We start from the raw sequence: 144,179 nt of genomic DNA on the forward strand, positions 1-144,179 counted from the left end.
AGATATTAAGAATTTTTAAATTCTTAGAATAATTTGTCCGTACATTTGTACTTAAATACTATTAATACTTATATTTGTATTTAAATAAATATAATATACTAGCTGATCTTGCTGGCACTTCGTTGTCCGTTAAATGTACTACCGATAAACTACGAAACTACTGAACCGATTTCGAAAATTCTTTCACCAATACAAACCCACATTCTTTGTGAGTGTCATAGGCTAATTTAAAAAGGGAAATGATCACCCCCGGTAGGTAATCAAACAGGAACTTTGATATTTACGATAGAAATTTTTGTTTTTTAATGGTTGTTATGGGTTATATACATAGATAAAAATAATTGTATAGACGTTGTTGTTGTTTTTGGCCATGTCACTAGGTGTGCACTTAAGAGGCTATAACTCCGAAACCACTTATTCCACAGCGTACAAACTTCACAAAAAACCATCTACATATCAATCTTAATATGCCCTGAAATTTTTATCAAAATCGGTTTGGTGGATCATGAGTTAAAAAATTTATTCAAAATGTACACTTATTTTTATATATTTAGATTATGAAAGATGTGTGAATAAAACAGCGACAAAGAATATGCCCAATTAATTACTTTACATAATAATGATATGTAATTTTATCGAATAAATATTATTCATACATTCTATATTAAAGACATGAAAAAAAAATGTTTTATTATTAGAGGAAACAGGCGCATATCACCAGAAAATATGGTTAAAAAGTCGACGAAATTAGAACCGCTCCTAAAAAAACGTTCCTAAAAAAATGTGAGAATATCGCGGTGTACAAAACATAAATAAATAATGTTAAACTAAATTGATCCTTATGTTTTCCATCTCGTAAACCGTCGACCAGATATCAGCCATCGGCCAACCAGTCTGGGTTGTTCGAACGCGGCGAAATGTCCGCCGGCCTTCATCTCTGTAACTCTGATCAGTTTTTCGAATTTACGATTCAAAAGTGTCTTCAATGCCAACGCTATCGGCATCTCGTTCGGGAAAACAGCACAGGCTGCTGAAACCTTAACGTTGGCCCTGTATGTGTATATAATACGAAACGAACATTTTGTAAATCTCACTAATAATTATTTACAACGCGAAAACGCGATGTATAAAACGCATATTGTACAGTGATGTATATACGTAAATTACGTGAGAAAGATCTCGATATTTGTTACTGCAGGCGTAACTCCGAGTACATGCGCATCGACGTGGTCATCGAACCAGTGACCCAGTATACTACCATGACGTTGTCCAACAGTTCGTCCGTGTTGAACCTGGACAGACCACCGTCCGGTAGATTTTCGTAACCCGTGGATGTCCAGGTGGAAAACTTTTCTTAGATGTAAGCTTCCACAAGTCGACCGGCGAATCGTTCAGAACAACTCCTACACGCATATATAAGCGGGGATTTAGTCAAATTTTAGGGAGAAACTTAAATTTTAATATAGCTTAAACATATTGTTATATTTAAATAGCCAAGCGAATTCACCATCTATTAACGTTTTTAAATAGTTTTATCATAAATATTACCCATATATTGTGAAATAATCAATATTAGGCAGGTACATATAAAACAATTTATTTTTTAACAGATAAAATATAGCCCATGCCATGCGGTACGAATATTCGGCAACAATTAGTTGGCATGTGGGACGTGGGCGCTATTCATTATTACAAAACAATGATAAAACTTTTTAGCTGTTAAACCTTTTAATTTGCAGATTACATTTTATAAAATGGACACACTTGAATTGCCTCTCATGCTTTAAAATTTAGATAGTTGTTAACTCGCTTTATTAGTATTTGAAATGACTTCGATAGTTTGAATATTATTTATTCACTTTAAATATTGATTTTATAATTATTGAAAAAACCTCATTACTTAAATTAATTTTAATTAATTATTTATTATTGTAAATAGAGACTAAGGTTATATACTTATTTATATATATATATATATATATAGGTAATTAAATAAGCTGAAAATGTTGTTTTCGTAAATACGTCCATCGTTACTCTTTGCAGGATTATGTCGTACCGTCATTTGATAGATCATTTGGAAAACCAAACTTAAATACATTCAAAATTAAAATGTTTTGGTACCAATCAAATATTTAACAATTCCTAAATTCTAATAAATGATTGACGTTATGACAGCATTCAACGAACGAAAATAAAAGTAATATTTTTCTAACGATATACAAAAATCAATATAATAATCGATTTAGTGCGATAAAATGGATCGATAAACTTATTGATTTTTAGTATAGTCTATACGGAACTTATATGGAAGGAGTTTAAGTTTTAAATTATTAAAGTTCACCAATATAGTATATCATACATTTATACGTATACTCAGATAAAAAATAAAAAAATAGAATCTAATTCATATACGTACCTAACTAGCTGATTATTTAATATTCGGTGTATGATGTTCTAGATTTATCTTAAATATTCTGTTGCCCGGCATAAACATTTTGATTCGCAGCAGTATATTATCAGGTAGGCAATCTACCAGCTGATTAGTGCTGTTAGTACGTAAGTGCACTTAACTCTAAAGTATCAAAGTCATACCAAGTTTTTCGTTTTTACTTAATTCCACCTACGGTTGGATTAATATAATCAATTAATACAAAATCCTAACCTAACCTAACCGTACTAAAACCCAATGAATAAAAAAAAACCAAATTTAACCCTTTTTTAATTAGCCTATCTCCTTCCCAGAGGTCTTATATACACACAAACATTCATTTATATATTATATATATATATAATACATACAATTCTCGTGTCACAATGTTAGTTCCATACTCCTCCGAAACGGCTTGACAATAATGGTCGAAAACATAGATTACTATAAACATAGTTGATAGAATTAGATTATTAGAAATATATAGATGATTAGAAGTAGAAAATGAATACCCATTTCATGTTTTATCTAATTTTGTACTTACTGTTTTATCTTTGTCACAAACAAAATTGATATAGTGCTAATTCTATTCTCGCTGCATAATCCTGTACTCACTCGGTTTTATCTTGTGTTATCGAAATTGTTGTAAAAATTGTTCAGAATAATTACTCCCAAAATTAGTTCTTAAAATAGTTAATAATTCCGTAACGTCTGCAATTTTTTTGTGCTGTGTAACACATAAGGCCTTCCCTGAGAGATTATATAAGAGTGCTTCAAGAACGTCATTAGTTATTGTTTCGTCGATATGTGAAAAAACATAATTACATTTTTTTTTTCAAATAAGTTTAATTCTTGGTTTGGTAGACCCGCGAATTCGGGTAGCATTGCTATAGCATTATTAAAGGTAAGCGTATTCATATTATAAAATTCTAAATAACCCGTTAGATTTTTCAAATGATATAAGTAATTTTGCCTTTGTTACCCTTCGCCAGCCTTACGTGCTAAATTAAAAAAACTACTCTAACTCAGTATCAATTGCTGATATGGATATAAATAAAGATCTCTATCTTACCATATGTATAGGTATGTTATAATAGATCTAGGATTTTAATTATTGAAGCTAAATGGATTGGTTTCCCCACGAGGTTGAACGACGCTTGAATTGATGTTGGATTATTAAATTGCTGTTGATAGAAGTTGCTTAAATTTGAATTGCTTGTTGATAGAAGTTGCTCAAAGTTGAATTAATGTTGATTGAAGTTGGTTATTGTTTATTTAACTCGAATTTCCGTTTAATTTGATTTACCCTTGATTTTGACTTGATTATATTTGACCAGTTCGATTGATGCTTGAAGTTCTGGCACACCACTGCCATCAATATGGAATAGGCAATAGCGTACTTCACTTGATGCACTGTCAATCGAAGATGGTGAAATAAAGTAACACAATTTATTGTAATCATATGTACTTTATTGAATTTTAACAGTTATAATCTTAATGTATATCGTGTATACTAAACGTGTACTCAAGTCAGACTCCGAGACTCCCTTTAACCTAGCTCCCGTTTTCTTATATATTGCTATTCGTGATCACGCCACATACATAGATTGCTTACTCTAGCGAATCTATATACAATACGGCAATGACCCCTTTAACGTCCGACGCTTGCTTTCCTAGAATGCGTATATTACCTATTCATCTATTTCGGATTTTAATATAATATTATAATATTCTATTTTTACTAGCTACTAATGTGGTTCACTATACACCGCATTAGTTCCAAACTAAAAACTGGACACATTATATATAGGTACTTTATATAAAGAATATTTTATTGCAGTTGCTCAATAAATGAGTTTCCATATTTATGTACATATTTTTGTATTTTTATTACATAAAAATTAGTTCCCTGGGCCCTGGGGCCTAGGACAACACCAATCCCTATGGAAAACCGTAAATAAACAATATAAATGTTTATACGATATTATAATATATATTATATTTATATTATATTTGTGTTTAATCGTTATATAATATTTCTAATTCATTAATACTAAAAAATATAGAAATGGAAGACTTTGTTAAGTTTGTAGCGGCATTTGTGTTGATAATTAGAGTGATATGCCGAGCCAGTTTACGATTTTTTGTGTTTTTCGAGATTTTGTAACACAATTTGGTTTGCTAAGCGGTTTGGATAAAGAGCGGCCAATTCACGAAGGTAATATTATAATATAATATATAGAATTAGTTTATTTATATATTGTAATATTTATATATTTTTTGTTCTTAATAGTATCTAAAATGAATGATTTAATTGAAATCTTTTGTGAAATAATTTTGATTATACGCATTGTATTTCATGTATTAACAAGAATTCTAAGACTATTGATACAAATGTGTAAAAATACTATATGGTTTTTCAATGAAATATGGTAAAGGGTGGGGACAAGTTTTACGGGAAGGTAATATTATATAAGCTTAGAAATTGCAAAGCATATATATTAATATATTTTAGTACAAAGCGTACAAAACATATTATAGTTATTTTACTAATATATGTACAATAATATGTACATAGAGCCATAGAACGTAGTTATACAATATAATATATTGTATGTTTAATATATTATAGACTGAAGACAAGACGACGACAGAACCAATAACCTGCACCCAAACCTGCACAATAAATATGAACGAGTTCGTCGAGTTGAAGAAAAGGTTAACATCACTGGAAAGTTCTGGAAAGTTTCCCTAGGACAACACATCCCTATGGAAAACCGTAAATAAACAATATAAATGTTGATATTTATATTTTCGTATGTAATATTATATGTAATTGCTTTTATAGTATAAATTCATTGTACATATAACATATTACTAAAATGAATGATTTTATGGAAATGATTTCGGAAGTTGTACTTGTTATAAGAGGCGGAACCCGTTTCACTCAAAAATGACCCTGCCCGTTTCGCCCGGGTACCCGTTTTGCCCAAATTTTGTTTCTATATGATTCCCGTTTCGCCCAGAGTAGTTTAGACCAATTTAAAATTAAGTTGGCAGTGATTATAATATTTTAATATTTAAGTATCATTTAGCGTTATTCAGAAAACACCTCGAGGAGCTACTCTTTGTTTTTCAATTTTTTTTTTTAACATTTAACAAATTTTAAATTAAGTCCACAATATTTATTAAAAAATCAAATTTATCTCACAATACAAATTTGAAATTAAGTAAAAAATATTTATTAAAAAATCAAAATCGTTAATATAAAATAAAATATATTTATTAATACCTACACTTTATTTTTAAAATTACTGCACATACTTTTAATGAATTCATAGCAAGAAATTTCATTTGATCGGTACCTCGTTATTTGTTTCTGATTGTGAACTCGCGTTTTAATTATATTTGCATCTTTTGATGTTTTTGGTATTTCAACACTATTGATTTTTATATATGTATCTATCTGTTTGGACAAAATTTCTCACAACATTTAACCAACTTAATATAGATGGAGAATAAGAATAAAAACGGTCATTGAAGAACGAATGAACGACTCGCACGCATTCGCCGTGAGCATAATACTCGCTAAATTACATGCCCATAGACAAGGAGTAAATGTACTATCCTCAGAAATATAATTATTTACTAAATAATCACAATATTTAGCGACTCTATTGTCAGTTGGGCATTCTGGCATCAAATCTTCAACAAGACAACCAAGACACTTCTTCGGGGTCTAAATATAATAAACCAAAAGTGTATTTATTTAATCCATTTGCCCATCCATTTGATGTTAGGCTATTAGCAAGTAGAGAGTTTTGTGCTAGTTCTTTTAAAATAATTTTTTTTTGATACATAAAAAGTTCTTCCAAAGTTTTCCGTTTACAAGTTGTACTCACCGTTTACCGGTTTATATCTGAATCATTGCATGGTATATGATTGTGGCGATCTTGATCAGATATTAAAATATTTTCTTAATTTACAACTTTAGAACCAAAAGTATATAACGTAGGAGAACACGAACGTTTTATACAACGCCAACGAATCCCACATGTATTTACATTATTTGAACCAAAATTGTATTTATAATTATTAAACATTACCATATCTTTGTCTCTTTAATTTTTTTCAAACACAGCCATTTTAGTAAAATGCTTGTTATGTTTACACGTCGACGTCGCGTATACGCACTGATCACGATCAAAGATAATTCTTGTTGTCCATTACTTTTATACGTTATAAGTAGGTATTTTATACTAGATAAGAATTCTTATGCTACGGTGATGATAGGTTTTGCTCGGTCTCAATTCGATATGTGTTATTTGCTATCGATTTTATATATTATTATTTATAAACGATATTTCTTTTCTTTCCTATCTCAATTAACCGTAATTGTATTACAATAGGTTTTATAACAGTCGTCTTTTAGGGATCAGAAACTTTAGCACCATTTCTACTTGACGTTCACTCATAATATTTGACTGAACTATTGCCAACTTAATTTTAAATTGGTCTAAACTGCTCTGGGCGAACCGGGAATCATAAAGAAACATTACAAGAATATTCCTTCTTTTCATAAAAATGTTTATCAATATCATATGGTTTATGAAAGAAGTTTGGAAGAAAAGCGGCGAGACATATCACATGAAGGTAATATTGTATAAGCTTAGAAATCGCAAATCATACTAATTAATATATTTTAGTACAAAGCGTACAAAACATATTATGGTTATTTTACTAATAATATATGTATAATAATATGTACATAAGCATAGAGCTATAGAACGTAGTTAAACAATATAATATATTGTATGTTTAATATATTATAGACAGAACAATTGAAGACAATCCAGAAGACAGACAACGACAGCACAATTATCGATATTAAAGAGCTGGAGAAACCTATATACTCCATTGAGAGTACGTAATCTATACTATATAATATATATATATATATATACTATTAACTTATCATTGGACATTATAATAACTAATAAGTGAACCACTATAATATATAGTTTATACGCTTATATTATTTTTTTTGTTACCTACTCAAATGTCTTAGTTTTAAAAACACTTTATATAAGTTTCTGATAATGATATGTTAATAATGATTAGTAAACATAAATACATTATATTATCATTACTGTTAACTATTTAGCGTTAAGTAAAAAATAAATAACAAATATATATTCGTATTTTGTTTACTTAACGTATAGTTATTATTGTATTATTGTATCAGTTTTCAATTTTTTTAGTTTTTTTTTTTATAAATATCAATAAAATTTTATTTGTTGGGTAAAAAAGCGTGAAAATTTAATGCAAGGCTCCTGATATATTTTTACAATAGCAGTTGAAAAATATTAAAAATACATAGGCAAAATTTTTTTTATAAGCATTAAAGTTCAAATTTTGTCAATATTTATCACATTTAAAATTTAATAATAATTTTGTAGTTAAAAATTTATAAAATGTTCAACTTTTATAGCTAAGGATTTAAAATTTAAAACAAGATTTTACGTAAATAGGTTATATATAAATTACTTTATTCACCTTAATATCATCAAATATACTTAGTAATATCATAGGCTGACTGACCGTTTTCGCTCAGAATCGTTTTTTTTATACAATGATATTATATCATTGAATTCAAATTTAACACCATCCATTAAAGTGACCCACTTGTAACCTACTGAACAGCAGAGCGACATCCACTTACCCACCTTTGTTTTCCTTTTTTTATTTTGTTTGTGTTTTTATGAAAAATGTATATCTTATATTAAGTAGCACTATTATTATTGGTATATTATAAAACCGGACTCGACAAGAAGAATAATATGAGTTCTAATATAATGTAACTAAAAGCTGTTTTTGAATCAATCTGTATTATCAAATCTATCTTAAGTGCCCCTATAATTGTATAATTAATTTTAATTAATGCAATCTTAACTACGACCTGCAGCCACATCTTAATTGATTGACGGAATATCACTTTACGCGTGAAACTTAGCACGCTAAGTTTTGTATTGGCAGCTATTTTAAGTCGAGGAAAAATAATTTAATTAATTGAAAACATTGCTTCGCTTTACTTTAATTTAAACACTATATATAAATACCAAACAGTTGAATGCTTATTGGAAACAATTTATTGTCGAAATATTACAATATAAATAAACTAATTTTATTCGATTAAACAGTGTCGTCAACAATAAACAATACTAGCCAACACAGTATAGTATCAATTTTATATACGACATAGAGTTTGTTCGTCAATCGTCATAATAATATAATAATAATAATAAAAATGCGTGATAGGTATATATAAAGTCATTGAAGTAGTTATATAGTATATACAATAGTATATTGTGCGGCAAGGGCTGGAAGTGAGCAATTTCAGTCGCGGGCGACTAGGGGTGGATCTTTGATACTTTGATAAGGGGGGGGGGGTACATATAAATTGTATAATTTTAATTTTAATTAATAATATACATAGATATTGCATACTATTATTTTTAAACAATAATGATTATAATAAATAATAATTTGGTAGTATTATTCTTATTAAATTAATTTTTCGCACGAGCACGAGCCGAGCCACACATACTATTTTTTGTCACGCCTCTACGTTCATCGATCACGACAAGTCAGCCAAGGTAATGCACTATGCACTATGCATGGATCTATGCAACGACCAGACAGTCCAGACTATTCAACGAAAACAATTTCATGAAAGAAAATTGTTTGCTCGTCATGCTAAAGTTTATGTTTTGTTATGACCGTGGTATAGATTTCAATGTTGCCCCAATAACTTATTCGAAAGGGGGTAACATTTTCTTTATCCCTAATGATTTTTTGTCAGCATATATGCTGGACCTACCTATACAGTCATTTTTCTCGTTTATTTTCGAAATGATTTATTTTACACAACGTGCGATTTTTCTACAACACCGCAGTTAATAGGTACTAATTGTTTTATTAATTATATGTAGATAGTAACAAAGTCATGAGCATGCATCAATAGGGAAGTTAGTAAGTTAAAGTGGTTTGATGTAGCGACATGGGCACACCAGAAGTAAGTAATATTAAAAAATTGTTACTATAATATATTCCTCATCATTATGAGTGTAGGTATGTAAAATAATAGTATTTACAAGATTCATATTACAAATTACTATAACATAATATATATCTATGAATGCATATAATATAAAGGTTATATAAATTTACAAAAATAAAACCATCACTATTCTATTTTTCTATACTTAATGCCCTAATGGCTAATACGTTGTGTATATAATATTATATTTCTGTAGATATGTATAAACTAGGCTTGAATTTCATTGTATAAGTTGGTGTGATATATTATATGTATATTGTATAATATAAATTATAAACATATGTATAGTTGTTCTACAAACATGGTGAAATCAGTTGTGGTTACCTATATAGAAATATATTATCTTATATATTATATAAAAATCTCGTGTCACGTGTTTGTCCGGGATAAACTTCGAAACTACTGGACCGATCTTGATGAAATTTTTACAATGTGTGTATATTGGTCTAACTTAAAATATAGGCTAATTTAAAAAGGGAGAGGACTAACCTCGGGAGGTTAAACAAATGCCAAGAGACCGTATCCAGTCTATCCATTTACAACGTTTGTGACGGATTGATAGACACTCTAACTTTTAAACATTCCCACCAAAACGTCAAGCCTTATCTCCAATCTATATCACTAACTTTTATCACAAATCCTAAATTTTCGTCTTACAATACTGTCGTGACTTTTATAATTCAAACGACTCTTGCTCCAAAATCTGTGCCCACTCTCAGCGAGTCCAACGGCCCCCGAGTTTCACTTAGAGCGAGTAGGTAATATTATGGTAATAACTAATAACCATATAATAGTTAAATCGTATTATTATATTCAAATATTTAATTATGTTTTACCATGGATCAGATAAGAACAACTTTTTATCTGTGGCATACTCACTAAAGCAATGTTCGTGGTGGCATCCTAACAACATCATGGAACAGTGGGACACTACCTTTTGTTCTAAAGTAAATTTGTTCAAATTGAATACTATTACTATCAAAATTTTTAATTTGTTCATTAATATTGTTTGTCTTAGTTTTCTATACAAGCAGTGGATGTCGCTCTGCTGTACAGTGTTAAATTTGAATTCAATGATATAATATCATTGTATAAGAAAAACGATTCTGAGCGAAAACGGTCAGTCAGCCTATGATATTACCAAGTATATTTGATGATATTATTGTGAACAAAGTAATTTATATATAACCTATTTACGTGGAGCCTTGTTTTAAATTTTCAATCCTTAGCCATAAAAGTTAAACATTTTATACATTTTTAACGACAAAATAATTAATAAATTATAAATGTGATAAATGTTGTCAAAATTTGAACTTTAAATGCTTATAAAAAAAATTGTGCCTATGTATTTTTAATATTTTTCAACTGCTATTAAAGATATATCAGGAGCCTTATATTAAAATTTCACGCTTTTTTACCCAACAAATAAAATTTTATTGATATTTATAGAAAAAAAACTAAAAAAATTGGGAACTGACAATGTCCGTAAACAGCTCAAAAAATGTCAAATTATTTTCAAAATTTTATCGTGTATAGAAAATGCTAATATAAACATTCAGTGAAATTTTCAAGTATCTACAGTCATTCGTTTTTTAATTACAATAAAATAAGAAAATTGTTACATGAGAAATCGAGTGAATATCAAATGTTGTAAAAATATAAATTTCAGACGCTCACAAAAATTTAATTTAAGTTTCTTGTAGACATTTTTTTTTTGATAAAGGTAGACAAACTTATGAGTAATCTTATATTACATTTTCAAATCTTAGAGTTAAAAAGAAAAATTTTTATGAATTCTCAACTCAAAATAATTTGCTAATTTTCGTGATTTTTCCGTATTTTGTCAAAATTTGAACTTTAAATGCTTATAAATAAAAACTGTGACTAAGGATTTTTAATTTTTTTCATCTGCCTTTAAAACAATAACCTAGGAGCCATCTATTAAATTTTCAAAAATTTTCCTAAAAGGTGATGACAGACACAAAAAAAAAATAAAAAAAACACACATCATTGTAAAATCAATACATTCATCGCTTCGCTCAGAATCTAAAATTAAGGAAAAACGGGATTTGTTACGTAAAATAGATTTTGGTTTTTGGTTTATCTCTAAAACAAATTATCGTAGATAGGTACTTGAAATATTTACTGAATGTTTATAATAGCATTTTCTACACACCATCAATTGTTACAATGACATTTTAAAAATATTAAAAATCCAGTCACAATTTTTAGTTGGAAATTCATAAAAATTTTTATTTGAAAATTTAATTCATGATTCCTCATAAGTTTTCCAACTTTCTGAAAAAAAAAAATGTCTACCTGAAAGTCCAATTAAATGTTTATGAACGTTTGACAAGATGACCGTAGTAAAGCTGACATTCTCTGCAGAATAGCACAACTGCACAAGGAAAGAAGACTTTCTAGAATAAAAAACACTTATTGATCACCTATAGTGTGGCCTTACACTTACATGAAAACAAAAGTACATTATCCAATTGAAAATCATATTTTATAAGACTTCGACTTTAATGAAGAATCATTATTATTTTGCAGTTATCAACATATAAAAATCAGTCACTGGAATTACAAATTGGAGTAACTTGACTTGTTTTCCAAAATTTGGGGAAAATTACATTTTGCAATGAACTATATTAAAAGTAGGTAAAGGCACAGACACATATTACTATAAGAGCTTCGTGGCAAGAAAAAATCAAGATGGCAGATATTCCATCAAAGTCAGTGCATATGTACCTATATATTTTTTTTGTAAGATTTAACGAGGGTTTTATCAAATAACATTCATCATTAATTTTTACTAAGCTCTATATAGCTCGAATATAGCTCTTTTATGCTTTACGTGTAATTATAATACACAATAAAAAAAAAAATATAAGAACTCTCGACATTTATATCATCTACTTTACTGCATACACATATCTTATTTTTTTAACATAAATGTTATTTTAGTAGCAGGCACCCACGAGAATAAAGCCACAAGACAAGACGAAAAAAAGTCTATATTAAACAGTTTATTATATAAACACTAAACAGCCTAAACATTATATTATGTTATATGTCTTACAATATTATATGATAACGAAGTGTATAATATAAATCTACACAAAAGTATCTCTGTGTCCCTTAGTCTGAAAACTAAAATCTTGTATAATATATTTAATAACAAATCCATAAAATATTTCCTTATCTTGCATGAATTTAGAACAATGCGTCTTCGCGATCGAATTACGGCTGTAAATACTAAATTGTAATTGAAATCGAAGTCAATAATGATTGAACTTTTTTATCGTCCCGGTAATTACGCGTGGTGTAGGTACCTATATAGTCTAAACCATAAAATATACGGGCGTTTGTAAATTGGGTCCACAGTCCACAGATACTAAAAAGAATATAGAAAATTGCGCCGTCTAGCATTTTTTGATTTCTATTATAGGTGAGCACAGTAATTTGGGCTACAGACTCCTTGCGTCTGGACAAAAGAGATACGAGATACGTACACAAAGGGTCATACCTATAGGTATTTACATCTCATTTTACCTGTTTTGGAAACCTAGTATTGCGTTTATAAAAAAATAACTATAAGATCGATATTATTTAACGTTAATTATTATTCTTATAAAACTTAAACAGAATTTTAGGTAGCCAAATGCATTTAAAAAAAAAACAATTTAATATAAATATAAGTATAAAGGTACATACATAATATTTTATTTTATTTTTTTTTTATTTAGAAGAAAAGAGCCCTCGGCAACATAGGCCATTGGGCTTAGGTACATACATAATATTATAATATATCTACCTATGTTTTTTTTTTAAATAATTATTTACATTTTCAAACAAATCTATTGGATTAAAAAGTATTATATATTAAAATAAACAATAATCAATTTAAAACAGTCAAATATATTATATTATATTTTGTATACTTTATATACCTACTATAAAATTATTAATTAAAAATACTAGTATAATATATAGAATGTCAAATTAAATACGAACATAGGGACATAGAACGTTAACACATGTTGTTAATAACACACATTAATCAATCGTATAAATTAGCAAATAATAGAATAAATTAAAGTAAATAAAACCAATAAATTTGTACTATAGAACCAAGTTTATATTTATTTAGTTTAGATAACCGACATTTATCTGTACAATATATTTTAAAATACGATTATATTATTATACATATTAATATACGTCACTCACCATTTCCGGGGGTAGAAATAATAATCAAAACAAAGTCTAAGAAATAAAACTTAAGATTTTTTATACATTTGGAAAAAAAACCGATGTTATAAGTACTGAAAAATGGGAAAAATAAATATATTAAATAAACACACCGTTGTAAAACAAATACAACACAACTATTAACGAGGTTATATTTTTTAGGTAGAAAAAAAGTCCCCAAAACGAGAAGCAATAGTACCAATTGAATATTGACACTACCTGTAGAAAACACCTTTTTTAGGGACACAAGCAATATGCACTGGCGCGCGTGTTTGCGCCCACATAAAGTATCCAAGAGACCTTGAATTCATCGTTTCCTATTTTAAACAATGCAGTACATTTATTGATGTTAATCGCAAATTCTTAAAAAAAAAATTATCTGCATTGATAAAAATATAAAATTGTTGAGTATTCCACAAATAGGGGCGTGCTCACGGAGGGGATAATGGTGTTAGGTTAACCTCCTCTTTGGCTTATTTTCGTCACATAAAATATATATGATAAAGCAATGAAAGTATATATTTAGTGACACTCGAATTCCCTCCCAAATTTAGGTAGGTAGGTGACCTTTTTTTACTCGAATTGCCTCCGAGTATGCCCAAACGGTCTACTCGAATTGCCTCCCATAACATACCTGGATTATTAATTAATATATCGATAGTTATACGTGTACTATCGATTATTATATTATTCCGTAATGTTCAAAAATAAAATGTTTTTCGAATGCAATAATTTTATCAGCGATTAGCGATTATCAGTTAATAATTACTGATGACTGTATAACAAAATGATATTTCGTAATTATTATTTTTTATATTATTAATTATTACTGCTGTGTCAGTCTATTTATTAAAACATTTATTTTATACAAACTTAAGTTTTTGACTGTATAACAGAATGATATTTCATCTAAATTATGTTTGATATTTTTTTTTTTATAAATCGATTAATTATAGATATCGCTGGCGATTCCAGTATAAGAGTAGATAGTGACCCTCTTAGGAGGCAATTCGAGTGAATAATATTTTTGAAATCAGGAGGCAATTCGGGTAACGTTTTAAAAAAAAAATTCACGGGAGGCAATTCGTGAGCGCCCATATATTTACCACAGTAAAACATGGGTTGACAATATAGTTAAAAATTCTCTTAAATAAGCTGAGCATGCCACTAATGCGCAATATTACAAAAATGATATAAGTAGTCCTCAAATGCTCAATAATAAAAGATTATATTGCATCACTATTATATATAGTGATATACAAAAATAACTTTTTATTATAAATGCAATAAAAAAAAACTTTTTAGACTGAAATTTCATATTTAATTGTATAAGTACCTATATAGGTATATTTATATTTCTACTTTTCATTTAAACCAAACTAAAAAACAATTTTCGAAGAGCAGTGTAATCCACCTCCTTGTGATGTCCTATATAATATAGTTACCTACTCTATATAGGCAATGATAAATTGCCATCATAACATTTGCTTTGAAAAAAAAAACGCCGGGTGCAGTTTACTATACAGAAATTCATATAGGTACTTTAAATGTTTTAGATATAATTTACTTGAGGCCAATACTATACAGTATACCTATAGACATGCGTATAATTGGGAAAATACGCAGCAAGAAGCCAAGACAGTCTTGCCAGCAACTCATACATAATTTTATCCGTAATTTATATGAGCCTAAGCCCTAAAGAATGTATAAGAATATCAATCAGCATTGCGTGAATTGAATTAAATATCTTCAGTTATTGGCGATTAATATTATTATTTTACGAAGTAATACAATTAACTCAATGTCAATAAATAAGGTATTAAATCGAATCAATATAGTTGAACCACGTTCAGATTAACCATATTAGGAGTTATAGGCACAGTGCCTAGGGCCGAAGAGAAAACACGATGCCTACGACCAAGCACCGTAGCCGTTATGACTGATTTTGAGCAGGATTTTGCTCCAAACAATTCAACATACAATAAGTAATATAACAGTGAGAAATATGCATTCGAGCATTATAAGTTCTTTTCAATCTTGCTCCTGAAATGTTTATATTAACCTGCCTTAACCCGGGTTACTGGTAGGTATAGGGCGGCTCGTTGACTACTATAAAATTCGATGGCAGGGATTGATAAAATGTTGGATCATCGCACAATTCCACATCATTTTACATAACCTGTAAGACACGATATCACATTATCAATTACATTACATACTTACCTACGTATTGGTATTATAATAATTTGAACTGAAAATTACGCGATTGGCAACGTATAATACGAATCGTAAATGAATAGACGTGAAACACTGAGGCCTGAGACGTATCATCGCGTGGTCTGGCTAATCAGAATTCGGATACACGACACTGCAGTTATCCGATTCATGTTTTACAGAAGTAGCCGCATTTGCCAGTTTCCATGTGCCGTTTGCTGATACCTGTATAATACCTCTTAATGATGCCGCGTGGTTTTCAGTGTGTATATATGTAGTATTGTTGATTTGCGACACCTACGCGTGAATAACATTGCTTTTATAAATGATGAGGCCACGAGGGCATAAAAAAATAATAGTTAGGCATTTCTATATTATACCTACGTATACCTATAAAAGGTAAAAATAACTTCTGCAGTGCTGCTGCTGGTGTTATAATTTTATGAATTCGCAAAATGTTTGTATTGATCATAATATTATATACCTGCCTAGTATTAGTATATAAGTATATTATTAAATTTATTATACATAGTATATAGTATAATAAACACTAAATTGGCACGAAACAATGTGGTCCTTAATACTTTTTAAAATGTTATGCAAATTATTTTTTTATTTATTTACTATTATTTTATTTTTGCCATCCAAGATAATAAAGATTAAAATTTCCTGTTTAATGTGTAAAAAATTCCTGATTACAGGCCACAAGGTACCTACAAAAGTTATCTCAAACACCTATACCTATTAAGTATTATGCTTGGACAGTTGCGTATGATGTATTATGTATCAGGTATGTATATTGTATATCGTATATATAGCTAAATATATAACCTTTATAATATTATATTAGTATATTACCATGTATAAATGTATAATATGAAAAGTAGTCGTAACATCGGAAGACGGCTAATACGGCTAAAATTGTATAGTTTATTTCAAAATTGTGTGTTTGATACGAAAATAATGAGACTTACAAATAACAATCGAGGGCTTAGCACATTTTTATAATTACATTTATGCATCCTAAATAAACCATAGCTGTAAGCTGTACCTACAAGCCGACTTCTCTCGGGAAAACGAATACAAACATAAAATACGATGCTACCTATATCGGAGTATCTCGTTTTTAGTGTACTTAGTACTTACGTGTACCTAGCAATATTAATAGAAAAAAATTCAAATTTCAAATGCATGTAAATAGCTCAAAAAAGGTAAAAATATTTTTAGTATTATTATAGCATATTGTATAGAAATTTCTGATATAAATATTTGTTGAACATTTCAAGTATCTATGGTTATTTGTTTTTGAATTACAACAAAATAAGAAAATCGTTCCATGATGGATCGATAGTTTACGTTAAATATTTTCCGATGTCGAAAAAAATTGAACTTCAAACTCTCGTGAAAAATTAATTTGACTTTCTGGTAAACTTTTTATTAAACATCATTATAAAATCAATACATTCATCCCACCACTCAGAAACTAAAATATTATAGATTTAAATGATATTATAACAAATTAAATAAAACCAATATATTTTAAATATTGAACATGTCTTATGATTTATTCGAATAGTAATAATATATTAGAATACATATAATTTTTGATATAGAAGCTTGGTAAATATATTACTATTTACTATGATAACTCCGTGTGAAATATTTGGATAGTTGAATATACTTGTTTGTTCTACCGAAATGTAAAGAATTTTTTCTTGTAAAATTGAATTTTTCAATATAGTTATTGTACTCGGCCAGTCGGCTCTTCAGTCTTCATATTTAAATATTATTATTTATAAGACGTAACAAGTTATAATAATATAACATAATATTATTTCAGTAAAACAATTTTTGAAATATTTTATTCGATGTCAAAAAATTAATTTCACAAATCCGTATAATTAGTATAATGAATCATATTTAATGTCAATATTTTATACTGAATACTGATCACTGCTGATCAGTGGCACAACGGATTACACACATACGCAGTGGGTGCAGACTGCGAGTTATGCGGACAGTATTCTATAATATACAATGATAAATACTAGATAATAGCAATAAGTAATATTATTACATTTTTAGTGGACCCCCGACGGCTAATCCCACAAATTGAACCAGCCCAGTGTGCTACAAGGCTATATATTATAATCCTATATAGTTGTATCATAATATAAAATTCGTATATTTCCACTATATTATAATATATTGTTTATAATACTACGCATTATAATGAAGCAACTACATTTTTAAGGAATATGAACAAAAACATTACTTTTTAAATTAAAAACATTATTTCACAACATCTGACTACCATCATGATACTTGATCAACCCTTTGAAGGCGCCCTAGTAGGTAGGTATACAGCTTATATTTTTTTGTTATCCATATTACATCAAATATTATTCAATAATATTGTAACTAAATATGACTTGCCAATTTATTGCCGTTAATTTCAAAATCGTATATTATACTGTTATGTACAGTGTGCGAAATGTATAGGTATAGATAACATTTTTGAAATCATCCAAATATTATATTGTATTTCTATGGTTTTTTTCTGGTTTATTTCTCTGTGTATTTATTTAAATATATTCTAAAATATCAAGTCATCAAGATTAAATATAGCTGAATGCCTGATTAGCTAGGTGTACAAAATCAAAGACAACATCAAATAAGTTTTTAAGGTGTGTAAACTTTTTATAGAGAGTTTGATAAATAATTTAGTATACGATACAATGAGATTTGATGTTAAAAATATTTTGTCCTATTATAGGTAAGTATAATATTTTTTCTTGTTTGTTTAAAATTATTTCATAGGTATAATAGGTACTATACGTCTATACTTAGCATTGATCATAAATAATTTTTTTATTTTACTAATATTTGTAAATTTATAATCAATGTCCACTAGGTCGAGTACTCGTGTACTCTGTATTATAGTCAAGTCGTGCGTGTATTGCTGTTTTAAATCATATCTAAAAAATATTTCTCAGTTTAAAATTTTAACAACGACTCAACATAATACCTACTATTATTGAAATAATATAATATTATGTATTGTTTTAAATAATTTTTAGTTTATGGAAGAAAGAAAATAAACTTAATAACATTGAGCCTTTCTCATACATAAATAAAGCCATACAATATAGTCTAAAAATATATTGAATATATTATGAAATACTGAGAAAATCGCACGCAAAACACGAATAAAGAATAGCAAAGTATATAGAAATAAACTAGGCCAACGATGACGATTGATGAATAATAGTATGTCAATTTTCTGCAATCTACAGTTATTTGTTTAAACTAATAAAAACCTAATTACTATAAATATTAAATAGTATAATAGTAAAAACTATGGAAAATCATATTAAGTACAAATTATAATGTGTAAGGCGAAAAAATTAGTGTTAATTAATTTATATAATTTGTCATCTCATAATATATAGGTATGCACTCATATATAGGTACGCACTCTTATATAGTTTGGTTCAGCTACTTCTTATAAATTCATAATAAGTAAAAATATTATACCTAATATTAATATTTATTTGTACTTAATTTAATTTTTGGAAATACCCAATTATTACAATACACAATAATATCATATGATGATTTTTTGTGTAAAAACGTTGTTGGTACGATGATTATATTATAATATTGTTTGTGGCTTTCATAAGTAGGTACCTATAATATTAGTATATATAATATAATACAATATTGCTAGTGCTTCTATACTGACGTTATTTAAATTTAATTTGTAAAACTACTTACAGTTTACCATTCGTTTACTTTACCTGTAATAATAACCTACTTTTAAAGTAATATTTTTTGAAATATCAGTTTAGCAAAGGTTAATATGTTTATACTAAGTAGGTTTAAGTGTAAAATGCAAGTAATAACATCATAAGTAATTACACTATCGCAATTTAGACTTGAAAATAAATATTAATGTAGATATTAAACTATACTATATTATCTAGTACCTATTGCAGTATTCGGTCCAATTTCAAATGATATAATAAATATATGATATAATAAATAACAGATGACGTAACGCAATTTTCCTTACAGGTAACAAAATTATAATTATTTATTTTTGTTAATATTAATGTTAGGTTAGGGTATGTTCATCATTGTATAAAAAAATGCTCTAAAATATTTTTAAATGTTTGTAAATACATTTATATACTTTCCATTAAGTAAGGGGGGGGGCTAGGGCCACAACAAGTCTACGGCCCTGGATATAAGTCTATAGTTTGTGTAGAGAATAGTTGGATACATATTATATAGTATATACAATCATGGATAATTTACATTTAATTAATTAAATTTACTGTACAGAACAGATTATAGCATCATAGTACGTTTACAATTTATAATATTTAAATAATAATTATAACAATAAATTAAACCTAATAACAATATAGTAATAATTATAGGTTTATAACTTATAAGTATGATCTTATTATGGTCAATAATAATTTGTAAAATATTATTTAAGTACTATCATTAACTGTATATACTCATAAATACGTATTTAAATTATTTACATCTATAAATACTACGAGTACGGTCTACGACTATTATAATAGGTCTACTTTTTTCAATTTTTTTTACGCGTTTATTTTACGTCGAGCAAATATTTATAACGTCAAATGCAATTAATTGTTATCTCATAAATTATTTTTGTGTTGGTACATAATATACACTATACAGCATACACACCGCTTGCTTTAATATACAATTTAAAATACATTTCATATTTTAATTACATTTGCACAATCAAAGGGTTAATTTATAGTAAACTACTGGGTTAATGAATAAAGAACAAGAATAATATACATATTTACATTTAGGTACCTATTTGAGCCACAAGCCCACAAAACATATTATCGTGGTGCGATTGTCCTAGGTATGCTTTAATAATATTTTTAATATTTTGATTTATTACAAAAAGTGTTTTATGAAACGACCAATTGACAAATGAATACACAAAACACCTTGATTCATATACATTATAATATAAATAAGCATTCATTTTTGTCCAGATGTAACCGTAATTAAATTATCTATTCAAAACTTATTATTCTGGAAATAATATATATTATAATAAATAATAATATTATATATAGGTACCTAATATAATTGAACCACAGAGAATTTAATGTTCGAACAACGCCTATAATATTTTACCTACCTAACTATAAGTTAAAAATGTTTTAAATGTTGGCTATGCTGAAGATACTGATATTTCTTATACATTTTGATTTAATTTTTCAAAACGACAACTGTCTAAAAATTAAATAATAGTTTAATTGAATTAATTCCCTTTACCTGCAAGGTTCAAGCATCGTAAATAAAATATAGAATTTACTATATAATATTAGGTATGTTTATCGTAATTATATTTATCGCCTAATTATTGGTTAATAGCTCATAGCTCCAATTCTAGACTATATGTTTTCTCGATACCTACAATTCTTGTTTTTAACTCTTTTGACAAAAAAAATTAATAATTTTTACAAATATAAATTTAGTTTTATGTAAGTTTAAATAGCTTAACATCTTTTTATATATATTTATTTAGAGAATGTGACTAAATTTAGTCTACATTCCTTAGGTTGTTTACATATTATAATATAATGATTCACATGATTATTTACTATATAATTAGTAATATAATACAATATAATGTATAAATAGGTTCTTTATGGTTCTAACTTTTTATATGAATCATCGACATTTCTATTAAAATTTCGATGATTTATGTTTATGAACTCAAAAATGTTAAAATGTATACAAAATAAAGAGAAGAAAAATAATTTGAAGAAGTTTTAAATTTTTCGTTACTAGTGTACCGCTGTAAATGATTAGGTCGCAGTTAAAGTACACACTATAGGGAAAAATAATGAAAATAAAATGATCCTATACAAATGAAAAACATACAAAATAAAATATTATATTGAGTAACAACTATAATAATAATCAATTACAAGCTATATCATGCACGTAGAAGTATATTATTTAGAAAATTAAATAGGGCGTGGTTAATCTTTTTGTCAACCCGCGTACAATTCTCAACCCAGTTGTACGTCGTATTGTACTTGAGTATATAATAATATACCCTCTTTAGTCGTTGATACTGCCAAAGTGACGTAATAAACGATATTAAATAATACTATTGAAACATGGTTCATTTATTTTATTTTATACTAACTCCACATAAGAACATAGCATATTATTATATTATACTATCTAAAATCCAATATACCAAATTGATTTTGTTGTTATTATAATATGATGGTAGGTAAAAAACCAAAGACCCGCATAAACCACATTATTGTTATTTCACATAATTTTTTAGGGGAATTTAGTCGCGTTCAGTTGTACAATATTTATATTTTATTTAATAACATTTTGATACTTAAATTACTCATCCAGTAAATTATTACCTCATCTATACTTATTTTTTAAACGTCCCAAACCCGAGTATTTATAAAATGGTTTTTTTTTTTTATAAATTAATAAAAAATATTGATTTTATAATCTTCAGCAAATTTAATTGTATTGTTCACGATGGGAGCAGCAATGTGCCTAATATATTAATTTTCAATTAACAAAAATAAAAAATAAAAACTGATGATAATATAATGTCGCAGTATATAAAATAAAATGTAATATAGTATGATAAGGATATTACGTTATATAATATTATGTTCAATGTTAGGAAGAAGGAACGGATGTCGTTCAAAACAGCAGTCGAACGGCCGGCGGCGGTGACGCGTATACCTACCAACCTATATATATGAACTGCACCAATAGACGATATAATGAAAGTACTTTCGGCGCACAAAATAAAAAAAACCAATATCATAAGTTCGTTTAAATCTATATTATCCACCATCCAGGATGTTATTTAAAAATTAAAAATTTACGTATACCTGGTAATTGGTATATTGTATATAATATTATGCTATACACTACCGTTTTTTTACTGTATTAAAAGCCAAAATTTAATTCATAATATTACGGTATTATGATGACGGTATAAACATGGCCAACAGTGGTCGTCGTCGACAGCAAACAAATATTGACAATAATATTACGATGATGATATATGTATGAACCGATTGTTACGTTTGATCGACCAACGAGTCTTCTACGCCACATTATAACGTTCCGTTGATTTCGAGTCGGTAAGTAGAGTTGTAGCTAGTAATAGTACTCTTCTTAATATCTCATTAATAATATTGGACATCACAGACCAGTGACCACAGTACCACGAGTATATTATAAGTATTAAAAAATTATAATGTTTTTTCGCCGTACTATTGGTACGAAAAAAATAATACATTATTATTTATTATGTATCTTAATTCTTAGGTTGTGATGTCATTACGTTTTCGAGCGCAGACGGACAAAATACGTCGTCGTATACGGTGCGCCGCGGCGGTGGCAGACAATCCGCTTTCGGTCGATTCGTGCCACGCCAGAACCGGACCGGACCACGACGGCGACAGACCAGCGGTCATAATCGTCGGCGGTGTGGCACTGCTGTCGGCCGACCGATCGCGCGCCGCGGCCGTCCGTGGTTCGCCGCCGCCGCTTGTTTCGATTGTATTAGCGTGCAAACATCGATAGGTTTATATGTGTGTGCGTTGTTTGTCGGTTGTCTGGTTGTGGGAGGGAGGCGTGCGACGAGGCCAGTAAGGCACAACGTAATTATTATTTTTTTATAAACGATTTATAATGTTACTGATTACAGATACATTTTGTTACACGGTGTCCTAAAGACACAGACGCGTCCGATAAACGGCGCTTGTCGACAACCGGAAGATTGGAAACTATTTTATTTTGATTTCCAAATGTTCCGATGTCGTCGTACGTAAATCTACGTCGTAGTGTCGTACTACTATTACTATAGTAGTCTATAATATTTACTGTACAACACACACACACACACCCCAACATTTTTCGAATGGCAGCGGTGGCGACGAAATGAATATATTAGTTTCGCGATGTTCGCGACATATTGTAACTTAGAAATATTATTATATCGATAATAATGTTACGTAGCGACATCGATAGCGCGCGCGAGTGCGCGACTTACCGTGTATCCGGCGGTGGTGGCGGCAACGGTACGCTCGGCTGCGATCGGTCGTCGTCGCAGATATCGTCCCCACTATCAATGGTTGACCGAGAGGTGAACACACACACTCGCACACCGACACACACTCGTACGACGTCCCGCTCGGCGCTCCCTCTCCAGTCCGCATTCGACGGTGATCGCGTATGGTTGCGAGTTACTTCACGTCGTCCGTTCTCGTGGCAAATGGAATTTTCGCCGCGCACATTACACCAGTCGACCATCGGGGACAGTCCAACGATTTGAAAGCAGCTTGTCTAAATGGATGGTAAGCATCATCGGCGATCGTGGGTCGCTCCCGAGCGGGACGAACCAACCGCCGAGGCGTCGGGTCTGTACGCTATTTTTTGTATTTTCCAAATTTTTTATACTTTTTTTTTCCCGATGCACTATCATCGGCCGTCTACGGCCCGTGGCCGCTTATTTCACGTGGTGTGTGAATCGCGTACAGTTATTTTGTCACGTAACGTTAAATGTTAATACACGGTGTCGCCTAAGAAAACCGGATGGGGCTGCCTCCGCTCAGCGGGCAGTAGCAGACACGTTTTTTTGGGGCACGTCGGCGGCGGTCTCCGTCGGTTGGCGTGTTGCCGCCGCCGCAGTTACGTCGTGTGGCGCACTTGGCCGCCGCGCGCGCCGTCGCTTGGTTTGGGGCCCACTGAGCGCGCGCCCGTTGCAAACAACAACGCCGCTGCCGCCGATCCCCCGCTACCGCCACCGCCGCCGGCCCACAGCTGAGTAAGTCGAGATCTCTACGGCGGATAACGTCATAATCGTCGTCGGGTCTCTCTTTCGGTTCGGCGCGCAGTGCGTACGAGTACGACGCTTGTTCGTGTGGTGTATCGTGCGGGTTCCGTTTCACGTGTAGCGAATTAGAATTTTTTTATTATTAACCCGGAGGGGGTGGGATACAATTTATAAATTATAGACAAAAAATACGACGCATTGCCCGTCCTTCTCGAGGACTAGGAGCTACGACTAGATTTTTTGCTTTCGGTATCTTTCCGGTGTCGTGTCTTCTTTTCACCGCCTTGTAGTGATATCGTCTTCCGTTTCGTTTGAAACTGACAAGTGACATTTTAGTTACCAGACCTAAATCGAGGCAAATCCCACTCATTATAATATCATGTGCCCGAGTGATATGTGTGAACACTGAACATTTCATTGTACATTGTCCCTTAAAAAAATTTTTTTTTTATAGACACTAAATTTATCTGCTAGAAATATATTGTAGGCGTGCGTGTATGTACGGTGTGTATTAAACACGATCGCCCCTTATAACTCTTCTGTGCGTGTTGTGACGTGTAGTTGTCGTCGCGTACGGACGATCTCGTTTCAAAACCATCGGTCTCTGTTGTAGTCTCGTGGTAGGTAGTGGGTATAATATAGCGTTTTGCTTTGTTCTGGTTGTTTGACCGCCAACCGTATGCCGTTTCAAGTGTGTCCCCGGCCCCGTCCCGTGTTCGTGGTGTCGTGGGGTCAGTTTCGAAAATAGAAATTGCTCGATATTTTTTTCCACGCGGAAGTAGGAGGAGAGTTGTAGTCGGTCTTCGTGTCGATCATTCCGCACGGGATAATATACACTGGTTTTTATACTGTTTTGCCTCGACCGCGGTAAATGACGATTCGGGAAGAATGTCCTACCTACATGTGCCTTAAAACAATTAGTAGTAAAAAATAACATATTTTCATTTTGCACATGTTTCACGATACCGTATAATATGTATTAATTATTGCCATTAGCAGCAGCCCTCTCCTCTATGCCGAGTATAATCACTATAATGGATAATGAAACGAGATAAGTTTAATCGTTATTCGACGACATTACGTTATTTCAATACTATTGTGGAAACATGAAATGCTATTATAATAGTCCAATGTTTTCGAGAAAACTGGCAATACACGTCTGAAAAACCGGACGGCTGTCCACGACATGATTACGTCGATCGCGGAGCGTATCTACGAATTTTAATTCTGTTTCGACTGTTTCAATGGCATTTTTCTAAATGCGTATAGGTTAAATGTGAAACGTATATTTTCGTCTTCCAATGTGTTCGTAAAATACAATACTTAGTTACTTTTACTCGATACACATAATAGTAACATTTCACGTTCTTGCGCACTGCATTATCTTGTCATTATCTCTTTTGCATAATAATTATTATTTAAACTAATCCGGTAAAATTACTTTCGTGGTGTAGTGTTTCACTTTACGTCCAACTGATCTATTGGATTCGGTGTGATTATACTGAACAGTTTTAACTTTTAAATGTTACATTCGGGATAAAGACGACACTAAATTGCGTATAAACTATTAATTAATTCATTTTATTTATTGAATAGGACGAAAATTCTGCATATCCACTTTTACAGCAGTAATCCAACATAATATTGTATTTTTTAAGTTTTTTTTATAAATTTCCTGTAAGTATGACAAATAACGGCCACGCCTACTTAACGTCGTGCGTGCTAGATCCGCTTCTGTTGTACCTGTACGGCATGGTCGCTATTTTAATAGTTAATTAATGTAATATAGGCGTATAAAAAACTAACCTAGGCCTCTGGCCAGTAAAGCAAAATCAAACATTTTTATAAGAAATATTGTAAATTATTTTAGTGCATAATAATTATAAAGTTTAAAACCTTTGTCGCACAATGAATGTCGAAAGACGATGTAATTGACATTGAATTTTTTATATTGTACTTCCAGCCAGTGGCGTATTTAGGGAGGGGGGAAATTGCCCCGGTGCGCCAAATTCTGAGTCCCTCAAAAGAGCGCCGCGCGCCATCACTAGAGGTTAAATTGTTTTCAAAGTGAAGTTATAACAAAAAAAAATAATTAATTATTTTATTTTAATGGATTTGTTGAGAAATCATATTAGTGATAACTGATAAGTGATAACCTGTATCTTTTCGTATTATATCTTTTACATTTCTATATATATATATTGTAATGTATTTTATTATATTGTTGTATTATGTACACTTTAGAAAAAAAGTCTAAAATCTAAAATTATAATTTGTTTTATTTCATTATAAAGGTTGACTTTTTTATTAGGAATAAATCGGAATAAATGGAGTGGTAATAGTAAAATAAAAGTGTTCTCTAAACTAGTAAAAGCATAATTGCATTAATGGGAAAATTATACATTTTGGGGTATCACTTTTAACGGAGAGAAAAATTAAATTTTCAAATTAGAGGCGGCACAAAAGTTTTTTTTACAATGAGTAAAAGGAAATTGAGAAAAATGGGGCGCCAAAATGTGTGTACCTAGGGCGTCGAAATCGTTAATACGCCTCTGCTTTCAGCATAGCGATACTGTGTATTATTATTAAATAGTAGGTATAAACCATGTACATTTTAATATCAATTCCCTAAGTTTCAATTTAATTTAGTTCATATTACAGAAACGTAATAAATCCTGTACGGAGTACATGCACCAAATTAATTGTCTTTGCAAATTAGATGTATTAATTCTCTAGTGAATTAAATTTATTAATTTTAATGTATAACCACTGTACCTATCTATTTTAATTGGTTTTTTTTTACTTTTTGTGAGAGTGGGGATGGCTAGAACATAATTTTATTTTCATAAATATTTTTTCCCATTAACTATATATTCTGATATTCATATTATATTTTTCCTTGAAATTGAAAGTTATAATACCACCACAGCTGCTCATATTGGATCAAGTATTGGATTCATTAAAAAAATGTTGTGTTCTACAAACTCATTTATAATGTATGAATAATTTATGTACCTAACAAGTGATGTCTACCGTGGCACTGTTTTTATATTGCAACTATAATCACCCGATTACTTTATTTTGTTAGTCGATTTTGGAAAATCTATCTACTATCCTTATATTTACGTAATTTGATATTAATTATTTTATTTATATGCTGGGACGATTTATATATATATATATAGATATGAACGTTTTTATTCAATTTAAGGAGTGTCCGGTGGTAATGAATACTTATTTTTTCAAATGAGAACTACCTAATAAACACTTTTTGATTGTAAATTGTTATGGAGATAATTTTTGAAAATTACGATGTATATAAATTGAAGTTGGAACAAGCAGTTTGTGAATTGTTTATAAGTACTTAAGAGTCTATGATAACTTTAATTAGTTTAGGAGATAATATTATGGATGCTAATATGCTATTATGATTTGAAAATTATAGCACTTAATATTTTAATTTATTACTATTTTTATCTTATGTAAAATCATTATCAAAGAATATTATTAATAGTATATAAAGTTTAATGACTCAGAAATTATTTGTTCAAATGTCAAATTAGATAGGTATAGGCGGGTATAGGTAAGTACGTCAACATTCTCAAAAACTCATCTAATTAACAATTTATATTATAATGGGTTTTTATTTGAAAAACGACGTTTTGTTATTGCCACATGATACTCCTTTAATGATGGTACCTATACAACATAAAAGTATTTGAAAACATGATCTTTATAAGTTTACTTAAAATGTCGTAATTTTCAAAAGTTTGTAAATTCCGAATATTAATAGAGAAAATTGTAAAAATCCCGTAATGACATTATTGATAAATCTAAAATATTTAAATTGTATTATTATTTATTTTTTATTTATTTAAGGTACCCATCTTATACAAATAATAAAAAAAATAATAATATACAATACCTAGTGCCTAAAATAGGAATATAATTGTATACAATTATAGTATAATATAATATATAAATATATTACATTATTATTAATAATATATTTTTATATTTGTATGATTTATGACTTATGGCTAATGTCTCCCTAGTTAATACTTTATTCTGCACGTAAGAGAACCTCTGCGGCGACCAGTTTTCGTCGGGCGGTGGTCAGACAACACCCGTTTGTCAACCCCACCGAGTCAACTATATAATATGTACGGCTGCTGTGTTCAGCTACGCTCCTGCGCACAAGTCGGCCGCCGAGGTTCCTAGAAATGAATAGAGCATAGGTTTTGCAACTGTAACTATAACCAATATTTTATATTTTACAAAAAACGGTAATTACCGTGCAGTTAGAAACATTATAGCAGAAGTTAAATCATTAAATAAACCATACAATATAGTAAGAACCTAAAATATGATATTTTACAATTAAATCTTTTTGTTTTTAAATGAATTGAAAAATACACTAAATACAAGTGATAATAAAAAAAAATGAAAGTAAATTTTCATTATGTAACGTATAGATAAATATTTCAATATTTAATAAAATAATTATCAACTTTTAAAATTTAAATTATAATCGATGCACGTACATTCCAATATTTATTACAATTGGTTTTATTTATGTTACCGGCCAAGAGTTGAATCCGGCATTCTATAAAAATTACCAGAAAAAGTATAAAATTGATAAATTAAATTATATAATAATTTTGACAATAGCAATTGCTAATTATTGCTAACCCAAATGTTTATAGATACGTGGAACTGAACAAGGTTTTGTCAAATACACAATATGCAAGTAAAAATGTCAAAACAAAAAAATGTTTTTGTGCAGTTCAAATCGTCGTGTATCAACTTTAAAATAATATAATATGTGATAATAATTAAATAAACACGCAATTCTAATAGTACTTAATAATTAATATATATTTACAATAATATACATATTTTCATTTATGATTAAACAGTATTTAGTGGCTTGGCGTGGCGCGTTGGCTGCTACCAGTCGCGGAATGCGACTGGGAGTAAGTAACGGCCACAGCTACTAGCTCCCGGATGGGTGATCACCCGGGTTCATAGTAGTTAAAAACCTTGCCACACATACACGTGTTTGCTACCGTAACAACCGTTAAAACAATCGTAAAATCAACCTACCGTACCAACCTTACCCCTACCACAGTTCATAACCCCTACAACAGCTAATGGCCATAGCCGCCGGGCTTAAGTTCAATAATAAAAAAAAAAACAAACAGTATTTAAAACTTCATACTTTACCTTACCTATATAATAACATAAGCATTATAATGCCAGAACCTAAAAATTGTACAAGAGATTCTATAGTTTTCGTAGGATCTTATTGGATGCCTATATTCAACATTTTGCCGGTAATATAATATATTCGTCATAAAACATTGACAAAAGTAAATAATATTAGGTACCTAAATTTTTTTCCCACATCTGATTGTTTCTCGGTTTTTAATTTATACTTAATGTCTACAATGACGCAAAGGTGGGTTTTAATACAAAAATAAGGGATACTAAAGAGACTCCTAAAATGATTTTTTGGTAAGTTTAGAAATACTCGTAGGTACAAATGTATTTCTGAAGTAAAGTCGCAGAATAAAAACAATTTATCGTTATAGTTGCGCAGTGCTGTAGAAAATGCTTTTTCGTTATCGTGGTCATTGCCACACGCACATGAAAGCACAACATAGAATTACACGAAAGTCGTGTTTATACTTTTATTTTTATTGGAATACAAGAGCATCATATTAGTATTTATTAGATACTACTATTCATTTACTTATCATAATTGGACAAGATAGGCCTACTTATATTGTAATAAAATAAAATGTATAATACCTAGGTGTCTTTCAATTTTTTTTTCTCTGGGTTCTATTAAACTGCATAGTAAGTACCCCGAAATTACGTGGACCCCGTGACGTGGGATCTGCAGATTCTCGTTATACAAATGGAAAGTGTTTTAGATAGGATTTTATACATTTTATACATATTTGTATTTATACCATTAAAATTAAATTATTAACCAACGAGTCTGTGAATGTATTGGTTAAAAAAATTTATATATCCACCATCTAACTAAAATAATAGTTATTTGCGTTTATACCACTATAATTTCATTATAGACTATATAATATGCAGTCTATACCAATTTTCAATAACCAATCATTATTCCCAATAAATAATAATATTATTAATATTAATTGTTCACATTTTATCATATCAAACATCAGAGTTAGATACCACGTTATTATAATAGTTATAACTTTATAAGCATTAAGCAATCGGTAGATAGCTGTTTGGTAGTAAAAAACAGAAAGAAAAAAGAGGGAGGTGGTTGCTCTCGCACGCACACGCACATTTCGCCTTGCTCAGCAGTCGGCACAGCGGCTCCTGACGGCAGACATCAGTGATCGTACAGACACCCGAACGGTTGCACGTATTTTTTCCATTAAAATGTACAGTGGTTTGGTTTACGTATCGGCGTCCGGTATACTCAACGATCCGATAAAAGATTATAATTCTTACCGTGAAGTTAAATTCTGGCCTTGCTGGTCTATGTTAAATTTCTAATTATCCTTTTGGCCGAAGATACTATTGTGTCTTGTTAATTAATTATATCGAACAATAAACTTTGAGGAGAAATATTGCCTGAATTTGAATCATTGTAAAAAATCGTTGTCGGGTTTTTTCTTCACGATATAACTACATTCAAATTTCGCTTTCATAGTTGTTATCTAAAATCTAAATATTTATTGGTAGACGTTTTGGTGATAAATAGTTGGCAGACAATATTATCGACGTGATACCCAATAATATATAATAGCCTCCATAATATATAATAACTACCGCCTATTTAACATAGGGATCTCATTCGCAGGTACTTGCAGCTGCAATTTTTTGAGTCATTTTTTGAGTAAGAGACCTATTAGAATGTTGGTAATTGGTATGTAAAAATGTGAAAAATAGTCGTAACATAGGAAAAAGGTCATGACAGGGGCGACTTCAGGTCAATTGCATGGGGGGCGGGGGATTTTTTTACTCTTAAATACCAATTTTCTTAACAAAAACTTAAAACCTATATGTTTGATGTACTTTCAACTTTTATTAGCTTAGAAGTTTATAGATATGTCGTACAAAGGCAACAAAACAGTACAATACTTAACAGATAAATTTATTCTTTTGCATTACATAAATAATTATAATAATATGAATAATAATAATAATAATAATAATAATAATAATTGAAATAAGTTAAATAACAAACTTCAAAACTCTTTTATTGGAAGCAGCAAAATGATCAATACTATTGTCTATAGACCTTCATAAGGATATCTACTGTCGGAAAATCGGCTTGCTTCGCTCACCTTGCGTAGAATAGTGGCGTATTATGTACATTATAAATTTATTTTTTTTTATAAATTTTCGATTTCAAAAAACGATTCTGAGTCGACTTAATTTAAAACTACGTTTATTGTGATTTCTTTAATATTTTTTTTCGCGCTTTGTGAGCACTATGCGGCTTTTCCCACTATAAGGAAATATAAAAATATTCTAATATAACTGTCTAAAGTATCGTGCATTTATAAAATTGTTTTTGTCTGGAAATTCTACTTGAAACTTTTGGAGCTTTTTAACATTAATGTGACTTAAAAGTTATTTATTTATAAACAAGGTTGTTATAAGTAGTTTATTTATGTTCGACGTAATCTAGAATTTTGTAATTTCATTATATAGGTAGGTACTTTTGTATTTAAGTGTAAAGTTTTTAAAAATGTATACTACATAATTCCTAAAGTATTATTTTTAGATTCTGAGTGGAGCGATTCAGCTGATGTGTGTATTGATTTCACAATATATTAATGATGTATACTTATGGTTTTTTTTCTGTATCTGTATACTTGATATTATTATATAGTTTAAAACACGCTTATTCGATCTGAAAATTTGAGGATGGTTTATGATACCAAATTGTACATTTAATAGGCCAAAATGGAAAATTCCCAATACTCTTCAAAATAATCGGGATAAAACTTACCCATTGAGCAAAAACGCGAAACCAGTTTTTGACAAAATTGTTTTTTTTAATGTTACTTAAAAGTGAACAAAACCGTTAATACCTACTGGATATTTTTTTTAAATGTTTATATTATTTTTCAAAATATTAAAAATGTTCAAAATATTAAGACGATATTTGAGCTATTGGTACATATTAAATATATTTGAAATTTTTCAGGTTTTTTTTTTTGTTAATGCGTCAATGAAAATTGTTTAAAAACCTTGAAAATTTAGCACAAGGTTACTCATAAGTGGTTCATATACCAATTAAAAATACGTTGCCACAATATTTTTTACAAGCGTTTAATGTTGGAATTTGGACGAAAACTGTCAAAACCAAGAAAATTTACAAATTATATAGTTTGTACATAGTTATATTATATAGTTAAATATGTCTAAAATCTTTAATATTTATATCCGGTGGCATTCTCAAAATATTTCATTGAGGGGAATATACTAATTAATTGCAATGTGGTTCGTGGGGGGGGGGAGAAAATTTACCCTTAAAAAATACCCCCTTCTGATGTTTATACATAAGATTTGAATATTGAATACAAAATTGAAGGTTTCTCATAAGTTGTTATTACTTACTGGATTTAAAATAAAAGTTAAGCCCAATTCCACAAATATTTTTACGAGCGTCAGATATGTTGACAAAATAGGATATTCACACGTAAAAAATGATTCTTATCTTGTTGTAGGTACCTAATAAAAACAAACAACTTTCGATACTTGACAGTTGTCATTTTTACCGAATGTTAATATATTATCATAATACATCTACACATAGTATAATTTTGAAAATATTTTGACTCTATATTTATAATATTTGCCATTTTGATTTTTAGTTTATTTACTATAAATATATGAATAAAAAAAATTGTTCGCCGTCAAAAAGTTTGTAAATTTAATACATAAGGTTTATTGTCATGGGGTTTGTCTTAAATTTTTATTATAGCGATAGAAATTTAAAAATATAAAGACATAACGTCTGCACGTTTATTTTTACAAGCATCTGAATTTCAATTCGTGTAAAACCATGACGATTTACAAATTATTTTGTAGTTAAATATATATAAAGTGATTAATTTTTATAGCTTAAGGTTGAAATTTAACACAGGGTTCCTCGTAGAATTCCAAACTAGAATCTCTAAAAAATAGATAAAATTAATCATTTGAAGACTTGAAGTAGGTACAAATTTTGAACAAAATTAAATATTTAAACGAAAAACAACGATTTTAATTACTTATTTTGTTGTACCTTATTCAAAATTAATATTTTTTTGTGGGGATTAAAACTTTAACGTATAAGTACTAGGTATATTCTGGGTGAAGTGATGGATGTATTAATTTTATAATGATGATGTGTGTTTATTTTTTATTTTTGTGTTAGTCGTCACTGTTTGGGCCAAAAACACTGTTTTTTCAAAAGTATCTTGTTCAATGGGAATGTGAATCAGCTGTTAAATTAGGGAGGTCAAAATTTGAAATTCTCAATAGTTTTTAAAAGCGCATTGAAAAACAAAACAAAAGTTAAGGTAAACTGTTTTTTTACGCAAAATCGGTTTCGAAAAAAAGTTTTTAGTGTGACTCTAAAACAAATAACTGTAGATAGGTACATTCAATTTTGACTGAATGTTTATATTAGTATTTTCTATACACAATAAAATTTTCAAAATATTTTGACTTGTGCTAAGCGGTTTACGGACATTTTCAGTTTCCAATTTTTTTTAGTTTTTTTTCTTTTAATGTCAAAAAAATATTATTTGTTGATTCAAAAAGCTTAAAAATTGAATACAAGGCTTCTAGTATATTGCTACAATGACATTTGAAAAATATTAACAATTTACAATTCAACATTTTTTTTTATAAGCACTTAAATTTACATTTTGACAAAATACGTAAAAATCACAAAAATGTGCAAATTATTTTGAGTTAGGAATTTATAAATATTATTCTTTTTAAATCTAAGATTTGAAAATGTATTACAAGATTCTTCATAAAAGTTTGTCTACCTTTATAAAAAAAAAAATATCCGCCGGAAAGTCAAATTAAATATTTATGAGCGTTTGAAGTTCGAATTTTTACAACATTGGATATTCTCTCGATTTCTCATGTAGCAATTTTATTTTTTGCTTTAATTCAAAAACGAATAACTGTAGATACTTGAAATCATTTCAGTAAAATACTAAAATGTATGTTTTTGGTTTTTACCGTTGATTTGTAAAATCTTTTTTCAGGGCGCTCCGGAATATTTTGCCTAGGGCCTCGCAAAACCTAGCGCCGGCCCTGTTGAAATGTACACCATATATGTTTATTTTATCAATTCCTATACTTAATAACATTTTCAAAATATTTTGAATCGTTTTGAGCTGTTTACGGATATTTTCAATTTTCATTTTTTTAGTTTTTTTTCCTATTAATGTCAATAAAATTTTATTTGTTGGGTCAAAAAGCGTGTAAATTTGATACAAGACTCTTGATATATTTGTGACAGTGGCAGTTCAAAAATATTAAATACATTTTTTTTAAGCATTTAAAGTTTGAATTTTGACAACATTTATCAAACTTAAAATTTAAAAATTATTTTGGTTCATGTAAATAGGTAAATATTACAACAGGTAACATTACTTTATTCACAATAATACCATCAAATATACTTACTACTTAGTAATATAAAATCATAGGCTGATTGACCGTCTTCCCTCATAATTGTTTTTCGTATACAGTCATATTATATCATTTAATTCAAGTTTAATACAATCCATTATCCATTGACCCATTTGTAACTTACTGTACATCATTGCGACAACCACTTGCCCACCTTTTTTTTATATTTTATATATCTACACAACGACATTTTAAAAACATTTAGATTAATTGTACGTTATTGCCTATATATTTTATAGTTTATTCCGTTTTACTAATAGTAAAATAAATTACTATAATAATTAATAGCAATATATTTTTATGCTATTAGGTAGGCTGACAGATCAGCTCCGCTCAGAATCGTTTTTCGTTTGTAATGATTTATCATTGAATTCATTGAAATTAAACACATATATTACAGCGTATTACAGTGACCTACTCAATAATGAGGTTTTCGTCTCCTACTGTACAGCAGAGCGGTTATATACTTTTTTATGTATCTATATTGTATAACCACCATTTGGAATGAGACATTAGTAGAGGATTCCCAGTACTTTTAAAATCGTTTTTGTTATTCAAAGATGAATGAAGAAGAATTTATGAAGAGAAATAAAATTTGTTTAGACTAGCAGACTTGCCATACATTGCTATGATATTTTATTTTAATAAAATATATTAATATTTTATTTATTGTTTGTTATTCAAATGTACAACAAGTCAATGACCAATGTCCTTTTGTTTGTAGCTTATAAACTTATAAACTACTCAACAGTTTCTGACAAAAGCATTAAAGATTGTTATTAGAGATAATAAGAAAGTTTAGAGAGTATTTTAGACCACGTTCCAAAATATATCAAATGCTATATTCAATCCGACACAGGAGATTTGCCCATCTCGGTTGAATCAATTCACCAGAAAGCGAGGTACACTAATGCCTATTTCCCATGAAATAGGTACACTAAAAGCGAGGTACTATTGAACCGATATATCGCCGTGTTGTATATATTTGTTAATTTTTCCTAGGTGAAGTCTCAAGTCAGGTATACAGCTAGTAGATATATAAAATATCTTAATAACTTATAATCTTATAGGCTGACAGACCGTGGTTTCGATTCTGCAAAAACGTTTCATATGTAACGATTTATCATTGAATTTAAATTCAACTTATCCATTACCCAATGACAATGTATACCACTCGATAGTAAATACTACGGTTTTTATGACATAATTTTTGCAAGTTGTCTACCCATAAGATATTTATAATTAGATATTATTTGTATTGTTTCAAATTACACTCCCAATGATGATTTATCTTCGTAAGTACATGATTAAACATGATTGATATTGGTGTATACAATTATTGATTTTATGTAAATTATTTGAAGATTAAGGGGTGTAGTAGATAGCATATTGGCATACCTATGCTTTTCACGTAAAAAATTAAAAGGCTTATTATGAATAGGAAATGGATTTAACTTTCGCCACTTTAAAAAGCTTTTTGATGTATTATGTTTTATCTGTACCTATTTTAATTGTTTTTGACTTTTGTGTTGTTATATACTACCTATATGGTATAAATTTCACTGAGAGTTAAGAGATTTATAATTTCTAAAGCTGGAAACTTAATTCCCTAAATAAACTAAGAAAATGCTTTATATAAATTGTATTCATGTCCTAATAATGTTAAATCACGCGAATTTTATACAATTCATTTAAAATACATATTAGGGGCATAATCTTTAAAATGTAACATGCCTAAATGCATAAAAATATAATATTATTTTAACTATTTATAATTACAATATAGTTTTGTGATATTCTATAGACTTGATTGATGCTGAATTTAGTTCATTTGTGTTAAGTCAACATGTATTGGGTATGACTGCTGTCCTATTTGTTTTTTAGTTTTAGTTTTAGTTTTAGTTTTATGGAATTTTAAACGGATAATAAAATTAAGCTTAGATGAGTTAAAATGATTAATTTTATGCGTTGATAGGTAGGTAATGATATATACTGGTATAACATCCCACGACATTTTTTTAAATGTTGTATCAAAAGCTCGGAAAATCATATAAATCTATAAATTCCATTTAAAACGAAAAATGTGTTTAAGTGGTTTTTATAAATTGTATACAATTGTAACTTAAGTTATAAGTTATAACTCTATATGTTTCATATCTCATGTAATATTATTTCATTATCGAAATTATATATTAAACAACAATTCTATATTATAGAAGTTATAAAAACTTTTTAATGATAATAGTATTATGATTTATTGTTTTCTGATTAATTATTTAATAGCTAATACTAATATATTGTGTACATATATATCATTAAATTTTTACATTGTGTCATTATTTAAATTTTGTTTTAGCGTTAAAAGTCAATTAAAAAAAAAAATAATGACAAATCGTTAATATATTTTTTTTAGATTAAATGATAAATAATATATACGTAATGTTTAGATATGGACGTGTACACTTATTATTTTTTTATTACTATTTTATAGGTTACAACTTGTAATGTTTTATAATACATACCTGCAGCCTTGTTGTGAAATGCTATTTGTTACTTTTAAATTGTTTATATACTTATTGCCTATTGCCAATTGCCTAATATATAAAAACGTTTTATCTATAACGTATCTAGTTTTATTTATTATAACTACAATAATTATTTACAATATCGATACCAACTACTACTACTACTACTTATTAAATGATGATTGAATTTATTTCTGTTTAAAACTAGAAATTTAGTCTAGAATAATATATTATGAATTCCAACGATAAATTAATGTCATCAGTCATTACTCATCACCATAAATTATTTTTATTTTATTGGTCTTTGAATTTTAACGAAATTTTATTTTAATAACAGATTCCTAATTGTCAAATTAACTTCTATAATCTGTATCGCTCTATAATAGGACTAAATAATTAGATTTGATGAATATAAGACCTTCATCTCACCAATAGTATAAAATATGGTTTTATTGGTATCAATTATCTTGTATTCTTGTATTCAAGGCCTCGCCTACGATAATATATGTACCTAAGTAATTTTATCTCATATCGTTTTTGAATTTCGTTTTATCCAATTTAAATATCGAATTTTTTTTTATTATGCTTTTAAAAATTACTCAAATTGTTTCGATAAAAATCTACCAATATTTTCTTTATTATGTAATTTTTGATGATATAATAGTACCATTTTAAAATGTATATACATCCCTATGTTAATCTTTGTTAATTTTACCCTAGAAAATTATCTGCTTGCCATTAGTGATTCTGATTTTCTTATTAATTCTTCACCTAGGTTTTGAATATTTTCTGTTGGCCTGTGATTGTTGGTTAATGATTATAGCATTGTTTTATAATGATATAATTATAATAGGTACTTAGTTAATAGTATAATTTATTTCCATTAAAAAATATATGTTGTGACTTTTTATATCCCTAAGGCTTTAATAATGCTAATAATATAATACATACTTCATATTTTACGATTCATCTATTAAATTGTCTGTTGAATTGAATTTATTATTTTAATTCATATTTGATAAATATTTACTATTTACCTAAATCCTGTTGTGTTTTAAGGTACCCTATATTTAATTATATTATTATTTAACATTTCATTTCATTTGAATAATAAATACAAACGAAAACAAAAATATAGTATCTAGCTTATCTATAATGTACTTATTACTGTATAAAATATATTATTTTGTAGGTATTGTATATTATCCTTAATTGAATCATAACATTAATTTTATTTCTACTGATATACATAACTAACATAAGTAATAAAAACTAACATCAAATTTACATCAAGCGTAAATATAAGAGCCTATTTTAATCGCTCGGTTTATGAAAATTAACGTTAAACCTATGTGTAATGTTTATAATGTAAAAAATTTTCATTGTTTATAATGTTTTTATAGTATTGGTAATTTTATAGTAACCTAATGATTTATTTTATTTGTTCTTATTTATGAACTTCAAAATAATATATTTAAATATGTCTTGTAGGTATTATTGTTACATGTCACGTCTATGATATTTAACATTGGTGATTAGTACTTATTATCTAGGTATTTAATATACGCCGCTTTTCGGCAACCCATGTACGAACAGCTGGCAATTATGTTTTATAATAATAGTTTCTCTTTATTATGTATACACTATATAGTATTATTATACTACTATACTATACTATACAGAATGTGTCTCCTATAAAATTAACTTACTTTTCAAATTCTTTCATACTATCACCTATATAAAACATAAACAGGCATCACCCAACATTTCGCGCAACACATTTTTTTTTACACATTTTTAGTACATATTAATATATAATTATTATGTACTCAGTTCATTATAAATAAATATTTAGAAGAACAATATTTTCGTTATTAGTTGGATTGTTTTTGTATTTATTAGCCAATAACTGTGTAACCAATAATATTATTTATAATTTATTTTAATAGGTACCTATATCAAAAATCCATAATTTTTTCAATTACTACGTTCATTAGTCTAGCAACTCCGCATTCGAATAGTTGGCTTCAGCCTTGAATTAAATTAGTTTAGGAAACACTTTATTATTATGATGTACTATTTAAAATAAAATATTTGAGCGACATTTTGATATTAATTATAGATTCTGAGCGGAGCGATAATTAATGTATTTTACTATTTGAATTCGATCGTAATACAATTTAAGTTTAAAATTTAATGATGCTCTACAATAATATTGTAATTTTTATACATGAAATATTGTTAAATTATAAAGCTATAGTTTATTATCGACTACGTTCATACTTCGCCATTTAGTTAGTAAATTATTTATCTACTATTTTGTTAATGACCTTATTATATAGGTACGATATTTGAGGAAATTCCAAATGACAAAATATTTGTAATTCATGACCTCATTTATTGAATTTCTTTTTTCTGTGACAAGTATTAAAATACCCGTGTTGATCCAAAATGTGATTACTAATTAGTAGTGAACATACAGTAATACAGTATCAGTATGTATGTTTTGAATTTTCTAATATCTCCTGTTTTTACTCTTTTATTTTTTACACACTATTGTTATTTGTTACAACTTGTAACAGAATGACTAACATAATAATTATTGTAATTTCTTTTTCTGTACCGTAGGTCATTGTTATAAATACATACAATTTCGAAAAAATACAACTTTCATCAAACTTATATCACATTTTTTCTTTTTTTCAGATATTCATTCATGGTGGGAAGTTCCGAGTATTGCTCACTTCTGTTCTTTGTTTCGCGTGTCCTTTGATCTTCTTGACTTCGACATTGAAGTGAGTAAATTAAACCATGTTTTTAGTTTAAAATTTTAATTGACAAATAATTTTACAGGATTTAGAAGCAGCCTTATTGACAGATGGAACTGAGGACAATGGCAACTCACTGCTACAGGAGCTCATTGCTAGATTGTTATCTGGCTGCTTCGGCAATAATAGTATATCTACTTTCAATTATCAAATGTTTTTACGTAGATTGTTTAGGGAAAAATGCAAGGTTAGTGTATTAATGTAAAAATGAAAAACAAAAAATATTGTAATTGACATTATTAATAATATTCAGGAGTACAATTTCCAGAACCCCTTCAATTCAGATATCGACTTCCAGTTTTTGCCACTTCGAACAAAAGTGGAAATACTCCACGCATTGTGTGATTTCAGATTGGATGCTGATGATGTCATGGAATCACTTAAGAACCTTGACTCGGATAGTTTAAGAGTGCATCCTCTAGGGTATGATGAGAACAAATCAGCGTATTGGTACTTTTACGGTACCCGTTTGTATAGGGAAGATTATGAAAAAGTAGTTCCCAAAAAAGTAAGAATTTATTATTTTAATTGTTATGATTATATTTTAAAACTTAATATAATAACTTCTTTTTTTTTATTTGTAGAAAAAGAAAAAACGAGGTCGTAAAAAGAAATGTGAACCTCCTGTCTGTTCGGATACGGAAGATGAATTAGATTTAGGTTCTGGAAAATGGCAGGTGGTTTGCTTTACAGAAAGCGACTGGGAAAGATTGGCTTTAAAAACAGAGGATTCAGAAAATAGAGATGTTCAAGCTCTTCACCAAGTAATCACCGAAGACTTTTTACCCGAAATTCCTCGTTTATTTGAAGAAAAAGAGAGATTGCAAAGGAAACGCATGTTAGAAATGCAGCCACGAAGGCAATCTACTAGACTAGAAAAACTTAAACAGCAAAAAGAAGAAAGAAAAAGGTATGAAGATGTATGTCGTGACCATGAAGAAAAAGTAAAAAAAAAAGAAAATAGAAAAAAACATCAAGATAAAAGACCTAAAGTGAAAGAAGAAGGACTATCAGATAGTGAAGCTGAAAGTCATGGGTATTCTTCAAGTAGTTCCAAGGTGGCGGGTCGTCAAACAAATAATTCATTAGCTTCTGCTACTGGTCAAATTGTTATTGAAAGTTCGCAAGAAAAACCTGTGCCTAAAGCTACATCTAAAGCTGGGTGAGTTGATTTAAATTAATATTCAAATGTAAAGTTATTTTTTTTTTATTATTCAAGATGTTTTTGTAGGTTTAAATCCACTACTGAGGATTTGCAAATAGGTATGTACAAAATATTGAACAAATTAAAAGACCATGAAGATGCCTGGCCATTTCTTGAACCAGTTGATGAAGAAATAGCTCCAAGTTACTACAGGGTGGTGAAAACTCCAATGGATCTTCAACAAATGGAGGACAAGCTTAATGATGGGTTGTACGAAACATTGATTCAGTTTAAACATGATTTCCAACTAATTATTGCAAATTGTAAACAATACAATGGATCTACAAATGGTAAAATATTAAAACAACTATCTAATTATTTTTAGATTTTATGTTGGTGTTTACATTTTAGAATATACAGTTATGTGTGGAAATTTACAAAGAGTTTTCAACATGGGGGTTCACAAATATTTAGACTGGGAGATGTCTGAAGGATCTGATGATGAAATGGCATACCTTAAGAGGTATGAAAATGGAACCATGAGGTCCAGGAAGGGTAGAAACCGACAGAGAAGTACTAGTAGTAAAGAATCTTGTAATAATACTGATAAAGAAAATGAAGAAAAGTTACGAGAGTGTTTAGACTCTAGGTGAATACATACATAAATCTTTAAATAACTTATGATTTCAACTTAAATGCTGTTGTTTATGTTATAGTAAATTTGAAAATGGGATCAATCAAACTGATGATGATTCTTGCAGTTTAGATTCCAAATTAGAATCAAAAAAGAAGGCACCAAAAGAATTACCTAAGATAAAGAAAAGTGTGATTATAAAAAATACTAGTGCAATAGAAGTACAAGCACTCGAAGAAGTTACTGAGCAGACATTGAGGGTAAATTAAAACATTTTATTGACAATTTAACAGTGGTGTGACAAAGGACTTAAGGGGATTCGATACCATGATTTTCTGTTTTTATCTAACACACACGCGACATAAGATTTTAGACTAGTTCTTTGCTAAACATACCAATTGATCTAATGAAGCGATAAGAATTCTATAAACAGATTTGAATTTGTCGTCAAGTCTACTTGAAATCGACTTTCCCACATTTTTGATTTTTTGATTTTAACTTCTCCAAAAATTAAAATACAACAATTTTTAAATTTACTTTTAATATGACATTTTTTAAAAAATTGGGGGATAATACAAAACATATGGGAAAGTCTATTTCAAGTAGACTTGACGACAAATTCAAATCTGTTTTCAGAAATCTTATCGCTTTAATAGATCAATTGGAAATTTTGGCAAACAACACGTCTAAAATACTATGTCGCTCGTGTGTTAGGCCAAAACAAAAAATCACGGTATCTAATCCCCTTAATTTGAGGCACGTGCCTCAGTTTAAAGGGTGGTAGGTGTTCTAGTGATCAGGGGCATTTCATATATAATAAATAATTTATTAAATACACACCAAGACTAAGCCAATCTTTCTCAGTAACCATTTACGCAAATACGTAATTACTTATATAAGTATTTATAATCACTGATATAAATTGTGCCTCTTAAGTTAATGAAGTTTGCCATGCCACTTTTGACAAATACTTGGATTATTGTCTTAATTGATTAAATATGTTCGTAGGATATAAATAAATGGTTAGATGATACACCAACCTTTTCATCAGCAAGTAATTCACCTATGGCTACTTTAGCTGGTTCAGTGCTAGATGACGCTGAAGTCACATCTCGATTGGATGCAGAGTACCGTCAAGCTCACAAGCTTGATAAACCACGTTTGCCTTTCAAAGTATGTTCTTTATATTTATAAAATATATTATTATAAAAATATCAATTAATTAATGGATTTTTATTTTAGGAAAAGAAGCGACCAACAAAAGAATCTATTGTATTGCCTTTAAAACGAAAGCGTGAAGTACAAAGAACAATTGATCGTCTACAGCCGGGTAAAAGTAAAGGCAACCTAATATCAAACAAATCAGATGATAGTCAAATTACCGCCAAACAAAAATTGATTAAAGCTGATTTAGAGACAGCACCAACTCTTAGTTTAGGCACAGTATTGAACACTGACCTTATGGGATTTTCTTCTAAGAGACCAAGTGAAGACAAAGATCTAGTAAAGACTGAGATAGAACCTGAAAAAATTCCTGTTGATAATTTGACTGTCATAAAAAAAGAAGAGGTTAAAACAGAATTACTAGAAGAAAAACCCGAAAAGGCAACACCAAACCTTAGTGCATGGTTCAAAGCATTTGGTGCGCCTAAGACACAACCAACCCCAAAACGCAAGCAAGAAACTGTAGAAACATCTCCAATGTACACTGCTTATGCTATGAACGATATGGTGCCTTATGATTATACTTTAAAAGAGGCAGATAAAAAAGAAAATTTAACTACAGTGGATACTAAGAAGACAACCATACCAGTGCCTTTAGTTTCACCAGACAAGCTACCTCCTAAGCGACAAAGAAAAATAAGTACAGGTAGTAGTGTTTCTGAGCAGTCTTCCCAAAACGACTCTTGGAACTCTCCTCGGCCTAGTCTAGATGAACCTTACTTATCACCCCAGTCTGGAAATTCTCCCCAACAATTAAAACCTTATCAAAATGTTTTAAACATTCCGCATGCTCCCATTAAAGTTGGTTTTTATCAAGACGCTTTTGCTAGGCCAAATTCAGATAAGAGCAGTAGCTGTAGTCCAAGAAATCCTTCTAGTGTAATGACAGCAAGTCCACATGGCCAAAGTCCACACCAGACTTTTACAAGTCCTTGTGACTTGCCTAGTGATAGTCCTGGTAATTTTGTTGGAAGCCCTCACGATGCTAGTTGTAGTCCACACAACAATGTTGTCAATAGCCCTAAAGAGAGTCCACATCATTTAATATTGAGTCCACAAGATTCAAGTAATAGTCCTTATTATAGTCCTCATAATGTAGTTAATAGTCCAAAGGAGCATGTTGCCAGTTTAGCAGATGATTATCAACAAAATCAAAATGTTTATTCCCAATACATTGGTTCACAACAAAGTTCGCCTCAAAATACGTACACAGAATTATATCCTCAACAACAACAACAACCAGCTGCAGCTACAGTGCCTACTAAAACTCAAAATATATTCCCAGTAAAGAAACGTGTGTATAACGAGTGTGAGAGACCTCAAGAGATGGCGTTCACTCCAACTGATGCTAGCAAGGAACAAGAAAGAGTATTTGTACCTACTCCAGGTCAGATGCCTAACTCTAATTTTAATTCTGAACTAAACTATCAGATGGGCTATCCACGTAACGATCAAACACCTTACCAGCAAAATATGGAACACCAACACCCACCAGTACCAGTAACCTATCAAAATAGTCTTAACTATTTACAAATGGCTCGTGACCGCTGTGAAAGTGAACAGAAAACCGTTCCAAATTCATTGTTTAATTACACAGCTCCTAGTCAGACTTTTGTATCAGCACCAACACCACATTACACTTCAACTCCTTTGAACTATTCAAATCCTCCTAAAGATGCTGTAGGTTATACAACAGCTCCATTAAATTATGCAAGTCGAACGACGCCTGGACAATTTATACCTCCTAATTTTAAGCAACCTACTTCTCAACCAAGACTTAATTATAACAATCCCTATGAACAATACCCAGATCAAATCAATTTACGGCCCTACAATTATCCCGTGCTACCTAGCAAGTCATATCCACACCCAATACAAGATATGATACCGGGTAAGTCACAAAATATTGATTTTACGACTGGTCGACCATTGCCAAATATTATACCAGAAAACATGGGTTATCGTTACAATCAATCAACATATCCTGGACCCTCTGTAGCAGAAATTATGAAAAATAAAATGGAAATAAGTCAACCTACTTATTCGAGTACAAGTATGGCTGAGATGATTAAAGCAAATCAACCGACATACGTAAATACAGCTATGGCAGACATGATGAAAGTCAATCAACCAGCTTATCCTCCAAATTCATCTGTGGCTGAAATGACAAAATCAAAACTGGAAATAAACAGATCTTTAATGATGGAACCCCATCAGTTGCCCCCCAAGCCTGCCAAGAAAACAAGTAAAAAGAAGAAAGCTGCTGCTGCTGCTGCTGCTGCAGCTGCACAACAACAACAACAACAACAACAACTACAACAACAACTGCCTCCACCACAATCTACAATGGGGGGAACAACAGCACAAACAGTAGTGGAACCCGCTCGTACTGTGGAACCACCACGTGCTGACCCTCCCTATCCACATCATTATCCACCCCTTGTGAAACCCCCCATGTCAAGTGGCCCATTTAACTTCAATCCAGCCATCAAGGATGGCTATCAGGATTATCTAAATGAAATACGGTCAACTGGCTATTTCGCAGACCCAGCTGCAGCAGCAGCACAATCAGAAGAAAGAAATACTGCATTTGCATTTGCAAGACCTCCATCAGGCTATGCTCCTCCGCCATTGGAAGCATACAACCCCCCCAACCCTTCAGACATTTATTCACAGTTCTTACAGAGACATCCGATGATGTTGCACCAAGGACTATCAGGCTTCCCACCACCAGGGTATTTAAATGTGCACGATCCCATGAATAGGCATCCTCCTTGGATGTAATACGATCAGTTATCATTGCTACTTAGATGTGATCCATCAGTATCAAAATAGTATATTTTGTTCATAACTTCTATTTTTTTTTTTTTAAATCAGTTTGATTTATCTTATTATTATAGGACGAGGAGAAAGGGAGTTGTTATTTATTGATTAAACAATTTTTAATTTTTTTTAATTAATTCTCCCTTTTTTATTATGTTAGTTAGCCAATAAATTATTCTGAAATTTTTCAAACAAGTTAACAACATTAATATAAAATGTTTTCATTTTCTTTTTTCTCAAAAAGAGTTTTTATTTACTAATAACCATTTTACATCCCTGTAGTCTGCAATTTTAAAAACAAAAATAATTCATACTTAACAAAAATGTTGTTTTCATTTCCTCTAACAATTAGTATAATATATTTAAAAGTAAAAATGACACCAACCATTAATTATGAAAACAATTAATCTTCTCCCAATAAACCCAAGTGCAATTGTAAAATAATAATTTATTATTATTTTTTTTCGTTACATTTGTAGTTTAACTTTGAACATTGAGACATGTTTAAACACCCATTGCATAATTGTTAACAATTGGTTTTATTATTATATAGGTTTATAAATTTATTATTTTTAGTATTTATAGAATTGTATTAGTTTTCCCTCAAGAACTTTTGGGCCATTTATTGCAAGCAATATTTTTTGTTAATCTGTCTATGATATTTCAATATACTTTTAACTATTCACATCTAATATGTGAGGTTTACATTTAATTTCTTTCAACTCGAATGCTTGAACAGTTTCATGCAACATCAAACAAGATTATTATTTATTATTATTGTGGATATTTTCCATGTTCAAGTACATGAACCATTTTTGCATACAAATTAACTAGTGAGTTATTTTTCTAATCATTGTTTTACGTCAATTATGAATTTAGAGCTAATATAAAATGATTTTATATGTATGCTCGGAATAGTTTGTACTCTAAAACATACACTCTTGTGCGTTGTCTAGAATAAAATTTTAATTGACAGATAGTAATAGTTTATTATATAAAAATAATAATTTGTATTATTATTTATTATATTATTTATTTTATTATTATTACTACTATTATTATTATTTACCTAAATATTTCTTATTATAAAATGCTGTGACAAGATATTGTTCTCGCATTGATCTCATCTGTCATTTTAATAATATACAATTTAAAATCGAAAAATATAGAAAAGAAATACAAATGAATTTGTAAATGCAAGCTAATCAGAAAAAAAATTGTAAAATGAAATACTATTATTTATTTTTTACTTGTTAGATTTTTTTTTTTGTCATGTTATTTGTTAAGGAACAAAATGACGAATTGTTTATCATATTTACACGTATCTTATGTTGCCTTACAATTTAGTGTATACAATATATTATAAATAATATGTATACACATAAAAATTTGTACAATGCGTGACATTTAAATATGATACATGTGGATATTGTATATTTTTGTATAGAATGTTGTCTATATAACATTAAAAACAAAAAAACTCTTATTTTCATTATATAATATCATAAAATATAAATATACATTATGTAATTATATTTGTATATAAGATAAAGATATATTATACCATTTAGTAGCACGTGCTTTATATATATTTAGTGATACATTTTTATTTCACAAAAGTTGAAGATTGTTTAGAGAAAATACAAAATAAATAAAAAAAAAAAAATAAATAATGTTTTGCGAAAAAAATGTGTTTATTTATTGTTGAATATTAAATCTATGCGACTGTCTGGTATTCTGTTCATGCGATAGATCATGCCAATATTTTTTGCATGTTCAGCTGGCATACTGATTTTGAAATTCTTAATTATCTAAAAATAATATCTTAATAATTTCTTAATATTTCATTAAATTTTATTTGATTAGTATTTTCATTTTACTTCAGACAGGAGTATTGTCATTTCTTGCATGGCGACATGTCTCCCTGGACACATTCTAGGCCCATGTCCAAAAGGTAATGAAGCATACGGATCAAACTTTTGGATGTTAGAATTTCTTAACCATCGACTGGGCTGATACTCTAATGGAGCTTTAAAGTATTTTTCTTTTGTTGATGTTAAAGAATTAAACGCCATTACTAATGTCTAGCATTTAAGTATAACTTAATAATTTAAACTATGATTGTACTATATTTAAAATTATATCACTTTGGATTTACATTTGCTGGAATTTCATAGCCACCAATGACAGTGGTTTTTGGAAGATATCTGGCATTTGCACCTGCAGTAGGGGACAACCTTAGTGTTTCTTTTATGCAAGCCTTTATGTATGCATTTGTACCTTGTAAGACATCCTCCTCACAAGCTTTTTGTACGCTTTCATCTTGAGAAATATAATACAATGTCATTGCCAATGTAGTAGCAGTCTATATTAGAAATTAAATAATAAATAATATTATTTTTATGTTGAAGTTACAAAAACAAAAAAATACTGACAGCATCGATCCCGCCAAAAAATATTTCTAGCACGAGTAAATTTATATCAGTATTTGATAAATTGGAATTTGTAATTATAGCATTAACTAGAGCGTTGTGTTCATTAGTCTGTTTCAGGTATTCGTCGATAAAACTGAAAATTTCACATAATATAAACTACTGGATGTGATCTATAGAATTAAATTACTTTTTACACGTGGAATGTGAGCTTTCTAGATTTCTATAGGCGTTTGTTTTATAAAATTTCCATATAGGTGGTTCTTTGAGGGTGTTGTACAATCCATCCATGAATTTATTTCCTGCTTCTACAAAACATTCGGACATGGTCGTATTTAAGCATTTTATTCTTAAGCCAGGCGAGACTATAGAAATTGCTAGGTGGAAAAAAAACATTTATTAAAACTTAAAAATAATCCTAATGCTGCAAAATTGTAATAAAAGTGTACGTATTAATTACCCTCAACAGAAAATTTAGTTAAGTGGTAAAACACATCTTTCAAACATTGATCTTTATTTCTGTTCAATTTTATATAATCAATGAAATCCACTGCTGCTTCTTTATGCTGAGGAATGTAACTTTCATAAATATTTTTTGACATTAACGGAGCAATAGCTCTTCTCAGTCTATACCATTCGACACCATTTCTGCAATCAGATATTTATTTTAATTAAGAAAAGAGATAAATCTATGAATTTTGAATTAGTAGCAATTTAAAATTTCCTAAAAGAGGATGTTATACCCGCATATGTTGTCTCCGTCTTACAAGTGCATAACATAGTAAATTTTACGCTCAATTTAAAAATTAAAGTAAATTGACCTTTTATACAATCTAAAGGTAAGATTATTATCTAGAGAACCTCATGAGATTTTTATTATATTTTTATTTTTAAGCGAGTTATGAGTACTTTAATATGTACAAACAATTTACAATTTTAAAATACTCATAGCTCGCTTTAAAATTAAAATATAATAAAAAGCCCACAAGGTTGTCTAGATAATAATCTTCCCTTTAGATTTTATAAGAGGTCAATTCACTTTAATTTTTAAACTAACAGACCTACATGTGTTTTGCTTTGCGTAGAATTTGCTATGTTACGCACTTATAAGACGGACACAACACATGTGGGTATCACGTCCTCTTAAGTCACAATATTTAATATTCCATCAGCACGTATTTTTGTTGAGTGCCTACCATTTAAAATATTATTGTAATCAAACATTGTCTCTTATACACAAAACAAATCTTCTCTATATGTATAATAATTGTTTACATTTGTATAATATTAGTTTACATACCCTTGAACTCAAACTACAGTTCTGTGAAAAGAATTCATAGTTGGGACCAAAAATATAATCAACTCATATTTTTTTTTCATCATAAACTTGTTAAACCTTTAATTTGATTACTTGAAAGTTAAATAACAGTCAGACAGATAATTTTTAAAATTAAATTAACTAATTGTTATATTATAAACCTTGATATTTAATATTATGTAGGTATAATATATTAATATCATGATAAATTATAACAACTTATAAGTCATATATTAGTCTTATATTTACAGTTCTGAAAAAATAATTATTAACTTAACAATTAATGTGGTAAAAACAATATTATATTACATTATTACAATTACCTACCTATATTATTAATTCTTTATAATGTTATACATGTATAGTATATTCTTCTTACTCAGATACTAATCCTCCAGTGCCAAATGGTTTTTTTCTGAGTAGGTTTAAAGCTGGAAATATGGGTCTTGCCGGATGCTTGCCTTCATGAGCAAACAATGTTTTGGTGTCTTCCACTCTTGTGATGACAATCATTGTTGTGCCACCCAACATCAGTTTAAACACTGGGCCCAACATACGTTCTATGTCACCCATAGCTTCCGTCAAACGCTGAGAGTCATAAGGACCTTTTATTATTTAAAAAAAAATTTCAATTTTTCCAGAATTGAATAAATAAGAAAGTAAATAAACCAGTTTAAATAATGCATACCGATTTTTGGAATGAACAAATGCGTGTGGCCCAGTAGAGGCCATCTTTTTGGCTCAGGTATACTACTAAACGGCTTGAACAGACGGAAAGTCATGACTACTGACTATTTATGGTCCAGGTAGACTGTGTACACAAAATCAGACTGGCCGTATACATTTAGTGGTATTGAATTAAGTAATTTATCTGCATTCAATTTTTCAATATTATGGTAATTCATGGAAATCTGTTCAAAGTACATAAATACAGTATGTACATACTATTAACATTTTTATAACTTTTCTATGTAAATTACACCATTACACATGATACACGAATATTACCTTAATATTATAATATTTTATATTATGTTTATGTCTTACGTTCTCTAATAGCATGACTCGGAAAGTAGAACGACTTTATTAGTGTATTTTCGTGCCTATTATAGAGATTATAGAGATTATAATAAAGATCACAATATCATTCGCATCGGATATTACTTCATTACGAATATCGTAATCTAATCTGTGGTAGTGTGGTTGTAGTAGTATAGTAGTATAGTCGTATAGAAGTATACAAAAAAATAAATACCATAGTAATAAACCTATGATACTATATAATTTATCAATCATCTAATATCTATTATATATTTATATAATTAAATTAATCCATTCATGTGAAATGTGTGAAATCCGGAATCGAGATTCGGGCCGTTGTCCGTTGATAAAAAAAAAGTAAAGTAAACAACTACAGGTAGTTGTTATTATTTTGAAATGTCTCGTGCGACGTTGCTGGGCACACCGATCGTTTTGCTTCCATACCGTGCGACACTGACATGACACCGGCAACGTCGCACCGTCGCGTCCGGGTCCGTCATCCATTTTGTTTACATATTATTGTCGTTTTCCACCATTTCAGCGCCGCCGACCACTGCAAACGGGGTCTTCTACGGCTCTACTCCAACTCCTCTAGCTGCCGACGACACGGCCGCTGCGTGAGTGTTTTGTCATTTATTTTTGTTAGTGTTTCTTTTTATTTTTTTCCACCGTCGTAATCTACGTAGTAGACCACGTTGACGACGGTATCGCATCGGGTTTACAGTTAGTCACGTAACAAACGAGTACCGGTTTTTTAAATTTTCAAGTTTTCACATTCTTGTCGCCGCAGCAGGAGCAGAAGCAAGTGTACGCCGCCCACACGATTCGCCGAAATATAATTTTGAAACGTGAGTATTTACCGTCAACATCGCACGCAAAAGCGACAATTAATTATATTAATAATGGATAACACTGTATTGAAACTCTATTTTGCCGAGAATCGTTGCCGGTGTAGTAATAAGTTGGTCGCAGCAATCGACAAGGGGATGATCGAGTCGGCGCCGCCGCCGCCGCTTGTTCTTCCTTTGCGGGGCGGACATTTTTTTTACCTGATTTCATAATGTTACTTCAGAAAGCGGTTTTTGTTTTCGAATCCCTAATACCTAATTACTACGTAATAAATATATCGATATTTTTTCTGTTGTTTTTGTGTGTTGTCGCAATTAGAGGTTTACGAGAGATTCTATGTTCTGATGGTTTAAAACCTGAAAATCCTCGCCGCGTGACAATCCGTTATTTTGCCCGCTCTGTTTACGCAAGTGATGTGAGACGTCATTTTTCCCCTCTATTCCGTTAATAACTTTTTGCCAGTTTTAATTGATGTGCGTCAAATCCCCCAAGTAGTTGCATAGGTATATTTATCATACTCAGTGAAAATGGTTTACATTTATAATACTGATGTAATACTTATTTGCATAGTGACTATTTAATATTAAGGAAATAATTTACAGTAGGTACCTACCAATATCAGTTAACGGTACCTAATATAATTTAAAAAAAAAAAAACTTATAATTGTTGCATGACATTTACGTTTTTTAAATTGTAATTTTCAAGTCCTATTTTTATTTGCATTGGTAATTAAACGATAATTGTAATTACCAACATCTTGCGGTATTAAAACTAAAAGTCTAACAAAGTATCACTTCAAAACAAGCTTCATAATTATCTTAAAATTTGGTAGGTAAAATCAATTTAAAGACTTAATTGTATAAACTAATAAAAAAAATGCCTCTTTGTTTTAGTAAACATTTAACATAAGTTATTTAATTAATATTTTTGGATTGAAATATTTTATAATGTTTAATAATAAATTGTACCTACTTACTACCTATATGAATATACTTATAGTTTGTTTCTAAATTTGAAATGTTTTATTAGATAATGAGTTTTTTACAATTTGAAGTAAGTAATACTACCTATAATTAAAACAATAAACTACAAACAGTTATATATAGGTGCCATTGTACCAAATTATTATAAAATATACATTTAATTACATAAAATGGTTGGTATTAAGTTTGTATTGTGTATTTGTGTCTATTATGTATTGTGGAAAATAGCATTTGTAAACATTTATATAAAGTTAGTACTAAATGCTATTATTTGTTAGTTGTATAATGAATCTATTAATAAGATATCATATTGACAATTTTAGTTTTTTTTATTAATAAATAACATTGTTTATTTGTTATTATCCTTTCAGATCATTAGAAGAAACTAATATTCCTAAAATATTATTAATGTATAACGTTTTTCAAGGTTAATGTTTTGTTTTATCTCAGTTTTTGTTGGGCAATTGATATTTTTTTTTTAACAAATGGAATTGTCAAAAAAAAAAAATATGGAACATTTATTAGAAAAATGTTTTTCTCTCGGTATCTAACTTACCAGCTTACTGTTATTGTCATAGTTAAATGTTTATCATCGGTGTTTTTTACAGAGACTTACATCCAAATTAACTGGTATCCATACACCCCTTAAACAATCGAACCCCCTAAATCCATATAACTGATTTATTTTCCAAATCTTTTATATTACAAATTTCATATGATATGCATATTTTCTATGTATCTTCAGGTACCTATGCATATTTTGTGGTAATAATTGTTTAGATGAATAATTTTGTAAACAATATCTAGATGTTAATTATTTAATATTTCTTACTATCAACTAATTTAACATCAATACAATTATGCTTAGTTTCATCCATTCATTGAGTAGTATTATTAATCAGTTATTTTATGCGTTGAAAATTAGGTACATAGTTTTCATATTAAGTTTTTCCTGAACTAGTTAACACCCGTATTTTAATTATAGTTAAGAGCATCCAATTCTTTATTTAGATTTTTTTAGCATACATCTAGGTACAATAAATCTGAATAAAAGTTTTAGACACCCTTTTTTTTTTGGTTTTAACGTATGTAGTAGGCATGCTAAAAACAATGGGGAAGTCAGATTCGTTTGGACTTCATTTTAAAATTAAAATATTTTTAAAACCACGACCAAAGTCCGACTACAACATTTTTACTTCATCGTTTTCGGCATTCTTAAATACTACATACGTTAATAAAAAAAAGGGGGTATTCGGTTAAACAAATATGCCCATTGTTGTTATTAGAAATAAACCTATACCAATGGCTGATAGGAGTTTTCAATTGAAATATTAGTTTTGAATGAGATTTCTATATTCAGTAGTACATATTATTTAATTAGGTTCTGTTATTTCCTCGGTAATTTCTCAATCAAAAATCTCTTTTATGTATCTACTATCTATCTATTTATTTATTATAGGTATATTTTATAAGTAGGTATTCAATATTTATCAACAAGTTAATTGTTAAGTAATTTTTTTTTTGTGTTTTAGTTGTCAAGACTTAAAGAAACATGTCTCATCGCGACTGGGATCAATCATGCAAAGTGTACATTGGTAATTTGGGCCAAAATGGTACTAAACATGAAATTGAAGCATCATTCACAAAGTATGGTCCATTGAAAAATACTTGGATTGCTAGAAATCCACCTGGTTTTGCTTTTGTTGAATTTGAAGATCCTAGAGATGCTGAAGATGCAGTCAGGGGACTTGACGGAACGTAAGTAAAAAAATATGATATAGATAAAATTGTTTCAAATACCTATAATAATATGTTAAATTTTTTTAGCCGCATCTGTGGAGTTCGTGTGCGTGTTGAAATGTCTAGTAATAGACCTCGTGGTGGACGCGATGGTCGTGGTGGTGGTGGAGGGGGCGATCGCAGAGGTGGCGGTGGCGGCGGCGGAGGAGGTGGTGGATACAACAGAGGTCCTCCACGCTACAATGATAGGTATAATGACAGGTAACATTTTATTAATTTCTTCTTCATGGAATTATTAACTTGGAATTTATGTTTTAATTTGAGTTTCGTTTGAACAGTGGGTTCAGTATACTTTTCAGATATTTTTTTAAACATATAAAAAAACATTAATTAATTAATTATAATCTTTTCTTTTAGAAAATAATTCAATACATTTTGAATTCCTGTTGATCATTAATAATTATGCTAATAATTTGACTTTTTTATCTCATTGATTTTTGAAATTATATTTTTCATTTATTTCCTTGTCCTACCTTGTTCTGGTAAGTTTGTTTTTTAATATGAGGTTCACTTCTCTTAGGAAAATAATTTTTTTTTGTTAATTTGTTTTTTTCTTATTGGGCTTTAATTGGATCTTTTTTATTTTTGGGATAATTTACAGGAAAAGGATCATTGGTTTTCGCCCATACTAAAAAAATTTATCATCCCATCTTATAAAAAAATCTCACACTGACAATATGACTTGACCAACAATTTTCGTACTTCGCTCCATCAATTCTACCGAATTGAAATACCGTAACGTGTTATTTAACATCATGCGGGTGGAAACAGCCTATTCTACACTATTCTACAATATTCTTCCAACGCCTCTACCCTACGATCAACTCTTCACAAGCACTTGTATGCTTTCTTGGCTGTTTTAACGTCTCCACTCACACTCTCCATCTAAACAACATATGGTATTATTTATTCTTTCATTGAAAATTGAGAGTTGTAAGTTAAAAGGTATTTAGTTTTTTGTTTTGTTTTTTTAAACAATTACCTATGACATGTTTTTTATAAGTATTTTTAATAGGAGCTGTGATAAGTAAGTATAATTAATATTTCCCTGTGAGGAATGGATATGGTTATAGTATGTGTTATTATTACGATATATAACTATTTAAATTGTATTTTAGATCACGATCGCGATCTCCCAAACGCCGTGCACCGCCTTCACGGTCACGTTCAAGGAGCTACTCACCAAGACAACGTCGTACGTCACATTCCTAAGATAAACCTTTTAAACAACGATGATACAGGTTCCATTTAATATGAACTTTAGTACGCCCCAATTTATTATTGTTCCCTAAACATAAAACTTCAATATTTTCTGTTAGTATTCTACAGAAATCTTAATGATTTTTTTTTTTTTAATGATCTAATTTGTAATTTTTTTTACTCAAGATCACTTGGTATTTCCAAAAGATCACATCAAAAAATTTGATAGCTTTATAATAAGTTGACTTTTGTAAGTTATTTTTATTCATTGTACCTACCATTAGTTTGGTTTACTTAAAATATACAATACACTTAGATAAATAATTTGACTATTTTTTAGTTTTATGGAATGTTGTGTGTTACTCCTGAACTCCTTATACATAATTACTAATTACTTATCTAATGCTTCCTGAGTTCCTGACCATGTTTAAGATTGTGCATACCTTTGAACAATTACCTTTTGGAATTAGTAATTTATCTTTTAAAATATTTAAATAATTAATTGGCTATGTCAGATTTAAAAAAATTAAAATAAACATTCTGTGTTCCCGGGTAAAGTAATCAAATTATACCTAAAATAAAAATTTTATTTTAATAATTACCTTTGGTAATGAACTAAAGACCAGTCATAAAATAATTAAATCCAGTCTTTAATTTACTAAGATTTTATTATTTACAAAATTATAAGAACTATTCAAATTCAAAGTGAGTTCATTAACCAGTATAAGTAATTGTGTACTTTTTAAGGGTGTTGACCAGTTGCCCTCCGGCTGTTTAAAAAATGTACCAATTGCCCTCAACGTGTTTAGTATACGAGAATAATACATTAATACTGATTACAAAATAAATACAATATCAATAATAAGTTATTATTACAACTAACATAATTTATAAATTATCATTTTAACACATTGATGGACATTTTTTTAAAATTCCAAAACCGGCCAATATAAAGCCCTTTCTTATTACTGTTATGGTAGTAATGAAATTGTTACTGTTATAGCAGTAGTGTGTACGTACATCGAAACTGCTATGTAATGCTATAGGTACGACTAAAAATTGTTCTGTGATTACTCAACGCATTATACATTACGTACTGCGAATCAGCTTATCGGTGTTGATAAAATAAACGACAAATGAACAAATAGACCAAAAATCTTAAAATAGAAAATTTACTATTAATTATTATAATTTCCCTTGAAACATGTGAGTGCCCAATTATCTAAAGCAACGCAATGTGGCAGTTTAATTTCCTCGATCATTTGATACCATTGAAAGTATTACTGCTATTGCAGTAACGCCACTATACATAACATTTTCATAATATTGCTATTGTCTATCAATGTGTTAACATTATCTCATTTTTTTGTTTTTGTCATTGTATGCTACTTGTTATAAATATTGTATTAGTTATATTAGGTATATGATTTTTTTATTTTTATATATTTACATAACATTTATATTACCTTACCTATTTTACATCCGGTGTGGTATTGTAATGGTGTATATAATATTATGTTGAGGTCAACTAGTGCATTTTGCACTAGGGATTTTGAGAATTAGTATAAAAATGATAACTTTTAGGGCACATGGCCCTATTTAGATCTGGATATGCATAGTATTGGAGCAACCTTGTTCACTATGTCAGAAATATTATCCAATAGCTATCTGGTTAATTTATGAACATTTTTTTCGATTTAAATGTAGTAAAATAAATAACTTCAGACTATTTTTAAGCCGACTAAACATTCAAGTACCAACTTTTTAATATGATGGAATTAAAAATTGGTCAACAAATATTTCTGTTGCTGAGATAAACTTAAAAGGATAGTTGAATATATAATCAATTTATATTAAATGAATCGTGTATTGATGTCTTACAAATGATATAAAATGTAATGGTGTATGTACCATAGATTAATAAAAAAAATAAATAGTAATTAGATATATATTTATTTTGTACAATAGATATGTTATAGACAAATAATATGTGTATTGAAAAATAAATGGGTTTTGGTTAATTAAACAATAACAGTCATATATATTTAATCACAAGTATTTATTTTGTGAGTGAAGGTAAACATTTCTTACAAATAAGTGGGAAATTTTCAAATAAGATAAAAACATTGGTATATTATATATTATATACATTATAATTATTAATGTTATATTATACATATTGCTTTGTAGTCTTAATTCTAGTTTTTACACGAAATTATAGTTAGATGGATGGTTAAAAAATATATAGTATGAGTAGGTAAATTGTAAAAGAACATAATATAAAATAAAAACGTGGAGGAACTGAGGTTCCATGCCAGTTAAAATCTTAAATGTTATTGTCTTAATTGGACTACGGAGCTGTCATTTGTTTAAATTTTTCTGGTTTTACGTTTATATTGCTTATCTTCGTCGTTATGTCGTCTACATAACGAGATTTATTACCTGAAAATTAAAATTCATTCATCTTAAATTTGGTAATTGTGGGTAATGTTTTAATAAAATCAATAATAACTTCTTGCATATAAACCTGAATTGAAGAAAATTTTTTCCAAGCCGATTATGGGCGATTCGTAGAGTAATGTCAAACAGAAAGCCGTCAGGAACGATAGGGTGATGTCTCCAAGCGACAACCACACCTACAATCACGAAAACAATAATAATTTAAAAGTGATTTTTAGAATATCTTCAGACTTCAGGTCGAATATAATCTAATAATAATGAGGTGGTTTCAATTATCAGTAATATTTACCAGGTTATAGATTGACGCGTGAAATGGTGTCCGAATGGAGCCGACTGTATACAACTGGAGTCCACCGTGGCACAAGAATGCGCAGTACGTCAACCGACTCAGCGTTATTACTGGTTTCCAGCACAGGATGGGTTCGATAAAACCTATTGTATATAATATGCGGACTCATTAGAAAACTAATAATTAATAACTATGGCTTCTGCTATGATCCAAAGTGGCAATAGGTATGTACTTTGCCGGGTAAACACTAAATATCATTTGTAGATATTGTTCTTACCTCCGTTACCGGTGGATACTGCGATGATTGTCCAACTGACCCCTGCTGCCCACGTGATGCGGTACAGTGCGCCGTACAGAGCGGCAACAAATGCGTCGTACTTGTAGTTAGGCTTGTAGAACCACCAGGCCGAGAACAGCGTGCCGAATATGAGGACTATCGAAACGATCCAACTCGACCATACCACGTACTGATTGATAACAGTACAAACAAAGCATTTAATCATATTAACACTATTACCATTTACCACCAATAACTAATAAGTAAACGTTATATAATATATAAGTAAACAGTAGCACGTCTTATTGGAAGGACGTAAGGTCAATGGGCACAGTGATTACGATACATCGGAATAATTATTGGATGGTGCTCGATAAAAGGGATTAAGTCGATACCCAATTTTGGCCATTTTTCGATTATTACATTGTGCTGTCTTGTAGATAATGAAGTTCTATACCCACGCAGTTTTTACTACACAAATATACATAATCTCAATTATTAATAAGGACGCTTACATAATTTTTTTTTATACTTGTCGTTTACAGCACAAAGTTAGATCATTGATAATATGTTATAAAATAATTGTATCATTAATTGAAAACTATGTATGGATTCGTAGAGCATCGTCTACAACACTATAGATAGTGCCGCTTAGAGCTTACTACAAAAGTATCGCTTACAGGCTACAGCGAATGCCGAATAGCCTTTTAACCGACGATATACCTATAATACATATACATTTTTGGAAGCACCCTGGGTAACCTAATGAAATGGACTACGTCAAAACTCAAAAGTATGACCTTCTTAATTCTTTTCTTGGGACGCAATCGGAATATTAAATGACGGTAAATTCGGGAAGCACGGTTGAAACTCCCAATCGGGTGATCCCCATACTTTATTCCTAACGCACTTAGGACACTAAATAAGATACGCACTCGGGAAACTTCAAACTACCCTGTAATCTATTGTTGTATTATTTTTTATCTTAAGATAATAGGTATGTTAGAATGAAAGAAATCTACTACAGTCAATACAAAATGAGACATACCTAGTGCTTTTTGACTTATTCATTTTAATCTGCGCTAATAAAAATCCGTTTAAAATATTATTATTTGATACTGCGCATTTTGTTCCACTCGACAGTTTAGCATTTAGATACATAGTGATTGTCTTATAGCTCTAACTTACCAGTCGGTCATTTTCTCGATATATTTCATATATGTGAAATATGTATTTATATGTGTTTTAGAAAACATAACACCAACGTTTTTGAAAAAAATTCTATAGTACCCTAATTATTATAAACATTTAAATGTTAGATGACAGAAGTGATGTAGGTGTAGGTACTCGTGAGTGGCGCAAGGGCAACCCGCAAAATGTTGGTGCACTTCAACACCGCATCGAAACTTTTAAAACTTTTAATACTTATAACTAATTATAACTATACTGTCTTACAAGTTCAAAATTGCTTAGAAAAAAATTCTGCTGTGGAATAGGAAATTGAAAACACGTGTTTTGTAATTGAACAAGAAACTATAACGATAAAAATGTTTAAATAATATTATTTTTTCTACAATAATATTGTGTTGTAATAAAATATAACTAAGTACACAAAAATAAATTGTTTTTAAACTCCTAGATTGACCGAAAAAAAAATGTTTGGTGATACATAACCATTTTGTATAATATTATAAGTACTCGATATTATAGTAACTGCCTATTGATATAAAATGACGCTATTCGGACGGGTGCCCAGCATGACCTCAACATGTTTTGTTTGTATCCAATAATTTTTATAATTTTTTTTCATATTTTATATTTATAGTCACCCATACATTTTGAATTTTGCTTCAAAGTATTCATGTTCCAACAAGAAAATTATTAGAAAATGTAAATGAAATTCCAACAATAAAATTGTTATCGATTTCATCGGTAGCTAGGTAATTGTGATAAGAATAATTTTTTATGAGATTTATCTCAACACAGCTATTTTAATACGATTTAGTTTATTATTATGATTTGTGTTATTCCCCCCCCCCCCTCACCCAATAATGGCTGACTGGACAATTATAATTATCTATGAAACTATAAGTTTTTTTTTTACTAGTTATTTTATAAGTGGGAACCTGCCTAATTAGTAAATGTATAATTGTAGTTGTATAATATCCTGCTATACGCTATTCCACTAATACAACATTCAATATAGAATATTATTTAAACAAGAGAAAGTTAGTTAATTATTTGTAAAATAAAATGAACTTAGGTTTACGTATTTTAACTAATTCTAATAGACTTGAACGAAAAAAGCTAAAGAAAACTAATGAGTCTATGACCTATAGCGCACTTGTTTCGACGAGATTGGGTTTTTCTTCTAATAGGTACTTAAAAAAAACTGAAAAACTTACTGTATCAGTGCCAAAACAAGTATAATGTGCTAAATATCGTCTACAGAGGGAGATTTTTTTGGTTGTTATTGATCTAGGCAAATTTCTTAAATAAAACAAAATGTTCCTTTCTGTGAGTTCGTTAGGCACCCAGTAAGCGCCTCGTTATACATTCCGTCATTCCGAAGTAGGATGTGGAAACATTTAAGATAATGTGAAAATGACTGACAACTACATGTTTACATCTAGGAGTTTGTTATTCTTGTCCGTGTGCCTATAAACAGAATAGTAGGTATACGTCATCACGATGAATAGGTACGTACTTTGTTGATTTTGTAGGACGTGTTTTTCATCTTGTGCCGTACCAAGCCCGTCATCATGCCGACATAGTACGGCGTGGCTCTCGTGTGCGTCGGTATGTAGAGGCTGCGGAACGTTTTGTTGGCGATGGGATTTCGCAGTGTCTTGATGTGCACCAACAGGAAGGCGTCCAGTTTTCCCGAATACGTGACGAAGAAAGTAGTGAAAATCGATGCGGCCAATATGAGTGCCAGCACAGAGTTTCCGATTTTCGGTCTGTGGTACAAAAGACTGACGATGATTGGGGCTGTCAGGAACAAGTGCGTGTCACATGCGATGTACCAAGACTGTATCATGCACTGCGTGGTGAACGAGGTAAAAATTAATTTTGCATACCGTAGGTCATTCGTCGATATATACGCATTATAAATAATAATATAAAATATACATAAGCATAATATTATGTAGATATATCTATAGGTATTATGCACGGCTGGAGATTGGAAGAAATGGATTAACCCGCTGTAGCTGAATTGGTTCCCGTTTGAAAAAAGTATTTTTATTAAAATGAGCATAATTGGTTCCTTCTTTTCGCAGTAAGATGGCCGAGTACCCAAATTTTCATTCTCGTTTTTTTCAGTCTATTAGAACTGTCAATTTAGAAGTATTAATAATAGGAAGTTAAAAAATAAATTAATAATTGATAAGCTGAATTTAAAATTTAATATTGTTGAGGTGATAATTTGAAGCAACATTTCTTCAAATATTTTAATCGTATAAATTCCCATTAACGTAGTCTGTCATTAAATTTTTCAAGTATGATTTTATTTGTAAAAAATTTCGCTTAAAATTGAAAATTTGATAGTAAAGTTTGGTAAGATAACTGTACAAAAACTGGAACCAATTCAGCTCATCTAATAAAATATCTTTTTTTAACTGGAAGTGAGAACCAATTCAGTACCAGCTGGTACCACATGTGCACACTCGCACACTCCTACTCTAATAATTCCAAGCCCACGAAAATAAATAATTTTCACATTCAACTAATATTATTATTTAACAATAAATTATGTAATACTGGAATTATATATGTTAATGTAGTATTGTTAATTTAAAATTATTATTCTATTTGGTCGGTTTTTGAAGTTAATGGTTTTATCTTTGGTCAACCCATCTCATCCCAAAAATAAAAATGTTTTATTTATTATTAAGGATATTGAATAAAGTAGCGTTGTATCAGAATACAGATATTTGAAACATTAGAAGAGTAGGGTTATGCGAATGTTTGCCTATTTAAATTTTTGAAAAAATCAAGCCCTTAAAATATATTCGCCAATGATTACCAACTATAGTTTTACTTTTTTGTACACTGACCAATTTTTGCGGTTTAATGTAATTGTTTATGTAGAGTATGTTGGTCCACCAGCTTTCGTGACACCTCTCTACTTCCAAGCCCACTTTCTCGTTCCACAGAGGTCCTGATCCTATTTTTATAAACATCGTACAGTAAAATCCAATCACTATTGCGTAAACTGGTGTCAACCTATCAAGTAAATAATATTTTTGCTTAGTTATTAACATTTTCCACTGTTCATTCCTTATTATATCGATAATTATTGTTGTTACCTCACATAACGGTGTATGTAAAAAAGTGGTATTTGAAAAGCTTTTGGGTTCTTTTGGATATGTTCCAATAGTAAGTAACATGCAAGGAAGCCACTTATTATGAAAAATGTATCCACTAGTATGGGTCCGTTAAGTATGACCATGGCTTCAAGTTTGCTATAAAACTAAACCAAAAGAGCAAAAATCATGTTTTAGTTTACATAATATTTATTTTTTCATGGTCCCCTTGTGGTTGGTATATAGTTGGTAAAGATATATCCAGAGGAAATTATCTCTGTACGTGGTTCAAATAATCATAGGTTTTTTCATATAGACATTAATTTTGGGGAATATATAATGTAGTAATATGTTTGATATAGTGTCAAATATTGCTATTGTTAGTTACATTGTAATTATTATTTGGTACCTATATTCTGTTATTGTAATTTAAAAGTAGAGAAAATATAATTTTAAAAATTAAATTAACATTCAGCAGTGTTCAATTTTTAATCTTGAGAAGTGCGCAATGAAACATTTGAAATTTTAAACATGTATAAACTATTATTATTATTATTATTATCATCGTTTTTTTAAGACATGCGATAATCAATCAGAACACTATTTGAACTTTTGTACATATTTATATTAGTTTATTCTAATGACGAACAAACCGTTCCAGTTATTGTACTGTATTTGTAGGTATTTAAGACTCCGCGGAGTTCTTTAAAATATCGAAGATGGCACAAGCGTGTACCATTATTGCAATAATATAAGAACTTTTATAGGTTACTATATCATAATTCATAAATATTAGATCATTATCAATTAACATAATTTATTGAAAGATATAGTTTATATAAATTATAGATATGTAAAAAAAAACGCAATAGGTGTAAAATGTATATACCTAATATTATAATTATTTGATAATTAGGAATTACAAATAGTTTACTTACGTATTCAATAAAATTGGTGTTCATTATTGGCGAGCCTAAAGAGAACATAAAACGATGCCCTACAATAATGAAACACATCGATATAAATTTCAGTCCATGAATGCATTCTAGGTTGTCTGATGTCTTCGGGAAAGTAAGCAACTTGCGGACGTTTTTCGATAATGAAAACGACTGGAGTATGAGATGTTTTTTCGATTTTTCTGTAATATGGATAACAAATAACAATTCAGCGTATTTGGTACATACTATTTAAATACAAATATTATTTTACAGGGACTTACCGGAAAACTTAAAATGCTCGAATGAAGACATTGAAGTAAACAAGTCATAATAGGTACTCATACCAATGAAAACTAAGGAGACTCCGATTATTGACCTGAACAAATAAACAATCTTTGTAAAATTAAAGTAAAATATTTTCGTACTCGCGTCATATTGTAGTCATTAATTGATCAACTAATCCTTCACAATAGTTGGACATAAAATTAATTTGTCATTGTATCTGTTCTATATTAGATTTTCACGAATAATCCCCTACACAATATTATCCAGGCGTGTTAATAATAAATTCAGAATTGACACGTGCGTTAATTCATATCAAGCTAAATACGATTGCGTATGGTTTACCAACCGATCAGAGGATATCCGAATGTTTTAAAATTACCCAAAATAAAACATCTGTGCAGTGAAATTATTGTAATAGCAGGCGCACAAAATCGCAGCCGTCATGGTGAGGTTTTTTCCGTTTAGTTGGCTGCATGGTTAATAAAGATTAAGCTAAGCTAGTGTGTACTTAATAGCTATTAATAACTATTTTAACACGATTAATAAAATCCAAAAAATAACGACTGCGTTTTTTTTTATATATATTATAAGACGATTTTTTTTATATTTCGAAAGACATAGGTGTACATAAGCGACGAACAAGAAAAGTATGATATTTATTATATCGCTGCGATAATTTATCAGCGATTTATTCTTTATGCAAAGCCTGTAATAACAATATATTGCATGTACACTGTACACAGTTATTCAGAAAGGAACTAAGAACAAGCAGCTGATTCAATGTAACTGTGGGCATCATTTGGTAATGATACGCGTAGGGAATTGAAAACGGCGATTTTCCGTCACAATATGTCGATCACACGTACGATGTAGGAATATAGACGTACGTGATCCTGAAAACAGATTTAAATTTATTTTGGACTTTCCCACATTTTCGTTTCTCTTGCCTTAAGATTACTAATAAATTATATATTTTAAATGTAATAGTTCCAATTTGTCCAATATATTTTACTGTAACTTGAAATTAAATCAAAAATGCGGAAAAGTCGATATCAAGTAGACTTCACGAACAATTCAAATCTGTTATCACAATATTCTTATTGCATTTATTGGACTCTTAATAGAACACGTTTAACTTCCTACATAGCCTTGTATAAACGTAGGCGACAAACAGCCACTTGCGATTGCCATAAAAAAAAATAGAAATAATAATTATTAATATAACAATAATAATTAATAAAATATAATATAATAATTATACACGCATATGAGTGGTACGTCATTTAAGAGAAACAAATATTTTGTGTTTCTTCGATAAGACAGTGTCCTAAAATCATGTAAAAAAACTACACATTCGATGATCGTATCCTGTCAGATATCCTATACCAACTCGTCCGTGCAGGTTACCTTGCGTCGCATTAAAAACACAATATTATAATAATATTATTTATGTAATATTTTATCAATAGCACGTACAAAAATGTATAATCTCCCCAGGTCCACGGTAATGCAGTATTCGTCTGACACTTGACGGTCCCTACGCTGGTCGTTATTTTTTTCTGAGGGATATCCCGGAGGATACCTTCCATGTGTTTCGACACGTCTCCTCTGTTGCACGTGTGTGGTACACAGTAAGCTATGTAAATTCGGTTCCGCATACTTTTGTTCGGGTCGAATGCTAATCCCTGAAAAAAGCACGGGAAAGAGGAGATATAATATTATGTTTGACTGATCGAAAGCTCTATATTGTACGGACACAAATCGTATCGTTTATTGTATAGGTAGGCATATACGCAGGTACAACCAAAACCGAATCAATTCGTTAAATTTTAAATTCGTTTTTTAATGTGTAATTGTTTTTGACTTTTGAATACCTACCTACGCGTTTATCCTAAGAAAAAAATAAATAGTTAATATCTTGACTTACTTGCAGTGTATCCCACGAGGATTCATTAAAAACGTGTTTACGTGATCTAAATTTGGAATGAGCTATGGGATTTATTTCGATTTCTACCAGACAGTATTGTCCTTGTATATAATCATCGCGTTCAAATACTTCGACGTCGACGCACTCATCAAAGTTCCCAAGATTGTACGTGGATCCGTCAAACCAACCAGTCGGTATAAATTTAGCAGACGCGTCAAACACTAAAAATAAATAGTAAACACGGTATATAAGTCAATAATATAATTTAAATATTGTAGGAATATCGTCGATGTAAATTATGTGCTTATTATTTGAAAATAATTCGTGATGACGTAATAATTACGTCGTAGGCACACGCAAGTATATACGCATTAATGCATTATACCCAGTGGCCGAGTGGCAACACTATTATATTTTTTTATAAGTTAAACGTACACATAGTCGTGTACTATTGTTTTACCTACATCGATTATCGAAACAATTTGGTTTTATTTATTATTCTATGATTTATTTATGAGATGAGCTTATAATATATTATTTCCTTGTACAAAGAAATAATACGTAACGTGATCATAATATACAGAAAGTCAATATCGACATGACGCATTCTTCTGTCGCGTATGTAGGTAATGAAATATTATTTTAGCAAACAGTCTGTAATCTATTTATGGTAGACCCGGTGTTGCGTTTATGGAGGTGATGAAGGTGATATATCATCCCCCGGAGCCTGTTTTTTTACTCGTGTGAAATTAAATAATATTTTGAAACTCGACAACTGCCAATTTTATTATTACGTTACCATAGTGATTTTTTATGTAGGTGTAACACCACAATCTATATATATATTTTGTAATATCCTATAGATACACACGCCTCTACATTGGCTATTTATGACTATATATATATTCGGAATAGTATAAACCGCAATGTGCCAATATGGTAATCGTATAATATAATCTAAATAATCTCACAATGCATGATTATTTTTTGAAGAAAATCCTTCCGTCGAAGCATGTCTGTCTCTGTGATATTTAGCAGCTAGCTATTAGGTACATTTATAAGTAGTATCTGATTACCTGAATCTTCCTAGTAGTTTTCAAATGTTTTGATCAAGTCATAAGAGATTTCTGCAGCAGGTGCACAAGATAGTTTTAGATACTTTTGTGAGCTTGCGTACAAATATGAAATAACAACGGTCAACAGTAATCGATGCCCAGCATTATGATAACTTAGTAGTTATGATATTCGATGTTTATCAGCTATAATTGTAAATATACTTACTACAATACCCCATGCAGTATTATCAATAATAATAAATAATAAATATTATTACAGTGAAGCTTCCATATAACGAAATGTTCTGTTAAGCGAAATATTTTTGAGAACCAAAACAAATTATAGAACCAAATTTATTTAATTCTATTTAACGATATTCTTTATAGTACGAATTTTCATGTTGCCCGTGAGAGTGTGAGACTTAGTAAAATGGATGTTTCATTGCATAATAAAACACTTTGAACACCCTTCCCCTCTGGTATTTTTTTACTAGTCTATACGGATATATTATGATACATACATAAACTAATAAAATTAAAATAATATTTTCATATATAATATAATTGTTTGTATCCCCCTATTGAAAATATCTGTGTACGCCACTGATGCAATCATACTCTTTGTTGTATGCAATTTGTTGTAATTATTTTACTAGTTTGGTGGCCATCATCCAAGTTGCCAAAATGAAATATAGGTTAGGTAGATTCACTAAGTACTGATGAACAGAAAACCGGAAGTACAATCGACGAAATGGTCCCTAAGATTACCAGACGAAATGTGATGAATCATTGGGAAATGGAATTGTTGCGTGTTCATTGATGAAGCCATATAATCACTTGAACCGAACGTAGTTAAAAAGTCAAAAATGACGAAAATCAACGTATTACGGAGAAGGTTTATATGACAGAAATTTTAGGAAAAGAAAGGAAATCTGGATGTTAAAAATACAACAGTGGTGATATCTGTCCAGAAAAAATAAACTAAATAATAAAATAAAAATTTAGTTTATTGTTGCAGATTAAATAATAATAGTGTATTATATATTGGTTGCTATTGGTTAATCGGGTATGTTTGTTGATTTTTATCATTATTTTTTGTCAATATATATATAATAATATATAAAAATGAATGTTTGTGTGTAGATTAGACCTCTGGGAAGAAGATGGGCTAATTTAAAAAGGGTTAAATTTGGATTTTTTATTCATCGGATTTTAGTACGGCTAGGTTAGGATTTTATATTAATTGATTATATTAATCCACCGTAGGTGAATTAAATAAAAACGACAAACTTGGTATAACTTTAAGACTTTAGAGTTAAATAATACAGTTACGTACAAACAGTACGGGGTCTGCGATCTACCGCAGGTAGATTGCCTATCTGATAATATACTGCTGCGAATCAGAATTTTTATTCCAGGCAACAGAAAAGTTAAGATACATTTTGAACACCATACAACGAATATTAAATAACGAATTGAACAAAGTTTGAGTCATATACAGAGTTGGTACAATTAACGGGCAACGAAGTGCACGGGATCAGCTAGTATTATTATAAAATATAATGATAATTAATACCGATTATATTATCATTTATCACTGCAACGTCGGCCACCGCGGAACCCTCTCGACGCCAACATATTTTGTTATTGTTATTAGCTATTACCTTAGTTACAATTATTGTAATTACATTAGCATGTTTAGTCTGAAAAATTAACCCGAAAAATTATTTATACCTATGGGCTATGTATAAAATAATTTAAATTGAAAAAATGTATCACAATAATACATAACACTGGTGCTCATTAAGACATAACATGCAAGCTTGTGAGTTTCAATTCTATTTAACTACCACTACTATTTTAGAACGGGCAACAGCCTCTAGTAAACCGAAGTAATATGTCATGAAATATGTTTTTAGTATCTAAATATATAACTTAATTCATAAATATCACCAAGGTCGTTACATATTGGAAAGTTTTCGATAAGGCACTAGGTTTTCACAATTAATGATCATTACATAGGTATATCTTATCAATTGCACAAAGTGCATATTATGAGCAAGACTAAGATAAAAATGTTGGTGATCCTATGTTTACTAATAGTAAGCTCAGTGAACTGATAAATTTAGTGTATTTTAGATTCTTTCACAAAAATTGATATATACACGGTTATATTTATGGCATTCTCATTTTAACGAAAGCGATTTTGGTTATTTGCATTTTGCAGGTTGAATATATGTAAGGGTATCTATAGAAATTTTTTAGAGAAGACATTATTAATTTTATTTAAGTTTTATGAATTCCAACAAAATTATTATTATTAAATATAGTCCTTGAATAACAATGATTTTTAAATTTTACTTTTAAGACATAGAATAATAATATAATACATAATTGTTAGGTACCAGGTACCTGCCACCTGGTACCTATATAACAAAATTGTTTTATATTTGTTTTTTGATTTTAAAATTTTAAACTTCTTAATTTTTCCTCTCATTTGAAACATGTAGAATTTGAAACATTTTTCTCACAAATTTTTCGTGTGTTTAGTGAGTACAGTTAATAGTTATAAATTATAATTATGCTGTTGTTGTTGATATTTTAAACATTTTTAAAATAAACAATAATATTTATGATATTATGCTTATGACATGCCAGTTATAGGAGATTATATCTATTTAGTTTTCACGCCAGTGGCGTGTAACATAGGGTCCAATTGTTGTTCTGGAAACACCTTAAATATGGGTGCAGGGTGGGTATTGATAGAAGAAAAATAAGATATTTTATAGGTCGGTATAACAATATTATGAACGGTATACCATAGCCGGTAGGTCACCTAAAATTAGTTGAGCAACATCAATTTTTTTTATAATACACGCCATTGTATTCACGCAATACTCTATAACAATATATACCTTTATATATTATATATTTAATCCCGTGAAATTTTTTTAAAAATATTTTTTATCTAAAACTGTTTAGATATATTTGACGAATTTGAAGAATGTATGTAGGAGGTTTAAGTTTTAATTAAATTTTATCAAGGTCTCCCTTTAAAAAAAAAAAAAAAAGGATTTCATTAAAACAGACAGTCAAATTCGCTGTGTTTTAATAAATTTTTGTTTCCTTTATCATTGCCTATAATGCAATAAAATGCAATTATACAAAGACAATATATATTACATGTAATTAACAGTTCACAATAATCTAATTATTTTATTATTATTTCATTAATCGAACATTATATTTATAACAGCAACAAATTAATAATTTGGTTTTAATTGTTATAATGTTATTGTAGACACTTTTAATAATATTTAAAACATTTTTATTCTCGAGATGAGTCTAGAGCCAATGATAATAAAACTATTGATTCAAAAAATAGAACTCAATAGAATCAAATTTATAAATAATTTTGAAAATAACATAACAAATTGATCTAACATTACACGTTTACACGATGTAAACTAATAATTCGTAGTGTCGGGATTACTTTTTATTTTTTGGTGGGGGGGTTGTGAGAGGGGTTAAGGTCCACTAAGATTGATCTTTGTATATGAGCGAGATAGGTAGGTACTCTATTTCTATTTATGCTCCCCTCCTTACTATACCTAAAAAATATGACAGTTTTTAATGACTTGTCCTACTTTAATAATACAAATATATTATAATATACTGTACACTATTACAGTGTATACCTATCTAAAATTATATAGCGTCGACGTAAATACACCATTTATTATTATAACATAAATAATACCAAATATAATATAGGCATATTATATGCATAACGTATTATATTTATAATAATTTTAGGTCTTGGTTTATTTTAATGCGTTGTGGCTCACTTTTTGTCGCCCAAAGCTGAAAGTCGTCGAGTTGCGTCAGATACACGGCGGTGTGCTTGTAGCATTGCGTGTGCACATCGGCCGTAGTGACGAACGGCAGGAACTTGGACACGATGTTCGAAGTGCGCTCCAGTAATCGTTGCACTTCCGTCCGGTTTCCGTCGTCCGGGGCCTGGATTGCGAAGCTGCTGCCGTCCCGAAGTCCGTCCGACCGGAAGTACTGGTCTTGGTGCACGTACGGTGGGTAGTTCGTGGCGGTCACTGATTGCGCTGCCCGACAGTAGTTGCAGTTGTTGTCGTACGATCCGATCAACGCGACGATGATCATCAGACGGCACGTAATCACATCCGTGCAGCGGCTCTTCGACATTTTTCGCGGGGCGATCGTTACAGCATTACGGCAGACGTTGTGCGCCGTCCGGTATACTGACCGCGGGCAAGGAAACAGAATAAAAGTGAACTGCTGAAAGTCTATAACTCCAATAAGAAGTTATGATATTCCGTTTTGGCGAAACAATAACAAGGAACCGAATTCGAATTTGTTTGGACTGCGTCGCAAAACAAACACCTATGCAAAAACACACGTACTCGAAATAATACCAGCCAGGAGTGTGTAATTAAAAAATATATATTCATCATCCGGTCGTGCTGTATACCTGTATAGTGCTGCAGAGGGACCGTGGCGTGGTGGAGGTAATTGAACTGTCCAGCAGTAAATATAATAATACATATACGTACACGGGTACGCAATAAATTGTTATATACTATATTTGTCTATATATATTATCTCCATATAGGTGTGTAGAAAAGTTGTACCAAAGTATAATATCGTTCTGAAAATTCGTATTGGTTGTGGAGTATATTGTAAAAATTATAATATAGTATGTTGCACGTACTCTTCTATATGATATTATAATGATTATCCGAGAGTATAAATTGTATTAAGCAGAGTTTGAAAAGCAGCAAAATTATCTGAATAAATGGAAGGTGGATATATAATGTATATATATATATATATATATATATATTATCCGCGTATATAAAGTAATTTTACTTCTAAGTTGTTCGTAACAATGTTAATTACTGTTAATAAATTTACACAAAAGTGTAACAACTAACAATGTTATTCGTATATATAAGTTGCTAACTTTGAATTTACTTTGTTAAATTAAATAGAATTTATGTTTTGCCGATGAGACAGGATCGGTTTATTTGCAGTATATTTTAATACCCTGTAAGCTCATGACATCGATTCAATCTGCAGCTAAATGCTTCAAGTTTCAAACATTTTTCTAAGGTGCATTGAAATTTTCCTTAAGACTATAGATACTCAATTTTCATAAAGAGGTGGTACTTCAAAATTGATGGTGAGTGTCTACTGATTTCCTTTTTAATTTACATAAACTATTCAATTATTATTAAAAAACAAAAAAATATCTAAAACAATAAAAACGATATAAATTATTAAGAGAAGGCGAATGCGTTTCAACGAATAATAGCGACTCAATTAGACGTTCCTTGTTGATAGTAAAAGTGGCGAGAGGGTCTGAGAAGCGTATCACCTTAATTAATAGTCAGAAAAGTCTAATATACCTACGTACAGGTTTGAGATAAATGTATTGATTTTACATTGATGTGAAAAAATCATTATTCTTAAGAACTTGAAACTTTTCACTGTTGCGTATATTATTATTTAGATTAATTTAAACTATTTATACCACGAACCTATTCACACCCTTCTTGGGTACTTTGATACTGACTTAAGCTATAGTAACAGGCAACAGCAAGTGATCGTATGAAATAATAATATTAAAATTATTATTTAACTAATGTATGCGATTTGTTTTGTCCAAAATTAGTTTATCCTACTATACCGGAGAAGTTAACACTTATTGCAATATAAATATATATAATACAACATCACTTAAAAGTATGAATGTTGACACTTTGACTGACCATCTCCACTCAGATTGGTTTTTCACACATTATGATTTATCATTGAATTAAAAATTAACACAACCCCCCATACAGTCACCTACTAAGTTATGAGTTACACTCGACATCTAATTTACGGGGTTATCCATTTAACGTAGGACACTCATTCTTTCAGAAAACACTAACGTTTTTGAAAATATTTTTTTTTTAATTTAATTTTAAGTCATTATCAAATAAAATTTTTAGAAAATAATTATTTTTGTATTATTTTTACCTATTCTTTTTAATTATAACTACAATTTTAATTTCATAATGTAAAGCATAATATTATTCAGATTATTTCGATCTTTTTTATTTTTTAATTTTTTAAATGCAATCCATATCACTTTGGGACAATAAGTAGATGCGATACAGATTAGTCATATACAAATTGTTAAAAAAAAAAATACATCATATCATATCTTTAATAACATTTATACATAATACGTGACATTTTTGAGAAAAGCAGCCACCCATTAGTAACACTTTCATTTGCTATTAATTTCGATCTAAAACTCATATTATGTTGGACAATATTAGTAAGTATATAAGTTAGGTATAACTATTTAAAGTAGATGGACGGAGTAGTGGACCAATATTTTGCGGGGTAGTCCTGTACCACTGCCACTCGACTCTTATAAACTTTAAATAATTTTAACTTATGAATTACTCATCCAAAATTCGATTTTTATATATCAAAGTAATGCAAAAAAATGCATATAAATGGCTTTGTAATAAGGTATCAACATGCCTGTTATCATTAAAATAAGTAAAAATCAAAATGTGAAAAAAAATTTAAAAATGTTATAAGATAAAATAATAAAATAATAAAAGTAATACGTAAGACATATTATATTTGTTTAGAAAAATGTTTACAACGACTTAAATGTATGTAAAAATATTTGTAATATTTTAAATAATTATGAATGTTTTACGTTAAATCACTATGTATAGTAGAGTGACTTTTCCTGGTTTGTTAAATTTTAGATTTATTTGAATGAAATATAACTATTATAACTTTAAACGTTTGTGTATAAATAATAAACTAGTGAAACTATACCTATGTGGCTATGTGACAGTTTGTGTGGTACTAACTATGATATGTCTGACGACTGACATTTTAACAACAAATATACAGACTGATATAGTTTTATAACATTTTATAAAAACATTTAGCTATTGACAAAATGGTATAATATATAATAAAATAATATTATATTGTATATTTTACTGAAAAAATCTTATAAAAATAATATTGAAAATGTATACAATATAATTACATACCAATAAATTTCGAATATATTTTTCACTTATCGCTGAACACCATTGGTTCAATCATAAACCTATAGATTTATCGTATTTATAATTTGTAAGTTTATTACTTTGATTTTAGGTGTTTGAATTACGGCGTGTTTCACTCGAAAGATGTACAGGTACCGTCTATACTGTAAGTTACGAATGTTTATGTGGATATAATATTTATATTTTATTTTACTTCTTACACAAGACAGAATTAAAAGTAAAAAAACGAAAATCAACAAAATGTACAACGTTATAGGTACATACATAGAAAACCGTTAAGTTATGGATATAATATTATATTATTGATGTCAATCATCATAGAGGAGAATATAAAATATGTATTATTGTGCGAACGACTGAGTTGATTTTAAAAGTGACTTATAGTAGGAGATGCTTAATATTCCGTGAATCATGTAATCCAATATGGATAGTTCACGTGTTGTTTTCAAAAACACAAACAAACACATTAAAATGTCGTTTGGGTTTTAAAAACCCCCATATTATATTATCTTGTGAGTTCGTATTGTATATACTGTTTATGGAGTCTGAGGCATGTATTTTCTGTTTGCTATGCGATTAATGTGCAAAAGTATGTTCCTTATATTACATTGAATATCTACACACAGAATCGACCGACACAGGTTCGATAAATTTACTTTCGAGTTATAACATCGTTGGTTATGTCTTAATATTATTGGTGCTTGAATCAGAAAAAATACCAGAACGAAATAACGTCAATATCTATTGAGAACCGATAATCGATGACGTTTTTATAGCTATATTTAGTATGATTTAATTATTGTTTTATATTTAATGTTTATACATTTATAATAGGTAAATTTACCTCCAGGGACATGGTAAAATATAATGTGATAATACTGGACACAAAAACAATATTTTAAATAAGGTTTTTTTCAATAGTATATTTTATTGGGTTCAATTTCAAAATCGCAAAAAAAATGATATTTAATAAGTAGGTACTAACTTGATAAAGACTTGATTTGTGGGGACTTGGACAGAGTTTTAGAGGTCTAAGTCCCCCTGTTTTCACCAATGACGATAGGTCTACATAATATTGTGTTCCATATCAAACATAATACCTATATATAAGTATTTGAGTTAATGTTTATGATACGTCCTTTGATTTGAATCAATTCTCATATACATTAAAGATAAAAAAGATTAACAATCTACAATATTATTAGGTATGAAAACGATTTTAATTTTTATCAAATCTTATCCGTTGATATTCGTAATTTATCTCATGTCAAATTTATTTTAACATATTATAGCCTTTGAATTCCAATTTTCTATACAGCCTACAGCTAAATCGATTTCCCTGGAGTATCTTGTCTTATGCATGGTAATATATCAGATGTATTTTTCTGCATAGTTTGAAACTTATAGAAAGTTTGTGAATTTGTGGTTTTTTTTATAAGATTTTCTTCTCTTAGCAATGTTTTTATTGCATAAAATACACAAAATGTTACTAAAATGTATAGATGGTTGTCACTTAAAATATTTTTTATATTAGAGTGTTCGTGTGGTTTGGAACGGGAAAATATAACTGTCAACAAAAATATTAATTTACACTAGTAATAATTGCTTCATTGCTTTATTTTGTATTTAGTATACAATGACGTAAGGTAATTCTCTGATAAATAATATTAGTCAATTTAAAACCCTGCATTAAAAAAATGTATTGTTTTCAAAATAGCTGTATTGGCTTTTTGAAACATCAAGTCACAATTATTAGTAATTTGTATAAAAAAATCATATCGATAATCTTCCTTTTCTTTTTTTTTTTTTTTAAAATAGTTTTATAATTATGATTTGTTTTGCATATTGCATTTATAATATTTATATTTTAAGTAGCAAGTATTATAGTAGTTCAAATAATATAATGATATTTTAAATTACAATCGTTATTCCACATATTATAATAAGACGTATAGGATATACCTACTATTTAGATATAATTGTTAAAGTATGCATGATGTAATTATATAAATACGACAAACAAACAGAAGGTAAATAATATTTTTCTAAATAGGTATGCCTGATGTTAAGCGTAATTTTAATTTAGTTATTAAAATTAAGTTATTTAATTGGTCCAAAAAATTAATTGTATTAATAAAATACTTGCTCACAATAGCGGTTGCTTGTTAAATCAAAATATTATTAAAACATTTTACATACACTTATAATTATATAATAATAATAATCAGAAGCGTTGTAATATTTCAAACCAGTTGTTTTATCTTGTTAATTTGACTATATTTTATATAACATGATACTTAGTACCTATAATACTTAACTTAAAAATACATAGCAGAATAAATTGTAATTTATTGAAAACTAAAGACTTGTTGTTACTTTATTTTTTAATAGATTTATTTTCAACTATTATCTGTTTTTTTTTTTTGTAAAACATAGTACTCTAGAATATAGAGCCTGGATGGTTAAAACAAACCTATCTGGTAATTAAATATTTGGCCAGTGATAAAAAACGAACCCTCTACTTAATAACAGTATCTAGTAGGTAATAATAATAATATAAATAGATTCACTATACTTACTACAATCACAGCTACGTTTATGCTAATGTGCATGTTGAATTTCATAATACGCTCTAGATACTATATTTTTTAGTTCGACAAATATCACATTAGGTCCTGATTATAGAAAGGGCTATCTGAAGTGCAACCTGTTACATTTGCAAGTGTTTACAAAAACGTAATTACTATAACTTGTTTAACGCAGTGGTCGTACTTACGACAGTGACGACCACGACGTATAGTTTCAGTATCTTGTTAGATTAATAATATGTATATTTTTTTAAAATTAAGAATGCATTATATTTATTTTAGTTTAGGACCCAATAGAAATAATTTTCAGATAAAAATGAGTAATACATGTAAAAATTAGTAAAATTACACTATAATTTACGATGGAATAATATATTAAAGTGTTGTTAAGGTAAATTGCTAGCTATTATCCAATAAAGCAGCAAGTACCTACGCTACTTGCATAGCTCAAAAATACGGTAGTGCACTGCTACCTCTCTGACCAGTGGTTATACACATACCTTGAATTAAATAAACGGAAGTTGTATATATAATTTATTACGATATTTTAACACAATTATTGTAGTGGTTTTCGCAGCATTTACTTGCCCATTGCATTTGGTAAATAGTCTGATTATATTTTATTGTTTTATAATTCAACGAATTTTCCCTGTCTAACTCTATCAACGACTCCACCATATTATTTATTAGTATTATTACTGTAGCTGAATTCATATAATATAACACACAATAACAAATATAAAATGATTATAAACTGTTATACATATAGTAGATACATATCCTAATACTGAATGGAGAATTGGATTATAATATAACGAAATATGTGTTTGTTTTTTTAACATTAACCAATTACCTACGCATAAAACATACAAGTTGCGTTATTATTTTTGATATAAAATTGATACAGCCGATTTGGGTATAATTATATTCTATTATACTATACAAATATATATAATGGTTTTCTCTCTGGCATTGTTAGAACCAACATATTCCACCACGACTCTTCCAAAATCGATTATCACCAGTACGGACATTTATAAAACATAACGTAAAATGACCGATTGTCTGCGAAGTCTTGTCAAGTCTGACGCTGCAAAACTAATCGACATTTGACACAATAAGCAATAAATAATTTAACTACTAATATTACTAATACAATATAATATGATATATTATAAATATTCTGTTAATATAGCTTTTAACGTGACTAATTTCATGTGTATAAAAATATGACAGTGTATCAAATATGAGTTATAATATTTAACATAATATTATTTTATTTATTAACGGTGGTCGATCAGTTAACGTATAACATAATAATATTATTATACCTATTGTACACTCATACAAACGCTTTTGAATTGATCACTGTTTATTCAATGCAGACTTATTATTGTTATTGTAATTGAGAGTTTTATTTTTATTATTTTATTAATTTGTTTATTCAATTTTTATCGTGAGAACTGAGAGAAGATTGTCCTTGCTATAAAAAAAAAATATCTGAACTTGTGTTTTTGCTTTCTAATATTTTTTATGATATATCAATATATTATATAATTTTTGAGAGGCTATATATAATAATCCGGAAAATAAATTCCTGGACCGTAAAATATCAAAATGTAGGTACTTTTTTCGGGAAAAACTAAACTGTATTTGCCCGGATCGTATAATGATTTCATTTAGGCTTAACGAATATATTTATGTCCGTTGTTAGAACGTTGCATATAATCCATAAAACCTACTAGCGGTGGCGTTCTACTTTTTTATATTCCGTATTATTAATATTATAATATGCGAATTAATACATTATACTATTTATATATATATCATTCGGAATTATAGGTACCTATAATACTGATTATAGGTATACAGAGTGATAAATTCGAAACATTCTTGGCAATGTATTTTAAAGTTAAAATAATCTAAGTTTTTCCTTTACAGAAACTTATATAACAACACACAATTCTATGAATATTATTTAAAAACTTTAATATAATATCCTATTGATACGGGTTTTTTTAAAAATATAGTTTCCAGTGTGTATAGGTGCTATCAGTTTACAAATTGTATATCAGAACTTAATAATATGTTATTTTGTGATGTCCTATATATAGTGAGGGGTACCTATATCCCATCGAGTTATAGCTATGTAGATGCTAAAATGCAACGCCGATGACACATTATATAGTTCAAAATCGATTGTGAGATGGTTATACACTATTGCTGGCTGTTTGGTGTGTGGCTCACTGTGGCTCCGGTTTTGAACATACTGTCAATCAACTAATACTGACAAAGAAATAACAAAAATAATTTCAGAGCAACTATCATACATAAGTACGAGCAGAGTGTATAATATACAAATATTATAGGCTGTCATTGAAAAAAAAACTTAAAAAAACCTAAAAAAATTACTGTAGTATAAAATAGTAATAAGTAATATTGTAAAAATGTAGTATTATACATATATAATAAATTATGATAAAATATTTAACTATTTAAAAACACAAAAGATGGTTTAGGACATCAGCTTAAAAATGTTATGAGAATATTTAGTTAAATATATCACTCCTTATTTTTTATTTATAATAATATTTTTTTGAAAAGTGCTTTCACAGTCATTAGTTTATAATAATCAAAGCAATAATTTATATTAATTTCACAAAACTATATCAAGTAATTTAAACTAAAACTTTAATTAAACAATTTAATTGATTTATGATGATGACATAGTTATGTACTGTTTTCGTTTTAATCCCAGTTTAGACGATATGGCTAGGTATTATATATTGTTTTTATTAATTACTCAAGCGAGTAAAATGAATGGTAGCTTTTGAATTTCCCAAAACATGTCTCTTTTGTATAGTGTTGAAAAAGTCTTAACAAAACTGCGAATGACGATGACGTACTGCCGCAATGAGCCATGTAATTCATAATATGTTTTAATTGAAAGTATATGGAATTGAATACGAAATGAAGACGCGCGACGACAGCGGGAACTCCCTCGCAAATACTGTACATCACTTCGAAATTATTACTAGATAAGTGATCAGGTTATCACACTTATAACACAACATATGTCCGAAATAATGTATTCAATTTTGAATCCGAATGCTAATGCAATAATTGTATTCATTTTCCTAAGTCGTGCGACGAAGAGGGTGACAAATTAAGATGGGGTTTAACGTATAGTGAGGCTCGGAGCAGCTGCTGACACGAGGAAATGTCTGTTGGGACGAACGTGTTTCGAAATCTTAAACACGATATAATAATAACAGATTGTCGTTAGAAGGGGTCTTATCTCCGGAGAGACACTGTTGGACACGTCGCCGTAGTGTGTATTAGTGTATTACGTCAAAATTAACCGTTTCGTTTCACGACGGTAACATAATTAAACTTGTCCGTAAACACACGCACAGGTAAGTGTATATTGTGTTTACATAATTTTTATATATTAAGCCCAAAGGGTCTTGATCATTTTATTATTTGCGGATCGCGTTGGATATGTTTTTTGTTTGCTTATTACTCGAACGAGTAATAAAAATACATTTTTATTTGGAGTAAGTATTTTTTATGTCTACTTACCAGTTACCTACATACATTTTATCACGGTTTTTTTTAGGGAAGTAAATATTTTGCTGACGAAAACCCTTATGTTATATGTAAATACATCAATAGGATTTTTTAAATAACTCGTCAGCAATAATTTGCAAATATTTTAATTGTATCTTGAAAAAAGGGTTATTGGTTTATATATTGTTTATATTAACGTCATAATGATTGTAAAATGTAAAACCTTAAACCAAACGAATAATGTTTTTAAACTGCAATATAATAATATTTTTGATCTTCAAGTAAAACTAAATATTTCGTGAGTGAATTATTATTTTATTTTTCTCAATATAATTTATCATAAAACCGATAAAGAACACAAAGTTATTTTTAAAAACAAAACTGATTTATTTAAAATGATTGATTATGGACTTTGTTAAAATGTATAATATAATATAAAACCCGGATACGGAACAGACACCGCGGGTCTTGTGGAATATTTCTACGTTCCCTCTCACTTCTCTGCAGAACCTAAAAGTATGCAAACATTTATTTTATCGAGGTAAAATATGATATACTTACAATGCAATTATACCTAATAAATAATATATATTATATAAAATTAAATAAGTTAATCATTTTCAAAAAACTATATTTGCCTTTTATACTAACCTTATAGCTAAATATTATGGTTTGTAATTAATTTCTCATTTTAAATTTTGCATAGCAGAGCGATCGACACGTTGTTTAGATGATGTGTGTATTTCAGATTCTCAGTGGACCAATGAATTTATTGGTTTTATAATAATAATATAATGTTTAAACATATTGTTTGTGTCTGTCATCACATTTTGGAGCAGAAAAATGCATACTATTTACTTTTTAAAATAATCAGGAAGAACAAAAAAAAAATTACAAAAAATTACTAAACATTTAACATATTAAGAATATTCTTGTGGAATAGGTACCACCTAACATAATCCAGCATAATATTACTTCTATCAATAATAGTTCTTTTATCATAAATATTCATACATTATAACATTCCAATAAAAATAGCAAGACAGGACAACCGCACAATGGACATAATAGGTATTTATGTTTGTAATGCATATTTAATTTAAATTTAAATTTTTGATGGATTAAAAGAAAATGACAGTAGTTTTAGTCTAATTTAAATATTATATTAATCAACATAATACAATGTTTCAACTTTTGATATTCCTGGCCATTTCAAAGAATTTTCAACAAGTTTAAAGTTAAATTCCCGAAAATTGTATAACCATAAAGGTTAGACACACAGTCCCCGCTCAGAATCACTGTATTCGTCTGCAGTGATTTATCATTAAATTCAAATTAAACAATTCCATTGCAGTGACCTAGGTACTCAATTTCGAGGCACACTCGAAAACTACTATACCTACATCAACGCAACTTCTCTGTCTTGGCTTACATATAAATCAATGCCATATTTTCGTTATTGATGTGTATAGGTATTCGGTTTATGTATCGCATTATGTTTGGTGTATTTTATTTATTTCCGATTAAAATTATTATCACACACTATTAATCTTTTGTTCATCCTTATTCCTCAATTGAGGTATATGCACTATATATGATTTAGTTTTTACTTATGTTCGTATATTTTAATTTTTCTGAAACGAGCTCAATATAATATCCTTTAAAGTTGGTTTCAGATAAAAAATAACTGTTAAAAAAGTGACAGTAATAGCGTTTTGATATCTGATTGACAAAATATTAATATTTAATAATATATTATTTATTATTATGTATTATTATTTTTCATAATTTATTTTATGTTCATATCAACTGTAAGTACCTATACAACAATGTACACTAGTTGAACATTTATTAAAATGATAAATTTCTATCAAATATATATTGAGCTTATTTTTTGAAGTTAAAAAATCGAATATTTTTTGTCTTCAATCAAATTGGCTTAGAAATGTAGGATATCTTATGGAATTGTTATGCCGAGTGCAATATGACTATACATCATAATATATTCATATGGTTTTATGTCTTTTATGAAGACAAGATAGTCAAAGACAAGACAAAGACAGAACATATCTATTTTTTATTTGGTCTATACTTTATGTTAATTTTACTTTTTTAATATAATGGTTGGCAAAAATATTTTTAGGAGTACAAAGAACTTGATAAATAATATTTTTATTTGTATGTAGGTTTATGAAAGGACACTATATTTTATATGATACAATATTTTAATCCATTTATTATTATGTGAGTAATTTTAAAATTCAAACAATGTAATTTGTATACGATTCTGTGTGAATTATATCAAATACAATTTATTTAAACACATGGCATATAAACTGTAGATAGGTACTATACGTTTATATTATGGCCATATAATATGGATACCTATATGTTATATTATATAGATATTATACATACGGGTGTGGACTGTGGTGGTAACAACAATTATAAACACATAATGTAATTTGTATTTTATTTAGTCCCTTATATTTACGAGAATAAAGTGCACAGGTACTTCTCATTGTTTTTTCCAAACAAACGATTCATCAGAGTTTTTGGCCTTTTGAATTTCGAACTATATACGTATAGGTAGTATTGTGTTATGTATTAAAGAGATTAAATTATTTATAAAAACGTTTTAGTTCATAATACCTAAGTATATTATAATATATTATATCATACCGCATATTATAATACTCCTACATTACGATAAGCATATTATTAACATTTTATTTTTAAACAATTAACTAGTGAAAGTAAAGTATATTTTCATTTATGATACAGCTAGTGTAATTTTCTGAGTAGAATACTAGAGTGTTAAGTCTTAATTGTTATAAACTGTGATTACAACAATATAATATATTAATAGTAGATGTGAACGTATATTAATTAATATCGAAACAATTATACAAAAGTAATACTTAACATATTGGAAAAGTTAAATTCAAATAATGAGAGTTATATTATCTTTATATATATATAATTATACTGTACGTGTGTTGTGATTGAACTCCTTCTAAACGGTTAGACCGATTTGAATGAATTTATTTTGTATGCGTTTGGGTGACGCCCCGGATGGCTTAGATTCACAAATCATCCCCCTAGGTCCAACCAGGGGATGTGCTCAAACGGGGATTAACGGTGGAAATTTTTGTTTATAAGCTATATAATAATAATTATTGGTTACCGTGAAATCAGTGTATTCAGAGTGGGATCAGCTAGTATTTTATATATTTTTAATGTGATAAATTATTGCCCTAATAATTATACAGCTACAATGAAACTTATGAATTCTTTATATTTTACTATTATATTCGTACAATTTAACTAACTTTCATTTAATGAAATTATCTATTCAACAAAATATTTTTAAGGACTATAGGTAACCAAATTAGAACCATATATGTGTTTCTATTAAACTAATTTTTCGTTGCCAATGCCAATAAAACACTTTAATATGGAAATTGCATTGTATATGCGTTTATATAACTTGTCATGAGTTCACGACGTGCGTGTTGTGACTTGTGGATTAAATAACCTATCTAGAAAAATCAGGTCTATATTTAAATGAGCCTCTTCAAATTTTACTACACATAGTACCAAATATGTAAGGCTGAAAAGTTTCTTAAGTTTTCAATTGAAACTTTACAGTATAAAAATTACAAAGACGATGTCAAATTGTTAAGCGTAGACGTACATTTTACTATCTATATTATGGTATCAGCTATTACATAAACCGTCTCTTGAGTATTGATGTACACATTTTTTTTTTTTGAAATCAATTTTTTAATTTATTTTTATGTAATTGATTCATACCTATTTATTTTTAATTATTTAAAATGTTTAAAATTTATTTTTTCATTGTTTTTTCTTGGCATTATATGTTATATATACTTATATCAAGAGGTTAAACTGTTCTTTTAAAGTTAATAATAGTGAAAGTGAAAGCAGCTGTTAGCCAAAAGTTGACTGTAGGTACACCTATATAATTATATAAAAACAAATATAATAGGTAAGTTATGGACATTTAAAATGGTATATTTGATGTAATTATTTTGTACCTATAGATATATAATAGTATTATTTTCACATTTTTATCAAGATACATTTTTAGCATTTTGGTGTATCATTTCACAAAGAAAAAATTAAAAAGAACCATTATAATTTTAATTAAAAATCTTAAAATATAACATATTATATTTACCTATATATTATGATGATTTATAATTTATTATAATTATCTTCAAGAAAAATAACATACCTATTTCGTGTTTTTTAGACCTGAACCAACTATAACTACTAACATAGAGATGCAAAATTAATTTTACATTGTTATTTCTGTAATTTACCGAGACAAATTTCGTTAATTTATAGCTGTTGAAATTTTTATAAATCGTTGATGGAGGAAATTACATTTTTTCATATTCTGATTTCTGATCACTAAGATAATATTTCGTGGTCAACTTTTTTCTGGTGTAATTTGTGCAGCTACCGTAAATACGACCGAGTATATTTTTAAACAATACCCCTATTATAAAGTGGTTTTTGCAAATGATAATTTCTTCTTCAAAAATTTTAATATAACGTATAAGTACCTAAATATAATTTATTAACTGCATGGAATTGTTGATCGAATTACCGCAGTTTTAGTTAGGTATTTTGTAATAATTTGTTCTTAAAAAGAGATTCTTATGTTCCTGACTCTTAAGTGTTGCAGACTATTTTATTGTTTTGTGAGTACCTATAGGTACTAATAAAAGTGGTCCAATAAATTTGCAAATATGATTAAAACATTTTGAAAATAATTCAACTTTTAAAATTATATTGCGCACGCATCAATATAGAAACAAGAATTTAATTTAAACTTTTCGACCGGTCTTAGAAAAAGGGTGTTAGCACTAAGCCATCATCACATCAGGAATATTTTAACATAATTGGTTCACGTTCGAGAAAAACATTCTGCTTTGATATGTATTTATGAAAGGGTTAAGAAAGAACACATATTAACACAATTATTAATACTGTAGAATGTTCATGTATGCTTATTAGTTTTTGTTTAATGATTTATTTTAATACTAAATAGTAAATATTATGGATAAACAGTTTAAATAATATTTGTATAATATTGTATTGCCAATGTAGTAGTAATAATGCGCCGGTTGTTGAAAAATAATAATTGGTAAATTCATCGCTACATTATATAGTGACCCTTTTATCGGTTCGGAGAGGGGAGGTTAATCTCCGGGACACGAACCCTCTAAATACGCCAATGTAATATATTATGTATGTTATTATATTATAATAGTTAAATGTATCGAGAGTCAATAAACGGTTCGTAAATAAATATTAAATTATTCGCGTACTACAAAATGTACACAAATTATACAAACGTATATGGGGCATAATATTTTTCAACTCGTCGTTTTCTACACGTAAACGCATAGTGACGGATAGTCGTATATCATAATATTATATAAAAAAACCCGACGATCGTCACGGGCTATGAAGAAAACGGTTAGTCGTGAGAGGTACGCTGGAATCGCGGTTCATCGAACGAAACTCATGGTAAAATACCGAAATTATATTATTTAGAAACAATAATCCCGGGGTATTCATTCCCCCGCGGTGTAAGCATAAAACAACAATTTTCTCCGCATCTGTTTGCATCGATGGGTATTATAATATAAAATACGAAAATAATAATAATTCATCCAAACGCAGTAACTGAATATACTTATACAACGGTATTACAATGTTCTACATAATAATATATATATCATATTATGTTTACAATATATTATAATGCGTTTCGTCGTTTCGATTATTTAAATAATAACAAAGCGTCTTCGAGTAATACCCATGCGCAGAGTGTATAGTATACTACTTTAATACGGTAGATACTTTACGCGTTTCGAAAATATTATCTCATCGGCTCCGACGAAAAACGACGCGTAACGTATAATATATTATTATTATTATTATTATTGTGTAAGAGATGGAGAACATTTCGAGCCCCAGGCCCGACGATATTATTATTATTTGAAGTGAAATAAATTCGTAGCCTCCAGCCGACGTGACGCAGTGGCGGTGGCGGTCGAAAAATGATTACAGCGTACCTCGTGACTAAATTGGTGACGGGCATATGGCGGGCGGCGGTCTATCCGTTGCGCGTCTTGGCAACGGTCATATAAATAATAATAATAATAATAATAATAACAACAATCCGGTTCTGGTAGTCGTGGCTGGGAGAGGTTATTACCGCGGAACTGGTAACCTCGGTATATCATCAACCCCCACCAAGTCCACCGACGACGCACCGCTGTAATCCCACTACACGACTACACCATCGACGGGGGACGGCGAACCGGTGTACGATCATCGTGTCTGTGCGGTAAAAACGGTTCGAAACGGAAATCGAAACAAAAAAGCGTACGCGCAAACCGCAGTCCGTGTCGCGTTTCGCTGCTGTGATCACGTGTTAGTGTCAGTCGACGGGCGCAAGACGAATAAAATAATTTAGAGAATAATAACGGCCTCGACAAACGATAGGAGACGTAGACTAGCCGAAACCATTTTGTTCAAGTGACGGCGTACCGTGTCGCGACAAAGTAGCTGTTGGTGCTGCAGACGTCGGAACGAGGTAACTAATAAATCAATTATTACTATTTTTTATCGTTATCATTTTATCGTGCCGCGCGCGCACCCGGTCGAATGGTAAAGTAACTCTTTACTTTTCGGAGACTCAGACGCCTTTATAATGTATAGGCCGTAGGTAAAAGGTAGGTTAAACGTAACTCGACCCTAATAAATGTGCACGTCGTGTTGTATTTTACTAATTCAAAGGTGCCTTCACACTGCGCCGTGTTGTGAATTTGTGTCTTTTTGTGACCTAACTTTCTCAATAAGAAGGCAACGACATTTCGGTAACACGTTGAATATATTTCAATATCTTCTACGCAATGCAGTTAAAAATAAAAGTGCCTTTAGATTTTGAATTAGATCCTTATTCTAGTGTTTGAGAGTTGACGGACAGTTTACTTTGATACTTGACTAAAAATATATTTTGAAAGCTATTTCATTATTGCTAATCACGTAAGTTCATATAATGGCCTCGAAGACTTGATTTGCAATGAGTAATGACTCCGACTTGAAAAGATTGGAATATCGTTAAAAAACGACATTGAAAAAAACGACAAAATTATAATTTTAAAAGTATATACACAAGAATAACAGTTTTAATTAATATCAGCAAATTGATATCATATTATATTGCCAAATACATATTATTTTTAATTTTTTCAAATTGGTATTATTGCCAATAACAGCAGCAGATGTCAGGATTACTATTTTCACAATATTGTAAAAAAACTGATAATTGTGATTTTTAAGTAAAAGAATATTTAAGTGGTGGATGGTGATAGAGGCATACTACATTTTTTTAATAGCATAATATACCTACTATAATACTCTACGAATATGGTAGGATACTAGAGTCCAAACGATACAAGATCTATCGTTACGCTTTTCACGGGGGAAGACTACCTTTTATCTTTCTTTTTGGCCGGAAACTCCGCAACGACGACGACTACAATAATAATATAATAATACCTATATTATGTTATTATTGCCTCTATAGTCTATAGTGCTATTAACGATTTAACGAGTTCATAATAGCTACAGATACGGTTATTGCGAGTTCTATACCGTAACACGTTGTAATGTGATGATTATGTATTTATGTACGTCTGCTGCGATGATAATAATAATAATAATAATAATATAATTTATTTATTATCATCACCCGATAATCGGTAAAAATAATATGTTCGAATTTTGCGTGGTTGTTGCGATTACCTCATCCGATTTTACAACAGGTGGTGACGACGACAAGACACCGGAAGTATCTACGTAAGGTTTCTTCTTGGTTGGCAAGCGAAACGAAAAAATACGTTTGTTGTGTGTCATGTTTATGTTATGATATTATTATTATAACGACGAGGGAGTGAGAGGCATTGTCGGTGGCGGAGAAGAAGTTAGAAGGTAGCCTGTAAGCAAAGCCAATATCGGCTCGATTCTGTCTTACATATTATAATATTATGGTTTTTTGGTCTGCGATTGTATTTTGTTTTTATTCGTGATGTTCTTTCGTGTTTTAGTCGTGTGTGATGAACGTGACTTATAATCAATAACTATTTGGATTTATAGTACAAAAAAAAAAAATAGATATAATAATAACAACAAAATTATAATATAGTAGGTACGTTCTTTAATTCAGAATTAGGGCGTCTACGGGCGTCTATTTGTTGCTGCTGAATAAATTATAACAGTATCTAAAATACCAATTTAATATCACTTTCATGTACGAAGCTTTGTGTGTCTTCCGTATCTATATGTATTGGAAATTATGTTGGACGTTGGTATATGATATGCAATATGTATATATGTATATATTAAATAGTTATAAATTATAATCATATATAATAGGTATGATGTATAATATTTTAGGGTACCCGGTACTCACTCGATTCTTAATAGTGTTGGAACATTTTCGGTAAAAATTAAATTAATGTACCCTTTGGAAAACTTGGCTTTAAGATAACTGACGTACACCTACGAAGAAAATAAAACTATCATTAAAATCATTTGTGTTTATGTATAAACTATAGTACTATATACGTAATATATAATTTTAATTATTTTCACAAAATATGGAAAATTTCAAATGCTCCGTCGTCGGGCGTACGATACTATGATGCCGGTATGACTTATGAGTAATAAATAATAATAATACTATAATAGTAATAATAATAATAGTAATAGGTAGTATGCTAGTATTATAATATTATTATGGTCGGGACGAGAAACGCTTGCGTTATACGATTGCGTTTTAACACTGGCAGCGTTAATGTGTATGATTTGATATAGGTACCTACATAGTACATAATATTATATATATATATCGTATAATATGTTGCAGTTTGCGCGCAGCCTAACCGCGAAATCCGTCAGCGTGTTTTTGACATTAATTTAAGTTCTGTATTCATGACGAAACCCGCTCAGTAAAGCCTTAGTGTCGATTAAATAAATAACAAGCTTAAAACTTGTTTCGAAATTAAATCTCATTTCATTAACCACTTCGGGCTTAGGAAATTCCAGAAACTGTTTTTTAATTCAACATATGAAAACTTACCCTTTTCTATAAAATGCTAAAAATATATAATATGTTGTAGTATAATATAGTTGTATATATCCGATTTAACGTGTTCTTAAAAGTTGTGTTATGTGTCTTAATACTCCCATGCTAAAAATGTTACTTTAACAGCTTCAACATCTGTGTATGCTATTTGTGTTTATATTTATATCACATTTACACGATATAATTACTAACAAATGCGATTTTTAACCTACGGAGTATTTTATGGCTTATGACTTATGAGTAACCTAATGGTACCTATATTAAATGTATTCGTCGATTATTTAAGATATTGTCCAATACCTATTGTCAAAAGCAAAACAGAGATTAAAAGTTATAAAAAATTATTATTACATTCATTAAATTTCCTTATACTTAATTGTTTTTTTTAATCTTAAGGCTTTTTTTCATTGAAATAACGTAAACCTTTTTTATCTGTGCAATTTGCGTTATTATTTTTTTGTTTAAAAGTGACTGGAGGAAGATAAAATTTTCAGAACAACGAGCAAAGATCTAAAGTTTTGCATCGCTTTTTTTTGTTAAGCGCCTTCTTATAACTTGAGGAAAAGTTATAAAAATATGTCAGCCATTTAAAAGTTATTATTTTTCTATTAATTTTTCAGTAGATATTAGTAATATGATGCATACAAATAATTAAACTACATTTTATATTAAACGAATTTTGTTTGAATAGGTACCCATATAGTATATACGAGATGATTATATAGTATACTGTATAATTATTATGTTATATACTAATAACATAATACCCATAACATAGCCATATAGATGATAATATTTGAATAATTTAATATAAAATTTCTGTTTACTTATCAGCTATTATATTCACAATGGGTTACTTTGATTTATTCTGATGATGATATTTAAAAAAAAAATGAACAAGATATTGTCAACCCGATTTTTTGTTCATTCCATATAAATAAATAAATTAGTATAGACATTAAGTATCATTAGTTCATTATTATGATGATTGGAATAATGATTATTATACCCAATAATAACAATTAATTTGTAACAATAAATAGTAGATATTATGCTGTACAATAAGTGATACCAACTAGCAATTAAACTCAAAATAATTATTATTTGTTGCGTTATAAATTTATATATAAAAAATAAATAAATATATTTATGTTAAAATTATCTGTAAATATTAAAAATTTGTAGAAAAACCACAGAATTGTAATAATTATTTAAATTTCATTGTAACTACATCAAACAGAAACTCAAATTATTAAAAAATCCCTCCAAAATTCCTTTGATTTCTTTTTTATGAAAATAATTTGGTAAGAAGTTCAGTTTTTAATGTTCATAAAACAAAATAGTTGATATGAACTTCTATTGGTATAATTATTTTAGATTCTAAGCAGAGCGATGAATGTATTCATTTGATTTAAAATTTTTTAATAGTTTTTGAAAGCGCAGAGAAAAACAAATAAAAAATGAAGGAAAAACGAGAATTTTTACGCAAAATCGGTTTTGGTTTTTGTTCCAAAACAAATGACGTAGATACGTGACATTTTCACCGGTTTATATTAGTATTTTCTACACACGATAAAATTTTCAAAATTTTTTGATTTGTTTTAAACTGTTTACGGACATTTTCAGTTTCAAATTTTTTTTTTTTAGTTTTCTAAAGATTTCTATGAATGACAATAAAATTATTATTATTATTTGTTGGGTAAAAAAGCTTAACAATTTAATACAAGGCTGTATATTGTTACAAAATTAAATTTTTTTTTTTTAAAGATCTAAAGTTAGTATTTTGACAAAATTTATCAAATTTAAAATTTAAAAATGATTTTGTAGTTAAAAATTTATAAAATGTTCAACTTTTATACCTAAGGATTGAAAATTTAAAACAAGGTTCCACAGTAAGTAGGTTATAATTTATATAAATTACTTTACTCACAATAATATCATCAAATATACTTAGTAATATCATAGGCTGACTGACCGTCTACGCTCAGAATCGTTTTTCTATACAATGATATTATATCATTCAATTCAAATTTAACACAATCCATTAAAGTGACTCACTGTACAGCAGAGCAACACTTTTTACTTGCCCATCTTTTTTTATGATGAAAATAAATAACTATTTGTTATTATTAAAATTTTAATCCACGTGCAATAAGTTAATGGCATATTAACTTTTATATATTAGTATATTATCTTTGCGTCGATTAATATAATATAATTTTATTAATTTTAATATTTAAGACATTTTATTTTTTAGAAATCTTAATATTGTCTAATGTTTAAAAAAGACATTACTATACTTACCTATCTTGAATAGATTGTTCTTATTAGTAACACTTTTTCTTCGATTTTCTATTTAATTAAAGTATGTCGAGAAGTATAATGTACTACCTTTATAAATGCAATTATATGTATTTAATATATAGGTACTACTATACTGGGTGATCCATTTAACGTAGGAAAGACGCTATTATTATTTCAGAAATTATTAACCATTTTAAAAATGTTTCTTTTCTTCATCAGTCTTAAAATTTGTTAATGACAACATGTATTTTTAATTCATTAATTCCAGAATTTTTTGAGAGTACTTTGATGCATAAAAATCAAATGTTTGAAGACTAGTTTATGAACTATTGTAAATACTTATTTGAATTTAGATGAGTAGAAGATTAGTTGTACAGGCAGTTACACCGTAAATATAGTGTGGTTGTCCTACTCTGCTGATCTAAACGTGAAATACCTTATAACTAATAAACTATTTGTCGTATATTTGATTTTTGTATATCGAAATATTCCAAATAATATTTTGCTTCGGAGTATGAAATTAGAAATGTATGTTGTCATTTGAAAGATTATAAAACTTAAAAATTATAACGATAAAATATTGTTTTGTAATGACTTAAAATTATGTAAAAGAAATATTTTCAAAAACGTTAGTGTTTTCTGAAATAATGAGTGTATTGAAAAGTGAATCACTTCTTGTACATATACATATATATTATAGCTTATTATTATTGCCTACCTATGTTCTATTTGAATAGTCGTTTAATAATATTTTGAAGTCTTAATATTTATGACTTATGTATAGAAATGTATACAGACATTTACAATAAGTAAGTATAATGAGTGGTCAAAAAAATGTTAAATCAATTTTTACGATGGCAGCCTGTCTCATGATTAACGAAACTCTTTTTTTCGTGTATGTGACAGTGATTTTTCACCATGACTAAAATGATGGGAGACTGTACTCTACACTCTAATACTAAACAATAATAGTTTATAGTCACTCGGATGTTCTTTTGAAATTACATAACTGCCTTAGTGCGTCTCAACGTGGCTAGTTAAGAAAATTGTATTTTCTGTCCTAATGACATACATTGAACTGAATTTAACTTTGCGACAAATTGTTTTTTTAATAATAATATTTATACTTAATTAAAAAAGTAAAATGTTTTATTTTACTATCAACCAACTACCTATCTAAATATATCTAGGTGTACATTACATGTGTAGAAACTTCTGTATATATTTGTCGCTGTTTATACCTACATGTTTTCCTAAAGTTCCATTTTACGAACACATAATGTTTTAGTTTGTAAAATGTTTCGCTTTTTCCAGCTTTATACATAATTATTTTGACGAATATTTAATTTTAAGATTATTTTATTATTATTTATGTTAAACCATATAGCTAAAGAAATATTTTTAAATGTTTTTATTTATACATTATGCTCTTTATACTATGTATATTACAAAGTGACTTTAAATTTATAATTGAAATATTAAATAATGCAAAATATATATTAAATTCAGAAATGTTATTCTAATTGGCTCTTATTATATGAAAATTATTTTACTTAGGTGTATTTAATGTTCCAAATATCAGTTATAATTTATAAATTATAATATTAATTGTTTAGTTTTGATGAGTTTGTCGATTATTATTTCTGTTAAAATTTTCTGATATAGTAAAATTGGTATTCTTTTTTAATTTCCCGTAAATTTATGAATATTTGTGTAAAAAGTATTTTTTGCACACATTTCATTTCATACATCTGCATTTTCTAGGTATACCTATTGCTCACAATTAATTTCCAATGTAATAATTGTCTCGTCCACGTTAAAAGTGTTAATAGGAAATAGACCCAATGTAGAAATAAATGGCCAAACAGTATTTTTTTCCTGTTAAATTTCTGATCTTGTTGTATATTGGAAACTATAATATTGTATAATTTAGTACCTAAGTATAAAACTTTTTTAAGTAATGACCAGAAGTATTAAATTACACATTAACATTAAAAAAAAAAAATAAAAAATAGTATCACTTTCTCCATCTACTTCTTTTTATTCATTTTATAGTTGGTGCGTACATTTTTGAGTAGGTACTGAATACTGACATGGAATGTTTTATTTTATATACTTACAAAATTCAGTGGATAGAAGAATCTTGTTTGCTTATTTTTATTACACGAGTTTACGTTTTCGTTATGAGTACAATATTCGTTATCATATTTTTAAAGAGGAAGTTTGTGAATAATTGTCATTGCTGACATTTTATATAAAATATTTTGTTTCTAATAAAAATTATGTACCTAATTAATTATTATTTTTAAGTTAGTATAAAGACATTAATCGACAAATAATTTGTTTAAGTATAAATTATTTATTAGTTTATAGGAATTAAAAAAAAAACACACACTAATTATTCATGCAGGCTTCCATCATTAGCTTCAGTACTCAGTTGACGTATCCAATAGGTTAACAATATAATATATTTATGTATTTTTTTATAATCATGTTACATCAAAGCTTATAATATATATTCATGTAACATGTGATGTATAATATTATATTATAATTAATTTAAAAAAAATTAAACAAATAAATGTTGTTGTTCTTTGAAAATCTTCACAACAATTTGAGGCACTTCGCGCATGCTCTTATATTAGTGCACCTCAAGTATATCTATCAAAAATCGTGGGTCCCGCATTCCTTGGAAGAAGGTTTAAATTTTATACTTTACTGCATGCAAACTTAATGTACATGTATCATTGTATCATTGACATCGAAATGGTTGTTTCTATTAAAGCCATAATGTTTATAACAGTTGTTAAACATAAATACCGCGAAATAAAATTTAATAAAATTAGTGTTTACTTACCTATATTATAATACTTGTATTTTTATAATTTTTGACAATCGTGGACGTGATATAGACTATTAAAATATATTAAACCATTAATTACCGTTTAGTTTTAGACCGGATTTCCGGATACATATGAATACTCCGTGTCTACATATAGATATAAATATATAATATTATTATATAAATATTGTTATGAAAATATGGATAACGGGACTGTATAAATTGAAGTTGCCAGATGTTCCTGGCGTTGCGCAATGTCTTTAGAATTTGAAACGTTAAAAATCCCCGTCACATAGTTTTGTTTTTGCTACTAAAGAAGTATAATATGTAGTTACGACGTGTGAATAGATGTTATTGGATGAACTCGTCGATGACCAGTTATGTTTGGCTCAAATCGGATTTTTTTTATAGGACATAGGCGTAAAACGTAGGTATATGTGCCTAATATTGGTTCAATCACCGAATTATATTATTTGTTATAGAAATCATTTAACACAGGCACTTATTATATATAATTATAATATAATATATATTATAAAATACATTTGATGACTTATGTTGAAAGTTTAGGAACTATAGACGTGTGCTATGGCATAACCAAGGGGAGAGGGTCACGGGGTCCATGCTAACCCATACTGGCCATATATTATATATAAAAAAGGTATTAATTATATTATTTTTGGCTGTATTGGTTTTTTTTACTTTCGAAAATAAAAATTTTATCAGTATTCAGTGGTATGAATATCAATTTTGATAAACACTATAGGGACAGGACAATAGGGCATAGCAGTTTATGTGTGGTTAAAAAGCTGAATATGGTTATAAGTTTAAAACCATAAAAAAGAGATATAATTACACTGATAACATTGGACTTGTTCATGTTAGTATACATATTTTTTAGATAATAATATGTTATAAACAAATATATACATATAGGTAATAGTAAAAAAATGTGTTTTTGAATGTTTTTTTTTTGGCCCCCATCCTTTCAGAAATTCTGGCTACGCCACTAGCCGTGTGCGTCATAATTCATACAGAATGACAGGACTTTAAATCAAATATAAACAAAACGGAAAATGGTATCTGGGGAGGTTTTTTTTTTCATTTTCTTCGTTCCAAAATACAAATATATTGGATATATTTTTATCATAGGAGTATATATAGGTATTTCGTAAAACGTTAGTAAATCATCCAAAATAACAACTTCATAATTCTTTAGATGAATTATATGTATAGTATATTATTATGAATTTAAACAATTTAATAGTCTTCGTGTTTGAATGGTGAAACACTATCGTACAGTAGGCATTGTTGGGTATACTGTTAGATGCGCTTCAGTATATTATGCTTTCCACATTAAATCTATAGTTATAGGGGAATCGCGCAGTATCTGTCGGAATAAACATCATATGAAAAAATATCAATATTTATAGAAATATTATAGTTGTAATTCTTAATTTTTTGTATACGCTTAAAATGTCAGATTTGGTATTAGAAAAAAATAAGTACATATTTTAGTTTTAGCCAACTTACGATTCGCCTGTTTTTGTAAAATTACTAAAATGTCAACTTTAATCTATGAATAATTTATAAAACAAATGAACGCATTAAATATTAAAATGTGATATATAACCCACACAAGGCAAAGTTAAAAGCGAGATTAGAAGTTAGTACATTTTTCTAACTAGTTGGTAGTTTAATTTTAGTTATAGGTACTTAAGACTTGAAGTATTTAATTTAATACTTTACAATTAATAAAATTACTGATACTACGTCGTACTCTCGTTTTTTAAGTCATAGCCCATATATGTATAAATAAGCGTATTTAGTCATTTAAATTCTTATGTACCTAATAGTTATGTAGACTCAAAAGTTTCTTAGCCGGGTTCCTCTAGTAAATATTTTTAAGTTAATTTAAGTATAATTAATAGACTAAATATGCAATAACATACATATTTATTATTATATAATGTTATCATAATTTAAAGTATTAATTAAATAGGTACCTATATATATAGTAGCAAGGTTATTTCAATATTTTCGTCCCATGTTGATTTCTTTCTGGTGTACATATAGTTGGCTCACACTATTTTTTACGAAAATTGAGGGACCGAATAAATAACACCCTCGTAGTATAATGTGTATCAAATTAGATTTATATTTTTTTTCTTATGAACCGTTAACATGGGATGAACTGTGTTCCCATTAACCCCCTCCCCCCTTAAATATAAATATATATATATATATATATATATATATAAATATATATAAGTACCTGGTACATACCTAATATTAAGCCTTATTCTAAAAATCACAATTTTTGTTATTTTGTTGTTATTTGAAAATATTAATTTTTGGTACTTGAAAGTACATTATTGTATTTTATACATACAATGGCATTTTCAAATGCGATGTTTTAGAAAAAATGAATTATCCTACTGTATAGCTAATAGTAAAATAATTTACTTTAATAGCAATAATATCATAAAATATACTTAGTAATTATAGCCGACAGACCGTCTTTGTACAGAATTGTTTTTCATATAAGTACAATAATTGTATATCATTGAAATACAATTACAGTGACCCATATGACATTCAATGTACATCAGAGCAGTACCGACTTTCTACATTTTCTTTATACTTAAAATTAAAACAAATGTATTATGGTTAGATGCAATCATAAAATAAAAAATAAAATATGTTGTGAACCATTATTGTTGTATTGAATAAGTTTTATTTTACAATATTTATAGTTCAGTAAATATTTTTTTTAGTTGATATAAAGTTTGTATCTAATAAATACATATAATAATTAACAATACATGGTCTTATAATTGAGAAAACTTTAATTTGATTATTTGAAAAACATATTTAATATTTAGCTTACGATTTTCAATCATTCACTGGTAAATTTTTGAGACAGCTGTCTGAATTAATTCGTTGCAATAATATTCAAGACTGTATCAAAGAGGTTCGTTAGGAGTCTTAATAACTTTTATTTTTGAAAATAAAAACTAAAAACCTAGTTTAATAGATTATTTCACTAGAAAAATCTTCATAGTTATTCGCATAAAAACGGATGCATGTCAAAAGACATTTCAATGTTTCATTCAACTGTAGGTAAGGCTAATCTGCTAAGTTCTATACCTATGTTTAGGTCAGTGCCCTTTTTATGGATTGTGATCAATTATATGGACGATATGAAACAATAGATTTTCGTTTTTGGGTTCTTAACCACAAACTGTTATTATTTTGTTGTTAACAGTTCATTGCATTTTTTTTTGTAGTTTAAGAGAGAAAAAATATTCATCCAATCCGTTCAAGCAAAACTCATCTTAAGGTTGACCTCCGCGTATTGTTGTAAGCGTTCAATTATTTATTTTTTATCTGATAATACAATAATATATCTATTTATAGATGGAGTTTTGGTGTACAATTTAGGTAATATCAAACAAATTAAATATTTTTCGAACTTCTAGTTTGGTACAAAAACAGATGTCATTTATTATAGAGGAATGTAATAATTTATTATAATATAAGTACAATATATTTTAACGTGCCATATAAAATATGGAATATACCTACACGGTTACACTTTATATTATTGGTTCACTTGATTTTGCACTATAAAAAAAAAAATGTTAATTTTATGATGCATATAATATGTACTATGATGTAAATATTAGATATATCGTATTTGTGTATTAATATTTAATAAATGTAAATTTATTTAAAAAAAAAATGTTTTGGAAAGAAATCAATGGGAATGCTGATGGTTTTTAAATTGCATTTTATTGATTGATAGAGGCAAAAGTTGAAAAAGAAAACCCAATGAAATAGGCTTTGAAAATTTTGGCAATAGAAAATATATTGGCTTATGAACAGTTAAGTGGTTGGTAAGGAAAACGTCTGGAATTTCATACAAAGAAAATATAAGGTGAGATCAAACAATTTAATATAATCAGGGTTTCTATACATGTATGAATTATGTTCAAAACATCCACTAATATACTGCGCCGTGATTGATACACACTCATAAAGGTTTTACACAAATCATTTTAATAATCTGCTAAAGCTTAATGGCTTAAAATTGAAAATTTTTGTATTAAACAAACGATTATAACTTATTAAATTTTTTTCAAAAAATATTATTAGTTTTGTAAATTAAATGCAGTAGGTAAGTATAATCAATATTATATAGTATGATTATTATTAGCATATCAGATTAGATAATTAGATAGGTACTATAAAGCTTAGAGTTAAACCGTTAAAGTATGGAAGTCATACTTGTTGATGAGATATATTTTTAAGACTTTATGTGAGAAATAAAACTTGATTTGCGCATAATTTATGTACTACTAGGTATATACAGTATTGTGTATTTATTTGCACATAATATCGTTGTACAAATTTTAAGATATATTGGATTATTTAATATTTATATAGGTACTTATTATGGTTTATAATTAATAGTAATAAATACTATTAAATTTAATATGCGCAATAATAAAGAGAAAGTGTACAAAAGTCTGAAACAATCAATTTAAATAACATACCGTACCTAAATATAACTTATCTGTGAATTAGGAAAATTCATTAATTTACCTAATGATTATTTTTGTTAAAAATACATAAAATACATAAACTATAAACATTATGTATTAGTCATCGTTTGTTGATAGTTTAGAATATTCATAATTTGTATTAAAAACGGTGTATAAGTAGGTTTTGCTACAATCAAATAATTTGATTGTTTTTTTATTAAAATAGTTTTAAATACAACTTATCAGAAAGTAATTAAGCACGGAGATCCAAACTGTGAGGAAATTTGGATATTAATTGTGGTATTGGTTTTAAGATTGGATCCTTTTAGTACCTAATATGTTGTGTAAAATATCTACTTAAATCTGGGTTCTTAATATTATGTATATCATCATATATTATATTATATTTTTATATTCCAAGCAGAGCGTTAATTACATATCTTGGTCGAATTTACTATTGTGTTTATTCAAAAGCAGTATTAATTAAAATTATTGTCTTTAAATTTTAAATTTTCTTGATATTTTATTATTTAAAAATTCAAAAACCTCGTGTTGTTATAATCATTTTGTATGTTTTGTAACGAATAGCTCATTAGCTGTAAATACAAATCGCGTCCCCCAAAGACAATTAGAGTACCTCAGCATTCTCCCCTCTTTTTGTTTCTACACGTGTGTGGGAAAATTTACAAATAATAACAAGAGTGGCTTATTTTATAATATCAGTGTTGTAATTCGTAACAATTTATTAACATTTTATTGTGCCGTATATACAACGGCCGGAAATTGCTTTCAATCATCACTTAGATAAAAAAGGGGAGTTTATACGCAGAACAAGTATTGAAAACGATCAAACTAAATATTATTTTATGTGATGTATTTTATTCGACACCATTGTCGTACTCGTGTGTAGGCATACAGCTAACGAAATCGACTGATAAGTAAATAATTTAATAATTAATAAAAAATATAATTTCGTTCGATTGACGAATACTTTGCGAATGAAAAATAATAACAATAATACAAAAAATACAAATAATGATATTTGAAATTTTAAAGGTTTGGTTATTATATACATAATATAATATAATTTTCAATAACAGATGACAATAATATATTTCGCAGATACCGGACAGGTGTCGTCACATGTGCTTCCTGCAGCTAGGTTGTATTGGTTGCACCATAGTGTAAACAAATTGCATGTCGGCATGTAATTATCAATTCTAAAATAAAATAATATAACACAATATCAAGAGATGTAAACAATCGTCACGATTATACAAATTGTTTGATGTATAAACAGTAATAAGCGATATGAGTGAATGTTAAAACGACGAGCTTCGGAAACATCGGGTTATGAATAATGATTGAATAAAAAAAATAAATAATAATTATGAATAATTTAATAATTGATATTTTGATAATAATGATAGTAACAACAATGCGTTGACGTTTATATTTTTATGTTTTATTTTTTAACTTAAACATAATATAATACTTAGGTAGGTCTGGGATATGGGTGTTTAGTTTTATTCTCAAGGGTATATGTGTCATGTGTGATCAATGTAGTATACATTATATATATTCATGTTATATAAATACTAGCATGGACATAATATAATACTAGCACATAGGAACATAATATACATACATATAATACAGCTAGCATTGTGCTATAGATTAAATATATTTAACCTACGATATTACTGAATGTGGTTTTATGATACCTAGGTATTGTGTTTCACTTAATCCCAATATGAAGGATTGAAGGAACAATGGTATTCTTATGATGAATTCAGTAAAAATTAGATCGCCTTTTGAAATGTATTAGCACTATTATCAATTTCTAATTTTAATAAAGAGTAAAAGAAAGAAGTTTTAATTAAAAGTAGGTATTAAGAGGATGTTACAGTGCTTAACTACAGAGTATTTTAAAATTGTAAATTGTTTGTACATTTTAAAATACTCATAACTCGCTTTAAAACTAAATTATAATACAAAGCCTATGTCATTGCCTAGATAATAATTTTTCATTTAAATCATATAAGAAGTCAATTCACTCTAATTTTTAAACTAACGGAGATAAACGTGACCTGATGAGCGTACAATTTGCTATGTTACGCACTTGTAAGACGGAGACAACAAATGTCAGTGTAACATCCCCTTAATGAAATTGCATTGTTTAAAAATATAATTATAGGTTATTTGTTTTTTATTAAATGTAATCATGCAGTTTAATATTTTAAACGTGTGTTATTAACTGATTAGTATTTGGTTGATAACTCGTTTAGATACACATTTAATTTTTTTTTATAATTGTCATGTTTTTTATTCACATTTATGTTTGTACTTTAAATATAATATTTATTTATTGTAGTTCTGTGTGTACCTACATTTAGACATTGTCCCCCTTGTCTATTGTATCTGGCATTATATTAAAAATAATAATATACATTAAGTATACGTAGTTCTTTCTGGGTATTTCGTATTACATTTTGATAATATTACCATTAAATAAAATATAGGAATTTATTTATTTTTACGTTATAACCTATGAACCAATTAATATTATATTTCACGTACATATATGTATACACATTACATTTTGGAATAATAGGTACTATATAATATATATTGTATAAGTACCAATTATTAATTATTTGTAGATTTTGAATTTAATAAATTGTTAAGACATTGTTTTGCATCTATTTTTTTAGCCTAGGAAATTTAAGTTGATTTTTGCACTAAATTTATTATAGATGTATTTATGTTGAATATAATATAATAATGGAATATTTAAATAGAATATAATTCAATTATCTTCCAAATAAATCTCAATGTCTTAATCTCATTCATTTTACTCTTATAAACGATTAGAAGATAATAATATTATTCATAATGATTGGTTTAACCATATTCTGAAAACAATGATACATAATGATTTAATTTGTCATTAATGCTAATGTCGTCAATCGTTTTTCTATTTGTATACAAACCTCTATCAAGTTCATCGAGTGAGTTCATAAAAAAAAAAACCTTGACTATAATATTATGTTAGTATTGAATGTAGATTCTTCAGTATTAGTGATAATATCTGTATTAGTATACGATTATTATGTGTTAGATGAACAGTACCCAGTTGGCGATGTGACCTGAATTATGTTAAACAATTTATTAGTATAGAATATTTTGTTTACAGTAAATAAAATAACAATTGTATACATAAACAATGTAGATTATAGTTAGTTTTCTTTACAGTTTACATGAGCATTACAGTGTAAAGTTGTTGCTTTACACTGTAAACGTTATTACTGTATTCTATTTTTGTGGTAATTTTCTCGATAAATATGTTAAATGTTTTTTTAATAATTTATTTTAATGAATAGATTTTTAAACATTAATCAGTAATTTTGATGTCCAAAGAAAAAAAAATATTAGATTGTGACCTTCTCATCGTTATTATATGGTAAATAGTACATTGCATTTTGTCAACCGATTAAAATATTTTATAATCTATATATTCATTAATTTAAGAGGATGTCAGCGCACCATTTGTTTTCTCTCTCTGACCCACGCTTAGTATAACAAATTTGCATTCAGCAGATACAATTTTTTGTTTTTTAACTTTAATATTAAAATGAATTGACCTGTAATCAAACTTAAAGCTAAGAATTTCATTCATGTGGCAACTCTTAAACCTAAGTTGATATTTCAATTTTAAAATAAATTATGCAGCATGCATTTCAAAATTGTAACATTTTACATAGTTACAATTAAACTATAACTCACGTTTAAATTGAAATATCAATAAAAAACTACAAGGTGTGCTAGATAATGTTATTACTTTTAAGTTTGATTGTAAGGCTTTGATCCATTTTAATAATATTAAAGCTAACAACACAAAACTGGATCTTCTGAACGGAAATTTGTCATGTTGCATGTGGGCCAGAAAGAGAAAACGAATAGGGTACTGACATCCTCTTAACGTTAATAGTTATTATACAATACGTAATTCAATAGTGCAATAATATCGGTGTAAAACAATACACGTTTATTATAAATAGGCAGTAAAATTTATTGCATATTTGCTTTGTATTAAATTTGTCGGTATAGGTCGTAATGTATCGCGGTGTACTATGTTGGTACTTGATACTATTAGCCACTAGGTACATAATACATTGATTTTGAGGTCGATACGTGAGATACAAAAATATTACGTCTGTTTATTCAAAAATCCACTATTTAAAAAATAAAATATTACGATGAATAAAATAAAAATATTCATGTGTTATATGCGCTGTGTATATTTACATTTATATTATCGTGTGAGCAACCCGGCCGAGATATAACTTATTAGTCTGAGCTTACGCGAATTACACACACACACCTACACACGCCCACCCACACACACAATATGCACATACACGATTATACCGTTTTAAGTTGTGTTACATGGTAGGTACCTATAGTTAAGTTTTTTTTTTTATTATTTGGAGTCGTAACAATTTTCTGTATGTGTTATAGATAAACCTCCTCCGATGTATCTGTGTACCTATATGTACCGAGTGGTATACATCCCACCGGATGGATTTGCGAACACCGCGTTCGGTTTATATAGAAATTTACTTGACGAAAAGTTGTCTCTCCGTAATTGGGCTTTTGGGCGATAAAACCCGGGTATTTTGTTTAAAGCTCCTCGGGGTTTATTATTTCCGATATTGTTCCAACATCTTGAATACCTTATACCTATATAAGGGGGTGCGCGCGCGCGCATCTGTGACGTGTACATTATAATTTATAATATACGTATAATGTATATAAATGCCTATTTGTATGTTTTCAAGACACGTATATGCTTAAATCATATAATAATATACTAATATACGATAGAAGGTACCCAACTCTGTGTCTGCTGCTGGATTTGTCTTTGTCAGTGAGATAAAAACATTAATTGCAACCCGGCGGCGGTAAATTATAATTAAACGGGACTTATTGTGTTTGTATAATAATATATTGGTAATGAGATCGATTTCGAAGAAATCAAATTGAATCGTAAATAATGACTGTTATTTGATGTGTTTGTATATGCAAATTGGTTTACAGATTTCAATCAATCTAAGTTTAGCAACATATTATGTTCGTTGAAAATTAAACAGAAACTAATTAAACCTTTTTCCTATCAAGTCGTAAAATAGTTGAGTAAATTACTATCAATAGGTACGCCCGAGGGTACGTCTGAATGCCTGATGCATGTATAGTACAGACATCTACTGTGCATTTGTACTGGTGTACACTGTATGTCTGTATAATACAATATGTACAATATATAGGTATTATAGACATCTACTACACCTTAAAAATAATTTATTCATATTCTATAAATGCTATTAACGGGTTTACTTCATAATATTTTCTGGGTTTCAAATTGTAATTGAAAATTTAACTTTGAAATATAAGTATAGGTACTATAAGTAGTATAAAATTATAATTTAAATTAAAGAAAAAAATCTCATTGTGCACTTCCCATTGCGTCTATAACCATCGTATCGCGGGAATGGTTTTTGTCAATGAGAAACACTTGTAAAAATTACTTATGAGTTATGACTTATGTACTGTACATATAAAAGAATAATACCGTGGAACGTCGTCTCGTTTAAATAATCTATTCCAGCCATGATTTACGATAACTTTTGTTCGCAAACAGTTTCTTCTACTCTGTTTCCCAAAAACCTCGGCTTCCTTTTAACAAGATGTTTATCGGTTCGCCGATTTCCGAATAAGAGTTTGTTTTTTTCTTCTTTGAGAATAGTTTAGGGCTGCAAAACTTTACTAACAGTATAATAAAAATGTTTTCGCAGAGTATTTGACTAGTACTGGAACTGTTGATGAACTTAGCCTGCTGCTGTCGGTCTACAATAATGGGAAAACTATTGAGCCTGTTAGCTCGAGACGAGAATAGTTGCTGTTCTGCTCAACAGAAATACGACATTTTTTTAGATTTTGAAAGTAAGTATATTACCTACCTGTTTATTATTATTTTTTTTATTTAATTTTAATGACTTCAACGTTTTCTATGGAAAACCTCTGTACTGTAATAAAAAATTATTGTTTGTAAATCTTATATATAAAAAAAATTGAAATGTCTCGACTCTCGGTTGACCCGTTGTGTCCTATCGGACATTTGGAAAAAGTAAATCATAAATAAATTCAAATATATTGGATGACTCTATAGAAAACTGCTTGGTAAAATGGAATCCACTAGGTAACAAATCTAATTTAAAATGTTCGAAGGTATGTCATGACGTTATGCATTATTTTTTTGTTTTAGAAGCATATTATATTATACGATGGCAAATAAACAACGTCATGTCATATCATTCATATATTTGAATGGAAACGTAGTTAAAAATCTGACGGAAAAATGCCCTTATAAATGTTTCAAGATTTTACATTCCCAATATGTATGCCTTATGCACGCATATAGCCAACCAATTCAATAATAATAGAAGCAATTAATTTGAGGGTTATAACTAATAAGTACGTATTCAATAGCGAGTAGACACCGACTAGAATATTATAAATTTATAATCATTTATCGGTGAATATGGGTATTAGATTATTTATGGAACATTGTGCGTGCAATATAATGTTTTTGTAGTAAAGTACCTACCTATAATATGTAACTTTAATGTTTGTATCATATTTTCTTTGGTTTGAAAACTATTCTTTTCTTACTATTTACTTTTCTACTGATTTTTTTAATTCCTCAGACTATATCTACTTAAAAATACATAATTAATTAGTCCTCTAATGTTTCATTATTATTAAAAATCAACTTAAAAAGTAGTTTGAACTGTTGAAGTGCTTAAATAATTTAAACTTTTAAATACTGTAAAATTTAAAGTTTTGACATCAAATAAAATGTTCAGAATGGACTTTCATTAGGTACCCCTTAAAGGAGTTGTTACAAACTTTATTTAAATTCACTGCATACATTAGCAAACGTTTTTTCCCCCATTTACTTGGTTTTTAAATCGAGACTTAGAAGTATTGTCACGGTTTATTTTGATTTTTATATTTTGAAACATAATGAATACACAAAAGAACATAATTATTTATAAACAATTTCTTGTAAGTTATTATAATATTGTTGTAATTTATTTTTTCATTAAACGTAGGTATGCGCTCTAGCATTGTAGACATATATCAAAATACTATAAATAATCGTAGATATATATAAATAGATAATAAATAGGTATTATTGATACATTATAAAATATATGATATGTGTATTTACTTGATAAATATTGCAACTTGTATTAATTTTCTTCGTAAAATTTGAGTTAATCATTCAATATTTTTAGAACCTATAGTGACTTATCTGAAAAATATTATTCAAAAACCTATAGAAAGTAGCAATATTGAACAAATATTTTTATGAAATATGTAAATTTGATTATAAAAATTAATATACTTACCTAGGTAGTATCAAGTATCAACGGCCGTAAAATAATAATTTTATTAAATTTAACAAGTTTTTGTTTGTATAATATTTTTTTAAATCACTTGCCTTAAGTAACTGACATGTAACTTTCTATAAGTATTTAAATATTAAGTTTAGTTGAGTGTAACTTTAGGTACATTATCGGAATTTCTAAACTACCTTTTTATTCAATATATTCTTATAATTATATAATAAGGCGTCCTCTTAATTACGATCTTATGTAACATAAAAATACAATAATCCAGAAAGTTAAAATCCTTTTTTTAAATAAATGATGAGTATTTATATTCATTTTATAAGAATAAAAAAATGCTTTAAAGCGATTAAATATTTTTTATAGCGCATTGGCTTCAAAATATTTTATGTAATAAGATCAGCTAGGTAGCAAAAATGATTTCACCAAAACTATTGGATGACGTTATAATATGTGATACCGACTTTCTTTATTACGATATATTAGTCATTTAAGTGATTCAGGTTGTTAGTGGTTTTTTTAAACATATGTTAATATTAATTATTATACTATTGTAATTTATGAGTATTGAACATTCGTTGCTAATAATTATAACCTAGTTATAAATTATTTTAACAAACTTCGTGTTACATACGCGTTATATTGTCTGCATTAAATTTGATAAACGCGTATCGCACTAATGTTTTTTTTATTATTATTATTAGTATTATTATTATCACACCAATTATGTGATCAACTTTGACCGATGACATTTTTAAATTAGAACAAATTAATGTTTCATTTAATTTAACATTTTAGATGCCCAACCTACTGAAAGTGAAATGGAACTATTTGACGAGGTCCAAATCGTGCTTACCGAGGCCTCTGACGTGCTTTCCGACCTCAAACATTACTTGGGCGCTGACCAATATATACGAGCAGCGATTAATAACCCAAGTGCCGAACAAAATGCATTGACATGGGAAGCGTTGATGCCTCGAATTCGCACTTTGAGACGATTCTATTTTTTTTCACAAAAAATAGGTAAGTAAAATATTAATAATTAATATATTTGAACATTATAAACGAAAAATCAAGTTATAATTTGTTCGTAGTTTATTATGATAATATTGCTTATAATAATCGATAATCGACACTAATCGTATAACAAATATAAATAATACTACATAATATTATCAATAATTCTACAAAATGATTCATTAATGACAGTGGTTCTGCTAGTGATGCAATTATAGCCTCATAATTCTGAGTGGAGCAATTAAAGTTAATAAAAATAACATGTTATATAAATATAAAATATTATAACAATTAATAATTTAATAAATGCTTTATTTTTTGCAAAATTAATTCGAACTATTGTATTATACTAATAATACAATAAATTACTAATAACAATAAACCTAAATATATTTTATAATAATGAGACGTCTGACCGTCTCTGCTATAGTCTTTTTGTATGACATAATTATAACATCAAATTAAAATTTAACGCATCCATTACAGTTACCTACCTATTCAATGACGAGGTGCACTCGACAGTCGACACCTACTTTACAACTATCCGACTTCCCCGTTTTTTTCCAAAACTAATAAAATTTTCGTTTTCAAAAAATATAAACCAATTTTTGTCGTTACAAATCAAAAACAAAAATATTGATTTTAAAATGTTTTAAATTTCATAATCAATTAAAATTGAAGTTATTTAATATACATTAAATAAAACTGATGAAAATAATTAGCCAAGTACGTATAACTATAACTACAACTATATTTATATTTAAATTTAAAAAAGATAAATAATAATGTCATAATAGTTGTTATTATAATCAGTATCTGATTTAGCGATATCATATTATTTGTTGGGCTATCTCCCAGAATGCGGTATACCATCGTTTTGTGTACTACCTAACTATAATAATTAATGCTATAGTATATAGCTTCCGATCCAACAATGTTTTATGTTCTAATAAAGTTGGGATATCCACATTACTATGATTATCGTATTAATTGAATCCACTTCATACATTATATCTTTATATTTGCCAGTGTTAATATTATAAAATCAATGTTATTATATTATATAATAATAGGTAACAATAATAACATATTAGTTAGTTTAGTGTTGTTACTCGTTTATTGTATATATGGTGAGTTACTCCAACTAGTATAGTTGTTTATAATCATTTTTTTTTTAATTGTTTGTAAAATTATTGTTTATATTATATATTTTAGCTGAAAAATTCATAATTAAATTACACAGTTATTAATAATTAATATATATTATAATTGTATAGGTAAATGTTTTTACTTCATTTAATATTTTTGGATTATTTAAATTTTATTTTGTTAATTATTTATTTTATTTAAAATCATTAAATTAAATGAAATTCGCATTGCAGACCACATATTTTTTAGTTATACCTCATATAAGGAGATCGCCTTTTTTTGAATTCCGTATAAAGTTAATTAAAACAAACTTTTTTTTCAGCTTTCGTTGTACCTCAAATTCTAACTGAAATATGTTCAGATGATATAACCCCATCCTTACACCTAGAAAATCAACAAGCTCTAGTCAAACAATTTTCCGAGATCATTGAGTTTGTGTTGAAGTTCGATGAATACAAGGTATACTGTCGTTGGCAGCATTTCGTCGGAAAACTTTATTAAAAGTTGTTTGAGCAATTTCATTGTTTTCAAATTTTAGATGAGAACTCCAGCTATTCAAAACGACTTTAGCTATTACAGACGAGTGTTGATGCGTGAAGGCGCATCAGTGCATTCGTTCACGGACCAAGATGAAGATTCTAACAGCAACTTGAACGTTGCCAACAAAGTGTCCTTGTTCTACGCAGAAGCAACGCCAATGTTGAGAACACTGTCAAATGTTACTTCACAATTTTTGAACAAAGTAACTACCTACTATATTATGCAGGAGTTAAAATGTTTTGCATTATTCAATCTGAACATTTTACCGGTACACAGTGTAAAGTGTCACCGGGCTAACTTAGAATAAAACGAACTACAAATAATTATTTTATTATGTAGCACTACATCATACATATATATTTTTTTTCACCTATTGAACAATTTTGATTTTCTAAACTTTCATCGTAATTCATTATGACGGTTTGTCATTCCAGCAATAACCATTCCAATCAAGTATTTACTCCTCATGCCAACAGTTGACATTTTTTTTCTGTATTTCCAGGATAAACGGCTCGTTGACTATGCCATTGATATGTTGAGTACCATGGTAAAAGTGTGCATACGCATGTTGGAAACACCGTAAGTCATATTTACTTCCTCGATAGCATTTTATTATAATCGCAACGTGTTATTATTGTTCCACAGTACGGTTCAGTTCAGAAAACAGGAAACTCACCTTTTCATGCTTCGCGTATTAGTCGGCCTCATCATATTGTACGACCACGTGCACCCAAACGGAGCGTTCGTCAAGACTTCCAACATAGATATTAAAGGTTGCGTACGGCTGCTTAAAGACCAGCCGGAAGAGTTTCAGACTGAAAACCTGTTGAACGCACTGAGGTAATGAGACGGGGAGCCTGTTAGAAGCTTGGAACCTAGGCACTATATACCTCTAAAGTCTAAAACAACAATAATGATTACTGTTGATAACCGTTTGCTTGTTTTCTCCGCATAGGTATACTACAGCTCATCTAAACGACCCGTCTACGTCGAAAACAGTCAGATCCCTGCTCATGGAGGCGTGATTTTTTATTTTTTTTTACAACACTGCTCAACCCAAGATCTGATTTTTATAAAATCATATATTTGTATTAAGTATTATATAATTTATTATTTTAACATGTAGTATTATTTTATAAGTTAACGGATACATCATGTATAATATTGTGTTTTAAGATATATTTTTTACTATCCTGTTTTCACAACTAAGTGTATTAGTAAATCAATACTTTTATAATAAGACTCCGCAGCTACAGTCTTAATTATTTACAGACATAAGTCTATCTCTCATGTATAATATATTGTATAGATAGACTATATGCAGTATATTTTATATAATATGTATAAGTAATACGTATTGTATGCATTTATTATAACTTAATGTTTAGTTGTTTTGAGATCAAAGCAAAAAGTTACGTATACGGAACAATCAACTAATAGGTTATATCATGTAACTTATTATAATATAACTTATACTGCGTGTTAAAAGCACGTTAATCGTGGGGCTTCCTTTAGCAATCAGCACCTTTTAATTATCACTAACCGTCTATACCGCAGTAATTTAGATTATACCCGAAATATGTACTATCGCACAAGTATTTAAAATTTTTTTTATTAGTACCTACCTACGATATAACACACGTCATTGAACATTTCACGTTTTTCGGGACGAGTCTAATTGTGAGTGTATATTATGTATTTGATGTTTCAACTCACGATGGGTGCGGATTGCATCTTTTCGGTGTTCGACATTTTTAATGTATTATTAATTGTATCTATAATAACACAACTGTAAAATTAGAATTAAATACAATTAAAAATTCAAGGAGTCAATTCACGTGTGGAGGAGAGGCCCTATAAGTATATCAAGAAAATCGTATGAAATAACACAATGTTATAACCTCCTTCCTGGGCCGAGCTTAGATACGTCACTGAAGTATATAATATATACTTGTACGATGTTTGGACAGGAAAGAGGCTAAGGTTATTCCACGCTGTGTAAAATATGCCTCTTGTATCGACACCGCGCACCGGTATAATAAATCGCGTAGTCTTCTATTTCGAAACGAAAAAATCGCGATCTGTCGTGTTTTTTTCGTACACGTATCATCGGAACGCAAAACGGACGGGCAATTCAATTCCCGTAAAAGCGCGGCGCCTCGGAGGATTTCCACGAAGCCGACTTATAAGTCATTTAAATATTTTATAAGTGCACACATATATATATATATTATGTACATATTATGCATGCGTGCGGCAAGGGAGCGTGAAAGTGTAGCCGATTACGTATTAAAATCGTCGAATGTGTACCTACATATTTCACCCATCCGTTTAAATATGCTGATTTTTTGGCGAAACTTGAGCTCATTTTTCGATTTTACACGTGTGATACGATACATGCATGTACGCGCGTCTGATCGATAAATTTGTCAGCCTTTTCTTTATTATTTTCATTTTCTATAACTTTTGCATAACTTATATTTTCTCTGCGTCCCCGCGTTTCTCATTCGTGTACCTATAGGCGCAGTAGGTACTGAATATAAGCAGTACAATTAAGTGCACTAACAAATCACTGAATACCTTATCATAGATATGTAACTAAAATTAATAAATAATAAGTGTAACAACCACATTATAAAATGTGACCTGCGCCTATGACGTTCTTTTACACCGCTTTGGGTCTCTCTTCTTAAACTATCTGTTATTCACTTTGTAGTATAGGCACTGTAGGATTGGCACAAATACAAAGCGACCCTGTTGTGAATTTGAATACTACCTATATTTTTTGTATACCAGCTATTACCTGCAGACAACTGATGATTACAGTATACTCATGAGTCATGAACCTAATATCTTTTTTCATTTTTTTTTTCATTTTTGTACATTGATTGTATCTTGTAGGTACACATACAAAATAATAAGCTTATAGAATATAATAATAAGTAAGTAAACAAATAGAACAATAATTATTATAATATTATTTTTGCGTGCACTTGTTTCAAATTAAATCCGAGCGACGACGACCGTTACAACCCGTGTATATGTATATATTATTATAATATAATAGGTGCGTATTGCGTACGAATGCTCGCAAAGTGACCGTTTATACTTATATAGTTGTCGCTGGCCTATGTTGCACTGTGAGGCGACGAGGGGGGGGGGGGGCGTGAAGTTTTGTCGTAATTACCACCTGGTCGACGATGCGCGACGACGGGAGGACGATGACGGTAAAATTATACGTTATTTAAAAGGGATTATACGCCGTTTAATTAGGATAAGTGCTTTTATATTATACGCCACGGGATCGCCGTCTGTACAAACGTAACCGATTGTTTTTAATTTGCTCCGCCGCCGCCGCCGTTCTTGTCCGGAAATCATAAGTACACGATTGGAATAATTGCAAGAATCCAGTATAATATATAGGTAGGTACTAGGTACTATACCTACCTATAAACAGTGATTAGGTATAATGTATGGACCATTATTGTTGACGTCGTCATCTCACGTGGTCTCGTGTTATTAGTAATCTATAAATATAAAATCATTAATGTTATACACTGGTCAGGAAGATAGTGTTCCATTCTCGCAGTATAAACGTTATCGAGGTGTTGTTATATTTTAGTCGCCATGCGAGTGAGAAAGACTCAGCGATTTGTAAAACGAATGAAGAAATAAACCACGTCGTTCATCCTCCCTCGGTTCGTCTCCGATACAACATTTATATTATATATACGTAGGTATCTAATCTATGGATATAGCTGCTGGTTTTTGTGCGCTTTACCTCCCCGATGGCGTCCGAAAGGTATACGACATTTTTATGAACATACGCGTAAACTTGGTACGAAAAAAAAAAAAAAATGGAAAATTTAATTTAGCGTCGGAACGCATGTATATATAACATAATATATAATATATATTATGTACACTGCGCTGGATACAAACAAAATATATAGGTAGGTACTATTTCTATCACGCGTCCGTAAACATTTTGCGGGCAAAAAAAACCAAACATTTTATGCACGGCTTATAAATATTTGATGGCGATATTAAACTCGGGTACAACAATATCATAATATATAATATACATGCACGCGTTTTCGCGACGTCTTACATACACCGCCGTGGAGTGAAAAAAAATCAAAATAACGAAAGTCGAACTGCGTACTCAAAGCCGTTTAGGGATAAAAGTGTGCTATGTAATAATGTGCCACCATTAGACATAATGCCAAACGACAATAATGATGATTTTGACGGATATTACACTGATATTATATACCTAGTTATTACGTTTAATTATTCCGGGGATTTTATTGTTCTTATCGTGTTGTAAGTGTTTTAGATTTTTTCAACGAAAATGTTCATGTACCACTACCTTAAAGATAGAAAACAAAGTGTGTTATTTAAAAAAGGCTTTTTTAAATTTTTCCAACGTAGTCTCAAGATTCACAGGTACCTATACTTTACTGAAAACCAATAGCATTTTTGAATAACGTGGGTTCGACCTTCGAGATTCGTTTAGAATTGTTTTTAGGACCGTCGTTATTTTTATTGCTTTAAAATTAGTTTATAAGGTCACAAACTCACAACTACACAAAAGACACGCCCGCAAAAGTATAATAATATACGATAGTGACAAACAACTTATAGGCGGAGATTTAGTTGGATTTCACTCGATTTTAGAAGGATGTGAACATCGCTTTTTTTTAAAAATAAAGCTTAAATAATTAAACGAACAAACCAATTTACTTACCCTATTACATCTCCCCCATCAGCGTATATTAAATTATTTTTGTTCAATGCAAATATTACCCAAATTCTGCAATAAACAATAATATACTTACCAATTATGATCACTGACTGCAGTTAATCACGGCTTTTTAATTACGTTTTTCCACATGGTTTATATAGCTAGGCGTTTAAATAAGAACTATTTGTGGTGGGTAGGTATGTAGTTTGGTACACTCACAGCTAATCCTTAGTATAATTGAATAAACGATTGTCTATAAGTAATACTGCATACATTTACGGATATTGAACGACGATTATGTTATAGTATAAATCTTATAAGAAATATGAGAATATATAAATAATGAGTGAATACATATTTATTTTTTTCGTATGGTGCTATTGTCCGAGAGTAAGTCGAAGGCCTAGTTCGGGTGCCTTTTTGACAGAAAATTCTAATTGGGCACCCCTATAGGTTTCTGCCATGCCCGGTGGCCGGTTGGGGGATGGCTGTCTAAAACAGTTGCCTGCCCAAAGAACGATGCCGCCTGTTGCCGGGATTTGAACCGGCGAAGGTTTTCGATATTTATTTAGACCAGTATAGTATTTATTGTGCTCAATCGTTCGATAAAAAATATGCTATTAAATACCAAATAGGCATGGCAACGTTGGAAAAAAATTAATTGAGTGTTCTCATAATATAGGTAGGTATATCAGTTTAAACTATGCCATAATAGCCCATATCAAATCACAATGTATACAGTATACACGACACACCTGCACAATATCTCCCTACAATAATAGTAATAATATTACATATAGGGACAGTGAAACGGCTGATTTTAAAAATATGTTTAAACTCGACAATGACTTCAGATAATATTATAAGACTTCTCACAAAACATTATTAGTTTAAAGACAATACACCATTTAGTAAAAATGAAACAATGGAGTTGAAAACAATGTGCTTTTGAGATTAAAAAAAACCTCAAGATGTTGAATAACTAAAGAAAAAACTTAGGGAAGAAATTTGTCAATTCACTCTTATAGAAGTAACACACAGCGTAGGTAGCGGAAAACACACGAGGAATATTAGAAGAGTGCTTATAAAAAGAAAGGTCGGTCATATTGAGAGAAAAAAAAATGTTTTTATTTAAATTAATGGCATAATATGTGTATATGTAATTCATTCTAATATATTATTGATGACTAATTTGTATTCGTTTTTTTTTTTATTATATAATTGAATATACTTTGAAAATCGGCAATTTTACAGCTCCACCCTGTATGTACGTGTATAATAATATACATGTAGGTACGTATACTGCAGATGCTAATGCGATGTCACGGAAATTTTGTTGTCCACGTGACGGTAATAAAAAAAGCTACCACACTACGACGATGCGTTATATAATAACCGTACATATTATACCATATATAGGTATGTCTATATACATATACTGTATATAGGTATATAAATACACAGGTACACGAGCACTGTAATATAATATTATATAGCTATCTAGTATAATAAAATCTGTATACAGAGTGGGCCACCGTATTTTTCAGCCTTACCTTAAGGCGAACACAAAAAAAAAAACAATGACCCCTCTATTTATACCTATGATTAAAGTAGAAGTTATTGATTTATGTGCTCATCCACCGCGGTGTGAAAACACCCGTGCTTGACTACCTGCCTGTCCAACATATATATTTAATGATTTACCGTTTTTCGCGCGTTACTTATATTATAAAAGTATAATAATATTATTATGATTTTCTCGGTGCGTTGACCACGCGCGAAGTTTTTTATTCGTAAACTGACGATATATTATATCCGGCGCGGGGTGGAATGGATAAACGAAAATATAAACTATGTAAAACCCATCGCCGGGTGGGTAATCCTGACGAGGTACGTACAGCGATATGTTTAATTATTTATCGTATATATTATAAACGAATAATTGAAGAATAATTTAACCAGAATCTCTCGGAAGTCACATCCGCATCGTCGTCAGACCAAACTGGAAGACACAGCGTGGGAAACATCTCCAGGGACATATTGTCAACCGTCGCCCGTCGGGTCTGCGGCCGGCTCGAGACACCAAAACTATTCGTTGTCCTTCATCTCCCCTCTAGAGCACCGGAGCGCCACGAGTAGAGATTTATGGAGGCAAAAGTGAGGCAATCAAACGGTTAAAAATGATAGATCATTATATAGTTTTACGATCGGGGATGAGATAAGATGAGGCAGATCGTTAAAAGTCTAATTTATACGATATTAGTGAACAGAAAATAGAGAATAAAAAAAAAATATGATCGAATAGGTACAGCGAACACTATATAATATATTATACACCTATTATAATATTTTCCACCGCGGACTATATCGGATCGTGTGACGATTTTCCTCTGCATAATTTACTCACATCATATATATAGATTATACATAAATTAACCCGGTTGGCTGCACTTTCTGAGTACTTATATAAATTTCCAAGTACGCCCCAGGAACATTCTTGTTTTCAATACGAATTAGTTTTTAATTATTTTGTTATATTACTAGGTACAGATAAAAATATATAACAGATATTTTTGACGATTATTTATTTTTAATAAGGGTATAGGTTAATACCTATTAGTGTCGTATAACTAAACAAATTAATTGGACTCCGCGTGAATGCGAAGTGATAACTTAAAATCTAGGCCCTTTTCAATCATTCGATGTAATAACTATAATAACTAACAACCAACTATACCCAACATTAGGTATTCAAAGTTTGTTGAAATTCGTACACTAATATTTTTTCTTTTAAGTCAACCGTCGCTAAAACACTATGTCATTATCAATACAGATTACAGATTCTTGATGTATAAAGTAGGTATAATGTAGTTTTCAATATTTTATAAACACTATAGTCAATGTTTGTTAGTTTATCCCGTGAAGTTGAGTTAGGTATTACGTATATGTATGTAATATTTTTAATTGTCAATAAGCTATATGCAGTGTACGTGCTTGGATGAAGGAAGTAATGCTACCGCAGTTCCCCCTATCCATGTTAGTGGTTCATATTATTATGGAAAAAAGGTATGTAATATTTTTAACAAGCTTAAGCTTTGAGATGATGTCACGGAGGAATACTGAAAAGTTATAAGACATACGCCTTTTAAAAATATTTTGGAAAAACATTGTTACTTAAATCGTTCCTGAAAATGCGTACTCCACTAAATCTTGAATAGGTAGTATATTTTTTTAGAAAATCAGTCATCACAATATATCAAATTTGACAATACCGAATAGAATGTTTTAAGAAAAATGTTTTGGCTAAATCAGAACGTCTTACATCGTGCAGTTAACACATAATAATGACATCATACGGCGATTATGTTATTTTAATACTTCTGAGATTGTAGTCATCGTATTTATATCGTATAATATACCACATTATGGTATTAATAAAATATGTACTGTATGCCTATACAAATTTCTGTCTGAGCTTTAGTAATCACTATAATGATTAATATATGGTATCTATAATACTGTATTAGTATAAAATATATAGTTACTTTGAAATTATCTTCAATTACTGTTAACCAACTATCGCTAGCTGGTATCAATACACCATCACAGAACTTGCTTTCATTTTGTAGGAACTTTGAAGAAACTTGAATGGTACTTGCTACATTATAATATATTGTTTAGCATTGGTGCATTGCCGATAGATATTAAATAGATGAATTTATGAATTATCATTGTTTAACAGTTTACACGACCAACCATTATAACTGTACTAAAATAGGTACCTCCTATATGGCTATATGAATAATCCAAGTTTAGTTTGTGACAAGTTGAGCGAACTGATATCGAGTGCAGCACATACAAAGTTGTCAGCTGCTTGGTTTATTATAAAAGAATATATACTTCGTCGTTTTTCTCATGATTTTAATTTTTTTACTATATATTTTTCTGTGTACACTTTTCAAGCAGAATGCGTGCTCCGAAAATGTCAAGTACAGACCTCTACTCCATGCCTATCATATGAATGTATCGATTGTAAATCGAGACTATTGTTGATACTTTTTTTAGATCATTTCACTCCGCAAAGTTTTTCTGTAAGCACGTGGTAGAAAACTATATTAAGAACCAAGAAGTATCAGAACAAAGCGGGAAAAAATAAAAGCGATATTGGTTTCGACCGATTGGTTTTTTGATCGTAAAATGTACTACATAGTCTAAATTATCCACAAACATCCGTATTTATCATATTTTCTAGTCTTTAAACGTCGAGAGACTATAATATTTTACGCTGCACTCCAACAACCCAAAATCGTTTTTATAGAAGATCTCTAAAGCAAAATAACAATATTTTACAGTATGTAATACAGTTATATTTTTCTAATTACCTATTAAATAAAGATAACCCCGCGTATTTTGTCCTCTCTAACTGTGGGGCGAGAAAAAAAAACGATTTTCATAATAATTATATTTTAAAATTTATTTTTAAGGGTTTTAATATTTTGCCATCCACTCATCAAAATGATTTACCCAGATGAAATTAAGTCCACATGTGGTGCACAACAAACCGCGTGTGAGTGCCATATTGTGTGCACGCCTATAATAATCCCGTCGAGATTTTTTTTTATACCATTCCAAAGAATATCTCCACTACCACCAATGTATGATATTGTATCTTCCCTTATCATAAGTTCTCATACCTACTATGTGATTGGAGTCGGAAAAATCTGTTGCTGCGTAAGTATTACATTATATAGGTATTATATTATTGTATAGTACACAAAACTTCCATATCGTAATAATAGGAAACAAAATAAATCGTATTATCGAGCGGAATTCGTTGAATAGAATTTCATGAATTCGGTTATGGGTGTCAAACATATATTTTCGTTAAACGGAAGTTTTTACTGTAACGTAGGTTTATCTATAACAGATGCACGTTAACGTTTTAATTCGCCCTGTACCGTATGCAGGGGTTAAATTGGGGGGGGGGGGCGCAGGAAGACTCAGTCCGCCTATCCCTGACGGCAGTTAAAAAGCGTCCCGTTTAACAAATTAGGATTTTATACACCACACGTTATACATACCTACAATTATTATATACGGAACGCTTAAAACTATACGGAAACATATTAGTCGCCTATGGAATTTTTTTCCACTTTAACCCTTGACCCGTATGGCCTCTATATCATGCGCCTATAAGGTACCTGATACCTATATCGTATAATATATTATATGATTATATAGTCTGCGGTGCGACGAACGGAGGACAGGTTGACGGGTCGCCGAAAGTCGAATTACGAGAGGTGAAATTTATATACGATATATTATATTGTTATTATTATAATCCCGAGACGGGCGCGGAGGGCTCGACACGTTGCGTTGATAGGGCGGCGGCGGCGGTTTCGAACGACGACGGATGAGGTCATAAATCACTCGTCGAGCCGCGCCGACGACGACCGCAACGCGAGCACGTCTTTCGCACTTTCCCCCAAAGGGGAATGACGACGGGAAATCGTCCGTATATATTATTATATATTTTTGCTACGGAATGCGATATATATTCAAATGTCGGGACGACGCACGTCGCGTCACGCGACGACTGCCAAATTTTCGACGAGAAAGGCTCCCCCCCCCCCCATCGCAGAGAGTCATCACGAAATCAAAATCATCCGTGAACATCGACCGCGCATTCCAGACCCAAAAAGTCAGATCGATTACGGTGGCCGTCGATATTACCTATATTATTATACTTATTCACATCCAGTGCACCCGTATACGGAGCACGGTTTCGACTATAATATAACGTCATAATATAATACAAAACGTATATTATTAAGTTATGATACACCTTCGGGCTACATAGTCATATATTTTGACTCGAATCTGATATTATAATGTTTCGACGAAGTTCGGTATGCGGTCGGATTATTATCGTTACGATTTACAATATTATCGTTTTAACGTCGAGCGCATATAACATGTTTATATATTATTATAAACTATAGCTGTATAGTATTCTACACAGTCAGAAATCTGTAGTTGATTCTACACGCGTTGGCGTCAATATGTTATCCAACACTGCAAGTTGTGTGTTGGTTTTGAGCTGGAAGCTTGGAGATGATTTCACGTCAAACGATAGTCGAAATAATTCCTTGCCGCAGTAAAACTCATAATGGTTATGGCAGTGGTTAAAACAACGCGATTTTACTTTAAAGTCAGCTCAGTATACTGTAGTTTATATCCTATAACAAATAAAACTATGTCAAAATAACTGATGGTGATCACTACTAAAATGTATCGTGGTTGAAAAAACCCTTAAACGTAAAATAAAATACGATTACACAAATTATTGCTCCACTAGTCGATGGGAATCGATCTCGGGAATCTACGGATTACAACCTCAGACGCCTGAAAGCTATTATTTATCTACTACATAATATTATATAGTGACATATTGCCACGGCAAATGGGTATTTAACTGATACATATCGAATGATTTTTTTAAGCGAAGAACACAGATCATTATTTTTTAAAAATATTATATTTATGAAAAAAAATGTAAGTAGTGACTAAGTACATATAGTATTAATTCATTGCAAATCAACATTTTTGAATAGAAACTATACTTTTACTATTTTTTTTTATTGTCATAGTTTTTAAGTTTCTTACTTTTTTGAATGTTTTTCAGTCAACAATTACCTACTTAATTAATAATTTAGAAATATTGACATAATAAATAACCATACAAGTAGAAACTAACCAATTAATTCAGGGAAAATTTCTTTATTTACATAAAATGCATTTTTATTCATGATACCTTATGAACTTATTCTAGTAAACAAATTTACTTATTACATGGTTTTTGAAATAGTTTTAAATGAGCCGTGTACTTTATTATCTAGAAGTTTTTTTTTACAATAGATACATAGATGTAAGTTTAACAACAAATATATTATAAATATTGTAACATAAATTTAATCATTTAATCATTCATATTTGTAGTCAATATAACAATATGTGTATTTTTAAGCATACAAATAATTTAGGACCTAGGGCGGCTCTTGAAAAGCTACAAGGGGGGGGGGGGCGAAAATATTTTGCATATTGTACTTACATACATTCATAGGTATCCCACTTATTTTTAGTATACTTTTGCTCATACATGCTTGTACATTGCACACGGCCCAAGAGAGGAGCCCCCCCCCCCCCCCCCCGTAAAACCACCACTGTATAGAACTTAATAGTTAATATATTGAATTCGAAAATATGTTAATGTTATTTTATCTATAAACTACTGGTCAATAAGTGTTATATTGAACTATTCATCAACTATTCAGAGTTTATATAAGTATACAACTCCTATACCTAATGATGTTTCGAGTAAACGTCTAGTGTTAAACCTTGTGTATTTCATTCTACGAACGATGTTGTCATTTTAACACTTTAAACTAGAAAGAAAACTTACAATTTAACTTTTTAACAAATTCACTGAAAAGTAAAATCAACTGTACATACATTACTCACTCCTTCCACGATCTAGTTCTCTATGTACGTGTTTAATACAATATAAATAAATTATAATATGATGATGATGTTCCAAAACAGTTACCTATATATATTATATACATTTAAAGTATACCTCTAACAATAAATCAACGTTTTAAAGTCAATACCAGTAAGTATTATGATATATTTGTAACTATTTATGTCTATATTATATTAATTCTCATCTAAAAACCGTATACAATGAAAATATATTAATATCCAATGACAACAAATAAATGGTTTAACATCGTATCATGAGGGAAACTGGAGCTTTGATCGGATGTAAATGCGAATGAAATTAACATTTCAACAAAATTATAAATTAAAAACAATAAAACTAAACGTAAGTGTTGAAAGAGTTAATAATGTACTTAACTGAAAATCTCATCTCCACGAAAAAAGACTCAAGATTCCGTAAAATCGCGAAAGTATACCAAATACAAAGATAAATTCTTAGATTATTATTTCGGAATATATTTTACGATATTTAAGAATTTAATTGGATAGTTGGTTATATTTTTAATGATGGAAAATATTACACAAATGTAATAATGTATAGAGATAATGGAAAAATATTATTAGTTTTAAATAATTACACTCAAACAGATATCTCACACATCCCTGGTTGAAACGCCTAAAAAACGTAGGTTTGATGACTGGTTATATGGATCCTAAGTCAGAGTTTAGAAAAATGGTTTCGCTTAATTTTGGGTCATTCATTACTACCTATCCTTTATTCAAGTACACGATTGTTTAATTGAAGATCTGATGTCAATTCAGTCTTTGTCAGAAAAAATTAGTTGACGTTTCCCACTATTTGGTATAGAAAAATAATATATTTCCTCAAGTTCGACTTATCCGTGGACTACGGAACAGTTTTTTTTACTATGAACAACTTGCTGTTGTAGAGAATTTCAGATTATGTTTAACAAACACGCTTTAACTTTTTGTTACCATACCCATACTGTTTTGTGTAAGGCGTAAACTGCTATTTGACCGTGATTATAATTTATTAACCTATTAATAGGTAATCATTATGTTGCCATCGAAATGATAAATAAATATTTAGTTTATTGTTTTATTTTTTTTCGAATTAAAATGCAATATGTATATATATACCGTGTGTCCGCGGAAACAGGGTACACTTTACCACTCATTACCCTGTACATATTTTTCAATTCTGTTTTCGGGACATTATATTAGACTATTGGATCTTTAATTTCGATGACTTACAATTTTTTTTACTCGCGTATTTTACGCATGCGCAACGTGTAGTAGAGTTTAAAATAATAAAATTAAAATTAAAAAATAAATGTTAGCAAAATAATTTTTTTAAATGTTTTTATTTTTAAATTTTAAATCGCTCTCATTCGGTCAATATTGGATTGAGAGTAATAGTTGTTAGATCAAAATTACTTAAAAAAAATCCATTAATCCGAAAATGATATTCAAAATAGGGGTTGTCATTTAAAAAAAGTGAAGTTGTGTTGCGCATGCGTAAAATACGTGAGTAAAAAAAATTGTAAGTCATCGAAATTAAAGATCCAATAGTCTAATATAATGTCCCGAAAACAGAATTGAAAAATATGTACAGGGTAATGAGTGGTAAAGTGTACCCTGTTTCCGCGGACACACGGTATATATATTACTAAATACTAATCAGTTGTATTGTTTGTTGAAAAATCTATTAAAATTGATGTAGGAAGATTCAAAAAAGTATTCTTTACCTTTTAAATTGATCTAATAGATATTTATTATTATTTATAAATAATTTATCAAGTCCAATGTATGGAAATATAATTTTATATTTTATATTAATTATTATATACGGCCAATTCTAAATACCTCGAAAACCTCGACGACTCTTATTTTTTTCTTACCCCTTGAAGTGGGTTTTAAGTTTTGTTTGAGATACTACGTATATAACTCAAAAAATTCATAAGGTAATTCATTTTTATTCTCCTCTAAATTCTAGTTATCGTGACTCGACTTTATTATTATCATTCATCAATTAATTTACGTAGGACGTAGGTACATAATAATATAATATAATTTATTTCCTAACATTTTACTATATACCTATTATACATTTATACCTTATAAATAGAAATGCATTTAAAATGTCCGGTAATAATAATAATAATAATATGCATTGATATTTATTTATCAAAGTAGAACAAGATGTACAAGGAATATATTATATGGGAATTAATAATAATATGAGAATTCCCCTTAATTATGAGTTGTATTTTTTTTAAATAAATAACGTTATTAAACATAATATTATGAGTGTATTTATTATTTACTAATTAATCTGTTTCTCAGGAATTTATTTTGGAGAGTTTGGAATTTCCTAGGATTGCAGAAGCGCATACTACGGGGAGGTTATTGTAGCATGCGGTCTTATTATTTCTATATTTTAGCAGAAAGAAAATTTCAACTGCAAAGTGCTATACGATTTAATATGGTGTATAGAATTAATTTATCCTTGTTTAATATTGGTTTTCCAGGTGTATTTTTCTTTATGGTGTACCCTTTTGAAACTACTATATGATTGAATACATAAAAAATTAAAATTTTGTCTTGTAGTTAATATTTTAATATAGTTTTAAATTATTATTTTCTTTAATAAAGTACCTACAGAAACCTAGAATTACAACACTGTCGAGATGTGTTTTTCTACTTTGATTTTATATCCATAGTATAGTATGATAAAATAATTATAAAACAGATATGTCTTCTATGTTAATTTAATAACAGATAATAGGGTAATCTTTAGGGTACTTTTATTTTGTATTCTAATAAATGGGTAAAAAAGTATTCAGAATGTGTATTTGAATACTTTTTAAAAATTATATTCAAATTCTTTTAGAATATATACATTTTTTCCCATTAATTTATGTACGTTTTTAAATAGTTAGAAATTGAGATAAATACATAAACATATTAAATATACACACAAGTATTAATTGAACAAAAAATAATATAATGCTGCTTAGTAACAATCATACAAATAAATAGATTATAATATTTTGTTTAAAAATTGTAAAATCAGTTAAAATCATAAAATTAAACTTTCCAAATCGACGAATATAAGGAAAGGAAAATACAATACCAATTATTATTTTCAAAATCGATTGTCCTCATTATTCTTAATGCTTCCGAATTGGACAAATAAATTAAATATTTAATTACGAAACCGTATTTCTTTCATTGTTAAATAATTGTACATATTTAAAGGAAAAAATATAAATGATTAATAGTACAAATAATTGTTGCCGAACCTTAGTTTAAAGCCGGATTCCCACGAATGGTGTACCAACTTGCCAAATACGCCAATAATATTGTACATTAGACCAGTGCACGATTAGGCGGTGTTCACACGACTGGCGTACTTGATTAGTGCGCCCATAGTTAAGCCTTTGTAAAAGTAGCCAAGAACACTGTTCCCTCAGCTGGCTTTCATAGCAAATATTGTTGGTGGGGGCCACAATTTAATAATTATTTAATATTTTCCCTTTTTTTGTGAAATTTAAGTTAGAAATTAGTGAAATCTGGGTGGTAAAGACTCACCAACTATACATAGTTAAATATTTCGATAATTATCGCAACTATTGTGTGGGTTATCCCGATTGGATGTGCTCTACACGTCCCGGGTGTTCACCGGACTGGCCAAATAGGTATGGCAATGAGCTCCATACCATGGGGTGAAATAGCGGGTAAAATAGCCGAGGTCAAGTTACGGGGCACCGTATCGCCTTTATTTCCGATTATGTTGGCGATTGGCATGCTAGTCGTATGCAGACGATCGGCCAGATGCTCGCAGTTACCAACAGCTCAATATATACTGTTTCTGTTTTCCTCAACCGTGTTCATGGTGCTTATTCTGTATGCAGCCCGAAAGTCCGTACTACCTGATGCAGAAAAATTGGCTGGGTCAAGTCGATAAATCACTCAGGCGTATCTGAGCCAAGAATGAAGTTACGGACGAGCTGGCAATCGTCGAGGAGACGGTCACCAAGCAGATGCAGGTGAAGGAATCGTATAAGGCAGAGGAGTTGAAACTGCGCGTCACGGCTCTAAGGGGAGTCGCGAGAATTGTCGAAGGGAGCCGCGTCGAAGCACCGGAAACCAAAATTGATGTTGGTAAACTATAATTAATAAAAATATTATTTATAATCATTAAAGCGATTATGGAAACGATAATGAAACACAATACCCGACTATTTAAAGTTTTATTTCTAGTACTAAAGTCACTGTTATTATCAGCTATATTGTATTGGCTATAATATTGTATCCGTATTGTTTCAATTTTTTTATAATAATTCGGGAGCCGCGAAAATATTTCGAACACTTAAAGTAACCGTGGGATGAATAAGTATTGGGAGACGGTCATTAATAAGTGTAACTGGAATGCTTTCATAATTACGGTGGGAACTAGCATCTATCAGGGGTTGATCGGCATTAGTTCGGTGAGTATTGTGATCAATTTTCGAAAATATTATTATTGTCGGTGCCCGATAAGCCTGCAGTACCCGAAAAAATCTATTTCTTCTGTGATACGAGTCAAGGTAGCGACTGTCGCTGTCCAACTCTCCTGTCTGGTCCTTCGTTGCCGTGTGCCGTTCGGCCTAGTTTCTCGCGGCTTTTAGTATGGTCTGGTTTTGCAAGCCGTTCATAATATATTGTTATCGTAACGGCGATACATCGTTTCGACCAAATGTACTCCGCCGCCGTAGTGCGTGTTGCTAATCCACGTATTAAGCAAAATCGTTAGCGTTCTTATGATCAACCAACCATGGTTGAAATAAGTACAAAAGCCGTAGTCGTATTTTCCAAAAGTGTGTGCGATTTATAATCGCGTGCTCTCATTGTACCGACTATACGCACCGCTCCGTTTACAATTGCGTTCGTTCGGACACGGTCCCCATGCCTCCCATATGTGTTTATTTTTTCTTTCTGTCGTCAAATTTTGGAGAGATAAAAATGTTTCGGTCTTCAACTTTGAGGGTAGATTTAGGTATATAATTGGAATCTAGTTGGTACTAGAGTCAAAAATACTAATAAATATACATGTATGTCTATTGTCTATGTATGAAACACAATATGATCACTCGAGTGCGTGACGTCAAATCGATGTATAATAATAATAGTAATATCGTTATGCGGGTGTATGCGATGTACTTTGTCGGGGTTATCTGGTTTTTATTTTTTGTAAAGTTTTGTAACACGATTTCATAACAAATACGTCCGTTAGAAACAATACATCAATACGTTAACAATCTTTCAAAGAGGACAAATCATTGTCGGAATATTACTCATTGTTTTACTCATTAAAAATATTTCAATTACAAAATATAATACAAAATGTATACCTATTTGAATCACCCATCCGGGTATTTAGTTCCCTGACTAAATGCAAAGTACTTTACAGAGAGATTGTATAAAATATATTGAATTACAAAATGAATATTTTACGCCTTTACGGGGATTGCACCTGAATGATATAATGTTGTGTCAAAACGTCATGAATATAATATAATGTTTTTCACATTTGGTTTTAATATACCTACATTGGCTACATTATGTAGATATACTGTATAATAGTGATGTGATGTGATGTAAAAATCACATATTCACAGAGATCGCAGATCAATGTTTTTTTCGGTTACTAATGAATTTTAGAACCTACCATCGTGCGTACATCTAATGAAAAATTGTGAAAATAATTTCTGCTTTTGCTAAATATATAATACAATTTTCAAAATACTCGTTTCAAAATAATATTTTTTTAATTATAATAAAACAAAATATCATACAGGCTTTTCTCGTAAAAAGATAAAACTAATCGTTCACGATAAGAAACAATATTTTCTTTCTACCAAAAAAAAAAACGTATCTTAGAAGTCTCAACAACCAAGGTTCTAGATAATCCTATCCACCCAAGAATGAAAATATCTGCAGAAACTGTGAGAAACAAAAATTCACCTTTAGAAATCGTCTCTACCATGTTATTATAATTCATTTTAAACTTAAATTGTTTTATTACGTCACTATAATTTCCCTCCTTAGTGCTTACTGGTATTTTGCAGCGTGTAGAGTACCTATATACCTACATATTAATTATGTTTAATAATTATTATAAATATTCTCCTATACTATACTAATATACTATTAAAATGCATAAAGGTTTATTAATAAAATGTAAATTGACAAACTGTACATGTTACTAGCTAATATGACATTATTTATAAATAGTGTACCTATATTGTGTGACTTTACTTTCGGAACTAACAAGGCAAATAACATTAAAAAAACCTCAATTCTAATAAAAATACAAACTTTGGTCAAAAGTATAAATTGAAATAATGATTACACATCTTTAAGCTTAATATAATTGTTGATAAAAAGCTATTTTATTTTTATTACACAATAATTAAACTTTAAAATCGTGTAATTGATTATTAGTTGATTATTATTAAGTATTTCTACAATTAGTAGACATTTCAAATGCATCTTTATTTTTGGTATTGGAACTAGTTCCAGAGGTGGTGTTATTAATTATTCTAGTAGATGCAGTAGATGTCTTAAAAAGTTGAAACCATGGCCAAAGTTTTTTGTTTAATAAATTTAAAACACATTTTTTACAAACAAAAATTAAAAAAATGAACACTCCTTGCAACGAGTTCCTTGAAACGCACCACACTAAGTCAGAACCATTTTAACCTGATGCCAATGATGTAATTTCCGTTAACCAATTGACACCCATGACGATGAATAATTTCAAATACAGCATGAATCTGAAATACAATATATTTCTAATTTCAAACATAATTTTTACAAATTAATTTAATGAATTTAAATTATATTTGTATCAAATTCATTGAGTAAGTAAATATCATAGTTTCTATTGCTAATGCCCATAAATTGTATAGATACCTAATGTAACATATTAATAATACAATTTTGTCTGTACAACTTTCAGTTACCGTGGTCCACATTCTTTTGGCTTTCAGATCCACAGAGTACATATGTTTCACAATCATTATTGCCGTGTGTATAAATATTAATAGATTACTAAATAACAGAATACCAATAGGACTATAAAAATATAACAACGTGGCTAAATATGCTAAAAATTAATTTATAAATATTTAAAAACAACATGCCTAAATGTTTTTTATTTAAAATGTTAACTCTATGTATATAATTTTAATATATTGTAGTAATTACACCCATGAACTTGGCCTACCGACATGAAAATATCAATATGAAAATTATGCAAATATTTTGTGAGTAATTTTCGAGAATTTACAAGTATACTTCTAGAATTTACGAGTATCTTTAACATAATCTACTGGAGAGTGGGCAAACTTCATGTAGGCATGTATAGAGCCAATATTGGCATCGGGATCAATACTAACATAATATTATGGACATGGAATCATTGGTTTCGCAACTTGGGAAGGTGACGTCATCGCTGCGTTTACTGCTTAGGGTATACTGATAGGAAAACAACAGACGTTTTACGTAACTGTTTAAATTCAAATAACAAGTGCATCAAATCGAAAAAATTCCTGATGGACCCATAGGTATATGCGCTTAAAAAAAAAATAAGAAATCTCATTCGGTTGTCTCGCGTAACAATATTAAGGCCTTAACCGGTTAACTGCGTCCCTACCTCAAACTTGTCGTCGAGCGATGCGTTGAGTGCCGAGCATTTCCCTTCCACGTACGCCCAGTTCTGCGGGCAGCACTTGCGTAGACACATTTCCACTGCGCACGTGCACAGGACGTAACCGCCGCCCTGAACCGGACGGTACGCGGCCGACGGATACGCTTTTTTCGGTTTCCCGGCCCACAGTACGTCGTTTGCCTGGTAAGCGTTTTCGGGCGCCGGTCTGGAAGCGTTCATCGGACACTGCTCGTTGGCAAAGGCCGCGGCCGGCGGCAGCAACACAAGCAGCACCGGCAGCCACGGGAGCGGACGGGCCATCTCGAATGTGCCTAGGTGTGACGGGACTATCAATCATCACACGAAGCAGCAGTCGTCGTCGGTATAAACGAAACAAAGACAATTGATAATACGACGGAGTAATAACGTTCTGCCGCGCACACGATCGGACGTGACGCGCGCGATGCGACTGTTGGCCGTATGGTGTGCCTGTTGAGTGCTCGCTTGTTCGCTGTGCTGACTGCGGGCTGCGCCGAGGAAGTAAATCGACGGGCTCGCGTATTTGCGTGATGACCTAACCCAGCCTAACCTAACCTTCACACAATCATTTTTTTAGTTATATTATAATATGCATATTAGAAAAAATACATTTATCATAAGAATAAAAAGTCATTGGCAAATATTACTTTTATTTAATAATTCAATAAGACATTTTTCTGGTTTATTAGATAAGAGGATATTTTCCAACCTATTATTATGTGGAAAAAATATATATTGATTCAGGGGGGGGGGAAATGTCTCAGTCCAGGGGGGAAGGAACGTTCAGTACCGCTAAAATCCACGTGGGTCTTCCAAATACCGTATTGTAATTTGTAGTGATTACAGTAGTATAAAATGTTAGTATAATATGATATAGTGATTATACAGTGCTTTAAGTTATAAATACCTTAGATGTAGAGTTCTAAATCTAAGTTTTAAGTCTCTAAACTAAAAGTCTCTTGTGGTAAGTTAGAAAAAGAAGTGGTGTTTTATATTTGTAAAAATTCAAATACGTTTGGATACATGTGACTTTGTTGCATAGGTGCAGGAGTAGCATTCTTTTTTTCAAAGTTCCCTAATAACATTTCGGGTTTCTTTGCCAAAGTTTAAATTTCTTTTTTAAATATTTCATCAACAGTTTTATAAAATAAAACAATACTGTCTTGTACAATGTACATATTATATGATCTTCATCATAACCGTTTTCCTCGAGTATAGAGAATGAATAAGCTTTACAACGTACCTTGTTAGGTGACTTATCAATCTGTTTCCAACCCATTCATCTATAGTAACGGAATAAATATCGATTCTCAGTGGCAATATATTTCCGTGTTATCAAATTGAATATCGGTTGCTACTTGAAACTTTAATGTAATATATTTGTATAGAAAATGTACTATACCTATCTGCCTAAAGCTATTATTTTATTTTCAGCTGAGCATCCGGCGCAGTATTATAACTCATAAGTTACAAATCATAATGTTGTGGCAAAATTGCGTTTTTCGATGAGTATCTTGGTTGGCCAATGGCCCACTGAAAGTTATATTATAATTTATATTATGAAGTTAAGATGGGGTGAAATGACCGTGTCCTATTTAATGACGTATTCATGGGAAATGTGCTTCGTCGGGTCCCCCCCCCCCCTGCGACACCTAATCCTCAGTATAAATTTAAAATATAGTTCAAACGATTGGTACGGTTAATGTTGACTAATTCTATATTTTTTAAATATTTTGTTTATTTAATTCGTATGAATGTACTTAGATGTATTAATTAATCTATATTATTAATTTGGCTACGATCCCGTACTAGCCGTACTATTAATAAAATAAAAATTTAAATTAATAAAAACCAAAGTTTGTGTGTGTGTAAGCGACCCACAAGTCACAACCAAGTCTATCGCATTTATGATTCTAAAAGTCGGTACATAGGTAATCACTAATCTTATACCCGAGAATATACACCTCAAAGCCAATATTTAAAATTTTGCATTTTAAAGAAGTGCTCACACAAGGATTTATTCAAGGATTTGGTTCACAAAAAAACGAATATTTTTTTATTTATATAAGGTGTAGCCATTGCCCATTAATTACAGAAAATAAATAGTTATTATAATTGTATATAATTTTTACCTACCCGTATTTTATCATTTTTATAACTGATAAAAACAACCCAATAATAACCGTGTTGAACATCTGTGCAGTTTACATTCAACAGAGTTTAAGAATGGGTAAATCAACGGACATTTAATTTATCACAGGCCAACGCCATGCTGGGTCAGCTAGTAAATCATAATTAATGTAAAATAATATAGCTAATAATATATGGTACTGCAGTGGTGTAAAACGTAGGTACAATACACTTCGCTTGACAATAATAATTTTAAAAAAAAAATTCCAACTAAAAGGCGAGTGAATTTCCTAGTGATTTATATGGTAAGCTTGCTTGCCGACACATAGTTTTCTATCATTATAATATATTTCACGAGTATTCATCGCGATTATATTTGTTACGCTTTTATTATAACATTTATGCATTTACTTTAACAGCTGATTATACGTCTTGTCGTGTTTACGAACGGTTTCGTTGAACTTGTTGATTATTATTTTTACTTTGAATAATGTTCCGCGCTTGCCTAAGTGCAAGTGTCACTGTGGTGGGCGTACGCCTCGGCTTACGCGATGGGCGGCGCGTACAGGCTCCTCGGCGAGATGATCGCGGCCAACGTCAAGACCAAGGCTGCCTGCTTGTTCGCTGCGTGCGTATTGTTCCTGGCCGGCGCCTCGTTTCTCTTCGACGGCCTCTACACCATATTAATGCCCCTAGCGTTTGGTGTCTACTCCAATTACTCCATGTACTCCTCGTCCGGGCCACCGCCGTCGCCTTCATCGTGGTCGAGACCAAGGGAAAAACCTTTCTGGAGATGGAGATGGAGACGTTCTTGACCTTTGCAGTAGTACGCCATCGTTCGTGGTTGTCGTGTTTTATTATTAAAATTAATTATTATTATTTTTTTTATTATTTTTTATTATTATTCTTTGATTACGAGTCGACCAAAGAATTTATGACGTCATATAATATAATATTATAATATTGTACGGGATCATATAATATTATCTGTATTACCGACAGCTTTCACCGGGAAAAAAATGATCATTAAATACGGCACACGCAGTGTTTTGATTCAAGTGTAATAACTTCTTGAGAAATTCGGCTTAGCCAATTTATCCGGTGAACATGAAAAACAAGAACAAAGCAGATTTTTTAACACGGTTGTTTCGTAGAATTTATTTGTCTTAAAGTCACTTATAAAAACTGGAAAGGTTACGCCAGGAGGGTAATTTTATTTCCCCGCTCAATTTTACGGGAACTGGAGTTGAGTTTATAAAACTTTATTTTAAACAACTTCCTTATAGTGAGCTGCTGTATAATTCTTAAATACCACTTGGATAAAAACGAATCGATTAAAACTTAATGACAATTACACGAAAAATATTATTTTGGCCCTACTTTCAATTTTATGTAAGAAATATATTATATATTTTGGCGATAAAAATTCACCTAAAGATCACTTATTTCAAAGTCCTCAATGAAGACCTTTGTCTACGAAAGACTGAAATCCACGTAAAAATAAATATACCCGTTTTGAATATTGCCCAGGGTCACGAACAGAAACTTTAATTTGATGTATATATGTTTTATAAAATATGTATGGGTATTAGATGTAGGCACCAATAGTTGTATAGATGAATATAGTATTGTTGTATATTTGTTGTTTATATTATGTATATGTGTTTATAAAAAGTGTGATCATGATTTTAATGTAACACTAAATATTTTTGCCGGAACTTTAAGTAAATTCGAGTTACTTAAAAAAACAAAAAAAATAATTACATATTTTTTTTTTTAAGTGAGCTATAGTTCAACTTTCTTATCATACCATTCATACCTCTTATAACTGTATCACCTCCATTACAATAAAAAACAAATAATATTATAGAGGTAAGTTTATTGTCCAGTAAGTGAGTCTTTGAGTTGAGAGGAATTGTGATTTCTTATATTTGTTTGGCAGTATAACTTGATCAGTGCCAATATCATAAAATTTTAATATTTATATAACAATTATATATGTGACAGGAGCCTGATTCTTTTTTGTCTGTTGCATTCGCATATGTTTTGGTAGTAGATACTATAAATTCAAAAATTCTCATTGGCATATTATGATGATATGTAGAATTCATATTTTGGCCAATTATGGTTTTCGCAAAAGAAACATAATTATATCGTGTGTTCCTTATAATTTGTGTTTACTATATATTTGCAGTTCTTGCGATTTTTTTTTGTTTTAAATAAATATCACTTTTTTACATATTTTATAAAACGATAACAGTGCATTGTTTAATATCACGAGAAACATACTTATACTCTCTGGTATTAGTAATAATATGATGGAATTTCCACACAAATACACTACACATTAATACATATCATTCTGTTCACCAAAACGATTTTTTTCTTAAAACCATCAAAACGTTGAAATATTATTATAATATGCATTGCTACCGGATCAAAAATCATACATGTTCGTATTATTAAAATTTATAACACTACAACTAGTGTTAAATCTACCGAATTTCGGAACGTTGAATAATGTATTAGAGTTACCATAATGTTATTGAATATCGATGTGCAATAGGAAAATCTCATTGATAAATGGAATTCATTTGACGCGCGTGTGGATGTCAAAGGACGGAAAACAATTGAGTTTAAATCAAATAGGCGGAAATGTGGAATTATAATATAAGTATAATGTAATATGTATTATATACAAACGTACATGGTTATCAAAATTTCATGTTATACGAAATTGGCGAGAGTAACATTCTGCTCGCATAAACAATCCTCACAAGTTTTGTAATGCAAAATTCGGACAATCCTTTATGTGTGGAATGTAATCATTACAAGACATTATATCACTATAGTGGTGGCAGTGGCTGAATGATGTACGCTGTGAGTGAAATAAAAGGTCGAACGGCAACGAAGAGAGGACTGAGGAGAAGATAATAGCAGCGTAGTTGACAAATACACTGAATTACGTATATTATTTCGAATTTTTATAAAAAAAAATACTAAAACAGAGAAACACATAATTTACAGTACACACAAATCTGACGTATAACGACTAACGGCCACAAATAAAGATATAAAAAGACATGGAATAATTATTTATTTTCAAAATATTTAGACTAATTGCAAGCTATTTATATTATCATGAACCTATATTTATTCCACTAAACGGTACATCGGTTGTAATTCATATTATGTTACCAATAGCCTTAAAATAGGTAATACATAATTTGTTACAAATAAGTTCAACCCAACGAATTATGAAAACACCAATAATAACATAAAGTAGCCTAGTATACACCTAGGTATCCTTAGAAATAGATGCTTATCCATCTGTCCTCTTCTCTCAGTTTTTACGATATTTTGTTGAATACTCAACGATTTACCGTTGAATTAAAATTTAACCCATAATTCATTAAAACGACCTAACCTAACCTACCCAAAGACGGGTTACGTTTGAAACCTACTATTTAGCAGAATCTAGTTTCGTTGTTTTTTTTTTTATATACATTTTTATTCCGTGTTTAATTTTTAATAATATATTTCTTGACTCTCGCTGTAGTCAAGGATGCATTAATATTTCAATTTTAATGTTATTTTATTTTTAGTGGTTATTGGGCGAGCCTAAATACTCCAATCTTAAAGATCCATATTGTGCACACTTTACTGCACTTCAGTCGTAGCTTACTAGACATCTTGAAGCACGTCTTGCGTCTGTAGTTTATAGATATCGACAGGTGCGTACACACGGGTGAGGGGTTTGGGGTTCACCCCCCTCCTCTTAAAATAATTAGTTGTGTAATTTATTTATATCAATCATCTATGATCCCTCCCAATAACTACTATGACCCCCTCCCCTCTAATTTTTATTTGTTTACGTGCCTGGATGTTGGTAGACACTAGATTGGCTTGCGATCACTGTAGTATTTCTAAGTATTATTTCTACTATTTTTTTTATTATTTTAGTTTATTTTTTAGTATTTTGAATAAAATAACAGCTACTTGATTCGATTTCCAGTAAAATTGAAGGAAACAAAATAACAGCCACGCAAGTGTATGATGATAGCAACGCTCGTTATAATATAGTCGTAAGTTGTAGGCATGCCTCCGCGCACTGGGGCTAGGAACTAAAGCTCAATGCATTTCGTGCACATATCATATATTATAATATTAGGTGTATAATGCCAATACATCACGATGTAATATTTAAACCAACAAATATCATACCTATATACGACAATAGTATACAAGCAATATAATATACAAGCGATATATACAAGCTATATATATATATAAGCAATATATACAAGCGATGTATATATATATATAAGCAATACATACATCTATACTTCTAAACAATGTGTACCGGTGTTGTACCTAATATAATATGCCTCGCGCGCATATTATATCCGCAGTTTTCTGTTATTTTTATTTATACATATTTGCCTATACACACCTAAATATTAAACGACGACGACGACGACCAGAGCCGCGACCGTTCTCCGCCCGTGTAAATCACGTCGATCTCGCGTGCGTATAATATCGTTCAACAATATATTACTATACGATATGTATATACATACGGCGTATACATTATACGACTTCGGCGAGTACCTACTACCCTGCATGCGCGCGTGTTTCGCCCGTGTCCGGTATATAGGGTGTGGCGCTGTACACACGACCTAACGGAATATTATTACATATATATATATATTTATTGCATATCGCGCGTCTCCCGTCACGTACCACGATAAATCAAATATATATATATATATACACACACCATATATATATATATATATATATATACAGATTCGAGCGGGTTAATCAGATCGCCTATATTAACCGGGGACTTGTGTGTATACATAATAAATATTAAGTATATATGTATAGTATACATTTGTGGGTACTGCGTATAGGTAATAGGTATCGTATATATATATATAATACACCCGCTTACACGCGCTTACACGTGTACGTGAGCCGCAGTCGCGACGCGTTACACATAAGGTCAGATCCGTTCGCATCGTTGCGTGCAATATAATATCATGTACAAGTGCACATGTCTATATTATAGTATCGGTAGGTCAGGCTAGAACGCGTGTCGTAGATCGGCAGACGGCGGTCCGTGCGAATCTCGTCCCATTCGTGTGACCAGTGTACCGCGGATCTACAAATTATGTAACCCGAAGTACGACATAATATTAGCGCCCCTATATATAATATGCCTTATACGAGTTTAAAATTTGAAATTTCCGATGATTAGCGCCCGGGCATGGGTCACTGATCGCCGCCCCCCCCCCCCCCCAGATCCGGTACTGCGTGTTCGGTATAAATTTGGTGACGTCGAAAAACAAAAATTAATAAGACTACACTGCAACGACGGTAATCGCGGTCTCGCACCAAACAGAGAATAAAAAAAAAAAAAAATCGATTTCCAGTACGTATTTACATTACAATATTTACAACTATAAGCACGAAGCGGAATGAATACTACTTATATTGTTACAATAACAACAGTTATTGTAGGTACGTAGTGACGACGACGTCACATCCACTGCGCAGGCTTTATACCAAAGCCCTACATCAATAATAATAAAATCCGCACAGTTCGGTTTTTCAGACTTCGAGTGGTACGGCGATAAAGTATTGCTTTCACGATGATTTTTGTTTTTACTGTTATTGTATATTATTTTTGTCGTTTTTTTTCCCGCCAGTGAATTTCCGGATTATTATTTATTGCTCGTGTAAAATAGTACATAATATATTATATTAATATATTTTTCTGAAATTTAATGCATATTTTGAAAAAAGTATATTCGATAAGGCTCTAATGACTAATATGTTTATGAGTTACTACACAAAGGAAAATAACATTGTGTGACTTTTTAATTTTTTATAACTGACGTTGCACCTTATAATAATATATAATGTATAGCGTTGAAAGCGGCAAAAGCTATATACATTTTTTTTTCATTCTAAGACATCCCACGTGACCTGTCATGTGCATTGACTTCATGGAAAATCGGAAGAAATAAAAGCAAAAATTCAAAATATCTAAAAAAAAAAAAACATAAAACACTTATGCCTACACTTTAACCTACTGCAATAATAATTGTATTTTAAAAACGTCGTATTTCGAATAAATTAAACATTCACTTTTATTCATAAAACAATATTATTCTGAAATACGCATTTGCATGCCTACGTTTAAAAATATATATTCAAAATATATACACTTTTTGATGATTTTTTTAGCACATTTAAATGAATGCACATACGAACCATAATATGCGGTTTTTGCGCATTTATATCCATATGTAGAATTCCAGGACCTACATATTCACAGTGCGAATGGGTTTCAATATCAAAAAGTATGAGATCGTTATGATAATATTGTACACGCCCTATATATATAACCACTACCTACGATGTATTCGCAGCAGATACCATAATATCCTTCCCTTTTCAGGCAAACGGAACAGGTGGTGCAGGTGCATCTCCGTCGTGATCAGGGATGAAGACGGTAAATAGAATTGATAGGTGCGACGATATATTATTATTATTATTATTATTATTATATCCCTGAGCCGAGATTACGTTATACGCGGTCCATCTATCATGCATATTATTATTATATTATAGTAAATATATTACACACATATGTATATTATAATCGTTACATGTTCGTATGCATACGGCGTGTACAAATATGGCCATATGTAATAATAAATATTGTACGTATTATGCAGGCGCGTTCACACCTCCTCTGCCAGACAAACTCCTTCCATTGCAGCTTTTTGTCCATATAAACGTATATTATGACTACTTCTTGGCGTACGGCCCGTTGTGTAAACCTGCAACTTTAATAATGATAATATGTATACCGACTGGCGAACGTTCGTAATTTTATTCACGAAACAAGTTTTAATTGAAACGATTTTACGAATCGATGAAACGTATTACAACATTATTTATTATATTGACATGCACTAAAGCTGTATACATGTAATGTGCACAAATAAATGTAAAAATATAAAATTATTTAAAAAAAATTTTTATTCAAATTAATAATCCTAGGCAACGGCTGGTCTTGGGAGTTGTCAGTGTGTAACTCAAAAGCAAACAACCGTAAGTGCTTGCATTTTCACAAAATGATTATGCTAAAATTTTCTGTACACGATAAAATTTTTTAAACTTTTTGAGCTATTTTGAGACATTTATAACTTTTTAGATTTTTTTTTTTTAGTATTTTTACATAAAATTTTGTTTAACAAAGAAATATTTACACTGGTTACAGAAAAAACCTAAACTATTCCTGTACAATATAGTCACGATTTTCACAAGCCATATAAATATATATTAATAGCAAATAAAAACCAATTTAATAGCTGATGTAACATCCAAAACGTTTATTTATGTAAATCATAATAGAATTTGCAGTTTAACAATCTTTATATATTATAATCTTGGTATAACTTTTAATTTAAACTAGCGTTCGAACGGCTGCAACCCGAATCGGTATGATACCTAATTGAGAAGGTTCTATTTTTTTTTCGGATTTATATACCCATATACCAAGCGCAACAGAATAAGCGTCGGACGAATCTTTTCGTCCGTTTCCACGTTGAGCGCCGCTTGGGTTTAACCGCGGTGGTCACCGGGTCTGTCCCATCACACCGGCGGATTACAGGCTCCTGCGGAAAACTCGCGTGCACTAGCTGCTTCAGCTGCAGTCTGTACGTGAGATTTAGTTCAGCCGTCTTCAAACTCGAGAGTGTCTCGATCGAAACTCGCGCCGGAACGTACTCGATGTCGTCCGAAATAAACCGCACCGCGGTGTTCGGCAATGAACTGGAACGGCGTCTCGGCGGATCCGCGAAATCGCCGATTGACTTCGGCACGCGTCCGAAGATGCAGCCACGGCGACGAGACGGGCCGCGTCTCGATCTTGACTTCGGTGGCAACGATAGCGTCATTGTTGCCGTGTTGACCAACGAAATGTATAAAGACGGAACTTTGAACTGACATAGTTTGCCACGACCATTTCGGTCGGGCCAATTCACGGTCCGACCGAAATCGAGTCGCCTGCAGCAGACGGTGAATCGATTGATACCGTCTCGTGCATCACCGCGGCACACGGTATCGGACGCATCACCCGCACAAGCCATTTTTACTGCGATGTTCGGCATTTGACTGTATCGCCTGGACGCAGAACCGGCAAAATCACCGCGACTTTCCAACACGATTCAAACAGGTCGGTTAAAGCTCGTCGATAACTAGGTTCACCTCGATCGATTCGGTGAACGGTGAGCGAATCTCGACTTTGAACGATGTATTCTGTACAGAAAGTGCAGCGATATTTGACATGTCCTTCGGGCCTCGGACAGGATAGCGTAATTTTACTGTATTCGATTTGAATGCAATGATTGCATTCGATAAAAAACGATTCTGAGCGGACGAGGGAATCTTTTTTATTTAATTTTATTCGTTTCTATGGTGATAAACAAAGCGTTTTAAGAACAGCTTAAGAACGATTTATATAAATAGGTAATTTATATAATTATAATTATAATTTATAATTAGGAAATATCATAAAAATGAAAAAAAATATAAAAGAAAAGAAAAACCTCATAAGTTGCTCAAATGTTTTGAAAATTTTACCATGTCTAATATAAGTAAACAACCCAAATTTCAAACCCAAATAGCTCAAAAATTGCTAAAATTTTCCGAACTTTAAACCTTAAGGAACAAAATCCAAAATACAACAAAAAATATGCCTTGTAATTTTTCATTTGAAGCAATATTTCTGGTAGAAAACGTCGTCCGTAAATATTTAGTATTATAAAATCGTGAAATCGTACGTTTTTTCTCCTTTAACCGCTTTTATTTCGAGTAGAGTTTCGAAAATCAAAAAATGACCTCTTTAATGTACCAGCTCGAGAACAATGCCTTTCAGAAAAGATGCTATACTTGATACTTTTGAGCAAGTTTAGAGGGAGAAAAAGTGTTTACAGAATAAAAAAGGAAAAGAAATAGACATCATTGTAAAACCATTACATTCTTCGCTCCGCTCAGAATCTAAAAGTGCGTTATAACTTTTAAAATATAATGAATTATTTGTATAGGTAGTTTTCGCGTTGTAACAATAATATACAGAAATAATATTATATTGTGACACAGAAATGAATAATATCATTGAGTATCTAAGTTAAATGTACCGACTCTATATGGCTCAAACTTTGTTCAGTTCGTTATTTAATATTCGGTATATGGTGTTCAAAATTTATATTAACTTTTCTGTTGCCTGGAATAAAAATTCTGGTTCGCAGCAGTATATTATCAGGTAGACAATGGTACTTGCTCACGGAAGTTGTTACAATGTTAGGGATGCTATAGTTAAAGATATGTGTATAAACATTTTTTTTTAAATTAGTTTTATTTTTTGTTTTAGGTATTATAGCATCCCTAGAAATGATTAATACATACATTTTTACCCTATAGTTGAATAAGGGTGTCCCGAGCAACCGATGATTAATAAATTTAATATAATTAAGTTACCATAACAACTTTATTGATAATTTTAAATATATATTATACTAGCTGATCCTGTGCACTTATTGTTGCCGTTAAATGTACCAACTCTATATGGCTCAAACTTTGTTCAATTCGTTATTTAATATTTGGTGTATGGTGTTCAAAATTTATCTTAACTTGTCTACTGCCTGGAATAAAAATTCTGATTCGCAGCAGTATATTATCATGTAGGCGATCTACCTGCGGTAGATCGCGGACCCAGTGCTGTTAACCAAAAGTGTGCGGTTTTGTCCTGTATTTTATCGCAAGTGTGCGGTTTTAGGAGTCAACGATTTTTAAAGCACCGATGTTTTTTGTTCTTTGCTTTTTATTTCATTTTTATAAATTAAAAAAAAAAATGGACATATTATTAAGAACCTATATTTAATGACAAGTATTTATAATTAAGCGTACCTATTTCAGAGTTAAGGTAATATAATATCATTACGAATTTACGATATAATATTAACACCAAAACTATAGTATATCGTATTATATTATTCAATAATTTAATTGATGAGATACAATCATACTCAACACATGAGATACTCATCGGATCTACTAATGAAAATACCTATAAGTACTTATATAATTAATATTAATTCACATCAACATAGTTTTTCCATTTTTTGCGTAAACAATAGTTTTATCGCGTCAGCTCTGCTATACATAGGTTATATAGGTACGTCAATGTAAGTATTTTATCAATCATCCATACTAGGCATACACATTTTCAAATATTTGGTACTTGGATGCTTTTTTATGCTTCTTTTTTTCGTACTACCGTTTGTGAAAATCTACATTTATTAACGATGAGTTATGAACATAAGTACTAATATATTCAATATTCATGTAAAAATTGTATATAAGATCTTATATTTATTGTTAACTAACGGAAAGCTGGACACGACGATATTATGATCTGTTAGGGGATCCGATAGCTATACAATAGAAAACACACGAATTATGAATAGTATTGTTTAAACTTAAGAAAATAATTTCTTCAAACATAGGTACTTACTGAATTATATATATTATATTAGATATCTAATGAAGGATTTAATACTTCAATTAAAATACAAATTTTTGGAGGAGAAAATTTTAATATTAGAGAGGTTAGTATTTAATAACTACAGTTAAAATTTTTTTTTTTTTAAAGTAAAATACACAAGTACCTCTATACCTATATAATATTATATCAGTAACCAGCGCTCGTGTTGAAGTTTTCTTGTGGTCGCCTGTCGGCAGTGCATCCACCATAAAATGATAATATGATGATTTGAATTATGTATTTTACATATTTGTTCGCGTCTGCAACTACTCTAGTATATACTTATAATATTATATATTACTACCTACTATATTATATTATAATGATTATTATAATATTATACCATGCAGGATGCAGCCCACCGTGGTATAATATGTACGCTCATGCACGCATACACACACACAAACGTACAGAGTTGTAAGTTGATGTGAATAATTAACAGTACGCTCATTACTCGGTAGGTAGGTACTCGCATATACATCCCATTGTTTGACAGATACGTCCCAACGAAATGTCATTCCGAGTATTCTCTCTTAATGTTTCTCACAAAATGTTTTATTTTATAGAAGTATTATAACTATTTTTAATTTAATTTTAATTGGGGAACAATACACCCCCCCCCCCCCCCCACAATATCAACTATAGATCCAATTTACTCAATTTTTTATCAAAAGCCTTCATTATGTTTATATTTCTGAGCATATTGTTACGGCCCCAAAAGGCGATGACGCAAAATTAATACATCAAAAAAAAAAACCATTGTACCTAAAAACAATACATTCAACGCTCCGCTCAGAATCTAAAATTGAAAAACTATGATAATATCCTTTATAATATATTATAATATACTATGTACACTGACAACGATCGCGGTCAGCCAATACGAATACGACTAATATTTCGATATTCGAGACGGGTGTACGAGAAAGTTTGCAAGCCGTTGGTGCGAGCAAAGAAACATTTATTATGTGGGGTTGAGGGTTGTGGTAAACAAAAAGTTTTATAATAACATATATAATCTTTGAATTAAAAATAATAACAAACTTTCCCATGCGGAAAGTATAACCGTTTTAGATAATAATATAACCGAGTATTAATATGACACGGTCTCCAA

General features: G+C 29.8%; 6 protein-coding genes across 11 annotated transcripts; 3 read left to right on the forward strand and 3 right to left on the reverse strand.

Moving 5' to 3' along the window:
- Window positions 1–24,263: 24,263 nt before the first annotated feature.
- Window positions 24,264–48,432, forward strand: LOC132941928 (bromodomain-containing protein 4-like). 2 transcript variants are annotated; one of them, XM_061010179.1, is made up of 10 exons: window positions 24,264–24,436; window positions 40,848–40,936; window positions 40,995–41,156; window positions 41,238–41,477; window positions 41,554–42,131; window positions 42,201–42,463; window positions 42,525–42,762; window positions 42,830–43,007; window positions 43,756–43,920; window positions 43,990–48,432. In XM_061010179.1, exons 1-10 carry the CDS (start codon window positions 24,430–24,432, stop codon window positions 46,753–46,755), a joined length of 4,686 nt encoding a protein of 1,561 aa, XP_060866162.1. In that variant the 5' UTR covers window positions 24,264–24,429; the 3' UTR covers window positions 46,756–48,432. The 2 variants fall into 2 exon arrangements, with proteins under 2 accessions (XP_060866162.1, XP_060866161.1); XM_061010178.1 differs by having other exon boundaries at window positions 24,267–24,436; window positions 41,223–41,477; window positions 43,990–48,431.
- Window positions 48,433–48,467: 35 nt separating this feature from the next.
- On the reverse strand, window positions 48,468–52,019 carry LOC132941930 (probable cytochrome P450 49a1). Its single transcript, XM_061010180.1, has 9 exons — window positions 51,553–52,019; window positions 51,233–51,455; window positions 50,924–51,149; window positions 49,687–49,874; window positions 49,417–49,603; window positions 49,230–49,362; window positions 48,953–49,159; window positions 48,675–48,878; window positions 48,468–48,605 (listed from the first exon to the last, which is right to left on the reverse strand). Exons 2-9 carry the CDS (start codon window positions 51,324–51,326, stop codon window positions 48,489–48,491), a joined length of 1,356 nt encoding a protein of 451 aa, XP_060866163.1. The 5' UTR covers window positions 51,327–51,455; window positions 51,553–52,019; the 3' UTR covers window positions 48,468–48,488.
- Window positions 52,020–52,117: 98 nt separating this feature from the next.
- On the forward strand, window positions 52,118–56,742 carry LOC132941931 (RNA-binding protein 1). Of its 5 annotated transcripts, XR_009664203.1 has the most exons (5): window positions 52,118–52,433; window positions 54,951–55,176; window positions 55,246–55,419; window positions 55,820–56,163; window positions 56,337–56,742. XR_009664203.1 is itself a non-coding variant. In XM_061010183.1 (4 exons), the coding sequence occupies exons 2-4, from the start codon at window positions 54,971–54,973 to the stop codon at window positions 55,848–55,850; spliced, it is 411 nt and encodes a 136-aa protein (XP_060866166.1). In that variant the 5' UTR covers window positions 52,118–52,433; window positions 54,951–54,970; the 3' UTR covers window positions 55,851–56,742. The 5 variants fall into 5 exon arrangements, 4 of the variants coding, with proteins under 4 accessions (XP_060866166.1, XP_060866164.1, XP_060866168.1 ...); XM_061010183.1 differs by having other exon boundaries at window positions 55,820–56,742; XM_061010181.1 differs by lacking the exon at window positions 55,820–56,163.
- A 1,873-nt stretch (window positions 56,743–58,615) lies between these two features.
- LOC132941870 (nose resistant to fluoxetine protein 6-like) lies at window positions 58,616–72,174 on the reverse strand. Its single transcript, XM_061010084.1, has 12 exons — window positions 71,805–72,174; window positions 66,902–67,122; window positions 66,451–66,659; window positions 64,971–65,065; window positions 64,690–64,889; window positions 63,755–63,918; window positions 63,503–63,671; window positions 62,152–62,487; window positions 59,445–59,634; window positions 59,168–59,310; window positions 58,946–59,054; window positions 58,616–58,860 (listed from the first exon to the last, which is right to left on the reverse strand). The coding sequence occupies exons 1-12, from the start codon at window positions 72,172–72,174 to the stop codon at window positions 58,769–58,771; spliced, it is 2,298 nt and encodes a 765-aa protein (XP_060866067.1). The 3' UTR covers window positions 58,616–58,768.
- Window positions 72,175–87,581: 15,407 nt separating this feature from the next.
- On the forward strand, window positions 87,582–111,550 carry LOC132941932 (CYFIP-related Rac1 interactor B). Its single transcript, XM_061010186.1, has 8 exons — window positions 87,582–87,878; window positions 105,983–106,130; window positions 108,401–108,625; window positions 110,091–110,227; window positions 110,307–110,510; window positions 110,811–110,887; window positions 110,954–111,148; window positions 111,264–111,550. Exons 2-8 carry the CDS (start codon window positions 106,010–106,012, stop codon window positions 111,331–111,333), a joined length of 1,029 nt encoding a protein of 342 aa, XP_060866169.1. The 5' UTR covers window positions 87,582–87,878; window positions 105,983–106,009; the 3' UTR covers window positions 111,334–111,550.
- A 17,621-nt stretch (window positions 111,551–129,171) lies between these two features.
- LOC132940184 (uncharacterized) lies at window positions 129,172–130,744 on the reverse strand. The gene is made up of 2 exons (XM_061007642.1): window positions 130,279–130,744; window positions 129,172–129,397 (listed from the first exon to the last, which is right to left on the reverse strand). The coding sequence occupies exons 1-2, from the start codon at window positions 130,591–130,593 to the stop codon at window positions 129,308–129,310; spliced, it is 405 nt and encodes a 134-aa protein (XP_060863625.1). The 5' UTR covers window positions 130,594–130,744; the 3' UTR covers window positions 129,172–129,307.
- Window positions 130,745–144,179: the final 13,435 nt, after the last annotated feature.

This window comes from Metopolophium dirhodum, chromosome 3, assembly GCF_019925205.1.
Source record: "Metopolophium dirhodum isolate CAU chromosome 3, ASM1992520v1, whole genome shotgun sequence".
Lineage (NCBI taxonomy): Eukaryota > Metazoa > Arthropoda > Insecta > Hemiptera > Aphididae > Metopolophium > Metopolophium dirhodum.

What these genes read in the sequence shown, in the direction of transcription:
- LOC132941928 (XM_061010178.1), top strand. An exon ending in AAAAAGTAGTTCCCAAAAAA is followed by an intron (nt 41,478 to 41,553) that starts GTAAGAATTTAT and finishes TTTTATTTGTAG; the next exon opens with AAAAAGAAAAAACGAGGTCG. An exon ending in ATACAATGGATCTACAAATG is followed by an intron (nt 42,464 to 42,524) that starts GTAAAATATTAA and finishes TTTACATTTTAG; the next exon opens with AATATACAGTTATGTGTGGA.
- LOC132941930 (XM_061010180.1), bottom strand. Translation starts at nt 51,326, where the DNA reads ATGACTTTCCGTCTGTTCAAGCCGTTTAGTAGTATACCTGAGCCAAAA. An exon ending in TTTGTTCATTCCAAAAATCG is followed by an intron (nt 51,150 to 51,232) that starts GTATGCATTATT and finishes AAATAATAAAAG; the next exon opens with GTCCTTATGACTCTCAGCGT. An exon ending in TCACATTCCACGTGTAAAAA is followed by an intron (nt 49,363 to 49,416) that starts GTAATTTAATTC and finishes TGAAATTTTCAG; the next exon opens with TTTTATCGACGAATACCTGA.
- LOC132941931 (XM_061010181.1), top strand. Translation starts at nt 54,971, where the DNA reads ATGTCTCATCGCGACTGGGATCAATCATGCAAAGTGTACATTGGTAAT. An exon ending in GTCAGGGGACTTGACGGAAC is followed by an intron (nt 55,177 to 55,245) that starts GTAAGTAAAAAA and finishes AAATTTTTTTAG; the next exon opens with CCGCATCTGTGGAGTTCGTG. An exon ending in AATGATAGGTATAATGACAG is followed by an intron (nt 55,420 to 56,336) that starts GTAACATTTTAT and finishes ATTGTATTTTAG; the next exon opens with ATCACGATCGCGATCTCCCA.
- LOC132941870 (XM_061010084.1), bottom strand. Translation starts at nt 72,174, where the DNA reads ATGTCGAAGAGCCGCTGCACGGATGTGATTACGTGCCGTCTGATGATC. An exon ending in ACATTAAACCGCAAAAATTG is followed by an intron (nt 62,488 to 63,502) that starts GTCAGTGTACAA and finishes TTCACCACGCAG; the next exon opens with TGCATGATACAGTCTTGGTA. An exon ending in AAAAATTTTCTTCAATTCAG is followed by an intron (nt 58,861 to 58,945) that starts GTTTATATGCAA and finishes TTTAATTTTCAG; the next exon opens with GTAATAAATCTCGTTATGTA.
- LOC132941932 (XM_061010186.1), top strand. Translation starts at nt 106,010, where the DNA reads ATGAACTTAGCCTGCTGCTGTCGGTCTACAATAATGGGAAAACTATTG. An exon ending in TTTTTTTTCACAAAAAATAG is followed by an intron (nt 108,626 to 110,090) that starts GTAAGTAAAATA and finishes CTTTTTTTTCAG; the next exon opens with CTTTCGTTGTACCTCAAATT. An exon ending in TGAAGTTCGATGAATACAAG is followed by an intron (nt 110,228 to 110,306) that starts GTATACTGTCGT and finishes TTCAAATTTTAG; the next exon opens with ATGAGAACTCCAGCTATTCA.
- LOC132940184 (XM_061007642.1), bottom strand. Translation starts at nt 130,593, where the DNA reads ATGGCCCGTCCGCTCCCGTGGCTGCCGGTGCTGCTTGTGTTGCTGCCG. An exon ending in CGCTCGACGACAAGTTTGAG is followed by an intron (nt 129,398 to 130,278) that starts GTAGGGACGCAG and finishes ATTGTATTTCAG; the next exon opens with ATTCATGCTGTATTTGAAAT.